Source organism: Mytilus edulis, unplaced genomic scaffold, assembly GCF_963676685.1.
Source record: "Mytilus edulis unplaced genomic scaffold, xbMytEdul2.2 SCAFFOLD_104, whole genome shotgun sequence".
NCBI lineage: Eukaryota > Metazoa > Mollusca > Bivalvia > Mytilida > Mytilidae > Mytilus > Mytilus edulis.
Window position 1 is genome coordinate 1 of NW_027268293.1, and position 126601 is coordinate 126601.

Consider the following 126601-nt stretch of genomic DNA (forward strand, 5'->3'; position numbering starts at 1 on the left):
ATAAGTAGAGCTCATGTCAAGGACATAAGAAAATACCTTTAAATCTTATTTGTAAGATCGTAGTATGTAAGAGAAAATTTATCATGTCATAAATAGGGACAAAAATCTATTTTAAAATAATTTAATTTTGGATGTAACGCGTCTAGTTTTTGCCTGCTAAAATCAAATATGTAATAAAAAATATACCTTCATGTGCTACTTTTTGAGTTAAATCAGGTCGAAATTTTGTATATTTGCTCAAAATTCGGATTTGTGGCCGTATTTTCTCTTTCGAAAGAAAGTCATATCTTTTTGGTTTTAAAAGATAAACACAAATTGTATTTTGTTAGATAATTTGTAATTTTTGTATTTTAATAAGTATCCTAAAAAATTATGCATTTTTTATTCAGAAATAACTCATATTCATCAAATGGTCATGAATTAAGAAAAAATCGTATTTTTTTTTACTGTATATTTATCAAAATTAAAAAAATTCCTCTATTTACAGTTTTATAAAATTTGGTCAATATAATCTCCCTGCAAAATGAAACAAAATGTCGTTTTAAAAAATAGGGGTCCATGCACTCGTTTTCAAATCAAATCAGTTTGAATCATAAAAAATAGTCGAAAAATGCATCTTTTCCCGATATGGCATAGTTTGACGTCGCGAAAATAACATTTTACGTTAGCAACGTCATTACCTTCCCTGTAACTGTATCGTATGCCCTTAAGATGCAAGGTCTCATAAAACTTCGGATATTTGGGTTAATGAAAGAATATGAAGCCGTAAAATAAACTGTATATTTTGAGCGTGTCAACAATTGATTACTACAATACGACATAATACAGCTTTCAGCAAGGTTAGAGATGTATCACCATCAGGACCTTTCTCAAGTTTACCTGGCAGTGCATATATTCCGAGAATGCTTTTAAAAAAAAAATATCAGTAAACAGTGTACAAATTGTGATCTGTAATTATGTACATGTGGCCTGTTGGTATGGGTTAGAGCAAAAACAAGTTGCTTTCTTTAAAAAAGGAAAAGCAATACATGAACCTAAGACCGCTGACTGCCGGGTCACCAAAAGATTGTTGCTGAATTTGTGTTTGCTTTTGAATTGAAATTGAAATTGAATTGACTGTGAAAAGAAGAAGCCAATTGAAAGTATATATTTACAGCTTCTATTTGAATGGCTATTTTAAAGCTCGACTATTATATTTATCACTTGGGAATGCACATATTTTTTTTTTCGATTATAACCCTTTGGCAATCCTACTAACCAGATGACTTATGCAAAAATATTTTATGCACTCACTTTGCTTTATAATCTTGAATTCAGGATGCATTTATTTTATCTATCATATCCGACTCGTATTTGAAGCTGTCTTTACTCATGTTAGATGTTGTATGCGGTGAAACCTGTGGCATGCACTTGATTGGGACCTCTTATGAAGAGACTTATTTTGGTCTCATAAAACATCTCAAACTTTAAGGATTTCCTGATTTTACTTAAATCAATTCAAACATTCTACAGGGAAACTTAGTTTTGCCGAAGAATTTCTTAATTCAGAATATTATAAACCTGTGCACACTTTAAAAAAATATATATAAAAAGGTATGTAGATATAAAAAGATACCAGAATTAAAATGATGTACGCCAGACACGAGTTAAGTCTACAAAAAAAGCATCAGTGACGCTCGAATGAAAAAAGTTAAAAGGCTAAATACATTACAAAGTTAAGGAATCTATAATTCCTTGGGTAGACAATCCTTAGCTTTTCGAAAAGGTCAAAGTTTATAATAGGACAGTGACTAAAAAAAGAAACAAAAGAGAAACAACTCGAGGTTAGAATACCGTTAGTAATGATCGTGCTTGAAAGTCATATGTAAAGCTCTTTCTGCCGTGTCCTGAATTTAGATAACAAAAACGAAAATAAGCTTTCACGAGTGAATTTAATAGTATTGCATGCAAGTAGTATTTTAGCGCACAAAATAGTAAATAGAAAGCTCAGGAAAAGAATACACATTTGCGTCATCACATATCTTAATCTAATAGTTGAATTCGAATGTCAAACGGCCTACACTAAATGTTTTGACTCAGGATTCATTGACATTTTATCCGGAATTTGTGAGAACGCAAACCGATAGTGTGCTTTTGAAATGTGATCTATAATGTGAATGAATCAAGACGTAAAGGATAGTTGGTCAACGCAATGAATACAATTTTCAAAACCGTACCATAGTACAAATATGTAGATGCTATAAAGTTAAACTATTAAAACAAACAAACAAAAATTGAATTTAAATTTTATAATAAACTAACGTTCCGGTCAGTAATTTTTTTTTTTCAAATTCTTTTGAATATATATAATATCTGATTCAATAAACACGAACGTCAAGTATTTACGGATGGACATTTTATTTATCGAATGAATCTACTTTTAAATTCTAACATTCCACTATGTGAATATATTACTATACAAAATATAAGCAAAGACTTCTAAATCCATACTAAAACAGTATAAAATAATCAACATTATGGTTGTAATTAAATTTTATTGTGATAATTGTAAATTATTTTTGCGGTTGTTGTGAGCTGCAAGGATTTAAAATCATGCTTCATGAATTGAAAACGCACAAGTATTTTTGTTCACGACCGTTTAAAATTTAAATATTTAATAAATTTATTTTACTTTCCGTTTTATGGATATATTATAATACAAAAAAGTAAATAATAATTACTCATAAAACCCGGCTAAATACTAAAATGGTATGAAATAATTAACGTAGAAATACAATGATTATTGTTTATAAACATTTTTTGTAGGATGCAAGAATTTATTTGGATTTAATTTTGATGTTTCCTTTACAAATGAATATTTAAAAATAACAAAGCAGAGTATCTTGTCATATAAAATACTTATTTCTTAATTGAAACTCTGACAATATTCTGATTTCAATCATTGTTAGTTTCTTCAGAAACATAAATAAAGTATTATATATTTTTTATATATTTCTTTGATTCCGATTGAATTAAATTCTTTTGATAAGAATATTATCTTTCTGTTTTCCGATCTAAAATTAACATTTTAAGGGGGTTCGCGGGTCTAAATCATTTATATAGGATTTCTCTATATTTTTCTATAAATGAACTTTATCTTATAGTTAATAGAAAAATAAAATAAAAAAGTGCGCTTACAATTTGCCTTCGAAAGAAGCATACATTTTTGTAAAAGTGAGTTTTTTCTGTTGAAGTAATAGGAGAAATAAATTTAATATCGAAATAAAAAACGAAATTTATTACAGAAATCGCTCAAATTTTACAATAATTTAGTTTAAGTACAGCTTATATGGAAATTATATTAAAAAATATAGGTCACCGATGAGTTAAAAAAGATATTTCAATTGTAAAGCCAAAAAATGTCATTTTTCCACCAAAGGGAGATAATTTGGAACTTTTTCAATGATACATACATTTTAAAAGTCATCTGGGGTCAACACGAATTGTTTGTTTTGAATGATTTTTGTACCATATGATAAGTAACAACTACAAATGGTTACAAATAAAATTTGAAATGAAAAACAAATGTTTATTTTTTTTCTGAAATTTTTATACCCTCGAGCCTCCTTAAACAGAATGTTCTATCCCTAAGTCTATGATGAAATACACAGTATCCCGTGGTTAAATCTTCAAACATAATTTGTTTATATGTTATCGAGACAACAGACAATACCACGTTATAATTGACCCAGATACACACAGTGTACAGTGGTCGTTTTAAAACAAATATAATTGCGTCGTCAAGGGCCATCAAGAGACCATATCAAAGACGTAGATAACAACCTGTGAAGACCTGTATAGATGACCAAAAACTTTCGAGACGTTCCGAGAATTTTATTCTGACTTCCGGCCGAGAGATATCGAGTGGCCCATAGACACATCCAAAACTCGCCAATATATAAGCATGAACCCCTCAGGGGGTTCATGCAAAAAACTACCATGCGTACAACAAAGTAATAACACAACAAATAAACAAACAAACAAATAAATAAAGTACATATCAGAACTATAAGATTGACCGGTCTTTTTCGAAATTTTTATATTAAATTATCTCTTTATAAGAATGACAATAGTTAATATTTTGAAATACACCTTTTGAAATTACAATTTTCAACTATTTTTAAGTGTCTAGAACTTATTAATAAGTAAGGTAAAAAAAAAACAATACTACCATTATAAGTGGGAGATGCCAAACATTTTTTGTAAGATTGCAGATTCAACTTGAACTTGTTGGACTTAAAAAACGTAAAGCTATTTCATTTGAATTGTTTTTTTCTTATTCTAAATTTGATAAAATAGATAAAACATATATATGAAAGTCTTTAGATTTTTCTCAAAAGTCGATATATAGTTGCATGGTTGCCTGTTTTAACCATAAGAACACGGACTTCGTTTCTTGATTAATATACTTAGGGGGAGGGGGAGGGATCCCGCTAACATGTTTAACCCCGCCACATTATTTATGTATGTGCCTGTCCCAAGTCAGGAGCCTGTAATTCAGTGGTTGTCGTTTGTTTATGTCTTACATATTTGTTTTTCGTTTATTTTTTTACATAAATAAGGCCGTTAACTTTCTCGTTTGAATTGTTTTACATTGTCTTATCGGGGCCTTTTATAGCTGACTATGCGGTATGGGCTTTGCTCATTGTTGAAGGCGGTACGGTGACCTATAGTTGTTAATGTCTGTTTCATTTTGGTCTTTGGTGGATAGTTGTCTCATTGGCACTCATACCACATCTTCTTTTTTATATTATAAACGGTATATGGTTTATATATACAGGTATTATTCATAATTTTGGTTATATAGCTCTTCAACTGTTTCGGTTCTTATACATAAACATCCTTTGCTTTCAAATATTCGGCTTTAAGCGTTCCTGATGAAGGTAAATCCAGAAAGGCGCTTCGGACGCATGAAATTGATAACGTGTTGCTTTCTTTTCTTTTTTTTTTAAAGTTGAGTTCTTGAAAAAAATATGACCCAAACCAAGTTAAAAGAAAATAAGCGTAACCGTTACGTTATAAATAGAGATGTAAAACTTTTTGGGGGGATTTTTCATTACGAACGCAGTATAGTAGTATTTGAAATACATCAGAAACGAAGTCTCTGGATCTATGAAAATTCTATATCTGAATGAATTAAAACCTTAAAGAAATTTATCCAGCAAGAAAAATATCCAATCTTTTGATTAAAATCTATTGATTGGTTTCGGAAATATAGTGCCTTCCTTATGCAAGTTGAACATAGATGGATTTGGCTATTTTAGGTGCTTTTTTTTGTCATATAGCTCTTCAACTGTTTCGGTTCTTTAACATCCTTGGCTTTCAAATATTTGCGATCCTGATAAAGGTAAATTCCGAAAAGAGCTCCGGACGCATGCAATTTATAACATGCTGTTTTCATTTTTTACAGCACTGGGTCGATAGCTGTGCTGGTGGTCTATCAGTCTCCGAGGGGAAAATCAGCTCAGTAGTCAGTATTTTGCTACTTACATGATTTATAACAATCCTTTCTAAAAAAAAAAACGATGATAAATTTTGAAATTATAAAGAAACTAAGGTTTCAACTTGCTCAGGCAAAGTCGACTTTACATGCATTTGGCTATTTTTAGGTCCTTTTTTTATCATATAGCTCCTCAAATGTTTCGGTTCTTATACATCATCCTTGGCTTTCAAATATTCGGTTTTGAGCGTTCCTGATGAAGGTAAATCCAGAAAAGCGCTTCGGACGCATGAAATTGATAACGTGTTGTTTTTATTTTTAATTTAAGTTATTCGTAAATGATTTTCTATAGGCGAGCTAATTAGTCGGATGTCATATCCCTTGACTCTGTGGAATTAAATGAATGTTTGTGATGTTCAGATGACATTGTTGTTATATATATATATGTCTACATCAATCACAGTCATTCAAAGTAGACTAAAGCAGGTACAAAAATACTGTTCTGACTGGTGCCTAATAGTTAATATAAGAAAAACAAACACAGATTTTTATAGTTTGCCTAGTTACAACACTGTCCAAGGTTAGGGGAAGGGTTCGGCACCAGCAAACATGCTTAACCCCGCCACATTTTATATCTGCCTGTCCCAAGTAGGAGCTTGTTATTCAGTGGTTGTAGTTTGTTTATCATATTTGTTTTCTCATTTATTGTTTTGCACAAAAGCAGGCCGCTAGTTTTCTCTTTGTTGAATACTTGCAATATCTTTGAACATCTTCCTACTGACAAAAAGTTTATTAAAAGATGCATATAAATGCAACCAGGGACCAATATCTTAATCAATGTATGCCCGTAGTTCTAGATGCAATCAACACTTTAACAACAATTTAACAGAATATTGGTTCTTACTTGTTAGAATTTTTGGAATTGATACAAGAATTTACTGAAACACTTAGGACACGTAGACTTGTGAATCTTATAGTTTGTATGTGTCCACTTTTGATACAAATGGAGATAGCTATGGTATATCTCCCTACTCAAGAATAATACGAGATTTCTACATCCTACGAGTTTTTGTCACAGCTGCAATGTTCTATCTCCACACTCCCATTGGCTTATTCATCTAGCTAGTTCAAAGAGTACACAAATATTTTATAGTGTTGTATCTCCACTAGTTTTCATGTATTGTTGCTGTAGAATAATTGTTATAAAATTAATTTAGTATATCTATGCTTAAATTGCTTGCATGGTTTGAACTCAATCTAAGAGCAATTATATATTTGTAAGATCCTCTCCGATAGATAATTCATCTGATCAGTAATATTCCATCTGCATGTACTGTGTTATGACGCTAGATAAAAACTGACGAGTAAAGGTAACACCCGGCCACCGAAAGCTTGATTTTTATCTAGCCTATGTGGTCGAGTGGTCTAGCGCGCCGTGCATAGTGCAAGGCGATTTGGTGCCACGATATCCTAGTAACATGAGTTTGAATCCCGGCCATGGAAGAACCTTACGCAAATTTACAGATTTATATTGTTGCGTTGTTATTCAGACGAATTATATATATATAATTAGCAAATCGAGCAGTGGAAGTCCAGAATTGGGGATATTACACCGTTAAAAATCTATGGTCTATCTACAATAGAAATACAATGTATAAGGAAACATTTCTAAAACAACAGTATTTGTAGTGTTCTATCTCCAGAAAAGGGATTATTCATCTAATTTGCATAATTTTGTCTATTATAAAAAAGACAATCACACAAATAATAACACCTAGTCTTCAAGTACATAAATTCGATTCATATACAACTTTTTATGTCTCAGTCAAATATTTATGATATTCCTGTTTTAAATTTTGATTTTAACTTATAACACTATAGCCATCATTATAAGATTCACACGACGACGTGTTTCCTGTTTATCTATAGCAGATTGATACATGAGAATTATATCATGTACTGACATGTACTGAGTAAAAGAAATGATACTGATGGGAAACTATTCAATTATCTGAAGTTCAAACAAAATTTTGATCATGAAAGTTATCTTTCCTGTGCAAGTTATTGGAGAAAATTTGATGGTAGGAAAATACATGTGTATTCAAATCTTCCTCGGCAACCAAATTAATTAAAATGAAAAAAACATGAATACAAAGATTTGCCATTTTTTGGGGGTTATTTCAAAGTCATTCATAATATAAAAAAAAATCGTAAGGGTCCGCAGAAAAAAAAGTGGGAAAGTGCTTAAAATTTTTCTACTATAGATTCTATCTTTTAGTTGTAAAAGCTAAAAAAAATATGTCCAAGTTTGGTAAAATTCAAGGACGGTTTATGAATGAAGTAAATGTTTTAAAATTTTTAATTTCAAACTGTATGTTAACTGGAAGAAAAACTAAGTCCCTTTATTAGTAAAATACGAATAAACAGGACTCTTGTTTTACAAAGTTAACTTCTGGATACTATCTTATGATCATTAACAAGCTTTTTGGTCGGGTTGTTGTCGCTTTGACACATTCCCCATTTCCTTTCTCAATTTTATTCTGTCCGAATTTGGTAGAAATCCAGTAGAGTTGTTAAAATTTCAAAAACTGAATCCACAGAGAAACTATTGTCGACGACGCCGACGACGAAGACGACTACAACAACGGAATGTACGATCGCTGCGTCTTGCCTTTGTGACAAAAGTCACAGGCTCGACAATAGGAAGATGTGGTATGATCGCTAATAAAATAACTCTCCACAAGCGACCAATTAGCACAGAAAATAATAACTATAATAAGTCATCGAACAGTCCTCAAAGCCCATACGGCATAGTCAGCTATAAAAGGCCCAGAAATGAAAAAAAACCACATTATTATATATTATGAAGACTCTTTTTTTTTTTTTATTTAGCGATAAATCTACGGAATTTAAACTTGATTACAGTACCAGCCAACCATATCGTATACAAACGGAAACAAGACGATTTGTTTCTAAATTTCCTAATATTTTACCCCATATAACATTGCACGATCTGATGAATCTTCTTGAGTTGTACACCCTATCCACAATAGCCCCTTCTACTCCTAGACAAATCATATGGGGAAATGATATCCCTTGTTATCCGGTATTTATATAACTCGTTACCAATCCACTGATATTAAGAATATGAATCAACTCGTTATAAAGGACGGTTACAATTATAGTATCTGTATTTGTTATTATAATGTCTCCTGGAGAAAAACGATCGGAAGTTAGTTTTAATTATTGTTTCCACTGCCCCTCCATTTTATTTTTTGGATAACTCAGTGCAGCAATTAATCCGTGACCTTCACTTGTTTCTGTATCAATCAAGAAAATATCATCTTTTCAAGACGTTGCTATGGGAAAAAACACTGAAAACAGCCTTTTTCTTTTTTGCCGAACTGATATGTATGTATTGTTTTCTCTTTTAAGTCCATTACAATTAGTTGTCTACAGCTTTTTGACTTCACAAGGAAAGCCTCACCTTTTTCACGAACGCCTACTAGAAGATGTCCAGATGTCGTTATATGAAGAGCCCTTGGAAGTAAAGGAGAAAAGTCAAGAAACTTCCGAAAAGATCCTTTGGAATCCATCCGTTTAAGGAACGTCTCATCAGCAAATGACAAGATAAACTCGCTTTTCTTAATTTCTGTGATGTCAAAGACTTCGATATTTCTCGTTTCACTCTTTACGTTTATCTCATTCTCGTAAACCTCAATGGTTTGGAAGGACTGTTCATGTGCTTCGTCGCTTAAAAGCAAGTGTCCTCCTTTTGATGCAAACAGTTTAATGACTACGCACAGATTAGTGCGGTATGAGTTAATTACTTGCAACGGCAATTCTGTTATTGTAATGTCTCGCTGAGGTTCTTTTTTCTGCTGTTTGTTACTACCCCTTTTGAACTCTTCTCCAACGCATCATGGCTGATAGTTTCAGTTTCTTCTTCATTTTTAATTAACCCCAAGGGTGACTGGGGAATAGAAATATGGTCACTTGGTCATCTCCCGACCGGCAGTAAAACGATTGCCGAAGTGGGGCGTCCGTTTGGCTGTGCGGGATGTATTAAGTTCGCAGTCACGTCCGGTCAGAATGGGGACGTAAAATCCGATGTCTCGTGTAAAACGAGTGCCACGCTCTTTACACTTTAAGAACCCTTACAACAACTCTTTGATGGCCCGTAGGTGGCCTGTTGTAAGGCAAAATTTCTGTCCCTATCCAATATTTCCTCATTTTCCAGTGGCAGTTGAAATTTCCCCGGTCATCATCCCTTATGGTCTCTTTTGTGGCAAGACCTACCTATTGTATTTATTGTGAACTTGTTCCCGTCTGAATATGCATGAAATATTTGCCACTGGACGTTAAGCAACCAACAATCAATCAATCAATAATGTTTAGTTATGTTGTTCTTTCGAATCTTGCACAATCCGTTATCATGATTTTCTTTACATAAATAGCATACATTGACAGAAGCACCTGCTTTCCTTTTTTACTGCGAACCTTGTCAACGCCATTAAATTTCTGTTTACTTGTGAAAACAAGCGATTACCTGCTTTAGTTTAAAAATAAATAGTATCGGTAGCCAAGAAATCATAAATACATTTAATCTATAAATACACCAGTCTTGCATGGTTTGTTTTTCTTTTGTTCGAAATGAAGTCTCTGATCAGTTGTATACAACGCATTACAATGTAAAGTATCATTACTTTATTGATTGTTAAAACATATTTTATAATATACTGGTAGTCCAGTCAATCTAGCATAAAGTTGACCTTTACCTTAAAGCAATTGCAACAGAAGAGTTTTGAGTTTCAATCTCTAGCATTATACCCCAATTATACACAGAAAAAAGTCCCATAAATTCTTACTTGAGGAATTCTAAAAAAATCCGGATTTAAAATTCCTATGGAAATTTGCACAAATATCAATAAAAATTGATACAAAATTATAACTTTATCATTCAACAGAATATAATGGTTCTTGATATTTTAGCCGTCTTTAGAGTATAACAAATACATGTAAAGGTGTTTTCATATCTTTTATAAAGCTACAATCAAGATTTAATAATTCATTAGTTGACCATTTATTGAATTTTTCAACATGTCAAGGTAATTATAAGAATCTCAAATTTGATGAAAAATAATTAAGCATATATATTCTTCTTTTTGTGGTTTAAAGTTTCTTTAAACAAAGGTAGATGCTAAACAAATATAATATACAGATATAAACAATACAAAATGTTCACATTATTGTTTTCATAATGGTCACAAAGCTACAAATTAGCAATTTCTCTAATGAAAAATGCACAAAGAAAATAAAAATACTCATAACACTTCGGTTTTGTAAATTTCATGAGCAGAAGATTATATAATATAGTCATGATAGTCAAATGCGAACTTGTAACCTCATCAAAGTATCATACTTTACACACAAAAAAAAAGAAAATCAACCAAAAATTGACAGAAAAAAAGACTCATTTTTTGCGGAGTTATCTCCCCTTCCAATGTTAATTTCCATAGGAAATTAAAAATGCTGATTTTGAGTTTTCCTCAAGTTAGATTTTATGTGACTTTTTCTGTGTGTATTTAGGGCTTTATGCTATAGATTAGACCTAAATCATTTTCTGTTGCAATTAGTTTGAGGTTAAAACTTAGAGTAGCAAGGATTGTAAAATTGATTTTTATAGTAAACAGTATAATTTGGAAACTTGATTGCCTCATAAATGTATAATAAATGGATCGCACTCTTAATTTTAGACACTGTAACTGGTCGTCATTTTTTTTAATTCACAACATGCATGACTAGGAAGGAATACAAAATGAATGTTCAATAAGACGACAATCGACAACAAAAATGTAAATACTACAAATCATATTTGCCGATACAAATTAGTTACACCACGTTACAAAGGGTTCGTTTAATCTTACATTGTAGGCGTTCTTTCATTCGTTTATATGGCCTAAGTATAATAACCTTTCGAAGACTTACTTTGAATTAACTTGTTAAGCCGCGAAAAAAAAGAGAAGAGGGGCATTACATAATTATATACTACTTTAACTATATTGTGATATCGTATTGATATAAACAAAACCACGTAAAATAGGTTAAAATAGGTTAAAGTGTCATGATATTTATTAGGAATACTATACACAAAATAGGGAGAACTTTGAATCTAGTATAGCGCATGTGCGTTTGTTGTGACGTTTTTTGCTTCAAAAGATTTTCGCTAACGTCAACAGTTTACGCTTAAAAATGACAATCTTTAGGGTAGGCACTAGAATTATTTTCGGTCTTGTTAGACGCAAATTAATATTACAAGACTTATTTATCTTGGTAGCCTGCTATGGCTGACTTTGATGTATTTTTTTTCTCATTGTTGAAGGTCGTACAGTGGCCTATAGTTTCGAAAGTAACGGACAGTTGGATACTGCATCTCCCTAATTTTGATTTTACTTATTTATATCCAACCGAATGACCAAAGACTTTTATCACTTTGCCTTTTTCTTTAACTGATTTATCTTCACACACAGATAGGTACAATCGTAAAAATATAAGAATAAAAAGATGGGGTGTGATTGCTAATGAGACAATTCTGCACCATACAGACCAAGTAACATAGATGTTAACAACAATACAGCCTTCAATAATGGAATACTCCATACCACATAGTCGGCTACAAAAGGCCTCGATATAACAAAGGTAACACAATTCAAATGAAAAAACTAACGGCCTGATTTTTGCACAAAACAATGAACAACAAACAGATATGGGTCATTTTCAAAAAATGTCGAATTTTGAAATTGAAAAAATATTAAAAGTTACTTATTCAAACAACCCTCTTCATAAGCAAATCAAAACAAACAGTACTTTAAGAACAACATATAAAAAGATGCAATCTTAATGCTGTCATACAAGAATATGTTGAAACATTTTTTGATCGGTGGTACATTATTTTGTCTATCCTGTTACCATTTTCAAAAGAAATTTTGGGTTATTAAGAAAAGGTTTAGATAAAATGTTAAGCTTGTTTTACGTAGACAATTAGATGGTTTTCAAGAGAATAAACGTCTATATATATTCATTCTGTAATATGATAGATTATTTGCCAATTTTTCAGGTTGTACTGAAAAATGCCTCTAAAAATTGGTTTTCAAAGGTTGTAAAAGTTACCACCAGTAATGCAAGTCTAAGATAGCAATTTATATTGTTCGGCATTTTTTCACCCTTTCAAATAAACCCAACATCAAGTAAATCCCTCATAAGTTAGTTTACTTTTCTCTATATTTCATTGGTGTATTTAATCAAAATTGGTGGTAACAGCATAGACATGAAAAAAAGTACGCTATATTTTTTTCACTAAATGTCTTGAAATTTCTTTTCTCTACACTGTCGTTCAAGAAACGAGGCGTTTTAAATGTAAAGATTACTTTGTACTTTTGAGATCAACACTGACTGATTCAATATTCATAGGGAGAATAATTTAACGGCTGATTTAAGTAGCGGTAACAGGAAAGACATGAACCTCCTGTACGCAGATTCGATTTAGTTTGTAGATAATATGTTACATACAATGATATAGAAGCTACGATTTTTCGTTAAAGTAATATTTAACGTTCTTAAAAAGTCCCTTTTGCAGATATCAAGCCGATCAGAAAATCGCAAAAAAATCATTTGAAATGTGTTTTTCTGACACTGTACGCAGACAAATACCCCCAAAATGGGTCTTAAATGCAGTTTAATCTTATCAAAATAGATGTAAGGTGTGTTTATTATTAATGTTCTGATTCACAAATCTGACAAGCTTTCATTTAAACCATTACAACTGAAATTTCCATTAGAATTAAAAAAAGTTAGCATGGGTGTACTGAAAATTCGACATTTTTTGAAAACGACCCATATAATTAATACAGTAACGAACGACAACTTTAATTACCACTAAATTACATGTTCCTGACTTTAAACTGGCGTGTGCGGAATTTGGTGCGGTTTAACATGTTTGTTGGTGCCATACCCTCCACCTAACCTGGGAAGTGTTGTAACATTACATATGAACAAACTACATGTACGTTTGCCCCTTCGGCCTTGTGTTTTCATTTCTGCTAAATAACATATACGGTTATTATCATACACAAATGCACTCGAAATACATAATATGATTGTAGTCTGATAAATTTACCTGTACTGTCATATATAATAAACATGATAAACACACTTCAATATTGAGTGGACACTCTCGTGTCTATACATAAATTCTGATTAAGATGTTAACAAAGATATACATGTACACGCCAAGGAAGTAGGACTAAACGTCAGAATGTAAGTAAATATATCATAAAGATTGCTGCCACTAAAGAACACATTTATTTTTACTGTTACTTTATACAGAATTAAAGCAGTTTTATGCTATTTAACTATATACACTTGATATTAAATTATTTTCTTTACTTTTACTCACCACTTCAAGAATACCACTGTACACTATAGTTATATATATACATGTATATAATGAGCCACTGATCATTCTGTCTTGTTGTATCGACGTCGACACGAATGCGGTATGGAACGCCATGACTGCCTTATGTTAATGATCAGCATTATATGCAGTGCTCACACCATTATATGCAGTGCTCACACCATTATATGCAGTGCTCACACCATTATATGCAGTGCTCACACCATTATATGCAGTGCTCACACCATTATATTAAGTGCTCACAACATTATATTAAGTGCTCACAACATTATACGCAGTGGTCCAAACATTATATGCAGTGGTCACAACATTATATGAAGTGGTCAAAACATTATATGAAGTGCTCACAACATTATATTAAGTGCTCACAACATTATACGTTTTTTGTTGTATGATGAGATTGATGTATGATGAGATTGATGTATGATGAGATCATTCGGTAAACTTCGTTTTTTAGCGGAAATTACCGAATCCATAATTTTTAATTACGGTAATGCCCAGCAAACAAATTTAAACAGTTATTAAAGTCATGTTATCATAAGGCAGTATACAATATTTAAAACTGATTGAAATAAGTAAGGAAAAGATGAAACTAAGAGGTGAATGATTGAAGTAGTTCTGTTCGTCGTAAGAAAAACGAATGGCAAAATGTAAGTTAAATAATAAAATGTTTAGGGACGACATCAAAAGTTCAATGAAGGATAAAAAACTTAATTCACATAGTTTTTTCACTGACCCCCCCCCCCCCCCCCCCCCCCCCCCTCTTAACATAATTTGGGAAAAATTGATTGACCAATAGGGATATATGTAAAATCGATTTTAGATTAACAAAACTTGCAGCAATGTTGACCCCCCCCCCCCCCCCCCCCCACCCTCAAACTATTTGATTTAAGTTTTTTTATCCTTCATCGATCTTTTGATGTCGTCCCTTATTTAATGAAATATCGAAGGAAAATTTGTATGATATATTCCTCGAGTTCATTTCCTACTGAAGAACTTTAGCAAGGTGCCACTTTATAGTCCGTACACAGTTTTAAAAAGCTTAATTACCTTTTAAATAAAACAGTCAGCTTTCTATAACACATAAGTGCCATATTACGTTAGCTTATATATGTCATGATAGAGTCATTTTTGGCATCGATTTTCAGAATTTGGCATTTTTACATGAATAAGTATCTAACAGATATGGAAAATGCAGTTTAAAGCATTTCATTGTAGGTGTTTAACATAACTTTATATCAATTATTCCTTTTTTTAACAAGCTTTTTAGCACGCTAAGTAGTTTGTCTTCTAAGTATGATCAGCAGTCTTATATAGAAATATAAACTTTCATAAGAAAAATTTACCCTTTCAAGACCCAGTTTAACTTCTTCATTTAAAGTTATCATCTCTTATGAAAACTGAGTTTGTGGGGATGAATAAAACGTTTACTACGTTTGTTCGTCAGTTTGCACGGTTAATATATATAAAAAAAGTGGTATGCTTGCCAATGAAACAACTTTCCACAAGAGACAAAATGACATCACAGAAATTAACAACTAAACGGCTACAGTACGGCCTTCAACAATGAGCAAAGCCCATACCGCATAGTCAGCTATAGAAGGCCCCGAAATTATAAACGTAAAACATTCCTAATTTATGTACAAACAAACGATCGAATTCCCCATTTCCATTCTCAATTTTATATAACACATTAACAAACGACAACCACTGAAATAATGGCTCCTCCTGACTTGGCACAGCCACATATATACAGAATGTGCGGCGGGTTTTAACATTTTAGCGGGATACAAACCCTCCCTCTAACCTGGGACAGTGGCGTAACAGAACAACATACGAACGAACTATGAAAATCAGTTGTAAAAGGCTTAACTCATCAGATGGGTACAAATATAGATACATCTAACAAGAAAATAGAGTGGACGTGGGCGGGTACTTGTATATCCCAACAACAAAAAGACACTATAAGTACTGATCTGAGAGTACTAGCAGATACTGACAGCTAGTTCAAAGCCACTAACAACTAATAAAAAAAAACCATGCATCTAAGTTTTGCATTTAGGTAAAGATTGAAACAAACTGAGTAAAAAAGAATGATTTACTTTTAATGGATAGTAACGATTGTCCATGAAAAAAAAGAGTCATTTTCAATGCTCTTCAACTTTGTACTTGTTTGGATTTATAAATATTTTGATATGAGCGTCACTGATGAGTCTTATGTAGACGAAACGAGCATCTGGCGTACTAAATTATAATCCTGGTACCTTTGATAACTACTTGACCTAAATTAATTCTGGTTAAGGTACATTAAGATACAAAATATAATCAACTACAAGTCATAGAAGAATAATATCTTTTAAATCGCACTTCTTTGATAACAATGGACCTCCAAAAAAGATTCAAATTTGTGTTTAGGTCCAGATGATAGCAACAACACATAAAAGAGGAATGCTATTTGTTGCTGAGCACTTCTTTGATTTTATTTTAAGTCCACACAATTTATTTTGTAACAGAAGCCCAAAAAAAAACGATACTCGTTATTATGTCAATATATAATTGTAATATAATTATATTAATGGAAAACTTCTAGTATTGTTTTACTGTGAATTCATCTCGTTGTTGTTATTGGCGTTCTAATTCTTCTCACATACAAGCTTGTCTATAGTCTGGGGATTTCTGTTAATTTTGCTACTAACTTTTTTCCATACCAGACTCAAGCTAGCGAACAATAAGCCAGCGAACAATAAGATGAATCAAGCTAGCGAACAATAAGCCAGCGAACAATAAGAAAACGCACCCACATGATCATGCCTAAAAACCGAAGATTTGCAATAACACGACACGTACTTATATATATGATGACAAATAAATAAAATTGATGACAAATAATTTCCAATAGGAAGATGAAATGCAATTCCATTTAAAAACAGAAAAGTTTAATAATTTATTTGTGTATTTAATAACTTTTTTTTAAGGCCGGGAATTAAAAAAAAACTTTCTCCTTTCTCTTTGATAAGGGATTGGTTATTGTCTTTATAATAATAATAACAATTGATAACAACATGTTACACTATACTACTGTAGCAAAACAATAAGATCTTCAATCTTATATAATTATACGATTAAAAAGAAAAACTGATAACCATTATATTCACTTTTCGCCAAAGAAATAGCTAGTTCACGTAATTATTCAGAAGTAAATAGTCACTCTTGTAATTTATTTATTACATTTCGATAAGAAGAGCGATACGTGTAAGAGAACTTTACCCACGAATACACGAATTACGTCAAATAGAATGAAAACGATTTGACCTAAATATTTTGGTTAATCTAGACAACAATTTATTTAGAATCAAACCTATGTAAAATAACTTTAATCCATAAACATTTCCGTACGGCAAAGACCCGGATGGGGTAGGGTGACCTTACCATCCCCCTTCTTTAATTCATAAAAAAAAATAGCTACGGTAAAGCTTTTGTCCCCACTATACACAAATGATAAACACTTGACTAAGGTTGCCTGAAGCCAAAGATCCAGGTGGGTAAAGTTACGGATTTTTTTTTCGGAGGTCCAAAGTTATGGTCGGGTGACCCTACCCTACCCCTTCTTTAATTCATAGCCAAGTCCCTACGGCAAAGCTTTTAACCACACTAGGTACATTCGATAGTCAATTGCCTAAGCTTGCCTGGGCCTAAAGATCCAGGTGGGTAAAGTTACGGAATTTTTTTTTCGGAGGTCCAAAGATGGGGTCGGGTGACCACACCCTCTCCCTTCTTTAATTCATAGCCAAGTCCCTACGGCAAAACTTTTAACCACACTACGTACACTCGATAGGCAATTGTCTAAGCTTGCCTGGGCCCAAAGATCCAGGTGGGTATAGTTACAGAATTTTTTTTCGGAGGTCCAAAGTTGGGGTCGGGTAACCCCCCTTCTTTAATTCATAGCCAAGTCCCTACGGCAAAGCTTTTAACCACACTAGGAACACTCGATAGGCAATTGTCTAAGTTTGCCTGGGCCCAAAGATGCAGGTGGGTAAAGTTACGGAATTTTTTTTTCGGAGGTCCAAAGTTGGGGTCGGGTGACCCTACCCTTCCCCTTCTTTCATTCACAGCCAAATCCCTACGGCAAAGCTTTTAACCACACTAAGTACACTCCATAGGCAATTGTCTAAGCTTGCCTGGGCCCAAAGATCCAGGTGGGTAAAGTTACGGATTTTTTTTTTCGGAGGTCCAAAGTTGGGGTCGGGTGACCCTACCCTCCCACTTCTTTAATTCATAGCCAAGTCCCTACGGCAAAGCTTTTAACCACACTAGGTACACTCGATAGACAATTGCCTAAGCTTGCCTGGGCCCAAATACCCAGCTGGTGGGTAAAGTTACGGAACTTTTTTTTTTGAGGTCCAAAGTTAGGGTAGGATGACCCTCCCATCCCCCTTCTTTCGTCCATAAAATTTTCCTTACGGCAAAGCTTTTTTGCCCACTAGGTACAAATGATAGGCACTTGCCTAAACTTGCCTGGGCCCAAATACCCAGGTGGGTAAGGTTACGGAACGTTTTTTTTAGGTCCACAGTTGGGGTAGGGTGACCCTACCATCCCCCTTCTTTCGTTCATAAAATTTTCCCTACGGCAAAGCTTTTTTGCCCACTAGGTACAAATGATAGGCACTTGCCTAAGCTTGCCTGGGCCCAAATACCCAGGTGGGTAAAGTTACGGAACGTTTTTTTTAGGTCCAAAGTTGGGGTAGGGTGACCCTACCATCCCCCTTCTTTCGTTCATAAAATTTTCCCTACGGCAACGCTTTTTTGCCCACTAGCTACATATGATAGGCACTTGCCTAAGCTTGCTGGGCCCAAATACCCAGGTTGGTAAAGTTACGGAACTTTTTTTTTTTTAGGCCAAAGTTGGGATATGGTGACCCAACCATACCCCTTCTTTCGTTCATAAAATTTTCCCTACGGCAAAGCTTTTTTGCCCATTAGGTACAAATGATAGGCACTTGCCTAAGCTTGCCTTGGCCCAAATACCCAGGTGGGTAAAGTTACGGAACTTTTTATTTTGAGGTCCAAAGTTGGGGTAGGGTGACCCTACCATCCCCCTTCTTTCGTTCACACAATTTTTCCTACGGCAAAGCTTTTTTGCCCACTAGGAACAAATGATAGGCACTTGCCTAAGCTTGCCTGGGCCCAAATACTCAGGTGGGTAAAGTTACGGAACTTCTTTTTTTTAGGTTCAAAGTTGGGGTAGGGTGACCCTACCATCCCCCTTCTTTCGTTCATAAAATTTTCCCTACGGCAAAGCTTTTTTGCCAACTAGGAACAAATGATAGGCACTTGCCGTAGCTTGCCTGGACCCAAATACCCAGGTGGTTAAAGCTACGGAACTTTTTTTTTTAGGTCCACTATTGGGGTAGGGTGACCCTACCATCCCCCTTCTTTCGTTCATAAAATTTTCCCTACGGCAAAGCTGTTTTGCCCACTAGGTACGAATAATAGGCACTTGCCTAAGCTTGCTTCGGCCCAAATACCCAGGTGGGTAAAGTTACGGAACTTTTTTTTTTTAGGTCCAAAGTTGGGGAAGAGTGACCCTACCATCCCCCTTCTTTCGTTCATAAAATTTTCCCTACGGCAAAGCTTTTTTGCCCACTAGAAACAAATGATAGACAATTGCCTAAGCTTGCCTGGGCCCAAATACCCAGGTGGGTAAAGTTACGGAACTTTTTATTTTTAGGTTCAAAGTTGGGGTAGGGTGACCCTACCATCCTCCTTCTTTCGAATTCGTTTATAAAATTTTCCCTACGGCAAAGCTTTTTTGCCCACTAGGGACAAATGATAGGCACTTGCCGTAGCTTGCCCTGGCCCAAATACCCAGGTGGTAAAAGTTACGGAACTTTTTTTTTTTGAGGTCCACTATTGGGGTAGAGTGACCCTACCACCCCCTTCTTTCGTTCTTAAAATTTTCCCTACGGCAAGCTTTTTTGCCCACTAGGTACAAATGATAGGCACTTGCCTAAGCTTGCCTGGGCCCAAATACTCAGGCTGGTAAAGTTACGGAACTTTTTGTTTTAGTTCCAAAGTTGGGGTAGGGTGACCCTACCATCCCCCTTCTTTCGTTCATACAATTTTCCCTACGGCAAAGCTATTTTGCCCACTAGGTACGAATGACAGGCTCTTGCATAAGCTTGTCTGGGCCCGAACACCCAGGTGGGTCAAGTTACGGAACTTTTTTTTTTTTAGGTTCAAAGTTGGGGTAGGGTGACCCTACCATCCCCCTTCTTTCGTTCATAAAATTTTCCCTACGGCAAAGCTGTTTTGCCCACTAGGTACAAATCATAGGCACTTGCCTAAGCTTGCCTGGGCCCAAATGCCCAGGTGGGTAAAGTAACGGAACTATTTTTTTTAGGTCCAAAGTTGGGGTAGGGTGACCCTACCATCCCCCTTCTTTCGTTCATTAAATTTTCCCTACGGCAAAGCTTTTTTGCCCACTAGGTACAAATAATAGGCACTTGCCTAAGCTTGCCTGGGCCCAAATACCCAGGTGGGTAAAGTTACGGAACTTTTTTTTTTAGTCCAAAGTTGGGGTAGAGTGACCCTACCACCCCCCTTCTTTCGTTCATAAAATTTTTCCTACGGCAAAGTTTTTTTGCCCACTAGGAACAATTGATAGGCACTTGCCTAAGCTTGCCTTGGCCCAGATACCCAGGTGGGTAAAAATACGGAACTTTTTTTTTTTTAGGTTCAAAGTTGGGGTAGGGTGACCCTACCATCCCCCTTCTTTCGTTCATAAAATTTTCCCTACGGCAAAGCTTTTTTGACCACTAGGAACAAATGATAGGCACTTGCCTAAGCTTGCCTGGGCCCAAATACCCAGGTGGGTAAAGTTACGGAACAATTTTTTTTAGGTCCAAAGTTGGGGTAGGGTGACCCTACCATCCCCCTTCTTTCGTTCATAAAATTTTTCCTACGGCAAAACTTTTTTGCCCACTAGCTACAAATGATAGGCACTTGCCGTAGCTTGCCTGGGCCCAAATACCCAGGTGGGTAAAGTTACGGAACTTTTTTTTGGTCCAAAGTTGGGGTAGGGTGACCCTACCATCCCCCTTCTTTCGTTCATAAAATTTTCCCTACGGCAAAGCTTTTTTGCCAAATAGCTACCAATGATAGGCACTCGGTAAGCTTGCCTGGGTCCAAATACCTAGGTGGGTAAAGTTACGGAACTTTTTTTTTTTAGGTCCACAGTTGCGGTAGGGTGACCCTACCATCCCCCTTTTTTCGTTCATAAAATTTTCCCTACGGCAAAGCTGTTTTGCCCACTAGGTACAAATGATAGGCACTTGCCTAAGCTTGCCTTGGCTCAAATACCCAGGTGGGTAAAGTTACGGAACTTTTTTTATAGGTTCAAAGTTGGGGTAGGGTGACCCTACCATCCCCCTTCTTTCGTTCATAAAATTTTCCCTACGGCAAAGCTTTTTTGCCCACTAGGTTTCAAATGATAGGCACTTGCCTAAGCTTGCCTAGGTCCAAATACCCAGGTTGGTAAAGTTACGGAACTTTTTTTTTTTTAGGCCAAAGTTGGGATATGGTGACCCAACCATACCCCTTCTTTCGTTCATAAAATTTTCCCTACGGCAAAGCTTTTTTGCCCATTAGGTACAAATGATAGGCACTTGCCTAAGCTTGCCTTGGCCCAAATACCCAGGTGGGTAAAGTTACGGAACTTTTTATTTTGAGGTCCAAAGTTGGGGTAGGGTGACCCTACCATCCCCCTTCTTTCGTTCACACAATTTTTCCTACGGCAAAGCTTTTTTGCCCACTAGGAACAAATGATAGGCACTTGCCTAAGCTTGCCTGGGCCCAAATACTCAGGTGGGTAAAGTTACGGAACTTCTTTTTTTTAGGTTCAAAGTTGGGGTAGGGTGACCCTACCATCCCCCTTCTTTCGTTCATAAAATTTTCCCTACGGCAAAGCTTTTTTGCCAACTAGGAACAAATGATAGGCACTTGCCGTAGCTTGCCTGGACCCAAATACCCAGGTGGTTAAAGCTACGGAACTTTTTTTTTTAGGTCCACTATTGGGGTAGGGTGACCCTACCATCCCCCTTCTTTCGTTCATAAAATTTTCCCTACGGCAAAGCTGTTTTGCCCACTAGGTACGAATAATAGGCACTTGCCTAAGCTTGCTTCGGCCCAAATACCCAGGTGGGTAAAGTTACGGAACTTTTTTTTTTTAGGTCCAAAGTTGGGGAAGAGTGACCCTACCATCCCCCTTCTTTCGTTCATAAAATTTTCCCTACGGCAAAGCTTTTTTGCCCACTAGAAACAAATGATAGACAATTGCCTAAGCTTGCCTGGGCCCAAATACCCAGGTGGGTAAAGTTACGGAACTTTTTATTTTTAGGTTCAAAGTTGGGGTAGGGTGACCCTACCATCCTCCTTCTTTCGAATTCGTTTATAAAATTTTCCCTACGGCAAAGCTTTTTTGCCCACTAGGGACAAATGATAGGCACTTGCCGTAGCTTGCCCTGGCCCAAATACCCAGGTGGTAAAAGTTACGGAACTTTTTTTTTTTGAGGTCCACTATTGGGGTAGAGTGACCCTACCACCCCCTTCTTTCGTTCTTAAAATTTTCCCTACGGCAAGCTTTTTTGCCCACTAGGTACAAATGATAGGCACTTGCCTAAGCTTGCCTGGGCCCAAATACTCAGGCTGGTAAAGTTACGGAACTTTTTGTTTTAGTTCCAAAGTTGGGGTAGGGTGACCCTACCATCCCCCTTCTTTCGTTCATACAATTTTCCCTACGGCAAAGCTATTTTGCCCACTAGGTACGAATGACAGGCTCTTGCATAAGCTTGTCTGGGCCCGAACACCCAGGTGGGTCAAGTTACGGAACTTTTTTTTTTTTAGGTTCAAAGTTGGGGTAGGGTGACCCTACCATCCCCCTTCTTTCGTTCATAAAATTTTCCCTACGGCAAAGCTGTTTTGCCCACTAGGTACAAATCATAGGCACTTGCCTAAGCTTGCCTGGGCCCAAATGCCCAGGTGGGTAAAGTAACGGAACTATTTTTTTTTAGGTCCAAAGTTGGGGTAGGGTGACCCTACCATCCCCCTTCTTTCGTTCATTAAATTTTCCCTACGGCAAAGCTTTTTTGCCCACTAGGTACAAATAATAGGCACTTGCCTAAGCTTGCCTGGGCCCAAATACCCAGGTGGGTAAAGTTACGGAACTTTTTTTTTTAGTCCAAAGTTGGGGTAGAGTGACCCTACCACCCCCCTTCTTTCGTTCATAAAATTTTTCCTACGGCAAAGTTTTTTTGCCCACTAGGAACAATTGATAGGCACTTGCCTAAGCTTGCCTTGGCCCAGATACCCAGGTGGGTAAAAATACGGAACTTTTTTTTTTTTAGGTTCAAAGTTGGGGTAGGGTGACCCTACCATCCCCCTTCTTTCGTTCATAAAATTTTCCCTACGGCAAAGCTTTTTTGACCACTAGGAACAAATGATAGGCACTTGCCTAAGCTTGCCTGGGCCCAAATACCCAGGTGGGTAAAGTTACGGAACAATTTTTTTTAGGTCCAAAGTTGGGGTAGGGTGACCCTACCATCCCCCTTCTTTCGTTCATAAAATTTTTCCTACGGCAAAACTTTTTTGCCCACTAGCTACAAATGATAGGCACTTGCCGTAGCTTGCCTGGGCCCAAATACCCAGGTGGGTAAAGTTACGGAACTTTTTTTTGGTCCAAAGTTGGGGTAGGGTGACCCTACCATCCCCCTTCTTTCGTTCATAAAATTTTCCCTACGGCAAAGCTTTTTTGCCAAATAGCTACCAATGATAGGCACTCGGTAAGCTTGCCTGGGTCCAAATACCTAGGTGGGTAAAGTTACGGAACTTTTTTTTTTTAGGTCCACAGTTGCGGTAGGGTGACCCTACCATCCCCCTTTTTTCGTTCATAAAATTTTCCCTACGGCAAAGCTGTTTTGCCCACTAGGTACAAATGATAGGCACTTGCCTAAGCTTGCCTTGGCTCAAATACCCAGGTGGGTAAAGTTACGGAACTTTTTTTATAGGTTCAAAGTTGGGGTAGGGTGACCCTACCATCCCCCTTCTTTCGTTCATAAAATTTTCCCTACGGCAAAGCTTTTTTGCCCACTAGGTTTCAAATGATAGGCACTTGCCTAAGCTTGCCTAGGTCCAAATACCCAGGTGGGTAAAGTTACGGAACAATTTTTTTTGAGGTCCAAAGTTGGGGTAGGGTGACCCTACCATCCCCCTTTTTTAATTCATAAAATTTTTTTTTTGGCAAAGCTTTTTTGTCCACTAGGTACAAAAGTGAGGCACTTGCCTGAGTTTGCCTGGACCCAAAAGAACCAGGTTGGTAGAGTAACGGAACTTTTTTAATATAGGTCCATAGTTGGGTCGGGTGATGCTACCATCCCCCTTCTTTAATTCATAAAAAAATCCCTACGGCAAAGATTATGTCCCGACTAAGTACAAATGATAGACACTTGCCCAAGGTTTCCTGGGCCCAAAGACCCAGGTGTATAAAGTTACGGAACTTTCTAAATTGAGGTCCAAAGTTGGGGTAGGGTGACCCTACCATCCGCCTTCTTTAATTCATCGAAAAAAATCTCTACGGCAAAGATTTTGTTGCTAATAAGTACAATTGATAGGCCCAGCCTAAGGTTCCCTGGACCTAAAGACCCAGGACGGTAAAGTTACGGAACTTTTTTAATTGAGGTCCATACTTTGGGTAGGGTGACCCTACCATCCCCTTCTGCAATTCATAAAATAATACCCTACGGCAAAGATTTTGTCCCCACTAGGTACAATTGATAGACACTTGCCTAAGGTTGCCTGGATTCAAAGACCAAAGTTAGTAAAGTTACGGAACTTTTTTTTAGGTCCAAAGTTGGTGTCGGGTGACTCTAGCTACCACCTCCCTTCTTTATTTCAAAGCAAAGTCCCTTCGGCAAAGCTTTTGTCAACACTGGGTACACTCAATACCCAATTGCCCAAGGTTGCATTGATCCAAAGACACAGGTGGGTAAAGTTACGGATTTTGTTTTATTGTGAACAAAGTTGGGGTCGGGTGACCTTACGACCCCCTTCTTTAAGTCATAGCATAGTCCCTACGACAAAACTTTTGTCCAAACTAGGTAAACTCGATAGGCAATTGCCTAAGGTTACCTGGACCCAAAGACCCAGGTGGGCAAAGTTACGGAACTTTTTTAATTGAGGTCCAAATTTTGGGTTTGGTGACCCTACCATCTCCCTTCTTTAGTTCAAAGAAAAGTCCCTACGGCAAAGCTTTAATTCGTGAAAAAAAATCTGTATGCCGAAATGCTTTGAACCTCACCAGATACATATACAATTGAATAGCACAAAGTTTACCTGATTAGATGATGCATGTGAGTCAATCCTGTCGAAGATGTAACAATAAATCAATATCTTCGATATAGGCAATGTTGACATGATATCGTATCGATATCGATTTTGCTTCAAACATCCATGACACAAACAAACATACCCGGATGTAAATATCAACAATTTTCATAAGACAAACTCAGATATGCCAGATGTCGACGATATCGACAAAGTCGAATCGATTTCGATTTGATATCGAAGCTTGGTTTGTACATCCATCACATAACCATATTTCGATATTGCATGAATGCTTGATATTTGAAGATCCATCAAAGTAGAATGAAATGTGTGCCAACGCACAGATATATCTGGTCAGACCATTCAGAAAGCAAACCACAGTGAGCATAACCTTCATGCGAATTGGGGTTGGGATCGCACACAAATCAGCTTACAGAGATATAACACCTCACGGAAGGAGAATAGATAAATCTGATAAAACCAACAGTTAGAAGAGAAATGTTAAGGAAGGAAAATATTAAGTAGCCAACTAATGCAAACAAAGTGATATGGAAAGCTTTCGATGATGATGTCATGGAAAACATCTTAGAAGCAAAATTAGCAGGAAAAGTTGAGAGCAGTGACGTCCATTATTTACTTCGTAGGAAAGGAGAGATTTTTGGTTGATTACATCTGGGAAAAGAGAAAGAACACGAAGTCAGAGTAAACGCAGACAGTATAAGAACATTGATCTGAGAGTGGACTTCAGAATGTTAAGGAATAGTTAAAGAGATGCTATGGAGTAGAAAAGGTTACCTCTACAACAGTAGGAAAGAAATCTGGGGAAAATTTAAAACACTAACAAGAGCAATAACACATATACTGGTAACATGAAATAATGGGGCAAATGAACGAGTTCAATTTACAGCACAACAATTTCTGTATATGAAGAGATTTTTTGGCGCCAGAGGATCTGGTTTATTGGAAAACTGAAAGGATGAAGTCGAAGAAAATAAAAAAAAAACACAAAATGATGAAAGGCGAGAGGAAGATCTGGAAGAATGTAAGAACCTGGCAACGCGAGAGGAACCAATATACTGTGAAATTACTTTTATTCGTGGGGAACCAATTTTCGTGGTTTTCGTGGATGGCTTTATCCACGAGTTTAAGTGTCAAACGAAATAAAACAGTCATTGTCCAAATCAAGACATGGAAAGATCCTCATATTAAGGTTTGACTACCCGGCGATTTGATCTAGAGAATATATCGAATATGCAAAATCTGAGACAACTGTAATAGTAGCCACAGGGCAAACGCACTATGAACTTCAACTGCAGGCAGGATTATATATACCCATTCAATCTTTAAAAACCTAAACTGTACAACTTTTGATCTTTTAATTTTCATAATAAAATAATTTTGATCCATGAAAGTTTGATTTCGGTAATGATACACTATGATAAAGTGTTCATCTATATCCTAATAATTCTCGTACGTATGGGAAATAATCATTTCATGCTGGGCTTGCTTTCTATAAGAATTAATTTTACAATTCAAAGTAATTTTATAGCATTTGTTTATGTAACTGTTCTCTTTAGGCGACATGTTTATGGCCTTATTAACACTTTTGATGGTCTTTAATCTGTTGATCACTCGATCTAGAGTTAATTAGGGTGATCACTACAATTTACACTGGTCAACAATTTAAAGGTTTACTTTGCAGTTTCATTTCATCCAGACAATTTATATCTTCGTTTCTAATGGCTTCCATTTTTCAATATCTTTATTTTAGAAAACTAAAATCCACGAATTTAAGAACCCACGAGCATTTTAATTTTGCTCAAACCACGAAAATTGATACCCAAGAATTAAAGTACTTTCATAGTAACTACATGTGTATTTGCAATTGATGAGTCAGAACTGAAGTTTAACAAAGTGCAGGATGTTTTGAAGAAAACAAGAGCAGTACCAGGGCCATACAGTATATGTTCAAAGCTAACCAGACGATTCTAGAAGTTTTTGAGAGTAGTTTGGAGAAAAAGAAAGATGATAGATGCATGGTATAAAACAAATAGATGTTTGTTCTGAAGGGAAAGAACTCCATGAAAGTTTAGCTGTTTTGAACCATATCTATACTGAACATCGAGGGTAAAATCCTACCAGTTTTAGCAAGGAACAACAAGGTTCCTGCTAAGTAATTAATAATGCATAGACCTATCGGTTCAGAAATAAAGCATGACAGAGGTATCCGGATGTATTGACCATACTAGTGTTTTGACTCAGATCTTAAGAGAATCATATGAGAAGAAAAGCGACTTTGGCTAGACCTTGCTTATGCTTACGGATTCATACCTCACAAACTGGTAGATTTGACATTACAGAGGTACGTTGTGCCAACCACGTGCACAACAGGACAATGCTGCAGGAATACTTTGATCACATAGAGATGGTATTTACAGTAGGAGATTTCAACACAGCTTGGCCGAGACTATGAGAAGGAATATTAATGGGATGTGCATTGTCCTAGTATTGTTTGCAGCAGCTGTGAATCCTCATTATGAAGTCAGTTGAAAAACCAGGAAGAGGACCATTAATGTCATCAGATAGAAGACAACAACCAATAAGAGCATTTATAGAGGACATGACTATTAACTATTATAAATTAAGAAATGCATCTCCCTCTTGCAAAGCTCTGATTCCTTTCAAGGATATGGCTATACTTTTTGGACCTTTTGGAATATAGCTCTTCATCTTTTATATAAGCTTTGGAATTCAAATATTTTGGCCACGAGCATATCACTGAAGAGACATGTATTGTCGAAATGCGCATCTGGTGCAGGAGAATTGGTACCTTTCATGTTATTACTACCACTGGGTCGATGCCTCTGCTGGTGGACTGTAAGTCCCTGAGGGTATCACCAGCCCAATAGCTAGTACATAATACTGGCATGAAAATACGGATTTTTGTGTTATTAAAATTTGCTGTTACAAAATGTTAGAAATTATTATAAATTAAGGAATGTATGTCCCTCATGCATAGCTCTGATTCCTTTCACGGATTTGGCTATTCTTGTTGGACCTTTTTGATTATAGCTCTTCATCTTTTATATAAGCTTTGGATTTCAAATATTTTGGCCACAAACATGACTGAAAAGACATATATTGTCGAAATGCGCATCTGGTGCAGGAAAATTTGTACCGTTAATGCTATTACAGCAAACACAGAACTAGAGGGAAGATGGACCTTAGAGATGTTGGAAGGAATGATAAATTGGGCAACAATGAAATTCAAACCCAGTTAATTCAAGAAGTTTACTTGTGAAAAAAGGCAAAGTGAGAGATGAAACTTTCGAATTAGCAGGGGAATTTTACCAACAGTCGGAGATAAAATGCTTTTGGGAAAAGTTTGCCTCTACACCAGTAGACAGTAAAACATAAAAGAAATACTAATGCAGCTGGTATAGATAGATTGGCTGTCGAAGATAGACCAAAGTGGTCTGCCAGGAAGATACAAAGCTTGGATGTATCAACATGGTGTCTTGCCAAGAACATTATGGCCGTTTTTTTATATGAGTTTTCCGTGTCCAAAGTTTAGGTTAAGAAAACAAATATGACTTTGGTTCGGCGTCACAAGAAGTTTCAGCAGCGTTGACAATATAGTGACTAAACAGCAATTACCACTCACTTAATTCGTGAACTGAAGAGTTTAAAGTTACAAAAACACGACAGGTCATGATGGTAAGTAACAGCAAAAATGGCAAAGTTAGAGGAGCCAAAGTGAAGATCAAGACAAGAAGAAAGTGAAAAGCAGAGAAAGCAGGAAGTTCGGCAAATAAAAGAATAGAACAGTAATAGGAATGCGGTAGTTATGAAGCAGCAAGGTGGCTGGTCTATTTGGGAGGAACTAGAAGCGAGGTTTTTGCCAGGAGCGATATTTGGAGTATGGAGGGATATCGTTTCAGCATCAATCTGAGATCAGTGTATGATGTAATGCCAAGTCTATCAAATATCTATGCATAGGGGTTGATAGCAGATCCAATGTGCACCTTATGAAAAGACAAACCAGCTTCTCTACAACATGTGTTGTTGTCATCTTGTCAAGTGGCAATGAAAAATTGTAGGAACACATGGAGACATGATAGTGCACTGAACACATTAACAGCGAGGTTGTACTTCGTCAGGAGGAGAAAGAAAAAGGTAAGAAAAAAACTTTTGAGAGCATGGCCAGCACACCTGAAGGCCATAGGATCCATGCAAGAGTAACAGACTGGAGGTTTACTATAGTCTTGCCGGAACTGACAGTCCCTTTAGAAGAAAGGATGTATGAGGTACACGAAAGGAAGATGGTAAAATATCAACAGCTTGTATCAGATTGCCAACAATAGGGATTGACGACTTAGTGCTTTGCTATTGAAGTAGGGTGCAGGGTTTTTGAGGAACAGACAATATGGCAAGCTCACAGAACCTTATTAGTGGTAGGAGCAATAGGGGTTAGCTTATTTCAGAATTGTATAGACAAGCGGAAGTATCATCATAGTGAAGATAGGGTGAGAAAAATGAGATCTCGAAAAGTGGCAATTAAATTTATTAAGTGATTTGAAGACATTTAGTGGAAATAATGGACTTATGATAGAAGAGACTTTAAAATATGCTCTGGTGAAAGCATCAATCAGTGACAGTGCAAAAGTTACATCAGCTGACACATCGAGTGCAATGTAGGCCATCCAGTTTCAGAGTCAGACTGAGCCGGCGCACCTCTGGAGATTGCATGGTGTTGAATAGCACAGAAACAGCTGCGGATGGAGGCTGTACATGATAAAGGAAATGGATCAGCATTGTTACGATGTTTACAAGGTTAATCAATATATGATTCTTGAAGTGCATTTTGTTGATAGACATTATTATACTAGCTGAAAACTTACAGGAGATCGTGCTTTGCAAGATGCTTTCAATTCTAATCTAAGTATCATGAATCCAAAATAGTAAAATTGTTGCCCAAATATGTCAGACAGACATACACCTGTGATAAGGATCAACATCCAAACAACAAGTTGATTCCTTCTACACCTCTGCAATTATAAACAGCGCGACAAACTTCCGCAGATGTATGCTTGTGTTCTGCTTGTTTTTTGTTTGTTTTTTTTACATAACTTTTTAGCATCACCTTTGTGTTTATTTTTACTTTTTGAAACATTTTATATGTTTAATAAATGTCAAGATGTTTCCCGTTGTAGTAGATTTTGCTAATTAGGAATTTTCGAATGCTGATGTTGCGATATGAACAAGACAGAATCTACATTTGCATAAAATGTTTCTGACGTGAACATATTAAGGAAGTTCCCTTGTCATGTTTTTGAATTTTTTTCAGAATTTCGGAATCCTCTGGTTTTATCCATTTGAATGCCTTAACATATTTTGCCCATTGACCCCCATTTTTCTTTTTATAAATCTCTAACATGTATCATTGTAAGCCATCAGTAAAAGTAATATAAAATCGTTGTTATTTTTAACAGTTTATGAGAACTTAAACTTGTCAATGATAAAACTATGAAAAGTCAAGGGAGAACATTTTTCCGCCAAAATTTTAATGGCTTATATCTCGAAACAAGCACATTGACCTATATTTGTTTTTGCTCTTTTGGTTCCTTTATCAGTCTCATATCAATATATACTAGTGTTATGAAAAGCTTGTTTTTTTAAAAGGAAAAAATGCAATTCAACGTGGCCTGGTACTTGTACATCCTAAAAACAAAAACAAAAGACACTGAGTACAGATCTTATAATACTCTCAGTACTGACCGCTAGTTCAAAGCCACTAACAGCTAATAAAAAATCATGCATCTAAGACTTAATTATCAATCAGTACACACCCGACATCCAATTTATTTAGTATAAAGACGTCATAAACAGTCAGAGAAAAACATGCCCTTGTGCAATGCCAAGATAAGGGTATCGATAGATTGTCGATTCATGAAAGTGTATATGTATATATATTACATAATAGTAATATTTAGTTTTCTTTTAATTTACTGATAACAAAATCGATATTGATACCAATAAAAACAATATACAATGATATAATTACAGTGTTGATTTGGTAAACTTTCAGAACAAGTTTATTTGACGGATCGATAAGTTTACCAGGATCTCTTCTTAATTTCCGGACACGGTAAACAATATTTCCGTAAAAAAGGATGTGTTTTCCCGATAGAAATAAGTTTCTACAGGTACAGCAAAACTTCAAAACAAAATCCTTATATCTATGGAAGAAGTACGTATAGGTATTTTGTGGTAAAGAAATCCCTGGCTTAATTATTTTACCAGTAGAACATAAATGGAAAGTTTTAAAACATGTTTTGTTGTTGCCCCCTTCTACTTTATTTTTTTCAAAAAAATAACAATTTATGTCACATGAATCTACAGTTCCATACTAGAAAAGAAAAACAAATTGTTATTATCAGCTTCATTAACAACATGTTTTTTTTCAGTAACAAGAATGCTTATAAAAATATATGGGTTTATTAGGCTTGCTTAGTGGAAAATAATAGTTAAAAGTAATATTGTGTATTAGTAAATACACATTCACAGACGCGGATTTGGTGGGGCCAGGGGGCCCGGGCCCCCCTTTTTGGGAAAAAAATTGGTTGCTTATATAGGGAATCACTGAAGCGTGACTGGAGCGGCCCCCCCCCCCCCCTTAGGTCAGTCAGTGGGCCCCCACTTATGAAAATTTCTGGATCCGCCACTGATTCACTATCATATATAATCTGCCCTACAGGGTCAGTGTGAGCTTTTCACAAACATTGATGTTTGTCGTTTGTAATCCGTAGTCGTCCGCCGTCGACATTTGTTTACTTTTACAAAAGACTAAGTAGCTATATATATAGTTTCCTCAAAAATGAATCGCTCATTAAGATCAACTTAGTATTTATTGTCGTCAGTTGACTGTTTATATTGTGTTGATACATTTCTGTGTTATGTTAAATCATTTATAGTGTTAACAGTGTTCCTATTATTTTATAAACTTTTCAACTAGAAATAATGTGTTGTGTGAAATTGCTTTCCTTACTTTCGGCATCCTGTCAAATAGTTCCTAAAATGACATTTTCTGTAGATTAAACTTATAGACAATGTATAGACTATTTAGACAATAGCCTTTCAAAACAAAAACGATTGAGAAAACTTACTTGTGTCGAAAAAGCAGATTTAATCCTCCTTTTTGTTAAATGACTAAGAACTATATTATGTATCAATGTAGGGTGCGCAACTTTGCTTTTCACCTTACTCCAATTTTGGTGCTCAAAAAAAAAGTTCCGTAACTTTACCCACCTGGGTATTTGGGTCCAGGCGACCTTAGGCAAGTGCCTATCGAGTGTACCTAGTGTGGACAAAAGCTTTGCCGTAGGGACTTTGCTATGAATTGAATAAGGGGGATGGTAGGGTCACCCGACCCCAACTTTGGACCTCAAAAAAAAAAAGTTCCGTAACTTTACCCACCTGGGTATTTGGGTCCAGGCGACCTTAGGCAAGTGCCTATCGAGTGTACCTAGTGTGGACAAAAGCTTTGCCGTAGGGACTTTGCTATGAATTGAATAAGGGGGATGGTAGGGTCACCCGACCCCAACTTTGGACCTCAAAAAAAAAAAGTTCCGTAACTTTACCCACCTGGGTATTTGGGTCCAGGCGACCTTAGGCAAGTGCCTATCGAGTGTACCTAGTGTGGACAAAAGCTTTGCCGTAGGGACTTTGCTATGAATTGAATAAGGGGGATGGTAGGGTCACCCGACCCCAACTTTGGACCTCAAAAAAAAAAAGTTCCGTAACTTTACCCACCTGGGTATTTGGGTCCAGGCGACCTTAGGCAAGTGCCTATCGAGTGTACCTAGTGTGGACAAAAGCTTTGCCGTAGGGACTTTGCTATGAATTGAATAAGGGGGATGGTAGGGTCACCCGACCCCAACTTTGGACCTCAAAAAAAAAAAGTTCCGTAACTTTACCCACCTGGGTATTTGGGTCCAGGCGACCTTAGGCAAGTGCCTATCGAGTGTACCTAGTGTGGACAAAAGCTTTGCCGTAGGGACTTTGCTATGAATTGAATAAGGGGGATGGTAGGGTCACCCGACCCCAACTTTGGACCTCAAAAAAAAAAAGTTCCGTAACTTTACCCACCTGGGTATTTGGGTCCAGGCGACCTTAGGCAAGTGCCTATCGAGTGTACCTAGTGTGGACAAAAGCTTTGCCGTAGGGACTTTGCTATGAATTGAATAAGGGGGATGGTAGGGTCACCCGACCCCAACTTTGGACCTCAAAAAAAAAAAGTTCCGTAACTTTACCCACCTGGGTATTTGGGTCCAGGCGACCTTAGGCAAGTGCCTATCGAGTGTACCTAGTGTGGACAAAAGCTTTGCCGTAGGGACTTTGCTATGAATTGAATAAGGGGGATGGTAGGGTCACCCGACCCCAACTTTGGACCTCAAAAAAAAAAAGTTCCGTAACTTTACCCACCTGGGTATTTGGGTCCAGGCGACCTTAGGCAAGTGCCTATCGAGTGTACCTAGTGTGGACAAAAGCTTTGCCGTAGGGACTTTGCTATGAATTGAATAAGGGGGATGGTAGGGTCACCCGACCCCAACTTTGGACCTCAAAAAAAAAAAGTTCCGTAACTTTACCCACCTGGGTATTTGGGTCCAGGCGACCTTAGGCAAGTGCCTATCGAGTGTACCTAGTGTGGACAAAAGCTTTGCCGTAGGGACTTTGCTATGAATTGAATAAGGGGGATGGTAGGGTCACCCGACCCCAACTTTGGACCTCAAAAAAAAAAAGTTCCGTAACTTTACCCACCTGGGTATTTGGGTCCAGGCGACCTTAGGCAAGTGCCTATCGAGTGTACCTAGTGTGGACAAAAGCTTTGCCGTAGGGACTTTGCTATGAATTGAATAAGGGGGATGGTAGGGTCACCCGACCCCAACTTTGGACCTCAAAAAAAAAAAGTTCCGTAACTTTACCCACCTGGGTATTTGGGTCCAGGCGACCTTAGGCAAGTGCCTATCGAGTGTACCTAGTGTGGACAAAAGCTTTGCCGTAGGGACTTTGCTATGAATTGAATAAGGGGGATGGTAGGGTCACCCGACCCCAACTTTGGACCTCAAAAAAAAAAAGTTCCGTAACTTTACCCACCTGGGTATTTGGGTCCAGGCGACCTTAGGCAAGTGCCTATCGAGTGTACCTAGTGTGGACAAAAGCTTTGCCGTAGGGACTTTGCTATGAATTGAATAAGGGGGATGGTAGGGTCACCCGACCCCAACTTTGGACCTCAAAAAAAAAAAGTTCCGTAACTTTACCCACCTGGGTATTTGGGTCCAGGCGACCTTAGGCAAGTGCCTATCGAGTGTACCTAGTGTGGACAAAAGCTTTGCCGTAGGGACTTTGCTATGAATTGAATAAGGGGGATGGTAGGGTCACCCGACCCCAACTTTGGACCTCAAAAAAAAAAAGTTCCGTAACTTTACCCACCTGGGTATTTGGGTCCAGGCGACCTTAGGCAAGTGCCTATCGAGTGTACCTAGTGTGGACAAAAGCTTTGCCGTAGGGACTTTGCTATGAATTGAATAAGGGGGATGGTAGGGTCACCCGACCCCAACTTTGGACCTCAAAAAAAAAAAGTTCCGTAACTTTACCCACCTGGGTATTTGGGTCCAGGCGACCTTAGGCAAGTGCCTATCGAGTGTACCTAGTGTGGACAAAAGCTTTGCCGTAGGGACTTTGCTATGAATTGAATAAGGGGGATGGTAGGGTCACCCGACCCCAACTTTGGACCTCAAAAAAAAAAAGTTCCGTAACTTTACCCACCTGGGTATTTGGGTCCAGGCGACCTTAGGCAAGTGCCTATCGAGTGTACCTAGTGTGGACAAAAGCTTTGCCGTAGGGACTTTGCTATGAATTGAATAAGGGGGATGGTAGGGTCACCCGACCCCAACTTTGGACCTCAAAAAAAAAAAGTTCCGTAACTTTACCCACCTGGGTATTTGGGTCCAGGCGACCTTAGGCAAGTGCCTATCGAGTGTACCTAGTGTGGACAAAAGCTTTGCCGTAGGGACTTTGCTATGAATTGAATAAGGGGGATGGTAGGGTCACCCGACCCCAACTTTGGACCTCAAAAAAAAAAAGTTCCGTAACTTTACCCACCTGGGTATTTGGGTCCAGGCGACCTTAGGCAAGTGCCTATCGAGTGTACCTAGTGTGGACAAAAGCTTTGCCGTAGGGACTTTGCTATGAATTGAATAAGGGGGATGGTAGGGTCACCCGACCCCAACTTTGGACCTCAAAAAAAAAAAGTTCCGTAACTTTACCCACCTGGGTATTTGGGTCCAGGCGACCTTAGGCAAGTGCCTATCGAGTGTACCTAGTGTGGACAAAAGCTTTGCCGTAGGGACTTTGCTATGAATTGAATAAGGGGGATGGTAGGGTCACCCGACCCCAACTTTGGACCTCAAAAAAAAAAAGTTCCGTAACTTTACCCACCTGGGTATTTGGGTCCAGGCGACCTTAGGCAAGTGCCTATCGAGTGTACCTAGTGTGGACAAAAGCTTTGCCGTAGGGACTTTGCTATGAATTGAATAAGGGGGATGGTAGGGTCACCCGACCCCAACTTTGGACCTCAAAAAAAAAAAGTTCCGTAACTTTACCCACCTGGGTATTTGGGTCCAGGCGACCTTAGGCAAGTGCCTATCGAGTGTACCTAGTGTGGACAAAAGCTTTGCCGTAGGGACTTTGCTATGAATTGAATAAGGGGGATGGTAGGGTCACCCGACCCCAACTTTGGACCTCAAAAAAAAAAAGTTCCGTAACTTTACCCACCTGGGTATTTGGGTCCAGGCGACCTTAGGCAAGTGCCTATCGAGTGTACCTAGTGTGGACAAAAGCTTTGCCGTAGGGACTTTGCTATGAATTGAATAAGGGGGATGGTAGGGTCACCCGACCCCAACTTTGGACCTCAAAAAAAAAAAGTTCCGTAACTTTACCCACCTGGGTATTTGGGTCCAGGCGACCTTAGGCAAGTGCCTATCGAGTGTACCTAGTGTGGACAAAAGCTTTGCCGTAGGGACTTTGCTATGAATTGAATAAGGGGGATGGTAGGGTCACCCGACCCCAACTTTGGACCTCAAAAAAAAAAAGTTCCGTAACTTTACCCACCTGGGTATTTGGGTCCAGGCGACCTTAGGCAAGTGCCTATCGAGTGTACCTAGTGTGGACAAAAGCTTTGCCGTAGGGACTTTGCTATGAATTGAATAAGGGGGATGGTAGGGTCACCCGACCCCAACTTTGGACCTCAAAAAAAAAAAGTTCCGTAACTTTACCCACCTGGGTATTTGGGTCCAGGCGACCTTAGGCAAGTGCCTATCGAGTGTACCTAGTGTGGACAAAAGCTTTGCCGTAGGGACTTTGCTATGAATTGAATAAGGGGGATGGTAGGGTCACCCGACCCCAACTTTGGACCTCAAAAAAAAAAAGTTCCGTAACTTTACCCACCTGGGTATTTGGGTCCAGGCGACCTTAGGCAAGTGCCTATCGAGTGTACCTAGTGTGGACAAAAGCTTTGCCGTAGGGACTTTGCTATGAATTGAATAAGGGGGATGGTAGGGTCACCCGACCCCAACTTTGGACCTCAAAAAAAAAAGTTCCGTAACTTTACCCACCTGGGTATTTGGGTCCAGGCGACCTTAGGCAAGTGCCTATCGAGTGTACCTAGTGTGGACAAAAGCTTTGCCGTAGGGACTTTGCTATGAATTGAATAAGGGGGATGGTAGGGTCACCCGACCCCAACTTTGGACCTCAAAAAAAAAAAGTTCCGTAACTTTACCCACCTGGGTATTTGGGTCCAGGCGACCTTAGGCAAGTGCCTATCGAGTGTACCTAGTGTGGACAAAAGCTTTGCCGTAGGGACTTTGCTATGAATTGAATAAGGGGGATGGTAGGGTCACCCGACCCCAACTTTGGACCTCAAAAAAAAAAAGTTCCGTAACTTTACCCACCTGGGTATTTGGGTCCAGGCGACCTTAGGCAAGTGCCTATCGAGTGTACCTAGTGTGGACAAAAGCTTTGCCGTAGGGACTTTGCTATGAATTGAATAAGGGGGATGGTAGGGTCACCCGACCCCAACTTTGGACCTCAAAAAAAAAAGTTCCGTAACTTTACCCACCTGGGTATTTGGGTCCAGGCGACCTTAGGCAAGTGCCTATCGAGTGTACCTAGTGTGGACAAAAGCTTTACCGTAGCTATTTTTTTATGAATTAAAGAAGGGGAATGGTAAGGTCACCCTACCCCATCCGGATCTTTCCCGTACGGAAATGTTTACGGATTAAAGTTATTTTACATAGGTTTGATTCTAACTAAATTGTTGTTTAGATGAACCAAAATATTTATGTCAAATCGTTTTTATTCTATTTGACGTAATTCGTGTATTCGTGTGTAACTCTTACACGTATCGCTCTTCTTATCGAAATGTAATAAAGAAATTACAAGAGTGACTACTAGTATTTACTTTTGAATAATTACGTGAACTAGCTATTTCTTTGGCGAAAAGTGAATATAATGGTTATCAGTTTTTCTTTTTAATCGTATAACTATATAAGCTTGAAGATCTTATTGTTTCGCTACAGTAGTATAGTGTAACCTGTTGTTATCAATTGTTATTATTATTATACAGAAAATAGCCAATCCCTTATCAAAGAGAAAGGAGAAAGTTTTTTTTTAATTCCCGGCCTTAAAAAAAAGTTATTAAATACACAAATAAATTATTAAACTTTTCTGTGTTTGAATGGAATTGCATTTCATCTTCCTATTGGAAATTATTTGTCATCAATTTTATTTATTTGTCATCATATATATAAGTACGTGTCGTGTTATTGCAAATCTTCGGTTTTTAGGCATGATCATGTGGGTGCGTTTTCTTATTGTTCGCTGGCTTATTGTTCGCTAGCTTGATTCATCTTATTGTTCGCTGGCTTATTGTTCGCTAGCTTGAGTCTGGTTTTTTCCATATCCCATGTTAGGATCAATGTAAAAGGTTGAAAATTTCATATCTGAATATTTTTTTCGTTATCTGGAAAGTTACTTTTGACGACGGATCTTGATTGTTTCTGTGGGGCTTCTTTCTCATGGATATGGATCACTCACGGAAAAAAAATGGAAAATTGTCGAAACTAATTTGACTTTTATGTATAGCATAGTCCGAATTATATTCTTAAAAGAATTTAAATTCACAAACTTCTTATTTTGCACCAAACATTGCTGTGACATGCCTTTTTAAAATATGATTGAAAATCGTGAATTTTTAAGTAAAATTCTATTTGCAATTGCTGACCAACATTGATAAAAAAAAAAATGCAATGAACAGTATACTTCTGACGGATATTTGGTTCTCCTTAAAAAATACTGGGTCATAACATATCTTAATTACAATCCCGAGTAATCTGAATATATTTATTCAGAAATGCACAATATATGTGTATAAATCTACATGTTTTAATACGACTGCAAGAAAAATGAAGAAAAAAAATGGTCGTATATTGCTATCACGTCGTCGTCGTCAGCGTCGCCGAAGACAGATGTTTTCCGGATAATAACTTTTGTTTAAGTAAATAGAAATCGATCAAATTTTAACAAAAGGTTTATAACCACTAAAGAAAGGTTGGGATTGATTGGGGGTGGGGGTGGGGGGGGGGGTTATGGTCTTAACTGTTTAGGAATAAGGAGCCAAAAAGGGGGTCGAAATAAACATTTTTGTAGTTTCCAGTCATTAAGTGTATGAATCTCTCTGAAATTATACCACAAGTTTCCAAACTACAAAAGGGATGGTTATGATTTGCTCGGGGGAAAGAGGGAAAAACAAGGGTTTCTTGGTTAATGGTCAATTAAGACAATTTGAAATCTATTCATATCTTTATTTATGTTTACATCGCTTATAAATATGGTCATTTGAGGGTTAATTAGATGGCGTCTGAACTAAAATACACACGAAACGAACCTATATATTATCTACCCCATGCTCTGTAAACTGTTTATTTTAGACTTTTGATAGTTTGGATAAATGTTTTACGTTGTTATAAATCAAATATGAGAATTTGAGTCAAATCGGTGACCATGAATTTTACAGCTAGTGCCCCTTTAAACAAGCAAAAATCAATTAATCAAGGGACCCGCAACATTAAAGAATTGAATAGCACTGGAAGTGTTGGTCTCTGTTGATGAAATATACAAAAAAAGAGAGCTGTGGTACTATTGCCCATGAGACAACTATCCACCAAAGTTCAAATAAAGTGATTAAGCAATAATGGACAACCGTTCGACTTCAACAATGAGAAATACACATAACGTATAGTCGGCTATAAAAGGTACCGAAATTAAAAATATGAAACAATTTACGAAAAACAAAAATGACAGACGTGAACACACGATAGCCACTGAACTACATGCACGAGTTCCTCAGGAACATGGCGAATTAGGGGCGGGATTGACAAGTATGATTGTACATGCATATGAGCGCTCAACTGAGACAGTGTTGTAATAGCACGACAAAAGAGCAGACTATAAAAATCGATGGTACGTTTTTTTTTTGTTTTTTTTTAATTTTTCACTTTTATATGCGAGGTTTTTGAGAATTTGAAACTTCAATTAAAATGTCGAGGATTGATAGTCGTGTTGTTCAAGATTTATTTCTCGAATGAAACATTTTTCATGGTGTGCAGGCCGTACCTTGACCTATTATAATGGTTTACTTGTATAAATTGTTACTTGGATAGTGAGTTGTCTCATTGGCACTCATTCCACATCTTCCTCTATCTCTAAACATGTTTTCTTTCTATTTGAGTCCATGAGACATGGTTCACTTTTTTCTTACGCCATGGTAAACAAAAATGGATTCGATTAATTGTTATTAACCTGAAGTCCAATGGGAAGTATTCCATGTATGTTCAGGACACAGTTGAACAATAAATACAATAGTTGGGTCTTGAAATTTAGGTCAATAGGGATGAAGGTCGATGAAATTTCGACTGCTACTCGAATATGTGGGTATATATTGGATTATGATAGAAACTTTGCCTTGCAATAGGCCATTTCAGTACGAACACCTCAGTGAGTTGTTACAAGGGTTATAAACGTACAGAGAGCGTCAAATATAAGAGAACTACGACACAACAGATACATAATATTACAATGTAACACACACAGAAACGAACTATAATATAACAATGACAATTTTCCTGATTTGGTACTCGAGGCATCAGATTTAACATCTTCATTCTGACCGACGTTGCTGTGTACTTGTACATCCCGAATAACCAAACGGACGCCCCATTTTAGCAAGGTTTCACAACATGTTGGAAAAAGACCTGAACAACCAATATTTCTATTCCTAAGTCACCCTTGATGACGAGGAAATGAATTTAAACAATAAAGAACCGACCTCAAAGGACCATATATATTACCAATAAGAAATATATTCAGAAAATATGAGAAAATGCAATGTATAATAGCTCTAGTAGGAACTAGTGCAAGCACCGTTTTGTAACAGTCGACAGAGAGGGATTTCACCTATCTTTTGATGAGCACATACATTCAAAGAGAAGTCAAAACGAAACAGCTGCTTTCAGGTTTTAGACAAATGAGTTTAGCTGACTATGCGGTATGGGCTTTGCTTATTGTTGAAGGCCGTACGGTGACCTATAGTTGTTAATGTCTGTGTCATTTTGGTGTCTTGTGAACAGTTGTCTCATAGGCAATCATACCACATCTCCCTTTTTTTTTTATGTTAGGCGGCCACGTATTAAGAACAGTTAGACATGGATCTGGTATCGGATCAAGAGTGATAAGATCATTATTATACCTTAGTTGTTCTTCGTCATTATTTTAATTCAAGGTAACATATACATGTATATGACGTCTTCAATGTGGACAAGCACGCTTATTTAAAATCTCATATTGTTTTAGCAATGTTTTATTAATCCTAAATGTTCTTTGTAGTCTTTCGGGGATTATTTTTTGTCTGTTGTTGTTTTCGCTTATAGTAAAAAAAATTGCAAATTATACATGATATTGACAACAATGTTTGAGCAACAAAAAAAAACCCAGACACAATAGATAAAAGTCTCAAAAATTGGGGTCAGCAGTCAAGGGGCGTTTGAAATTCACATTTAAAATAAAATCAACGATAAGACAACCAACAATAACAAAGAAAGGGTATATTAAAGACTAAATCATAAACCCCGAAACACACCGGAGATTCACTAAGATGCTCCTGAATATTAAGCAGTCACAACCATTCAATGTTGAAAAAGTTTGTTTGAATGTTCTCATCTTTATTTATCAGATATAAAAACATTCATGCCAGAAAGTATCGCGGTGTTATTAAAATTAGAAAGTTTGGAGGTGTTTTAAAGTTCAGTCTTCTGATTTGTGATAATTTATGTTTGTGCTTTGTTTTATTTTATTGCAGACTTAAAAGCAATCTTAAATGTCTGCAATACCTGTGATAGATTTCCAAAAGTATGGGCTTCATATCGAAAAGGCAGAGTCCGTACCTAGGGAGGACTTGAAGGAACTAGGAGACCAGATGTGTCAAGCTCTAAAGAATATTGGGTTCTGTTATTTGAAAAACCACGGGGTTCCTGATGCACAGGTGTATAACTTGGTGTATAATGCTGTTTTTACTAAGGCTGCACAACTGACCAATCTTTGCGTTAAAGCAGCCGTTGTGAAGGAATCAGACTACAAACCAACATTAGTAAAACAAAAAACCACATAGAACCATCAAACCCAAAATGACCGTCTTTTACAATTAACATCAACAAAAACATTTCAATCTCACCAAACGTCTTTGAGCACCGCGCCGACCGTTTTTGGGTTTACCAGCCAGTCAAGGTCAACATCCCCAGTTAGAAAATGTTTACCTATTGTAGGTTCCCGTAGACACCAACAGCAACAAAACAAACCAGCTAAAGTCATTGTTTAGACATAACTCAAATGATTGAAGAAAAGATTCAATTTGGATTTACATGGACGTTTCCATATGACCTGTTCACAAAATTATGTAAATTTCAAGAAATTTACAGGAATAATCACAATGGACATATTACATATGCATAAATGTGGCAGTTTTGAGCAACACTGATTTTGATTATTGAGCAGATTGAATTCTCTTAACTAATAGTATAGGTCAATTGATTTTTAAAGATTAAACTTTCATAGGTGTTCTTAAACCCCCAAAAATTTTGGCTAAAAATACTGACTTGATTGGTTGTAAAATTTGAAAACTGGATTTCGCAAAAACCATTCATTGTAAATACACAATTTTTTCACAGATTTATGTTTGCTTATAATATTTTTAAAATTCATTGATATTTCCACTTCTATCACATGTTTAGGAAATAATTCAAGAACTAGATTTCAACGAGACTGAAAAGTCAGAAATATACACCCTTAAAGTAGAAACCAATATGAATAAGATGTACATGTACATATCTAACATTGATTTCAAATATTATTTCAGTTGAAACAAGTATTGGAATATTCAAAACAATTCTTCAGTCAGCCATTAAAAGAAAAAGAAAAATGTGCCAAACCAGATGAAGGTTATGATGGATGGATCGGATTGGAGAAAGAAAAGTTAGGTTTTTTTTCAAATCTGTTTAATAAACTATTTACATTACAAGATATACTGCATGAACAATGTAGCTTTATTTGGGGTTTTTTTTTAGAAAAAAATCTGTAAGTCACCATTAAAGTATCATAAGTTATGATATGTCCAATAAATACGCCGGTCAAATTAATTGGCGTGTCCTTTTTGGGAAAACGATAGTAAAATACTATAATCAGTTAATAAGCAAAAGAAGTCAACATGAACGAAAACACCGGTCGTCTCGATCCTTATAGGCGGTATTACATTTGAATGATAATATTCTAATGTTGATTTTTTTTAACGAAAACACTATAATATACAAATATAGCCTTAGTATGAATTCGATACAAGGATATATTGACCTGAAAGAAGTATATTGACTGAGGACGAAGTCCGAGGTCGATATACTTCTTTGGGTCGATATATCCTGTATTGACCTCATACAAAGGCTATATTTGTTATATTATTAATTTTCGACCATGTTTGTATCAAAATCGTCATTTAGGTTTGTTGGAACGTTATAGATATTACATTGTCTCCTTGACATCTTATGTATTTGAACATCTTATGTATTTGAAGATTTTTTTTCGTCAAATAATCGATCACAGATATCATTTGTTTCAAAACGTTAAACAATATCCTGAAATTCATTACATGACGTCACAAAGTATATCGGTTTTTAGATATTCTAAAAATAACCGTGCACTATGCTTTTTGCCGGTCAATATGCGTTTTGCTATCCGCCGTTTTCTCTCTACCTTCGAAAATATAGTTTAACATGTGACTATCCCTAAACGAATCATATTTGTTAAAATATACGAATTAATAATATTAGTAAATAGAGCAAAAGTATGAACACAATAAATAAAAATATGCATATCTGTTAAGGATATAGACACGTGCGTCATTTTGTCCTTTTCCTTTTCAAGTTATATAAGCTCTCTGTTTCAGTCTGAATTTAGAAAGACCAGTTGGAGATTACAAAGAAACCTATAACATTACTCCGACATGCGAAGTAAGTATATATATAGATGAGGCCCCTCATGGGGGGGGGGGGGGGGGTCCTAGTAATCACATAATCACCATTTTTTGCCAATATAATCACATAATCATTAAATATTTGCCTTGGTAATCAAAAATTGATTATCTTTAGTAATCAAATAATCATAAACTAAAATCTTTGTAATCATTAAATAACAGTTTAAATGTTAAATATTTAATAACAAAAAAGCTTCAACAGTTGTAAATAAAATCTGGGTCTGCTCTGAAATGTCTATCTCTTTTACTCTTTCTTTGGTTTTCTTTGGGAAGCTCTTCCTCTTCCTCATCCATCTCCTCTGGTGAAATAGTATCACCCGCATCTTTTGCTGGAAGAATAGATGTATACAATTCTACTGAGAGAATAATAGTATCATCTTCCACCTCAACATCCTCAAGCTCTATTGTTCCTAATATGCCACTACTTTTGACCTTAGTGTTCATTCCACTAACAAACTGAAGAGGAAGAAGATTGGCCTGATGGTACATTATACATTTTACCTCTTCTTGCAGTTCAACCAAGTGTTCTAACAATTTGGCAACAACCAATGTCTGATTCAATTTCAGATATATTAATGTTTTATTACTAAGTATTATTTTCTGGCTTGATTCATTAGATTTTCTGGTGTCTTTTTGAAGACAGTTGTCAAGATTACCAACATCTATCTCTTTAACTGCTGTATCACCTTTTTCATAACATGTTAATGGTAATGTTCCGGGCTTATCTTTAGTTGTTAAACCCCTGACTGTGTTTTGTCTGACACTCTGACCAAACTCTGAACGCCAACATCTTAATTTTGACATTTGATCTGCACTCAATTTCTTTTTCACAGGCAAGTCCATTCTTGGTATTTCTTGAAATGAGACATATGAGTTGTCTGTTCGATGATAATATGAGTTTTCACCAGTGAAATAAACAAAACTGGATTTAGTTACTCTTTTCAGAAGTTCTCGTGTGCAAGAGTGAAATCTTTGACTAAACTGAAGAACAAGAGGCATGTCATTTCCTTGCCTCATTTCTGCAAAGAGATTTTCAACAACTAATGTTAGACAAGACTTGATATTCAATCTCTCCTCAAATGTTGGTTTGACTTTCCTTACAAGATCAAGTACTTGTTGTAAGCTGTCTATCATCATCTTCAGGTCTGAAACTGACTGAGCAGAACATGCACCCTCTGGACCCTGTAAAGTTTTGTTAATTCCTGTAAAATCTCTAATACGTTCATTGCATTGAATGAGAAACTCATATACTTTCTGTAAAACAGCAATCCTGTCTTCAAAACTATCTTCATTACTTACATTTGGCAAAGTGACACCAATTGCTTTGTGGAACATGTTAAGGAACTCAAGAAATTTGACAAGAGGGGAAGAACTAATGACCATTCTCACAGATCCTGCAGCAATGTCTGTCACGAAGATTGTACCCTGTTCTGTGCACAATCCTGCTGGTTGTTGAAACTCAGCTTCTACACCATCTCTGTGCCCCGTTTTTCCCACTCCTGCATAATCAGTTAAGGTATTACTCCTATGCATACCAGATAAAAGTTTTATTTTCTTATCCTATATGTCAGTCAAAACAAGACCATCATGATAAACTGCAATTCCAAAAGCTTGTTTTAAATCTGATCCATTTGAGACTAATTTCGTTACATTTTCAGCTAATTTTTCCCCGTTTCTTTCGATACTGAAAATACCTCCTTTTGCCAAATCAGATGATGCAAAATATACATAATTGTCTTTCAAAACCATGTTGTAAATGAGTGGTATGCAAGTGTAAACTATCTGTATAGTACTTGCTGTTACAGTAAGTCCATTGCTTGTCAAAGTGAGCATACTTATATTTCCTGATTTTAAGTCTGAAACAATCAATTTATCTGCTCCTATAGTACAAAGTCCTGCAGGGGCATCTATTTCATGATCCATGATTTCAAGTTTTTTGGCTTTTTGTCCTGATCCAATTACATTTCCTGAACTTTCTGTGCTAACTTGATTATCTTTAATCCATTTTTGTAACTTTTGTTGCAAGTCTGCTTTCTTCAGGGTTCTATCTTTATTTTCCCATAACCCCTGGTCTTTGAGAGCTTTTTGCAGTTGCTTTATGGTCATTCTGTCGGGATCGTAAACAGAATTTCCTTTCAAATCTAAAAAGAATATGGCTTTCTCTGTTAAATCAGACACATACATAACCTCCTTAGTATAGGCAACCCCAATAGGATGGTTTAACTTTCCTGTAATTTCTACAACATCAACGGGATAATGCAATCGTGCAGAAAACAGTTTGCCTTTGGATGCATCAGCTATCAGTAACATCCCATTTTCAGTAATACAGACTGCAATGGGTGAAGACAGTGTCCCCTTTTTGTTGTCTTCATATAACCGGTATTTTTCTGGTATTATTGTATGAGTTATTGTCTTAATACCTGAAACAATGTTTCTCACTGGTTTACTTGATATCTCCAAAGATGCATCAACATCCATTCTATCTCTATTTCTGCATGCTGCAACTGTCAGGTGTGGTCTTAGTTTATCTTTTAAACTTGGGTCTCCACGTAATGTTCGAAGAAGTACCCGATTGATGCGGCATCCATCAACGAGAAGAAACCAATTACTGAAGTGTCTGGCTAAACGCTTTCCTACATGGACACCATCTGGTACACAACATGCAAGTGAGACATTCGGATCAATGCTTCCATTTTTTTTCTTTCTTCAAACATTTCTTCTGCACCTTTATTTTTTGATTCGGAGTCCATAGTAATCACAAGAACCATTAGCTTTACACATTTTTCTTTTCGTCTTAAACAGTTGCCACAACATCGAAGGGAAGGGTCTATGTGACATTGTCCATTTCGTTTACAGTCTTGGCAAACGGATCTTTGTTCTAAACAAGTTTCACATTTTGATGAGCAGTTACCACTTACAATCACTCCATTTTCAGTGTTAATGTGACCAGATTTTATGCACTGCAAACATATTTGCAATTGATTACAATGGAGATTGAATTTTTCAAAAGTCTCAGCAGAAGAAATTCCTATACAATTATAATCAACACCTACAGGAAGAGTCAGTTTATTATCCAGGGAAGTGAGACATGTAACTTCAGCTTCTTGCACAAACAAACTTTTTGGCATTTCCGGAGAGGGATTAGGGTGCCTTTCAATGAATTCATTATCTATTTTCAATGTTCCGCCTATCAATACACCTTGCCTAATGTCGACCATTAGCCCAGGTTTTAACGCCATTCCATCTTTCTGCATTGCAACCGGTATAACTTTTGTGTAACCATTGTTAAGTAAAGAAGTTACGACAGAATCCTCTTGAGCACAAATTTCCAAAAAGCTTCTTAAAAGGTTACAATGGATACCATTTTCTATTGTATATCCACTTACATTTTTGTGTCTTGCAAAATGGCTAGGAAGTGGAAGATTCCATGACTTTCAATCAAAGTGTTTAATACCACCCTTTCCTGTTCCTAAAAACCCTGGACCTCTGAGGATATTCAAGACCTTCTTATGTCCATGATATTCAATTGTTTCTACAAACTCAAGAATTCTTTCATCCCAATGAAATTGTTTTTTAGGATCTTCTACTTGTTTCACAAAATTCAAAACATTATCAATGTACACATAAAATATGTGATTTTTCTGCAAAAGCCCTGAATTGAGCACGTCCTGAAGTTTCTCACATATACTATCCCAATAGGTAAATCTCCTGAAATAAAAAAAAACAACACAATTATTATGGTGTGGGATGTGGTAACAATAAATAACATTGCCTAGTCACAATTTGAATTATGATTTGCAAAAATTCATCTTCGTGTAATTATTTGTGATTGGACAATATTAAACCATGGAAGTAGGCATAGTTTTGACTAGTGATCACTAGATTGAACTAGACAATGAACTATATTGGTATGTTTTCATGTGTGTGTGAACCTGACTGATCCTGTATACATAACCAGGGACGTATATATATGTCCTTGACATAACACACTTTTATGTCATAGGTTTAAATGAGTATCAAAATTCGTTAGATTATTGACATAACTGGTAAATACATTTCATTTCTGATCATTTCTTTCTGATAAATCTAATGATGGCTAATGCAATCTGTTGTCATGTGTTTTCAAGTACTGAATGCGAGATGTTTTTTCAAGTATTTAATGTTAGAGAACCACTCGTGCAAAGATCTATCTTGGAGCACATAGCAATTGTTATAAAGTATGAAATTCATGATGGTTGTTGAAGGCCATATGGTGGCTCTAAAGGTCAGATTCTAAACATCAACAAAAACAGTGTACATTAAATATTAAAACAAGAAGCTCACAGGAGCCTGTAGCGCTCACCTGGTCTTTCAGTTGGCATTTCAGGGGGAATAACTCCAAACGAGTCATAAGATTTTTCTGAAATGTTGGTACATAGAATCTGGGTGTCCATGGGGTCCAAAGTTTAACAAAGGCTTTTTTGAGAAAAGGCTTTAAAAATCTTCTACTGGAGAACCAGCAGTAGCAAGGCATCATAATTTGTTTGAAACCAGTAGGACATGATGTTTCAAGTTTATACAAATGAAGGTCCCGGAGTCCATGTGGTCCGAGCACTTGTGGTTCAAAGTTATGCTTTAATTGGAAAAAGCTTTAAAAATCTTCTTCTTAAGAACCAGCAGTAGCAAGACAGTTGTGATTTTTCTGAAACATCAGTAGGACATGATGTTTCAAGTTTGTACAAATGAAGGTCTAGACCTTCATTTGTACAAACTCTACTGCTGCTTCAGACAAAGTATGACTCCCTTGCTACTGCTGGTTCTTCTTCAGGAGATTTAAAGCTTTTCCCATTTAAAACCCATTTTAAAACTTTCTTTGGACCCCATGGACCACCATATGAACAAACTAGAATCCCCAACTACCAAGGATCATCCCTACCAAGTTTGGTTAAATTTGGCCCAGTGGTTTCAGAGGAGAAGATTAAAATGTGATAATTTTATGACAGACGCTCAGTGGTAGCAAAAGCTCACCGGGTCAGGTGAGCTAATAAGACATTTAGCATTGAAAGTTTATCCCTGAGTCAAGAATTTACCTAATATTGTCAGAAATTTGGTCTGCGTAAACTGCTGTTGACAAACCATCTGAATCATATTCACTCTCAGATGATAAGCTTGAAACACTTTCAAAACTGGATGTAAAGTCATGTAGCTCATTCTCTAATATGCAACTTGATTCTCTAAATGATGCAGGAGAACATGGGGGACTTTCATCAAGCAATGTATTGTCTTGTACATCTTGCAACATTAGACTATAAAAAACAAGAAATATTTCATGACACCTTTTATTATACATCTAATACAATAAAATAAAATGAACTAGAACGACTAGCAAGCAATGACTAGATTTTCATCTTAAATTCTAATAAAACAATAAATAAATAAAATACAACAAAACCTTCATTTGCCACAACATGGACAATAACAAAATCAAACAACTTAATAACAAACTCTTAGAACGAGGTAAACATTTGGTTGGTTTTTGTAATCAGTTACAAAATTAAAGGTTGAATAATTAAAATAATTGGCTTTTCTGGGCACAGCATGATAGCACGGACTGCAACATGTCACTGAAGTAAAGTTGAGAGTTGAAGCAAGTGAGAACATAGAACTTTGTTGACCACAAAATTATATTAAAATTCTACAAAACTCATGTCATGCATAAGAAGTCTAACAACTATTGACAGCAAAGAATCATGGACCAATCAGTTTGTAGATCTGGTCTAACTGTTAGTTTTGTAGTTAAGGTATATAAACCCCTATGTTTTATTTTAAGCGATGGGGGCCATGTTTTTTTTTTCAAGACTGATATAATGGATAAAATTGAAAAAAAAAGACACATACATGACATAAAGATAAATTGCATTTTTTTTGCAGTTGTATAAAAACAAGAGGCTCTCAAGAGCCTGAATCGCTCACCTTAATTTTTTTGGTTAAATCTCTCATCAATGATTATTTTGGCTTTTCAATTTATTTAAATGTTCTTTGAATCGTCCTATTTTCTTCAAAAGCAAAAAAAAAAATCATTTTCTCCTATGTTCTATTTTAGCCATAGGAGCTATGTTTCTGACATACAAGGAAATGAAATATAAAATTTATACTAGATACTCTGAAACTCATTTAGCCTAAGTTTGGCTGAAATTGATACAGCAGTTTCAAAGGAGAAGATTTTTTAAAGTAAGTCAACATGATGAACAAATTGTGAAAAAAATTCTTTAAAGGGCAATAATTCCTTAAGGGGTCAATTGACAATTTTGGTCAAATTGACTTATTTGTAGATCTTACTTTGCTTAACATTTTTGCTATTAACAGTTTATCTGTATCTATAATAATATTCAAGATAATAACCAAAAAACTGCAAAATTTCTTTAAAATCATCAATTCAGGGGCATTATACCTGAAAAAACAGTTACCCAATTCGGCTGAAAATTTCAGGACAGGTAGACCTTGACCTAATAAATACTTTAACTTCTTGTCTTATTTGCTCTTAATGCTGGAGTTTTTGAGATATAAGCCAAAAACTGCATTTTACCCTGTGTTCTATTTTTAGCCATGACGGTCATGTTTTTTGACGAAATAAAAAATAAAGCACAAACTTTATTTTATACACCCTACTGATCATTCAGTTGAAGTTTAATTGAATTTGGTTTAGTAGTTTTAGAGGAGAAGATTTTTTAAAGTTAGCAAATATGATGAACAAATTGTGAAAAATTGTAATTAAAGGACAATAACCCCTTAATGGGTCAATTGACAATTTTGGTCATATTAACTTATTTGTAGATCTTACTTTGCTGATCATTTTTGCTGTTAACAGTTTATCTTTATCTATAATATAATTCAAGATAATGACCAAAAACTGCAAAATTTCCTTAAAATTACCAATTAAGTGGCAGCAACCCAACAATGGTTTGTTTGATTCATCTGACAATTTCAGGGCTGATAGATCTTGACCTAATGAACATTTTTTCCCCATGTCAAATTGCTCTAAATGCTTTCGTTTTTGAGATATAAGCCAAAAACTGCATTTGACCCTATGTTCTATTTTAAGTAACGGCGGCCATGTTTTTTGACGGATCAAAAATCAAAGCACACACTTTGTGCAGGATAATCTAAGGAACAATCATGCTAAGTTTCATCCAAATCCATTCAGTAGTTTCAGAGAAGAAGATTTTTTAAAGTTAGCAAATGTGATGAACAAATTGTGAAAAATTGTCATTAAAGGACAATAACCCCTTAAGGGGTCAATTGACAATTTTGGTCATATTAACTTATTTGTAGATCTTACTTTGCTGATCATTTTTGCTGTTTACAGTTTATCTTTATCTATAATAATATTCAAGATAATGACCAAAAACTTCAAAATTTCGTTAAAATTACCAATTAAGTGGCAGCAACCCAACAATGGTTTATTTGATTCATCTGAAAATTTCAGGGCTGATAGATCTTGACCTAATGAACATTTTTACCCATGTCAGATTTGCTCTAAATGCTTTTGTTTTTGAGATATAAGCCAAAAACTGCATTTGACCCCTATGTTCTATTTTAAGTAACAGCGGCCATGTTTTTTTGACGGATCAAAATTCAAAGCACACACTTTGTGCAGGATAATCTAAGGAACAATCATGCTAAGTTTCATCCAAATCCATTCAGTAGTTTCAGAGAAGAAGATTTTTTAAAGTTAGCAAATGTGATGAACAAATTGTGAAAAATTGTCATTAAAGGACAATAACCCCTTAAGGGGTCAATTGACAATTTTGGTCATACTAACTTATTTGTAGATCTTACTTTGCTGATCATTTTTGCTGTTTACAGTTTATCTTTATCTATAATAATATTCAAGATAATGACCAAAAACTGCAAAATTTTGTTAAAATTACCAATTAAGTGGCAGCAACCCAACAATGGTTTATTTGATTCATCTGAAAATTTCAGGGCTGATAGATCTTGACCTAATGAACATTTTTACCCATGTCAGATTTGCTCTAAATGCTTTTGTTTTTGAGATATAAGCCAAAAACTGCATTTGACCCCTATGTTCTATTTTAAGTAACAGCGGCCATGTTTTTTGACGGATCAAAATTCAAAGCACACACTTTGTGCAGGATAATCTAAGGAACAATCATGCTAAGTTTCATCCAAATCCATTCAGTAGTTTCAGAGGAGAAGATTTTTTAAAGTTAGCAAATGTGATGAACAAATTGTGAAAAATTGTCATTAAAGGACAATAACCCCTTAAGGGGTCAATTGACAATTTTGGTCATATTAACTTATTTGTAGATCTTACTTTGCTGATCATTTTTGCTCTTTACAGTTTATCTTTAACTATAATAATATTCAAGATAATGACCAAAAACTGCAAAATTTCCTTAAAATTACCAATTAAGTGGCAGCAACCCAACAATGGTTTGTTTGATTCATCTGAAAATTTCAGGGCTGATAGATCTTGACCTAATGAACATTTTTACCCCATGTCAGATTTGCTCTAAATGCTTTTGTTTTTGAGATATAAGCCAAAAACTGCATTTGACCCCTATGTTCTATTTTAAGTAACGGCGGCCATGTTTTTTGACGGATCAAAAATCAAAGCACACATTTTGTGCAGGATAATCTAAGGAACAATCATGCTAAGTTTCATTCAAATCCATTCAGTAGTTTCAGAGGGGAAGATTTTTTAAAGTTAGCAAATGTGATGAACAAATTGTGAAAAATTGTCATTAAAGGACAATAACCCCTTAAGGGGTCAATTGACAATTTTGGTCATTTTAACTTATTTGTAGATCTTACTTTGCTGATCATTTTTGCTGTTAACAGTTTATCTTTATCTATAATAATATTCAAGATAATGACCAAAAACTGCAAAATTTCCTTAAAATTACCAATTAAGTGGCAGCAACCCAACAATGGTTTGTTTGATTCATCTGAAAATTACAGGGCTGATAGATCTTGACCTAATGAACATTTTTACCCCATGTTAGATTTGCTCTAAATGCTTTCGTTTTTGAGATATAAGCCAAAAACTGCATTTGACCCCTATGTTCTATTTTAAGTAACGGCGGCCATGTTTTTTGAAGGATCAAAAATCGAAGCACACACTTTGTGCAGGATAATCTAAGGAACAATCACGCTAAGTTTCATTCAAATCCATTCAGTAGTTTCAGAGGAGAAGATGTTTGAAAAATTGTTAACGACGACAGACGACGACGACGACGACGGACGCCAAGTGATGAGAAAAGCTCACATGGCCTTTTAGGCCAGGTGAGCTAACAATATGTAAATAAAAATGTGTAAATAAAAAATCACATCACAAAAAGAGATAACAAAAAAAGTACAGTGAAACCTGTCTAAACCGAATCCCTTTGAGACAAAAATTTGTATTCAGTTTAGACAGGTATTCGGATTACACAGGTTTTATTTGTATAGACATGATAGATACTTAAAACGGGACTATATATGGAGTTTGGTTTACACAGATTTTCGGTTTACTCAGGGTTCGGTTTAGACAGGTTTCACTGTATAACAATATTCTTGAATACAAATTTATACATTGAAACTGTAATGTATGGTGTTTGTCACATATCATTAAAAACCCACAGACAACCCTATATATTGAAGTCACAACTTGTTTCATTTCCAAAACTATTGTCATATGAAATTCAAATGGACAGATATAACTGGTAAATGCTTATAGCACGTGAATATTCAATTGATGTCAACAAATGAACATAAAGTACTTTCTTGCTTACATATCAGAAGGCTCCTCATCACTGGGAAGTCCCCCACTGTGAAGTGAATCATCACTTTGAACCTCATCCAATTTAGAAGAAGTGGACTTTTTTTCTTCTGATGTAGAATGTTTCAACAAAAACTCTTTTAATTTCACAGCTGATCCAGAAGTTGCTGCCTTTTGGACCCTCTTTGCATTACAACTTTTCATATCTAAAAGTAAAAAAAATTGTATACAGGTCATATTGGTCTACAGATACTACAACTAAAGTTATTGACATAATCATTAAAACAAAATATCCAAATTACTGCAATCAGAATGACCAATTCTGGTGTTTATATTTCAATGTGGGGGAATAGAATAAAGAATGGTAACAGAAATGTGTCAAAGCGACATTAACCCAACTAAAATGTACAAAACAACCCAAGGCCACCAATGGACCTACGTATATAACACAGCGATTTATCCTGTACCAAGAGGCGGGCTTTATGTTTATAAGGGGTATTGAGTAAAACAGAGAAATAGATCTTTAGTGATCTTTAGTAAGTAAGGTTGTTTTAAAAGAAAGTTGATTGCTGTCGGAAGTATTGTTACCTTTGATAATGCAGTATGGTTAAACATAAGGTAATATTTATATTTTATTTTTAATTCACATGCTCTAAAACTTAGTTGGTTAACTTTAAAAGGCTATTTGTTCCTTAAGGGGGGAGGGGAGGGGGGGTAGTGTGTCCATCTGTAACAATCTTGTAGACACTATAACAGCCAGTCCTTAATTTTATATAGCATACATATATCCCAGTGCTTTTAAGAATTGGGGAAAATATGGTGCTTCATGCCATTCAAAAGACTGAATTGTCATAAAGGTTGTAATTATTACTCAATCAAAATAGCTTTAACATTTGATTGCATATCATATTATAGTAAGATTAAGGTATTAGTTATACATGTATAACAAATCTTGCTAACAATAAAGTGTGCTTGTTTCATATATATACTTACGCTTATTTAGATTAGTCGTACCAAAAGATCTATGCAAATGTATGTCTACACTGCATGCACATGACACTAAGGTGGGTGATTTGATGACGACATCAGGAAACTTGTCTTTTACTTCTAAAATAATACACAGTAATCAGTATTAAAGGTTGAGATACATCAAAGCATTTTAAAGACATAACACTGTTAAAGATAAAGCTACTTGCATAGTATCCATAAAGTGTAATAATGGTTTTATCTTCATCATTTAGTCATTGTTAAGCTAAGCTGCTCTTAATATTTATCTGTGAGTGATTGATTGATGGTTTAATGCCACGGCTGCATCGATAGCTTATTAATATAAGGTGTATGTGTATATGAAATGAATATATATGAAGCCTGTTTTGTATTATTTATATATACTGAACTGAATCTTTACCTTGCTAGCAAACAAGGTAACAATACTCTTCTCAGACACATTATTGATTCCTGAGCCAACCAGTCATTACTCCAAATTCTGAATGTTGTGCTTTTTTTTATTTACAGTACATATATTTCAAGAAATCGTCAATTGATTATAATATTGTTATAAGTTTTTAAATAAGAAAAATACCTACAATCTCACTTACTTTTTTTAAATATCAACATTCTATTTTCTGCATTTATAGGAGGCCTTCCGACATTTGCCTTCTTTGCTCGTTTGACATCATCCGATTCAGCTGGTAATTTTCTTTTTGCCATTGTTTTTTTGTCCATCAATATCTGATTTACTGATCTCACTTCCGTCTCTACTACTTTAACTGAAAATTAATGAATTGGGTCATTAATAACAATATTTACAGTGACACTAAGTACATGTAATGACAGTTGAAACAACTGTATACATGTTTATTGATACAATTTGATATGCAAACATAATGGATATAAATAGACAGTGGTAAATCCAGATTTTTTTAAAAGGAGGGGGGGGGGGCTAATTTTTTTTTCAAAATAAAAGGGGACTGGATAAGAATTTGGGGATACAGGATATTGCAGTTTAAATGTTTTGTGTTTTTAAACTTTTTTTTTCTTCTTTGTCTGCATCCACGCCTATCTTCGGGAGTGCGCTAGGTTGCACCTGCCTCATATTAAAAATTATCCAAAACGTTTGAATTTGTATACCTATAATCTCATAATTTTGTTAAATAAGTGGCATCATTAATGTGAACTGGCTTTCTGTGTCAATAGCAAACACTCTGCCTTTTGGGAACTCTGGCTCTGGCTCCATTCTCCTAACGCTGAGCTTGATTTTATAGTTCATCACAAATATTTCATTTGCTCTTTCTTTAATGCCACATGTTGCGTTCATCCGTTCTAGAACTTTTGACAGACTTTCCACACTGTCCTCGTCATATTTGAAGAAAAATGACCAACGTACAGCCGGTTTATCCTGGCCTGCTTTGTAGATAGCGCACGTCACTTAATACCACAGAATTAAATTAGAGGCTCATCACATAACAATCATTTTTGTCCATTTTTGGAACCACACTAAATGTGCTATGAACACGGTTTCCACTTCGATAGTAGATTCTGCTTATCCTTCTGAGATCAACTGAGATTACCGGTAGTTAGGGTTCGCATTTCTTAATAGTTTTGTCGTTTACTTTTTTGTGTGCACGTTTTCGTCTGCAGTCATAGCTCAGTTTTGGTGTGCATATGCATCATCGTTGTCGTTTACTTTTGTGTGTGTACGTTTGCGTCTGCAGTCATTACTCAGTTTTAATTTGGTGTGTATATATCTATAATACTAAAATAACGAGGTCCAATTTGTCAGCCGTCATCGGGTAAAAACGACAAATCAAAAAATTCAACGTTAAATATAGCTTATATAGGACAATGGTGTAGATTAAAAATTACACCACTCTAGACCCTTTTGTTTGCCACATAATTAATATTGCCAATAATTAACAAGTTCCGGGTCGAATCCGATACCGATGTCATAGTATATTCAGGGGCGGATGCAGGAATTTTCGAAAGGGGGGTGCTAACCCAGGGCACCCAGGGCAAAGGGGGGGGGGGGGTGGTGCAAAACATATGTCCCGATACAAATGCATTGATCGGCAAAAATAAAGGGGGGTGCGCACCCCCGGAACCCCCCCCCCCCCCCCTGGATCCGCCACTGATATTCACCTGTTACCTATTACCTTATCTGTACGTTCCGCATCTGACAGGCGCACCACCAAACGGTGTATTTAGGATTTTGCTATATACAAGGGTCATAACCACAGGGTTGACACTGCTAAATTCAATCATTGTCAAATTGTTACCTATTGTAGTATTTTAATCAGTAAGACTTTCTAAGATAACAATACGATTACTAAAAATCTGGACTTAAAATAAGGCGTAAAGGTACAGTTTTCCATTTGTTAGCGGGCATGACGTAAAACAGAGAATCAAAGAATTCAACCTTATTTATAACTTATATAAGACAATGCTGTTGACTAAAAAATACTCCATTACAGGACCTTTTGTTTTCCAAATAATTAATATTACCAATAATTGATAAGTTCCAGGTCGACGGGTTCAAACAGAAAGATTTGAAAGTAGAGACAATAATTGGGTATCTAATAATCGGTATGACTTATCAGATGACAATACCAATACTAAAATAAGGCTTACGCATAGTTATATACTTTAATTCAGTCACGGACCCGCGATATCACGGGTGTGTTCTAGTTATATATATCTTTTGGGCATATAATAATTCAGCAGCTTGCATTGGTAAACTTTGAATCGTAATCATTATATTGTAGTGTTAGAATGCAATACTACTACTTGGAGTTAAAGTTGAAGACAACGTTGTTCACTTTAACTTATACTTGTAGGCTTCGCTTATACTTCGAAATCACATAATTAAAGTGGCATAGTTACATGTACATTCTACGACGGGGCCATGGTTTTTATCTGCTAATTATAGTGATGCTTGAATGTTGTTGTCATTAACTTACAAATGTATATGTAACACCGCAAATGTTTGATATTTTTTGTATGTTTTGGAGTTTTGCTCGGTCTTGGTTATGCAGGTAGAGTAATACATAAATATTATACTGTTTTTTTTTATACTTCATTTTTAAATTTCAGATATGGCCGACCAATATGCCAGAATTCGAGACTGTTTTAATGGATTTCTTAAAGAAATGTATAGACCTAGCATTAAGAGTTTTTGATGTTATCTCCGTTGGTTTGAATTTAGAGGTAATTTATGTGTCGAAATAAATATGTTTTTTTTTATTATTGTTTTAATAATATAATACACGTATATTACATTTATCCTGCAATCAGCGAACAATAATTGTACAAATGACAGGTAAACAAAAATGTGTTGCTTTATTTGTACTTAACGTACTTGAACAAAGAAAATCTCCTGTTACCCAGCATGCTGGAATGTGGATACTTCTTTTTGTGTAACAATTCATTTTGGGGTCATCTTCGAGGTCCGCGTTTATAATTATGATACTATCATGTCGATTTTTTTTTAAATATAAGAGACAGTGATTTTCTTACCCATATATCGTATTTAACTGAACACGGAAAACATACATTGTACTTTGTGAGCGGAGACGATGTCTTTGACACGTATCATTATGAGGAATTTTCTTCAAGGTCTATGAACTCGAAATTGCATAAAGAATTAGTATAATTTTCGTCCGGACGAAAATCCAAATACGACACAGCATTTCAAGTATATTGACAATGTATATATTATGTTTGCGTAATAAGTTACGAATATCCATTTTCACATGATTTAGAAGCAAGCTGATTCTGCCTGTCAATAAAGTGGGTGGTGGGTCTTTTTAACTATTTGAAGCAAAATATTGTATTTATTAATGCGTACATTGTCCATAACATTTAATATTTTATTTATTTAAAGAAATCTAAATGATTTTTCTGTTGAACTAACATCAACTATAGAGAAACAACTACACGTTTCTTACATTTCAGGACAAGATTTTTTTTCGAAACTGTCATAAATTAATTGGACAAAGAGGAAATGTAACTGCTCTTAGAAGTTTGTTTTATCCGGCAATTCCAATGGAAAAAGGTAAGATTATCCGTAATGTCATCAAGCATTTGAAATTCTTTAAAATATGGATAAAAGGAAGTGTGATAATACGCCATTGAGACCAATCCACAAAGAAATAGAATAAAATTGGGAATGAAAACTGGGAATGTATCAAAGAGACAACAACAACCCGACCAAAGCCTAAGGCTGCAAATTGGTTATCAACACAGCAAATAATCCCGCCCCTTGAAAACATGTATATTCATTAGGAAATAAGAATACATAACTCCATTATAATTGCGAACAATGTATACCTAAACGTCCAAACAAAAGTAAAATTATATTTTTGTTTGTTTAATATAAACTTCAATATTGGTTTTAAATTTTAGTGCATGTGCCCTAATTTTATTCACAAGAACATTTTACAAAACAAATTCCAAACTTGAGAATAATAAATCAATTATTGCAGAAATAAAAGAAGGACAAGTACGATGTGGTGAGCATTCAGACTATGGTACACTGACACTACTATTCCAAGATCTCGTCGGGGGATTGGAGGTAAATGTATACACACTGCAATCATTGAAAATGTATAGACCTGTGTTATAATTCACGCGACCTACAATTGCAAGTTTTCTTATTTATGTAAATATAGAAATATGGAGGTGTGGTATGATGACCATGAGACAAAAAAAAATGACACAGAAATGTTAATAATTATAGGTGATCGTACGGCCTTCAACAATGAGTAAAACCCATACCGCATATATACAGCTATAAAAGTCCCCGAAATGACAAAATTAAGTAACTAAAAATGTATATGATGTAAAGCAACTGACAACAACCACTGAATTACAGGCTCTTCAAAATTGACTTGGGACTGACACATACAGAATGTAGCGGGGTTAAACTAGTTAGATACCCTTCACTTTGTCTGTGACAGTTGCGAAAAAGCAAAACATAAGGACAAACTATACAAAACAATAAAAGAAAAGAAAAACAAAACAAATATCATTAGCAGCAAAAAAACAACAACCTCTTCTTAACTACAGGCTTTATACAATATTACACAATCGTCACACACTTTAGCGCCATATTTAAAAATGGGTCTAATAAAAACTAGGGAATAACTGAGATTTCGAAAACCAATAGTTGAGAAAATCATTATTTCAGTTTTGTCAGGACTGCATAACGCAAGCCATTTAGGAGACAAGTCACACAGATCTTTCATATTGCAATCTTATACAGATCTAATACGTGACAGATTTTCATCGTTAACAGAATGTTTTAGTGTTTTTTTTATAATTACACCTTATGTAAGAATCCGGGGTTTTGATTGGTTAATAGCCAGTGTATTTTTCCCCAATTTACTGTTATCAAATGAATATCGTTCATTTTTAACGCCGCCGGGGTATTTGCTAAAAGGATATGCCTTTTTTACCCTCTCTGCCGTGGTATTTGCCAAAAAATACTCTATCCGACTGGACGCTTGTAACGTCACGATCATCAATGCGTTTTAGTACATTAACATTCGGTGTAATTAAACAGATATATCATGTTATTGAGGGGTATTTGCGAAAAATACCAGTCTTGAGAATGAATTTCCCTCGCCTTACGGCTCGTGAAATTTAACATTCTCTCGACTGGTATTTTTCGCAAATACCCCTCCTTAACATGATATATCTGTTCATAAACTAATGTAATGTTCTCTGACAGTCTTTACTTTTGTCGTTGTGTTCTCATTCAAAATAGCTTTGAACCAAAATGTGTTCTACAATTTCAAGTACTACAATACTTAACAGTTTCTGCAGATTGACGTTTATTAAAAAAAAATTTGGTATGATTTCCAATGAGAAACCTCTTTTAAAAAACAAATGACACAGAAATAAACAACTATAGATCATTCGTATGGACTTCAACAATGAGCAAAGCCCATGCTGCATATATAGTCAGCATTGCATAATTTGGTGTGCAATTAAACATTATGTCGATAAGTCTCGTGTTTTAAAAATTTCACAAGAGGCAAGTTGTTTACGTGCATGTACATAAATTATGTCTTTCTTGTCTAAAACAGGTGAAGACGCGTGATGGTGACTATATTCAAGCTACACCAATTCCTAGTACCATTGTTGTAAATATTGGAGATATGATGCAAAGATGGACGGCAGATAAACTGATTGCCACGGTAAAGTTTAACCTTTTTTTAAATGTGGCAGCGTGAATGTTTGTTTGTCAATTTTACTATAGGATTAAATACTAGAAGTTATTGATGTATAAACCGGGGCGATTAACTCACAATCTGAATAAAAGTCCGAAGGCCAATAATGTAAAGTTTGTGATTAAGAGCCCCGGTTTACACATCAATAATCTCTAGAAAAAATGTGTTTAATCCGTTATATATATCTTAAGCCAAATATATATTTACATGTACGCGATTTTCAATTTACATTTTTGTATGTACCCGCTACTATAATTATCATCAAATGCACAATTGACCAGTCGTAACTAGGAAGTTGGCCGCAATGTTGAATTTCTAAACAAGATAAACCAATGAAAGTTGAAACCAAGAGAAAGTATGATTGACCAATCTAAGTCAAGTATCAGATATGCAAGTCATATATAAGAAACAGTAATTTGTTATTGTCGAGCCTGCAACTTTTGTTGCAGAAAGCTCGACATAGGGATAGTGATCCGGCGGCGGCGGCGTTAGCTCACTTCTTAAAAGCTTTATATTTTAGAAGGTGGAAGACCTGGATGCTTCATACTTTGTATATAGATGCTTCATAATACGAAGTTTCCGTCAGTCACATGTCCAATGTCCTTGACCTCATTTTCATGGTTCAGTGACCACTTGAAAAAAAAGTTCAAATTTTTTGTAATGTTGAATTCTCTCTTATTATAAGTAATAGGATAACTATATTTGATATGTGCGTACCTTGCAAGGTCCTCGTGTCTGTCAGACAGTTTTCACTTGACCTCGACCTCATTTCATGGATCAGTGAACAAGGTTAAGTTTTGGTGGTCAAGTCCATATCTCAGATACTTTAAGCAAAAGGGCTAGTATATTCGGTGTATGGAAGGACTGTAAGGTGTACATGTCCAACTGGCAGGTGTCATCTGACCTTGACCTCATTTTCATGGTTCAGTGGTTATAGTTAAATTTTTGTGTTTTGGTCTGTTTTTTTCATACCTTATGCAATAGGTCTACTATATTTGTTGTATGGAATGATTGTTAAGTGTACATGTCTAGCGGGCAGATGTCATGTGACCTTGACCTCATTTTCATGGTTCAGTGGTCAAAGTTAAGTTTTTGAGTTTTGGTCTTTTTATCTAATGCTATGTGCCATAGGTCAACTATATTTGGTGTATGGAAATATTTTATGATCTTTATGTCAGTCGAGCAGGTTTTATTTAACCGTGACCTCATTTTCACGGTTCATTGCACAGTGTTAAGTTTTTGTGTTTTGGTCTATTTTTCTTAAACTATAAGTAATGTGTCAAGTTGAACTATATATGTTGTATAGAAGCATTGTTAGCTGTACCTGTCTGCCTGGCATGGTTCATCTGACCTGGACCTCTTTTTCAAGGTTCATTGGTCTTTGTTTAGTTATCTTGGTTAATGTTAAGTTTATGTGACAGTTGTAATAAAGCTTAGCTTTATACTTAGGACTATCAACATAATATCAATGATTAGTATAGAAGGCGAGACATTTCAGCGTGTGCACTCTTGTTTTACAATAAACAAAACCAACGAAAGCTACATGACTTGTTCAAAATATGAATGAACATTGTACTAGATAATTAAGAATACAAAGGCTGGATTGTCTTAGAAGATTATTATTAATACTGTTTAGCCTTTGTTTTAAGCAGTATCCATTTGACGTGGCTCGGTACATATACATCCCGTTATTGTGTTATTGTGTTTTGGTATGTTTTTGTATTCTTGTCTTTCGTTTTTGCTCATGTGCTTTGTCTTTATGCCCATTTGTTTATCTTTGTTGACATATTTGCATGTTTTTGTAGTGGTTAAGATTAAAACACATTGTTGACTGCTGTACCCTTATTTTGACATTTTTACCTATTATGTCTGTTTTGCTGTGTTCACACATCGATGTCAATATAATGGAATTTTCTGCAACTGTCATGCAAGTGAAAGGTATGGCTAGCTATACATCCAAGTTAAATCCACCATTTTGCTTAGGGACTTTCTGTTCAGAATTTTCTCCGAGTTCGATATTTTTGTTATTTTGCTTTTTGATATGTTCTTGTTTGGAAAATTGTTTAGTTTACATTTGAAATTTTTTCTCCAACGACTGTTATTGTTATACCTGTTGCTGTACGCATGTAGTGTCTATTCGTTTTTACCTTTTTAGAACTTTTTTGTGTTACTATGTTATGATCAGTTTAATTCAAGATATTGCCATCACTTGCTGTCTAAAACAATTCAGCTCATACGATATACAATTGCTTTGAATATACAGGAAACATTTGCCGCTGGACATCAAACTTCAGTCAGTGACTTATTTTTTATTTACAGAAACATCGTGTTTTAATTCCGAATGAAGAGTCAATAAAACGACAGAGTCGACAATCTGCAGCTTTGTTTGTTGTGCCGGACTCGTTTAGCGTCATCACGTGTTTAGACGATTCAGAGAAATATTCTCCAATCACGTGTATTGACTATCTCTATGGAAAATTTTATGAAAAATTCTAAATCGGTAAAATGTTTATTCATAAATGTATTGACACATCTGTGTTGATGCTTGGCTTTAAATTTTCTTGCTTATTTTTCTCTACTTTTGCAAATTCATGGAAAACGCATATACTTAATATTTTTACCTTAAAGACTATATTTTGAATATATAAAACGCCATGGTAAACAACATCTACTTGTATCTTCTTCTGTTGAGATGTTTTAGTTATTTTTCTCAAATGAACGAAATTCGTTGGGTCGGGTTTGTCAGTTAAGGTTCGTTGAGTTTTGGTCTCATTGAAATATGCCATGTCTCCTTTAATTGGTACATGTGTGTACGTGACTGTTGTCGTAGTTGATATTTTTGCTATAGGATTAAACGCCCTGTATAGGAATTTATCGGTTTGTCAACTGGACCAATTAACTCACAAACAAAATAAACGTCCTTTACTTGTGAGTTACTTTGTCTATTTTTTAGTTTATTCTTATGTTGGGTGAATACATACTATTTTCAGAACAGAAAATTGAGCACTCGCAAGCATGTTTATTCTTGTTACATTTTGTGTGTGCCTGTCCTAAGTCAGGAGCATGCAAGTCAGTGGTTACATGTTAGTTTAGCGTACGTGCCATATTTGTTTGTGCTTATTAATATATCATAGTACAGGTTGTTATTTCATTTTTTGTACTGTCGGGAACTTTTATATCTAACTATACGGTTTGTGTTTTACTCTTTGTTAAAAGCCGCATGTTGACCTATCATTGCTAACCTCAACGTCCTTTGGTCTCTGGTGGCAATCGTATTACATCTCCTTATTTTCACGTCGCTTCCTATATCACTGGGGTAAAGCTGATGACCGTAACTGCATTCACGGTCATTCCAAGATGTCGAATGAAAAATTAGGTCAGTTTCTGTATTGTCTGTTAAAGTGTTTCTGTATGATTTTCTTTAGAAATCATACATTGAAACGATGTAAATTTATAAAAGAATCACTCGAAAATCACTAATTACTTCCGAGAAATGTGCATGAAACGGGAAATTCGATTTGAAAAAATCGCCAAGATGACCGTAAATCATAATCAAAATATTTTCAAGATGACCGTAACATAAAACAAGGATGACCGTGATTGGTAAAAAGATGACCGTAACTTGTAAAGGATGACCGTAATTTGTAAAGCCTGACTGTAATTTATATAGGACGACCGTAACTTTTATAGGATGACCATCAATTCTAAGAAATATCCGTATTATATTCAAAGCTTTTTTGTTGAGTTTGTCGATCTCAATAAGGGCTCGGTTAGCGGATATAAATATGTTTCATAAATTTCTTTTTAACCGGATTTTTGTGACAAAAATGTCGGTTATTGATTTGGGGATGTACGGCGGGCGGGCGGGCGGCAATCAAATGTTGTCCGTGCATTAACTCATGAACCGTTCAACCAAAGCTTTTAAAATTTTAATATGTTGTTACTTACAACTAAATGAAGGTCAAGTTCAATAATGGCGATTTTGACTTTTACCGTTCAGGAGTTATGGTTCTTGAAAGATTGAAAAAATGGTGTTTCCAGTCGTGTCCGTGCATTTTCTCATGAACCATTCAACAAAAGCTTTTGAAATTTTTATATGTTGTTACTGATGGAAAATTAGAGGTCAAGTTCAATAATGACGATTTTTACTTTTACCGTTCAGGAGTTATGGTTCTTGAAAGATTGAAAAATGGTGTTTCCAGTCGTGTCCGTGCATTTTCTCATGAACCATTCAACCAAAGCTTTTGAAATTTTTATATGTTGTTACTGATGGCAAATCAGAGGTCAAGTTCAATAATGACGATTTTGACTTTTACCGTTCAGGAGTTATGGTTCTTGAAAAATTGTGAAATGGCGTTTCCATTCACGTTGTTGCATTTACTCATGAACCATTCAATCTAAGCTTTTCAAATTTTAAGATGTTGATACTGATGACAAAATGGAGGTCAAATTTGATATTGACGATTTTCATTTTCACCATTCATCAGTAATGGTTCTTGTGATATTGCAAATAAAATTTATATTAATAAATCCGGTTTGCTGTCGTTGTGACAGCCTCTTGTTTTGAACTATAATATAATTGGCCATATTTAGGATTTATAACAATGATAGTAAATTGCATATTTCTCGTAAACAATGAAATATTTGTTGATATCGACGTTAAAATTTTAACACAAATTGACAGCGATACGACGAAAATTTGAAGAAACATGAATGTATCCCTAGTACACGGATGCCTCATCTACACTATCATTTTCTATGTTTAGTGGACTATGAAAATGGGATAAAACTGTAATTTGGCTTTAGAATTAAAAAGATCATACCATAGGGAAAATGTGTACTAAGTTTCAATTTTATTTAACTTGAAGCTGGACAAACGGACAAACAAACAGACGAACGGACGAACGTACGCACAGACCAGAAAAACATAATGCCAATAAATGGAGCATTAAAAACATTAATAATACATACGAATATTTGGTAATCGAGCCCATGTGTATGGTTCCAGAGGAAGCAGATTAAAATCTTAATTTGTCTTGATATATGCAGGCGGAAACACTTTTGAAATAGAACAAAATAATCGAAGCTCTGTGTTTATCGAGAAAGCGATAAATGTTAACTGTAATGTTTGATATAGTAACAAAATTTTAAAAAGTTAATAGAAACAAATAAAACGACAATTTTCTTATTTTAAAAACACCATTTGCATAAGTTTTCAATGCCCCAAAACAGGTAACGATTGTATCGAAAAGAGAAAAATCGAGTGCACCTTTTTATGTTGGGGCATGTTTGGGGTGTATATTTTGTCTTTAAGACGTACAAAGCAAGATTATTTTATATAGCATCTCGCTTCAGATTCTATCTTTATTATATATCAAAGTTACAGGTTGACTTTATAACGTAAAAAAATGACAGTACGAAAAGATGAAATAAATGGGTCAAGTGAGATACCTATCTAATGAATCACAAAAACAGAGTAGGTGTGTTCGAATAGCTATTTTTTCTAAAAGTACTTGACGACAGTCTTTTAATTTGGATGATGAAAATGGATATCTTCGAAAAAATATGATTTTTTTGTGTGTGATAACTAGGGTTTATAATCTTCAACCACTGAAAATGTTTAGTCTGCCCTTCCACGAAATATTTAATAAGAATTTTTTTAAATGCTAAAGAATTTTCAAAAATTCCATCTGACATCCGAACAGACAATATTTTTAAGTTGAATCAATGCAGAATTAGATCATTAACTAATGCTCATTAGCTAGTAGATACATTTGTCTTTAAAAATATAACTGACATATAACGATCGATCGTAATGGTGCTATGTGGATAAATTTATCAGTTTTCAAGAGCAAAATTGGCAGAGCGTCATCCCTACAATGGCTTCCATTTCTACGATTGTGAGCATGAACTGGCGTAATGGGGAGATAATTTTGAAGAAGTAGAATCCTGACTGTATGAATAACATTTCTGTATATATACAAATTGACAACGTTCCGCCTTGTGATACGCTTTTCGTACAATACTATTTTAAGGATCTACTTTGCTGGAGCTCACCTTCACTAGTTTATTCGAATGATATTTTCAAAATATTTCTGTTGTTTTATTTGCACGACAAAATGAAAGACGATATAATATCAATGGGTGTACATGCAATTTTTTTGCATTTTTTAAAAATGTGTATTTATTATATGTCATTAAAAGGAATCCCAGAAACAAACAAAAATCTTTTGTCGAGCAGTTGAAGGCTGTGCACCCCATTTTTTTTATTATGCTTGTAAGGTGTCATTTTATCGCGCTTTTGTGGCATGTTTTCCCTTCCTGTTCATTTGCATGTCTTTTGGCAATCATTTGATACAAAAAGATAGTTATATAATTACGGATATTTCTTAGTATTGAGGGTCATCCTTTAAAAGTTACGGTCATCATTTACAAATTACGGTCATCTTAAAAGCAGCTACGGTCAGCCTTGTTATGAATCGCTGATTCTGTTACGGTCATCTCGATTGTGATTTACGGTCATCTTGGCGATTTTTTCAAATCGAATTTCCCGTTTCATGCACATTTCTCAGAAGTTATTAGTGATTTCCGATTGATTCTTTTATAAATTTACATCGTTTCAATGTATGATTTGTAAAGAAAATGATATAGAAACACTTTAACAGACAATACAGAAACTGACCAAATTTTTCATCCGACATCTTGCAATGGGATGACCGTAAATGCAGTTACGGTCATCAGCTTTACCCCAGTGTATATGACATTCTTGGATTGCATTTCATGCTTTTTAAGCTAGTTTGCATTATAGTTATTTACTACACGACAATGATTGAAGAAAAGTAGAATTATAACAGAGGTTAAGAAATTTAAAACAAAGAATTTCAAAGTTGATTTTACATGACAGTTAATTAACTTTTTTATTTAAAGGAAAGTAGGACAAATAAAAATGAATATTTTTCAATTAGTATTGTATTTGTTTTTAATTCATCATCAAAATAACACTTGCATATTTTTATGCTTTCGAAGAGCTTTTGATTTTTTGTGTCATATGCTGCAAACGTTCATTTTACAATAATATATTTACATTTGATAAGAGAGCTTTGGACAGCTTCATTTTAATGATGAGTTATAATAATTGTGTTTCAAGACAAACGTAAAACTAAATTGCGTATTGATTTTTTTTTCAGAAGCACCGTGTTCTTATCCCGGAAGAGGAAGTCACAAAAAGACGAGATCGACAGTCTGTAGCATTATTTGTTTTACCAGATGATGAAGCAATAATTCATTGCCTTGACAATTCGGATAAATATGAACCAATCACCAGTCGAGATTATCTAAAAATGAGATTTTATGAAAAGTTTTAAATGGTTCTATTATATAAAACAACAGTGGAATGAACTTCTTTTTTTAATTCGTATGTAAAAGTGCATACTTAATATTGGATAAGGAGAACTGTATAAAATATGTAACCAAATATATTGAACATTACAAGTCACTGAGAACCTTTAACAAATATCGTTTAAACTCAGGTGGATAGTTGTCTCATTGGCACTAAACCACCTCTCCTTATTTTTTTACATTTAGAGGCACAATTCATTTCGATTATATATTAATTGTTGCCTAAAGCCAGAAAAAATAACAGAAATACGGATAGATGAAAGGGCCATTGTAAATTCAAACGACGAAATTGGACTGATGCATTTTAAAAATTCTCTTACATACGCAAAGTATACACAAACTTACACACACATACACACACGTGCATGCATATAATAGGGAAAATTGAATACACGCAAGTATTGTTTGCAAAAACAGTTTAGATATTCGTCTGCAATTAAAAATTGGATGTTATTTAGCGTATAAGTATGAATTGTTTTCCCACTAAATAATCTACATTAGACACCATGCATTGTCCACCGGTCTTTATACATGTAATAATTGTCTCCTTTGTAGTTATACTACAACTCCTTATTTCTATACGCCCGTCAAAAACCGGACGTCTAAGGATATATAAATGTCAGCCTTCCGTCCGTCAGGCAACACCCTGTACATGTACGACATCCACTTCTTATATTGTTTTAACACATCATGAATTTTGACGGGATTTTTTTCTGGCATGTAGCTACATCGTTATGTGTATTTGTCATTTTGTTTATTTTCTTTGGTTACATCTTCTGACATCAGACTCGGATTTCTCTTGAACTGAATTTTAATGTGCGTATTGTTATGCGTTTACTTTACTACATTGGTTAGAGGTATAGGGGGAGGGTTGAGATCTCACAAACATGTTTAACCCCGCCGCATTTTTGCGCCTGTCCCAAGTCAGGAGCCTCTGGCCTTTGTTAGTCTTGTATTATTTAAATTTTAGTTTCTTGTGTACAATTTGGAAATTAGTATGGCGTTCATTATCACTGGACTAGTATATATTTGTTTAGGGGCCAGCTGAAGGACGCCTCCGGGTGCGGGAATTTCTCGCTACATTGAAGACCTGTTGGTGATCCTCTGCTGTTGTTGTTTTTTATTTGGTCGGGTTGTTGTCTCTTTGACACATTCCCCATTTCCATTCTCAATTTTATTGATGGTAATATTTGAGTATATTCTTTACATAATGTATACGTACAATGTCATGATACTTGAGTTTCCTTTTATTGATTAGTGAAAACTTAATTGTTGGATTTGGTGAATATCATTTGGGCCAATATAAAACATACCATTTGAGCCAATATTGCTGACACTGATACGTTCTTAAAAAGATAATTCCCACAAAACTGTTAAAACACAGTTTTGTAATAATTAAACGTGATCATAAAACACAACAGAAAGCACTATACACTGGAGTAAAACAAAATTTAAAGTTTTTCCCGATTAATGGTCTGGATGTTCATGTTGATTAAATAACCTTTATGTGTGGTAATAAAGAATGCTACCATTTCCTCTTTATAAAGATAAATAAGATGCGGTATGATTCTTTACGAGACAACTATCCACCAAATTTAAATGAAAAGGAAGAAAACAGTTATAAGCAACAGTACTGCCTGAAAATGAGGAAAACCCATACCGTACGGTTGGCCATAAACGGCCCCGACATAAAAAATATATAAACATTCATTTAAGAAAAATACGGACGGTCTGTTTGAATGGACACCTTAAAAGTGTTAACGCTAAGTAAGTTTAAACTAAGGATGCATTTCTTTCTAACCAAAATTTTGTAAACGTTGTGTGCCGTTTGTTATCGTTCACTAAACGCCACAAGAGTAGAAACAAATACATCGTTTAACCAGTGTTTACTGAACCTGTTTGATCTTTTAATAATGCATGCACATGTTGTTGGTAAGCAGACTTATTACAAAAGTTAATACGAAGACATCGTTTTTCATTTAGTGACACAAATAATCTTAAAAGGCCGCATTTCTTTTTAACACAAACGATGCAAACGGCTAAGCGCACAAGTTTTGATCATTCATTTCAAACATACGTTTGCAAAGTTTACATAAACTTTGACAAACTATGCAAACGCTAAAAATGCATCTGCAGTTTGTCGTTTGTTAGTACAAACGCTACATTTGTTTATAACTTCAACCTGATAAAACGAAGTATTTTTTCTGCGTTTGTAAAAAGTATGTTTACCAATTACATGTGCATGCATTATTGAAAGTTCAAACAGGGTCAGTAAAGACTTCTTCAAGATGTATTTGTTTCTACTTTTGTAGCGTTTAGAAAACACCAACAAACGCGACACAACGTTTACAAAATTTTGGTTAGAAATAAATGCGGCCTAAGCTCTCGCTAAAAATGCGTCTATAGTTCGTCGTTCATCGTTTGTTAGAATAAACGCTTCATTTGTTTCTAACTTCACCCTGATTAAACGTTGTATTTGTTTCTACGTTTGTAAATAGTCTGTTTCCCAGCAACATGTGCATGCATTATTAAACAGTTCAAACAGGGTCAGTAAACACTGATTAAACGAAGTATTTGTTTCTTTTTTGTAGCGTTTAAAAAACAACAACAAACGCCACACAATGTTACAAAATTTTGGTTAGAAAGAAATGCACTCGTAATCATGATATACATTTGTAGCGATGAATCTTAAAATTTTCCATTATATGTTACCCATTGAATTGTGCAAATGTAATTTTCTTTGGCGTAAATGGTATATATACATGTTACTATGTGTCGTAAATGACAGATTGAATTTTGTAACAAATGCAAACAATTCAATTCGTCCAACATAACATGCTTTTCTATTTAAAAAAAATAATTCTACAAGGCCATCTCATCTAATAATGATTAAATGCCTTCGAATCTTATTATTAGGTGTAACACCACCATTGAATTCCCCTATTAGTCTTTGTTTAATTTGCACTTTTCAAAAAAATATGCAGAATTTATCGTTGTTTCAAATAAAGAAATACTTGGCATTAGAAAGGTTTTACCCTGTCCAGTACTATAGAAAAAAAAATCACATACCATTTCATTGCATATAAGAAAAACCCATCACTGGCAGTTAACCAATCAAATTTCGTCCCTTATTTAACCTGTGTACAAGCTGTAGTAATCATGTAATCTCAAGTTTCCAAATATTCTATAGAAGCTCCCCCCCCCCCCCACAAAAAAATAATTGTGCTTTGAAATACCCAGACATATTTTATGACACAGAAATGTTTTACTACAATTAAATGTAGGATTAACTACCTACAACTGTCAAATTCAAGGGGATATTTTTTTCGAGCTATTTTCGTTTACAACCGGATGTGGCGTACCATGATTTGGTGGTATTAAACCTATAATCAATAACTTGAAAGCTGTCTCGGATAAAATGTTACTAATTATCTTAATAGTATAAATAAATGTTCTATATTAAAAAAAATACTTTTTATAATAATGTCATCTAAGGAATATGACGACATTTGTTATCAAATAATTCGTTTCTATGTATGTTGACCATCTTTGTTTTGTCGCAGTTCAGGGGCCCTGGGTGTCTGTTGTTTTATTGTTTTCCTTTATCGTTCCAGCAGTTCTAGTTTGTTACCCGGATTTGTTTTCTCTCAATCGATTTATGCTTTTGAACAGAAGTATACTAGTGTTGCCTTTATTTACGACACAGATTTGATAACATATATATATGTTACAGTGAATTTGTATAATCAGGGATTATGTAGAATCCCTGATTTTTCAGGGAATATGTAGAATCACTAAAATCATTAGTAATTATATATAATCCCTGAAAATGACCAGTGATTTTACATAATCACTGAACATTTTAATAATTATTCTACAAATTCCCTAATATGATTTCAGGGATTATGAATAATTTAATGATCCTTTGTTTGATAAAAAAAATGATATAGACAAAATATATTTTTTTCTTTCATTAATTCCTTGCCAGATGAAATAATTTTGCTTTTTAACACAGAGGATGATTTAAAAGATATAACCAACACAGGGTTTCAAGATAAAGTTGAAGACTTCAAAATTAATAATATCAACATTCCCTTTATAGCAATAGCTTTACATGTATTGTTTGTTTATTAAAAGCCAGCGTCAAATGAATATTCAGGTAAAAAAGAAGATTTGGTGTTATTGCCAATGAGACAACTGTCAACAAGAGACCGAAATGACACAGAAATTAACATCTATAGGTCACTGTACGTCCTTCAACAATGAGCAAAGCCCATACCGCATAGTCAGCTATAAAAGGCCCCGAAATGACAATGTAAAACAATTCAAACGAGAAAACTATCGGCTTCATTTATGCTCTATTTTTAAATCCACAAAGCATGTTATTTGTGATACATGTAGGGCAAATGGTAAAGAAGATTATGGAACATCTGTTTTGTGTGTTTTTGTTTTCTTTAAATGAACAAGACATTAAAACTGTGAGAACTTAGGCATCTAAATGTAGGAAAAACAGGCAGAACTTAGGATTGACACATAGAAACAAATTTTAGAGGAAGCTTGCATTTGGTGTAATATTCTCATAGCAATTCCACATGGTAAAAAAAGGAAAGGGAAACCCGAATAACATAATGACAATTGTTTAAAAAAAGTTTGAAAAAGGATATCGTCTGACTACAAAACATGGTATCTTTCTTGCTCGAAACGGTTCAAGGATGCCAATTCCCATCTTTTGTTGGTGGGTACCTTCAGATGTTTTACCGAACACTTTATTTCACTTAGGCGTGTCGTTAAAATCTGATTCGATATGTGCAGGAAAAGGTTTTCTAAAATTTGGATATTGTGGTAATAACAGATGTGAAGCATATTATTTTGATATATTGTGTTGCATATTTTCATGTAGTGTGCCTAACATTTAAAAAAAATGGGTCATCATTTTGATATATTGTGCTTAACATTTTACAATTTATGTTACTTTATAATGATGTTTTTATGTGATTTTTTTAGAAAAAATAATTTCAATTTTATTCATTTTCTTTATAAATAAAACTATTTCTTCATTTCAGTTATTATGTAGAATCCCTGACGTTTTTTCTAGTGATTATACATAATCCCTGAAAATTTTAGTGATTATATATAATCCCTAAACTAGCCAGTGATTCTACATAATCCCTGAAAATTTCAGGGATTCTACATAATCACTGATTATACAAATTCACTGTAACATATATATATATTCATCATAAATCGAATTCATCAGTCGACCAAAATAAAAAAAACTTAAATATTGATTATTTGTTTTCAAATGTTTGATCGTTCTTTTTGATGGTCTTAGCCATGGTTGATTGCCGTTGAATTTTATAAGGGCTGAGATGTCCACATAGGTTGTGATTTGGATGGATGGAGAACACAATATTTCTTAAACAAGCGTTGTATTCATGATACAACTGATATTACATACGTTTTATTTACCTGTAAATCGGCACAAAAGCAGTAATTAGTTTTGACGTAAATGAAATTTAACCCTGTGGCAAAAATGGAATACTAGTACATGATTTTTCAAAATTTGACGCAAAATATTTTCAAAAATTCAAAAGACGAGGCTGTTTTTAAAACATAATTGATCACGTCTCTCAGAATGTCTATCATATTTTTTATAATTTCTCATTTTTAAATGTTTTTGTAGACGTCGCATTAAATTTTTCGTAAATTTTACGTATTCTGCTATGTGTGACCGTTTTGTGTATCTTTTTGAAAAATATTTAGCTACGTCAAAAGACGTGCATAAAGTTAAAAGTGATAAAAGTTGGATTTTTTTAGTTTGAAAAAAAACCCAACATATAAGACATATGTCATTTGTTATGCACAATGGGAATAGAAGGGGACGTGTAACGTTATGAACGAACTATTTCGAAATATAACAAATTTGAACAGATGTGTGTTTGTGATTTTACATTCTGCACCTGTCAGTAAAAATTCGACTATTATAGACAAATTTATTATACAGTAAAAATGTATAACTGATCATTTCCTTGTTATTTCATCAATTTGATTATGTTTGCTTTCCCATTAATAGGCTGCGATGCGTCTTTAAAGATGTTGTTTTTTGATGCATGAGTATCATAACGTTGTCATGTTTGAACAACTTCTGTCCAATTCATTTGTGTATTTCCAATGAAAAAATGTTTAAACTATTCAAAATTATACCTTACGAGAACTGGTTTTATTTTTTAAGTTTAAGTCTATATTGCTGACATTATTTAAAAGTTTTTCTACATCTTAACTTGTTTGTTTTCGGTTTTTGTCTCACTTAACGGGATGCGAGACATAGGTATGCTGTTTCTGGCGTCGGCGACGGCTGCAGCGACGGCGGCGTCAACAATGTATTAGTTTGTGATTAGGTCTAGTTTATTTGGTATGCAGTTGTCTAAGTATTGGCACATCTCATTACCATGGAGATTATTTGACCCTGGCCCTTCAGTTATGGTCTATTGACTTTGGAACTTTTGCTCAGTTTTCATGTATTAGTTTGTAATTAGTTCAGTTTATGGTGAACCACTAGTGGTAAGTCAAAGATATTTGGTATGCAGTTGTATAAGTATTGGCACATCTCATTACCATGGAAATTAGTTGACCCTGTCCCCTCAGTTATGGTCTATTGACTTTTTAAACTTTTGCTTAGTTTGCATGTATTAGTTTGTGATTGGGTCAGTTTATTGGGAACCACTAGTCAAAGGTTAATGATAATTGGTATGCATTTGTATAAGCACTGGCATACCTCATTTCCATGTAGATTATTTGGACCCGCCCCCTCAGTCATGGTCTATTAGCTTTGAAACTTTTGCTTAGTTTTTATGTATTAGTTCGTAATTAGGTCAGTTTATGGGGAACCAGTAGTGGTAGGTCAATGATACTTGGTATGCAGTTGTATTAACATTGGCACATATCATTACCATGGAGGTTTTTGTTTACCCTCCCTCTCAGTTATGCTTTATTGACTTTGAAATTTTGCTTAGTTTACATGTATTAGTTTGTGTTTAGGTTTGTTCAAAGAGAACAGTTTACTACTTATGATAAGTCAATGGTACTTGGTATGCAGTTGTATTAGCATTGACACATCTTATTTCCATGGAGATTGTTTAGCCATGTACCTTCAGTCATGGTTCATTGACTTTGAATATTTGCTAAACGTACATGTTAAAGTGTTGCTATTTTTTATTTCAACATTTGCATTATTGAAATTACAAAAAAGCGAAACATATCTCTGTGATAACAGTTTATTTCATTCAAACGTTTTAAACGTGAGCAAGACAAGTTATATCCTATAATGATAAATGGGTATTGACTCACACATTTGCCAAACATCTGTGTATTGCAATAAGCCACACGTTTCTCGAGATAGAAGCAGTAATATAATCGTTTAAATTTAGTCCTGGTATCTATGATGAGTTTATTCATAACAAGATTCAAAGAGAGAAATTTAAAGAATACATGTATATAAAATAGAAGAGGTGGTATGATTTTACTAAAGACTTTCAGTTAAATAAATTGTACCATTTGTTCTGTGCTATTTGACCTAGTTGAGGGTGGCAGAAATAGTTATCAAAGGTACCAGGATTATAATTTAGTACGCCAGACGCGAGTTTCGTCTACATAAGATTCATCAGTGAGAAAAGTGGTCTTATCAAAGACTATAAAAGATGGATTATTCATTCCTTACACGGAAATAAAACTGCAATTTGTCAAGTATATTTTTGCATTGTTCTATTTATAGCGAAATTATTATAATTGTTGTGCAAATGGGTAATGGTTTATAATCCATACAATCGACTTCAATAAATATTTTAGTCAAAGTATTGACAGTTTTCATTCAGAGTAGATATGAATTTTGAATTGAAATAAGTTTGCCGACGAATCTCACATGCGCGAACTTTAATTACCAAAACACGTATAAAAAGACAATTGTGCTTCATCAGAAATGTTCCTAATTCATTATATACAACAGAGAAACAAAATAGTTAAACTAAGCCATGTCGCAGGCTTTAAACAATTTCCTCATACTGATTATTTTCCAGATTGTATGGTAAAAGTGAACTATATGGTCGTCGAATACATATTTCTTCTCCTTTTTTGTCGATAAAGCTTTGCTGATAAGAAGATGCAACTGGTGATTCACTCATAACAACGTCCAGGTAAGTGGTCGTAGTACTGTTGTCAGTGTTTTGTAGATCAATCATTTCGTCTTCGCTAACATATTCATAAGGTGAATCTACATTATTTTGTCCCTGTGATTTGTTGAGTGTTTGTTTCGAATTGTTGTTTATTTCTGCCTTGGCAATGTCGATATATCAAGTCCCCTAGTATCACTATCAACGACAGAAACGCTAGGATGCCAACTCCCAACAATCCGTAGTATATATTCGTGTTATTGTTATTTTCCTTTCCTGTGATATTTGTATGCAAGAAAAATAAAGCAAAATGGTCTAATATTAGAATAAATATAATATTGTCAATCAATTGAAATATTTATGAGTGAAGGGGCATTAGCTACGAGATGTAAGATAAAAATAAAATATGTTTTTTTGTTTTGTTCAAATATAAATGAAAATGAATTAGTGAAATGATAATTCGCTTATTAATCAATTAATAATTAGATGGCATCCAATAAACACGAAACGCTGACGTATATCATTGACTTCAGGCATTGGTAATTGTTGATTTCAGACTTTTATGTAATGTGAATATACGTTTTAGTACGTTATAAAGAAAATATGAGAATTCGAGTCAAATTGGTGAACATGAATTTGGCAGCTAATGCCCATTAAAGTGTAGGCGGGTAATCGCTGCAGATTAATTGTTTCGGTTAAAATTAATTCAGATAATTGTATTGTCCATCTTTTTGATAAAATTTTAAGAGAGGTGAAAACTCAATGACATTTTAAGAAGAAAATTCGAATGAACTTTTATATTTAAAATCAGAAAATGTTACAGGGACTTGTTTAAAACAGTTTTGTAATTTCTGCTTCCTTCTATTTTCCCCTTAAATTAAGACAGTTTTTTTAGGATGATATTTGGAGATCAAAACTTGATATTCTTTGTGATTAATAATTTGCCATACTTACAAATGTATATCGTTATTGTTTTATATTTCCTGTAACGATTTTTTATAGTTTTGAAATGTTGTTTGAATTTATATCCTATATTATGTGGATGAGGATAAATATTTTACAATAAAATAATAATGGGAAGTGTAAAATTCGACCTTTGTATTCACTATTTCCCTTTAATCAAACATTGAATTTTACTGAAAAAAAAGAAAGAAAAAAAAATTCACCGAATTTGTACATTTTAACAATCAACAAAGAACACAACATGGACATGGTGCATGATATTGCCTAACATGGTAATGTCAAAGTAGGGGAAAGTGCGGAGAGACCAGTTTAACTGCACACAGAACCCCCTTTGACTACTCAGACTATTAGATAGTAAAAATAAATCAGATACTGTTGACCGCTTATTAAAAAATTATATGATATTTTGTCTACACTTGAATAGCTCAGTTGTTTACATGTGATTTATGAAATTTATTAATATAAAAGAACATCCTCTTCTTAATAAAATCTTCAGAATTTTACTAATTTTAAATTATTGTCGTCACATAATCTGACTCGCAGATAGATTTTTTTAAATGCTGAAACCCAACAACTAACCGCGCAAGGTCGCAGGATACTTGTGACAAAAAAGGGTAAACAAACGTGCATTGAATGAAAAAAAAGCATCAATTGATTTTAAAAAGTAATACACCAAATCATTTAACAACTGTCATACCAAAGTTTACCGAAAAAAAGTAAAATCACAAAAACGATATAAAAAAGAGTTCACGTTCTACATGTACCTGATTCAGTGGTTTTTTTCTCCAGTTCATGAGTAGTAAACTTCGGCAACAAAGCTGTAAAGTTAATAAGCAATCACTGAATGAACTGTTTTTGATTATACGTTTTGAATTCTTTATAATAAACGAAGAAATCGTGCATACAAGGCTTAGTGTATTATGTGTATGTATGCATGCATTTAACAAATAAATTCTATAACTTTTTAAAAACATAAAATTTGTTTAAAATGTGTTTAAACAAGGAAATTAAGGACGGTACAAAATTTGTAAGGCAGGAAGCTAGTAAAGGATGTTATCATGAATAATGGCTAACTTCAACTGTAAATGTTTTACAATAATTATGATTTATAATAAAAAAAAAAAAAAAGGAGAAGTCCTCTGGTAAATCGTTAAAATAAGCTATTTCATCATTATCAAATTTATCAAAATATGATAATAAGTTTGGAGTTATCTTCTTTTAAATGCTTGTAGGATTTAAAATCTAGACTCGAGTGCTATAATTAACGAGAATGTCATACGCTTTTCTTTAGTAAAGATGATGGTTTTGTATTGATTTAACTTTTTCCAAACCGAAAACTAAAAATAAGATGAATTCTTGTTTGACGGGGAAACAACTAATTGATACCTGATGAATAGGTTGAAGGAATCGTCACAGGTAATATTTCAATTTGGAGAGAAGAAATGTGTTGAGTTGTTACCCTAGAAATAATAGCTGAAAAACAATATACATCATGTAGTGATCTGTACAATTTGATTCACAATATTGCGGAAATGCGGTATTTGCAGCAATTCTTCCAACATTAAAAGATATTGGTTAAATGCTATATGACTATTAACTGAACACTCTTATAGAAATTATATCTGTGAAACGGATTCATATTGACGTTGTGAACGATGTTGATACTACTTAGCGTTACACGACTTCCCCATCATGAAGCGATTTCGACGATTTTAAGTAACGTTCCAAGCCAATTGATGAGGTCAATTAAATGCAACTTGTGAATCGATTTCGATTTGTCTGAAAATGCATTGTTTATCAACTTGAACTCAAAGCGGTCGTACACATATTTTTTTTAATGAATACTCATTTAAGGGAGTTGTCAGTCTTTCCATGTCATAATTGATCATTTTACTTTTGGCAGCAGTTAATTCATTCATTAATTTCCAAATTTATACAGATTTCTTTTTAATATAAATTAAATTTTGAATTTATTTCCCCTTATAATTGCATGTTTGTACATACTCCATTTTCTTGCATTTCTTTCCGTTTCTATTTCATTTCTATATTTGATTATTTTTCCGATGCTTTCTTTGTCGCAAAATATCTAGGTAGATACACTTTTTGGATTCATGTTTTACTCATTTCCGTATTTTTGTGGCATTATGCATATTCTTTGTTTTGTTATAGTTTCCAGCAATGTGTTTTCTCTATCTTATTTTATTAACAAAAAAGATATGATGATTTAAAACTTGCAGATAGACAACGTTCCTTGAATAAAACAAAGTGCATGTATGTGCTGAAAAAACTAAGATCCCGATATTTGTTTTATCAATCGCATTTGGTCAACTTTTGAAATTAAACTTAAAATGTTCATTTATCATACATTGCTTATATTATAACTTTTATTTTTATTTTCATTCGAATTAAACTGGAAAACATAATTATTATATGAAATTAAAAACCCGATCATGACATCAATTACGTTTTGCGAACGTTGGGACCAAACTGCTATACTTTTTGAAAATATAAAAAAAATCTTGCTGCCTATCGAAAAAATGTTAAAAACTATGTTATTTAGAAAAAAAAAGAAACTTTAACCGCAAAGATTAATTTTCTATGATTTAACTATGCTTATTTAATATACAGCCGGTTAAAACCTCAATTGTAAAGAAAATACAGCATTATTTTTCGGTGGGACAAGATGGTTATACTTTTTGAAGTCATTGCAATAGAAACTATACGCATTATTTCCGGCAAAAAAAATATCATGAACCAGGAGAAAAGTAAAACAACTTTCAAAATATCAAACCCGATATATGCTTATCTTGCATATGTTTGGACATTTTTCAGACCGTTTTCTCAAATAACATTTTCCGGGTTATGGTTTCAGTGATATTGATGTTAACACGCGAACAAGTTTTAAATTTCTAAAAATCTATGGACTGCTTCGCTCTTCACTAATTTAAGGTAATATGTGTGCATGTGGTTGTTAAATTAGTATTGGTAATGTGGTATTTTTAGATATTGATTGATATAAAATAGTTGTACTTTAAGAGTGTGCGTTATAAACCCATGCTATTAAAAAAACTAAATTTCATGTTGAAAATTAAAACAATTATAAGTTTAGACACGACTCTTGAGGTGTGACTTTCTGGAGGTGTGCCTATATTGTCATAAGTCATAAAATACAGAAAATTCATTTTTGTAAACATTGTATAGGAACACTGTTTAGCAAAGCAAATTGTGCAAATTACAGAGAAAAAGGCAATTAAACACGTATAAATAATTGATATTTCAATATTGAATTTATCTGTGAAATGCATGCATAATAAAACAAACATGAATTAATGACAGTTGATCGGAACTGAAATACACATAGTTAATTTTCCGGCATTTGATGTCTTATCCTGGACGAGAAAAGTCTGTAATTCTTTATCTCATTTAAGCAAATAGATGTTGCTGTATCTCAGCTTCATTACAATGCAACCAATCAGAATCTATACGTGATAATTAATTTATTCAAGATGGCGTGTATTTCTTCTGAAACTAAATGCTCCACATCGTGATGCAAAGCAATAACAATAACAATAGCAATACTCTGGTGGAGTTTTACGATGATCAGAAAAAAATAAGTAGGAAAGAAACGAAACCTCCGATCTATTGCACACAAAATGTAATGTTGGACATTACTTTTTTGCGTAAAAATTGGATAATTTAGTGTTACAATTCTTAATATTTTAAATTGCGGCTCTTTTTTTTCTTTATTTCTTAGTCTAATGTAATAAATTCAATCAGAAATCACTATATTTTTATCGAACTGATCAGTCTACGTATCTACTTTCCTGCTAATCTATCGTATAATGGAATTCATACCAACATCGTGCGCAACGTCAGTGCGATTTTATCCAAATTATACACGAATACAATAGTTTCGTTTTTTTCGTATCTTCAATTTAGTATAGAAAATAAATAAACAAATGACAATTAACATAATAAGACTTAATCATTTGTTATAAATTATCATGATTACCTGTTATTTGCAAGTATACTGATTTCGTAATAAGTGATTTGTTTATGTATGCACTGCAAAGGTATTTTCCTCTATCTTGTATTGTTACTTTACTTATTTGAAGATTAAATTCTCCTTCACTGAAATTACCAACTACTTTCAATCTGTTATGTTGTAGTAGATCTTGATTCACAGTTTGTCCCTGAGAATATGTTCCTTCTGGGTTAAGTCGATACCATTGTACCTTACCATTCAATACTTTAATTGGACATGTTAATACGACAGTCATATTTATTTGACTTTTAACAACGGGAACTATATCTTCGACTACTCCTATATTAATAGAACAGTTTTGAAAATTTATAAGAATACTGTAACATTATAAAAGAATGCAAATTAAAAAAATGTACGGAATATATTTATTGATCATGTTGATGGACTGCAGAAAGAAAAGGTGAGGCCAAAAAGTTATCAGAGCATACAGAATAAAAAGTGTATCCCTGATAATGATGCATTTAAATATTTTTCAATATATTAAAGAATATATATGTTTGTAGGTATTATGGAGTAGTTTATTTTTCAATTACACGTTTCTTCTAATTTATTGAGTTGTTTTAAGCTCTCACCCTTACAAGATATTAATATTTATTGTTCGAGATAACAATTAATTGCCTCACCATCAACCAAATTGAAGGACAAACAAGAAGTAAGGCTGTACAATACCAGAGATATCATCGTAGGTAGTGATTTATCTGCACTGAAAAACATTAATTTAAAGTAATATATTCATACATTTAGTAGGCATCGATTCGTCTTGATTTTTTACTAATAGGAACGTAAGGATACGCGCCACATTTAAAAATTACAATCTTATAATATAATTCGACCAAATCATGCTTCGGTTCAGCATTACATACATTATGTACACCGTAAAGTCTAGGCAAACATGCAAGAAATATTCCGTAACTTGGGTCAACTAATTAACATTTACTTTATTTTTACGATGCATGAAATTTTCTTTAAAAAAGTATTTTAAGGGTACATTTATTATACTTTACATATTATGTCGATTCTTATACATCGTTGTGTTGGCTTTCAAATATTCGGCGTTTGGCGTTCCTGATGATTGAAATCAATGAAAGCGCTTTGACAAATCCAATTTATACAATGGGGTTTCCATTATTTTCAAAACATATTCCGACGCTGAAGCAGCAGCACAATCGAATCGATTGATCGAATCCTAACATAACAAAAATAGACAGGAATCTGTCGACAACATCAATATTAAATGCATGCATGTAAATCACAAAAAAAGACTTTTTCATTTTTTTTGGAAAAGAATAAAACCGGGATGGAAGATGTGATGTCGAAAAATGAAAACTAATTTTGTTGCTTAAATCGAAAAGTTAAACCAAATGTGGGTTTAACTGTCTTATAAGATAAGTTATGGCTTGAACTGTCTTATGAGATAAGTTTATACACAACAGAAATTATTTAAAAACGCTTACAGTATTTTAATATACAAAACTTTCGTTCTTCGTACATACGCATTTTATTTTCGGCTTCTTTTGACTTTCAATCAAAAATGTCTGTTTTCACAGTGAACATATTTTCTTTCTTATCCCTGTAATTTACTTGCAATTAGCTGCTGAATTATTTACACTTTTGAAACATCAAATTAGAAAATTTATAAACTTACCTTTTCCTACCATCAACATAATATAATAATACAATACAATTTCTCTGGTGTACCTTTGTTCCAGGTTTTGGTAACAAAGTTCACTTAGAATACAAATTTCAAGTGAATTGTTTATTGTCATATTTCCTTTCCTGTGCACTTTGAGATAGTAAGCTTCAGGATATATATATATTTTTTTAGTTTTGGGAAATAAGTCAATGTTCTCTTTTATGTATAGTAAACAACAGTTTTATCTGTGTAATTCAGATTGTCAACTCAAATTGAATTAAATCTTACTAAATAACAATAAATTAACAAGGCCGTTAGAAAATGAATACACAAAAAAACGCAAATAAAAACTAATATCATTCTCGGTTTTAAATATTTATATTATGAGCTTTGAACACAGCAGAACATTAAAACATTGTAAATGTTATCTTTTTTATTTGACATGACTTCATATAATTTAGAAAGAGCTTATATTTCTACGCTTAGTAACGCATAGTCTTGAAATCATATATCTTCGCCGTACTTTGAGCTCTCTAGATATCTAAAAAGTATTAAATATATACTATTTTCAATTTTCAAACAAAGTATCGAGCAAATGGCCAATTTCAATGTTACAACATTCATTTGTTATTTGCGAGTTTAGAAAATCTTAAAAGCAGTATTTTTTGTATTCTTATTTTCGCAAATTTGATCTTATAAAGATACACGCAAAACAAAGATATGAAAGTTGTTCCCTGAATTGTTCATCAACAAAAAAGCAAAAATCCAATACTTGATAAAACATAAAATGTCATAACTAAACATCTGTGAAAGAGTTCGGATTTTAGGAACATTTACATTTTAAACCAAATGCTAAAAATACTTTAAAATATCAATGTCTAAATCAAAGTTCTACATAATTTATAAAATTAAATGTTAACTTTAAGTGGTCGAAAAATTCTGAATTGCAACAAAAGAAAACTTCGTAGGATTAATAGAAATACTATACGCTAAATCCATTTGATGTAGAAATTACACGTAAACCATTGGCATGATCGTTGCATTAAACCTTGCATAATAGTTTTTTGTTACACCTTATTATTACCTCTTATGTCATTTAAGTTTCAGTGTTCAGTTATGAAACAACTTTCACAACTCGACACCAATGTAAACTATCATTAGGCGGAAAAATAGTCTAAAGTTGAAAGGAAAAGATTGTGAAAAATGAACATAACGTTTTCGAAAGATGTTTTCATAACAGCACGTTATATGGTTGTTCTATTGGACGTTTTATGTATTAGGAATTTGTAGGTTTTATCTCAATGCGCGTACTCCGAAAATACGCACCAGTAAAACCGCCAAGAATTGTCACATAGTTACCTAGTCTTGTTAATACGTCTTCCATATCTGAGAATATTTGGTGTGATTTATTGAACATTTTTTTCAAAACGAAAATATAGTGTCCATTTTTGGTTTAAATGAACCAGTACTTTCAGAAGAGAATAGTGTTTATAAAGAGTGATGAACTCAAAAAGATGATACCTGCTCACTATACCATTTGAGATAGCAGTGTCATTATCACAGTATCGACCGACAGTTGAACACCTTATAGAGCCCAACTGAAGCACCCCTTCGGTTGCAAAATGTTCTCGCTGTGTTGAGGACCCATTGTTGGCTTTCAGCTGTCTTTTGTTTTTATCTCTTTGATCAGGTTGTTTTTTTCCGACACATTCCCCATTTACTTTTCCTCATTTATAGATTTGATCACATATACCAATTTATATTCAACAGGCCAACTACATAACAAATGAGAATTTTAGATAGAAAATAGTATGTACGCATGTGATATTTTCAGTTACGTAATTTGAACAATTTAAACAAATAGCAAAACGAATTATAGTGCATTTTCAGATGGTTAGACGACACATTTTTAAATTCTAGATAAATATTGTATTATAATATTTAAAACTGTTTGTTTTATTAATTCATTGCACATGACCGAGGAAAATGATGAAGCCACTAGTAATGCATACCAATTTCATGACGTAAGATGACATTTTAACATATCTGTTAAGATGTCAGATTTCCCGAACCGATTTTTTTTTTATGTGGCCGTATTTGTCGGTTATGTATCTATTTTATTTAACACAATTAATATGTTCACGTTCTGAATAGTATTCTATCTTAGTATTAAGTGCAGTATGCTTTATCAGTTATGTTATTGATATATATATATATATATATATATATATATATCATTAACTGTCATATGCTTACATAATGACATCCCATGACTACAATTGTGCAATATGATGTAAATTGACTGAGGATAATTGTTTTTACGAGCTCTCAATTCATGTCAAGGTATGTTAAAAAGAAATTGTTATTATTTATATTGTTTCAACTGCACTTTACATGGTTTATACATCGCATGCCAATTCTGAATATGCAAATGATATTTTGTCCCACTCAGGAGACATATCTGTATTTTTGTCAGTCTGTTCGTGTGTCACCAATATTCAAAGACCATTTACCAAAATCTTTAACAATAATAAGAATAATTGTCACCATTATTCGGTTGACATACTTGGATTTCGTGGATTTACTTTACATAATATAGAATAATGCGTATAAAAATACGAAATAGAGATAATTTGGCAACAAAAATATATAATGATGGTTCATGATAAAACATTAGGATTAAGAAACCATTGGACCCAACACTAAAACGCAGTCTGAGAAATGTGTTTTTAAAGACCAAAACCCATATTTTTCTGATTTAGCGTCCTTAGTTACAAAGGTGTAATTTTTGTTCAAGGACTCAATAACATAAAACCGGCACTTTATAATGCACTTTACCAACACTTGGTCGATATAACTTTCAACTAAAACGATTTTTTTAATTAGTAATATAGTTGTATCAATAAGATATATTGTAGTAATCTTTTTTTCAGTTGAATACGATTGGACAAACTCTGATATTTAAGAGCTGCAATGTTTGGTGCACATTTTTAAAGGTGATTACGGTTCATCAATGTTATCAGTCGGTGTTTTCTTTAACATATTGGTAGTTTTATCTTCACTGACGAAGCGTGAGCAAATGGTATTCAATATGAATATTGCGCAGTAAATAAAGACCTTTAACATTATTTTATCATCATCCGCACATTTTCCAGTATAAACAATACGTGTTCCTGTACATTGAAATAACCATATAAGATGGAACATTTTGAAACTTTGACCTGATGGAATTATGGACACTCAGTTTATGTCTCCGTAGTGTACATTTGTTCCCAATGATTAATGCTTTTTCAATGTATCGGAGTACGAAAGTTCAAGCCTGTTATCTGGTCTGTATTACCAAAGGGAAAATGTGTGATAATTTTATCAACAACAACGTATTATTGAGTACATCACATTCCATACATTCATCGTACTATTTATTTATAATTGATCAAGTGAGATAACATTATCAAATACATTTTGTAAATTAGACACATATAATCTAGTTTGAACCACTATCGTCAGATAAAATTTCAACAGCAAATTAGTTAAGTACTTTCAGCAACTATGATCATTATAAGATATGATATCTTAACAGGTTTATGCTTGTTCATGTTTTCATTGATATTCAATTTTCAAATATATAATGTCTGTTTGTATGAAAGGAAAATCACAAAATACTAAACTCCGAGCATAATTTAAAACGTAAAGTCCATAATCAAATGTCAAAAGCAAAAGCTCAAACATAGCAACCGAATGGCCAACAACTGTCATAATCCTGACTTCGTACATGCATTTTCCTATGTAGAAAATGGTACATTTAATCACGTTAATAGCTAGCTTAACTTCTCACTTGTATAGACATCAAAGATTTTTTACCATATACAGCCGTTTTCTTTAAAGCGGAATATGGCATGCCGCTTTGGGGATATACGAGAAAGCACTGTGGTGTCACATCTACTACATCAAACGCCTGATCTAACAAAACTGAAGGACACCCGTTAAATTTCCCCTTTAATTGTACAAAAACCTGAAACACGTCTTTCGACTGACAGTGAAAGATGAATGTTTGTCTCGATTTTAAAAGTGTATTTTGTGACGTTGAAGTGTTCTTTCCGGACGTTTAACTGACGACAATATGCTATTGCTTATCCTTACTATATAACTATCTAAGAATTTACTGCGGTTATTCTAAACATTTCTTATCAACTTCTATACAGAATAATTGCCACTTGCACATATGAGACTAATGACTGTTTTACGCCACAAACTTTCCCCTCTTATTTTTTGTATTAGATTCGTTATTCTTAATTTAATGTTTAAATTTTTCTTCGTCAATTGTCTGTTTTCTTTGATTTTCAGTTTTTTACATTATCCAAATATTTGACAGTTTAATCAAACGAACTTCAACTCTCTGTTTATCCTTGCTTATGAACCAGCAAATTTTGCAAATTATAGTTACAAAATCCCAACTTAGTCAGTTATTACTTAAATAATCTCTCTTTCTAATATGTAATTGAATAAAAGATATGTATTCTGTTTAAAAAATGTTCATGGGCAACTTCAATTTTTTTAATGTGATTCTGAAAAAAATGCAAATGCACATTTATTGCCTTACAAAGAACTCGATATTCTGAATGCGAGGACATTTGGTTTCAAAATGGTTTTATTTAACGTTAAAAATCGAACAAATAGATGATAATTAAGTTCTACATTATAATAAATTCGTATACTGCCTGAAGTATTTTTGACACTATGTGTCTGATAAAACATACTCTATATTACCATAGCTGTATTTGGCAAAACTTTTAGACATGCTGAGTCCTCAATGCTTTTCAACTTCGTACTTTATATGGCCTTTTTTAACATTTTTTATTTTTGCGTCACTGATGTGTCTTTTGTAAACAAAACGCGCGTCTGGCGTAAATATAAAATTTTAATCCTGGTATTTATGATGAGTATACCACTGGGTCGATGCTACTGCTGGTGGATTTTTAATTTCCCGTAGGTATCACCAGCCTAGTAGTCAACTTTTAGGAATGTTAGGTTCTCAAGGCTTCAACTTCGTACTTTATTTGGCCTTTGTAACATTTTTTGATTCGAGCGTCACTGATGAGTCTTTTGTAGACGAAATGCGTGTCTGGCGTAAATATCAAATTTCAATCCAGGTATTATAATGAGTTTATTTACTTCAGTATTAGAATTGTCGAGTGCTAATAGAGTGATAATTTGTTTGCTCATTCATATAACATTTAATTCTACTAAATAGGTTAAACTTTTGTTTACATAAACGAGTGCAATTATTCTTATTGATTTATGATAAGTATATATGTTGTGTCTAGTAAACGAATATATTGACACTCCACTTATTATTTAAGATAAACATTATATCTAGATAACAGATGACCCAAGACAAATATAAATCAAGAATTATGCGAAACCAGTTTCATGAATTGTATATGTTATCGAAATTATTGAACCAATTCATGCATATATACTTAACTAAGTCTTGCATGTAAGTTTTTTTTTATATTATCACACGTCTATAAAGCAAAAGAAAATATATGAGCGTATGTAAACACCGATTTAATGAATAATTTCTCTGTAATGCCATCAGAATAGTTATAGAATGATTATTCCAATATGTAATAGCATACCATTGTTAGCTTGAGACCCGGTTCTTCTCGAAGGTGACAGTTATGTTTATCTATGCGTCAAGTTTTTTCTTGTCCATTTGTCCCTACTGCATTTGAAAATATTGTATATCTTAAGCCCCAGTCCCACCAGACTACTATCAGACCACGCTAACCGCGATCTAAAATAAATTCGCATCGTGATGAGGTCGCAGTATGAGCGGCACAAAAATGTAAATTGTCGTTGCTTTCACGATGCTACTACGTCCTCGTTACGTTTCTACAACGATTCCGCTACGATCATACCACGTTCTCACCGCGCCTATTCTGCGACTTCACTACGCTTCTCAAGATCTTTCTACGCTCTTTACGGTCACACTAAGATCATATCACGAGTTATTCGATTGCAACACGATCTTACCACGCTTCTACTGCGATTATAGCACGTTCTTACCACGATTATACTACGTTCATACCGCGATCTTAGAGACGACATCAACAGATCAATGTAGGATAAAAAAAAAACTTAAATCAATTTTTTTTTTTTGGGGGGGGGGGGGTGTTGTCAGTTAAAAAAACTATGTGAATTAAGTTTTGTATGTTTCATTGAACTTTTGATGACGTCCCTAACTACCTTCTCAACAATAACGTCAACATCGTGTTCCATATCAATATACATTCCTTTTATTTCTTATTAATACGTAGTATTATCAGAAACAATACAGTCATGCCATCGAAATCTGCTAGAACATGACAATATTTTAGTGAACGATAGCAGAGATGACACAGAAGTGTCAAAAGATATAGGAAGATGTGGTATAAATGCCAATGAGACAACTCTCTCTCCAAGTTACAATTTGTAAAAGTAAACCATTATTAATCCTAATCTTTCAACGACTCTCCGTAGACAAAAAGAAGACTACTGGATTAGACAATTGGGAACTGCAACACCGTATGGCTGCAATGACAAAATTGATGGTATAGGTATTCTATCTAGTCCTTCGTGTAACTCGGTGAATGTGATGAATATTTTCAACTCGACTCCTCGACGTAGACGCAGTCATGGTCATCGTCATTATACATCACCCTCTCTGCATGATGTCTCTATTAATGACTTGCTGCCATTCATACAAAAACCGTTAGGTATTCATCACATTCGCACGAAACTTTATTCATTACCCCTTTCAAAACTTCATTCTCTGTTCAATTTATGTTTGGAATCCACTGTTACAAACCCTCATTCAAACCAATACAAACTTCAAGCTATAATTTCGGATATTGCAAGTCACAGACTTTTCAAGCCAGTTCGCATTGGAAAAGATGAAAAGGAGAAAAGATATTTTCTAAATCTTTCCTTTGCCAACAAAGGTCTCGATGGCGTCAACCTTGGCAATATCCTTCATCATAAATTAGTTCAATCGAAAATACCTCCTTATTTTAAAGACCAGTCTGTACCAATAATTTCTTATACCTATACCAAACCTATTGCAACTAAAATTTTCAATTACAAACGCGTTTTGCAGGATCTCGATATTGACGACTTCAAGTCTAAACCTCCTGATTGCACTTGTGCTAGTTCCCAATTCACATATAATCCCGCTGGCCACGTTATTACCGGTGACCTTAACATTGTTAATAACACTTCTCTACGAAACGTGTTATCGAAAGGTCCTAAATCCATCAATTGGAAATACAACTTTAAAATTTTGATGGATTCAGTCGAGGATTATGCCAGGCAATGGGCTAAGCGCGAGAAGGAAGACGTAGACACTCTATCCGAATGGATAAAGGCAGTGAGGTCCTTAATACAAATCAGAATTAAGAAACTGAATGGGTCCATCAATGCCCATGCTACGTCAATTTTTAAAGACCCAAATGTTGCTAAACACCTATCCGACCTCCATGATAAATATGTTGTTGTCCCCGCAGACAAAGCCCCAAATAACATCGTTTTTGTCTGTAAAAGTCATTACATTAATTGCTTGATAAACGAATTAGGTATAGACAATTCACTTGGAAACTCAACATATACCCTCACGACACTTACCAAAGAGGAAATCCTGGATAATCATAGGTCTGTTCTTTGTTCCTTTGGTATTTCAACCAAAGATGAAGAACTGGATCTTCCATCACTGTATTGGATACCTAAACTACATAAGTGTCCTTACAAACAGCGGTATATTGCTGGGTCTTCCAAGTGCTCCACAAAACCTCTTTCTAAATTATTAACATCCATTTTATCAGCAATCAAAGACGGGCTTCAAAGTTATTGTGAAACTGCCTATTCTAGAGGTGGCGTGAATCAGATGTGGATACTTAAAAATTCCAAAGATCTTTTAGAGTACATACAATCTAACTCTCTTTCATCTTGTAACAGTATTAAAACATTTGACTTCTCTACTCTTTACACAAGTATTCCACATTCCAAACTTAAAGACAAATTAAAAGAGTTGGTATTACTTTGCTTCATAAAAAAGAATGGCCAACGTAGATACAAGTATCTTGTCTTAGGGAGGGATAAATCCTACTTTGTAAAGAATCACTCTGATTCAAACAAAAAATTCTCTGAAACCGATATTATCAAGATGCTTGATTTCTTGATTGACAACATATTTGTTACGTTCGGAGGACGTGTTTTTCAACAGACTATCGGCATACCAATGGGAACAAACTGTGCCCCTCTACTTGCTGACTTGTTTCTTTATTATTATGAGGCTGACTTCATGCAGGAACTTCTTAGGAAGAAAGATAAGAAGTTAGCAATATCCTTTAACTCTACTTTCCGCTATATAGATGACGTTCTTTCACTAAACAATTCAAAATTTGGTGACTATGTGGAACGCATCTATCCCATCGAATTGGAGATAAAGGATACTACAGATACAGTTAAATCAGCTTCATATCTTGACTTACATCTAGAAATTGACAATGAGGGTCGGTTGAAGACAAAACTTTACGACAAAAGAGATGATTTCAGCTTTCCAATTGTGAACTTTCCATTTCTAAGTAGCAACATTCCAGCAGCACCTGCATACGGGGTATATATCTCTCAATTGATACGATATTCCCGTGCGTGCATTTCCTATCATGATTTTCTTGATAGAGGGTTACTGCTCACAAGGAAGCTATTAAATCAAGAGTTCCAAATGGTGAAGTTGAAATCATCCCTTCGTAAATTTTACGGACGCCATCACGAGTTGGTTGACCGTTATGGAATAACCATTTCACAAATGATATCGGATATGTTCCTCACGTCGTAACTACAATCCCCTTCCCTTTCATGAATTTGACCTACCGAATTAGACTATTTACCGGATTTGTAATCACATAAGCAACACGACGGGTGCCGCATGTGGAGCAGGATCTGCTTACCCTTCCGGAGCACCTGAGATCACCCCTAGTTTTTGGTGGGGTTCGTGTTGTTTATTCTTTAGTTTTCTATGTTGTGTCATGTGTACTATTGTTTTTCTGTTTGTCTTTTTCATTTTTAGCCATGGCGTTGTCAGTTTGTTTTAGATTTATGAGTTTGACTGTCCCTTTGGTATCTTTCGTCCCTCTTTTATTACCACTGGGTCGATGTCTCTGCTGGTGGACATTTTGTCCCCGAGGACATCATCCGCCCAGTAGCAAAACTACAATTGCATGAACTTACGAAGAACTAACAGGAAACTGGCTCGGACGTCGCCCAGTATAAAAAGGTCCGAAACAGACGTCACCATGGACACGGTGTCGTCTGATACGGCAGGTGTCCCCTCATCACCAGACATGACAAATATCCCAAACACGACTCATTCAGATCATCGTCCTAGTGACAGCAGCAACATTACACATATACAGCCATGTTCAGTTCTCCTTAAAGACATTTTGGTTTTTGATGACACAGTACAACACTGTCGCATTTCAAAATGTGAGACCAAAGGCTGCAAAACTTGTGCCATTTTAATTACAGATGCTGAATTCACTAGCAATTTGACCAAGAAGTCATATTTTACCAGAAGTTACGATGATCTGAATTGTAAATCGATAAATGTCGTTTACGGATTAGAGTGCAACCTTTGCGGATTGGTATACGTCGGTGAAACGAAAGGAAGGCTAAACAAACGGATGTGCGGTCATAGATCAGACATTAACCTCAATGCTAACGACATTCTATACCAGCATTTCAATCAGCCCGATCATTCCATCGTTTCTATGACAGTTCGCATTATCGAAAAGATATACCATAGCTCTAACAATCCTAATCTTTCAACGACTCTCCGTAGACAAAAAGAAGACTACTGGATTAGACAATTGGGAACTGCAACACCGTATGGCTGCAATGACAAAATTGATGGTATAGGTATTCTATCTAGTCCTTCGTGTAACTCGGTGAATGTGATGAATATTTTCAACTCGACTCCTCGACGTAGACGCAGTCATGGTCATCGTCATTATACATCACCCTCTCTGCATGATGTCTCTATTAATGACTTGCTGCCATTCATACAAAAACCGTTAGGTATTCATCACATTCGCACGAAACTTTATTCATTACCCCTTTCAAAACTTCATTCTCTGTTCAATTTATGTTTGGAATCCACTGTTACAAACCCTCATTCAAACCAATACAAACTTCAAGCTATAATTTCGGATATTGCAAGTCACAGACTTTTCAAGCCAGTTCGCATTGGAAAAGATGAAAAGGAGAAAAGATATTTTCTAAATCTTTCCTTTGCCAACAAAGGTCTCGATGGCGTCAACCTTGGCAATATCCTTCATCATAAATTAGTTCAATCGAAAATACCTCCTTATTTTAAAGACCAGTCTGTACCAATAATTTCTTATACCTATACCAAACCTATTGCAACTAAAATTTTCAATTACAAACGCGTTTTGCAGGATCTCGATATTGACGACTTCAAGTCTAAATAAAGGCAACAGTAGTATACCGCTGTTCAAAACTCATAAATCCATGGACAAAAAACAAAATCGGGATAACAAACTAAAACCGAGGGAAACGCATTAAATATAAGAGGAGAACAACGACATAACACTAAAATGTAACACATATAGACAAAATCCCACGAGAAAAACAAATATAACATATATATATAACATCAAAACCAAATACATGAATTTGGGATAGACAAGTACCGTGACACGTCTTATCGCAATGTGAATTTACACTCAAAAATAAGAGAAAACAAACGACACAACGTTATAATGTAATACACACAGAAACGAACTATAATATAACAATGACCATATTCCTGACTTGGTACAGGGCATTTTTAAAGGAAAAAATGGTGGGTTGAACCTGGTTTTGTGGCATGCCAAACCTCGCACTTTTATGGCCATGTGAAATATAACATCAAAATGACAACACAGGACTACAATATAAATAAATTGGAGAACACAATAGACAAAGAATCACACGAACAACAGCCAACAAAAGGCAACAAGTTCACAATTTTAATACGCCAGAAGTGTATTTTGTCCACACAAGACCTATGTGTGACGCACAGATACAAAAGTTTGAAAGCCGAAACGAGTACAAAGTTGAACAGCATCGAGGACCAAAAGATCAAAAAGGTTGTGCCAAAAACGGCAAGGGTTTTCCGTTAAGTTACCAGAAAATCCCTATAATTTAGAGTAATTTATACTTTTGCAAACAGTAAATTTAATAAAATGAATATTCAAAAGATGTACATGATAAAGCTGAAGTATTAACTAATTACAGGAAACAACTGAAATACATTTACATAACCAGACATTTGAAACACAAAGTAGACACATCCGAATACGTATAAACCTCTACGCCAAGTGACGTCCTATTTGAAACTGAAAAATGACGAAAAAATGACGTCATTAGAATTAGTAAAACAGAGCATCAAAAAATGAAAAATGACGAAAAAATGACGTCATTAGAATTAGAATTAATTTAAGATTATATATTTGAACTAAATACTGATATTGCATTTAATAACAAAGCACATTTTAATTCTTATTAATATAAAACTGAGGTAGCAATTAACTATATTATAAAACTATGTCAGGTTTGTTATGAATCTAACTTCAAACGTAAAATATCGTACTGATTACTTTGAACGAAATCAAATCTGATAAATGAAGGCGGTGATTAATTTTCTTTACCATAACACAGAAATATAATAGAAAAGACATCAACACATTTGACAAAATCCGATGAGAATTACAAATATAACATTAAACATTTAAACTATTAAAGGATGCTTATCCTCCTTGCACCGAAAATATATCTATGCTGCAGAAAAAGCTTCAAACAACGTTGTTTTATATGCAACCATCATTACGTGGTAATCACGGCAAATATGGAAATCCAATTCTTGCATACATCTACCTTATTTATTAAAGAAAAAAGAGTTTTAGAAAATCCGTTCTTCTGTCGTTTTGGTATTGAAATTAAAAGTACGTTGACAATGTGTCGTCTTTATTTATTGAAGATTGAATTATATTCCTTGGTACACATTTTTGTGGATTGAGGAAAAAAAATGTATTTTCGTGAATATTTGACTTCGTGGTTTTGCAAAAGTTTGTATACAAGCCTGTGGTTCCCTATATCATGAAATCAACGAAAATTGGTAGTTAACGCATAAAAATAAATCCACAGTATCATACCAAAAATCTATATATTAGGCTCGTCTAAATTCTGTAATCTAAAAACGAAAAAAGACCAAAAGACAAACAACCGTACGCAATGCACAACAAAATATTTATTTTTGAAGATTTACTAAAAAATCTTCAAACACGTACATAATAAGTGTGTATAATATTACAATCTTGAATGTTGTACAACATACACTATGACATATGACTCAATGGGAAAATATACTACATTATTGTATTAAACAGTGCTTTTACCAACAGTGGAAATCATATAAAAATGTCTTGTTTAAAATGTAACGAACAATATTACTTTATGAAGAGCTAGACAGACCATAACAATTTAACAAACAATCCAAAGCCGATATCACGATTAAATTAAGCTCTGGAATATCGTTTCTATTTGAAGATATATACTCTTTATGCGGGTACTACTAGAATGTTTGGACATAGAAAAAGAAGTACACAAGCCGAAATCAACTCTTTTGTTGTAAAGTTTTGTTCTCAACCATCACTCATTGTTAATTTCTAGCTATGAATCAAGATAAAAGACAGACTTAACTGTAACTGTGGTATCCTTATTTCGAGTTAGATAGGTCAGATGCCTTCAAAATATTCACCCAGCTTTGAATTATTTAGTGAGAGGACATCACCTATATAGCGGAATGTGAATTTCAAAGGGAAAATGCTAGTCTATTTTTCCTGTATGAAGACTGCTCTGCGTACGGTGATTTATAGTTGCTAATGTCTGTGTCATTTGGTCTCTTGCATAGAGTTGTCTAATTGGAAATTATACCACATCTTCTCATTTTTATATTTGTATGATAAAGGACAAAGTCTGCAACAAGAGGAACACAGTCGGCGTATTGCTTATTAAAAAACGTATCCTCTAAACGTACAAATATGTTGTCAATCAAGAAACTAAGCATCTTGGTGATGACAGTTTTAGAGAATGTTCAATTATTAAAAGAATCAGTTATATTTTGTTTCATAGAAAACAATGGTCTCCGTAGATAAAAAAAAGGGAGGGATATAAAATTAAATGAACAGAACAATTTATAAATTGCATGCATCTTGGACACTTTTCTGGATTTACCTTCAAGAGGAATGCTAAACGTCGAAACTTTGAAAGCCAAGGATGTATAAGAACCGAAACAGTCGAAGAGCCATATGCAAAATAAGGACTTAAACAAAAATAGTCAAAACCATATAAAGCCAGCTTTGTCTGAGGAAGTTGAAACCCTAGTTTCTTTATAATTTCGAAATTTACAAACGGACTCTTTTAGAAAGGTGTTTTGAAAATCATGCCAGTACCGAAACACTGACTACTGAGCTGATGATACATGTATCCTCGGGGACAGATATTTCACCAGCAGCGGTATCGACCCAGTGCTGTAAAACGTTAAATCAACACTTTTTTAAATTTCATTTGTCAGGAGCGCTTTTCTGGATTTACCTTTATTAGGGACACTCAAAGTCGATTATTTGAAAGCCAAAATTATACTTTGTCAGATAAACAGTCTGACTCAAATAATTTTGTTTTGGTCATTCCTTTTATGAAACAAAATAAAACAAATTCTTTCCATTTGTCTTTAAGTTTGTAATAGGGAATACTTGTATAAAGGGTAGTAAATTCAAATGTTTTTTTTTTATATTATTGCAAAAGGAGTATCTTTACAGATCATTGAAATTTATCATATTTTACACATCTGATTCCAACCTTCCTTATATTAGATAGTTTCAGAATAACTCTGAATCCCGGCTGTAATTGATAATAAAAAAAGAGGTTAACAGTTTAGAAAGAGGTCCAGTGGAGCACTTGGAAGGCCCAGCTATATATAATATTTGTGTATGAAACTTATGTAGTGAGGGAAGATCGAGTTCTTCATATTTGATTGAGGACTTAGATAACTAAAATAATTAGAACGCACGATGCGAAATGTACACTTTCTTGATAATCTGTTGATACATATAGTGTGCTTCCCTATAGTATATATGTTAACTTGATTTATGCATATCCGCTGATTATGGTACATACATTTGAGGATGATTTTGTATTGATTAAAGCTTCGACCAACTTCCTTGTATGTATCTTCGCCATAACATTACTTACATTGTGTAAATATTAGTCCTTTATCTTTCTAAAACTGTGTGACGTGATTATTTGTATGCACGATATTAAATAAGATAAGTGTGTACTAAATGTATCGCACAAATCTGGTAAACTATACATGATGTTACAAAATTGTATTTATCTTAAGCTTACTCAGTATTTCAAAACAATCGTGCCCATTTGTCCGATACATCGTCTGTGTTCAAAGCGTATATTTTCGTCCGTCCGTTTGATTTTATTAAAGCAACGTGTCTTCTCAATTTTTCATCGAATATACAGATTTAAGTACTGGAATTTTTAAAAAGAACAAAATTTGATTTCTCTTTTTAGTTTATAGTTTTGACATGTTACATGAAAAACAAAATATTTTTTTTCCTGAATTAAAATATTTTGTAACAGTTAATTTTGTTTTACAAGTATTTTTCTTCATTGCATAATCGTTATTCACTTTATCTTTACGGACTCTTTTGTTCGTGTTTATTGCTTCATGCCGACCTCACAGAAGATATATTTTTTGTGATTTCCTAACTGTTGTTGTGTGCATATTTAAAAGAACAGATATTAGATGGACATATTCGCTACGATTATATTTAGGTTACTGTTATATGCTCGCGAAAGTCATAAGTCACTCGCCGCCATTAGTTGACTTACAGGATGCGAAATCATAAAAACAATCTTTTGTTTCTGTTTTAGATTGGATGACCCTCTTACACGATATGTAGCAAACTGAACTGCATTTATTAACGCATCAAAGATATCAGGCTTATAATTTGTAAAAATAAGAAGATGTGGTATCATTGCCAATGAGACGACAACTGTCCGCAAGAAACAAAATGACATAGAAATTAGCATTATAGTGCACCGTAAGGCCTTCATCAATGAGTAAACCCAATACCACATAGTCAGATATAAAAGGCCCCGAAATGACAAATGTAAAACAATTCAAACGAGGAAACTAATATACAAAAAACAAATATGATATATAGCAACAAACGACAACCAATAAATAAGTGCTCCTGAATTGGCACAGGCGCATACAGGATGTGGCGGAGCTAATATAGTTTGAAGTCGCCATCCCTGCCCTAACCTGGGACAGTAGTGTAACAGTACAGCATCAGAACAAACTATAAAAAATCAGTTGAAAAGGGCTTAACTCATCAAATCGATACAAAGCAGAAAGACATCTAACAAAAAAAAAGACCGAACGTCAGACGCGCGATTTGTCACGAAAGTTTCTGCCGTGACGTTCAAATCAAAACAGTTGATAGGTAAAATCAATAAAGACATGGAAGAGCGTTGAAAACAAAAACATATATAACAAACAAATCTGGTTAACGCCATCTATTTATGGGAGTAAACAAAAGCTTAGTGTTTCGATATTAATTCTGACATTAGGGATGCATAGTGGCGGAGATAATATAAATAAGAAGATGTGGTATGAGTGCCAATGAAACAACTCTCCATCCAAGTCACAATGTATAAAAAGTTAACAATTATAGGTCAAAGTACGGCACTCAACACGGAGCCTTGGCTCACATCGAGCATCAAGCTATAAAGGAACCCAAAATGACTAGTGTAAAACAATTCAAACAGGAAAACCAACGGTCTAAAATAACGAGAAACGAGGAACACCTATAAACCACACCAACACACGACAACCACTGAACAACGGGCTTCTTACTTAGGACAGGTGCATAAAAATGCAGCGGGTTTAAACGTTTTAACAGACGCCAATCTTCATCCTAACCTGAGAGAGTAGTGTAACATTACAACATAAAAAGACACACTATAAAATATTAATTGAAAAGGTTTTACTCGATCATTTAAACATTTAAACAAAAACAAGTAAACATACACTGAACGAATAAGTTTGATCTATGACACAATATGAATACAACATTAAAACGTAGGTTCCTATATAACAAAGACGTTACAGGTAGTAATAAAAAAGATGAAGGAAGATTATCAATAAGACAACTCTTACCTGGGACATAAATGGCGTTAAATAAAACAACGTACACAGGAAAATTTAAATATAATAATTTTGTTGTTAGGAGTAAGGAAGTAATTATTTTTTTAACAAAATTAATAAATTTGTTGTTCAGAGTACGAGTACAGAAGTGAAAATTTATCGTCATATTAAATACTTATCAAAGGTGGAACATATTAAAAATAGTGAGACGAGATATAACACGAAATAAGTAAACATTGAATTACAGAAATGCATTACAAATTGTGTCAACAGGTCAACTTAACACGAAAAGAAGATTCAAGAGGACTCACAGTTACTGAAAGCTATTCAAAAGCCAAAAACAATTAACAATAAAAAAAAAATCATGCATCAAAGACTAAAATATATTAAAACACATCCCAGGGATTTAGTTATTTAACGCCATGGACAGTCACAGAAGACATGACTTGTACAATGCCAAAATAAAAGTATCGACATGCAGTAGGATCGTTCTGCTATAACCTTATAATAAATATGTATCATGTTTTATATAGATAAAGCAATTAATCTCTATATAGAAAATAAACGTCGATGTGTATGTATACATCCCAAAAACCATTCGAAAAGAATACTACATAGTTATGTTTTAATAAGATAACCTTTACTAATAAGTGTGTATAAAGGGTAGATGAGTTTACACGGATCACATAGTGATTTCTGCGCTTTTAGTACAATATTACAGTAAAAATTACAATGTGAAATACCATTTGTGATGAGTTTTCTACAGGTACAGCCAAATTTACTAATCAAAATATTTGTATCTATGAAATAATTTAGTAAATATTTTAAGTAATTTATGATAACGAAATCCCCGACTTAATAATTTACCAATGATGCATTGATTACGTTCGTTAAAATCTACGCCATCAGTACACACACGGACATAACGAACAAGTTGGGATATATAAACACCGTTTTTCTTATGGTTTGGGCCTGTTATCTAACTCCCACGTGAATAGATATTTTTCGTATCACACCGTACGGAGTGTGATATGAAAAGTTATATCAAAGTTGCGTTAATTTGATTGGCTTATCGCGTAAATTTCCAATATTTTCATTGGCAGTTGATCAGGTCATTATTTACTGGAAAAGGTCATACCGGGACTACTTTTTTTCTTGACAACTGATTGTTTACTTCCAGTTTTCGCGATTTTCGGCTGCTTTATCGTCTGCATTATCTAATATAAATCTTATCATGGACGAAGAAATAAAGAAAGGAACCCGTCTACGGTTATGTAACGGAGTAAAGGGCATTATAACTGGCACAACTTCCAATTTCTATTTCCCTCTGTATGCGACAGTAAAACTACCGATGGACGTCCGCAAAGCTTCAAATACAATACAGTTATCTCTATTCTAATGCAAAACAAGTTCATAATTAAATTTCAATCACAATTTCAGTGTAAAATCTTCATTAAAGAAAATTCCGCGAAAAGATGTTATCTTCTTTGGTCCCTACACTACGTGACGTCATAGGTATGCTTCCGGTGTCATACATAAACACTGGGCGTTTTTTGGCTTCTGTGCCGCTTCAGAATGTAATAAAATTTGATAAAAAGAAGATTTTAAGGCGCAGCAAGTGAGTTATTTGTTAATTATTGTAGAAATAACGCGTCAATACACTTGTTACAAATTAGATAACAGGCCCCAACCATAAGAGAAAGATCAGTACGCGTTGTAAAGAAAAACGGCCGTAGCAACACAACTCGCAACAAATAGGCCACGCACATACAACTTTTTGCCATAAGAGAAATAGGGTTAACAACTTGTGAGAATTAGATATCGCTTGATATCAACTCTCGTTATTTAATTTCCATAATAATAAACTCGTCATAGGCTCGTTTATTATTATTGAAACACTCGTTATGAAACCTATAAATAATGGAGCCAAAGGGACATCACCGTCTCAAAAAGGAAAATTAACAATAGGGAATGAAAAAACGTCTCTGTTGTCGTAAATTTTAGTATGGAGTTTCCCTTTTGTCTAAATCTAGAAAAGAACAACTAATGCTGTGTATGCTAGATTTATTTAAAGTAAGTTCCTTTTGCGTAAATTAAACATGTTTGTGGGCGCTCATCCCTATCCCTAACCTAGGACAGTGGTGTTACAGCACAACATAAGAACAAACTTTAAAAAGCAGATTAAAAGGGTTTAGCTCATCAGAACGAAACAAAGTAGAAAAACATCTTATAAAAATACTGACCACACGTTGCAGGGTACATTTATACATCCATAACGACAAAAAAGACACAAAGAACAGATCTGAGAGTAATCGCAGTTACTGATAGCTAGTTTAATGTCAAAAACAACTAATAAAAAAAATCATGTATCTAAGACTAAAATATCAATCAGTACATATCTAACATCCAATGGATTTAGTGTAAAGACGTCATTAACAGTTAGAGAAAAATATGACATTGTGCAATGCCAAAATATAGGTATCGACATATTGTAGTTCGGTGAAAATACATTTGTGTAATATGTAGTATGGTTTTAATTTCTTAATAACAAAAGCAATAGGTATGCCCATAAATACAATATTCAAAGATCTAATTACAATGTTGAATTTAACCCTCAGTCAAAATACATCTTTAATTAAAGAAGTCTTGCATTTTATTCGGAAAAGTTAACGTTTTGACCTTTAGAAAGAAAGAAATCACTATATGTATGCTATAGGATTACTTATATATAATTATTAAGCTTTTATATAATTTCTTCTGAATCTGTACAAGACTATGTCTGACATTTTTATATCTTTCACATAATTAGTTGTGATGCGTTCATTTTAAAAATTTGAAAAGTATTTTAAACACTTGTTGACATTTGATTATCAAAGGGGTTTGAGGGGGACAGAGGATTTTGCGAGATGAATGTCCTGACCTGAAAAAAACCCAGAGTTTTACTTAAACCAGATGAAATTTATTTAGAATACATCCCCCTTGATCAAAACAGGGGGGAAAAACAATGAACTCAATTGCTACATGCATTGCTTTTATATTCAAACTTTAGTTTGTTTAGCACTTCAGTGTTCATGTTGTTCCTTTGTTTTCCTCTTATAGTTGATGTGTTTCCCTCGGTTTTAGTTTGTAACCCTGATTTGTTTTCTCTAAATCGATTTAAGACTTTTGAACACCGGTATACTGCTGTTGCCTTTATTTTATACATGTAGACTAAGGTTTCGTCATACCATTGGGGTTATCATAACTTATGATTGTTTTAGAATTATTTACAATCCGGTAGCCCTTAGTTATATATTTTTAATTTATACACAAGACAAGCTAGAAATATAATTTTATTGCAAAACAACAAAAATATACTGACTAATACAACTAGACAATTATAAAAAACTTTTTTGGCGTTCGGCTGTCTCAACACTCTAGCGTGCATGGTCACCAGGTATGGGGTAATCGTAATCTGTAATCGTAATCGATTGTAATTGATTACATTTTTTCCAGTACTCCACAGTTATCTGTAATCGAAGACATTTTCGATTACATGTAATCGTAATTTAATCGATTACAGCACAAATTATGATGTAATCATCGATTACTTTTCTATTACATTTCGATTACTTTAGTAAAATAGTATGATGAAAATATGTATGTGTTCATCACTTTATAGTACTGATAGAATAGAATGTATTAATAAGACTTCAGAGTTTATCAAATGCCTTATTTATATTTATTGTCTCAAGTTGCATTATGATCAACCAGATCTCCTACCAATTTAACTGTATAACCAGGTTTTGAAACAATTGACTTTACTGTCTTCAATGCTTGTCAATAATTTAAAGACCTTACATTTTGAAATGAGAAAAAAAGATTTTTAATATGAAAAGAGTCTTATGTTAAGTTCTGTGCTACATTGAAGCGTAGTTTTCAATAAGAGTTGGAATTGTATCAATCTAGAATAGATAAACAGTTGATTCGACATATTATTATGATATAAAAATTTAGAAAGTACACAAAAATCCTTTTGACAATGTACCAATGTCTATGCTTTGAAATTCTTGTTCAGAAATAGATACATGTATCCCATTTTGACACTAAAAAATATATATTGTTTATAATTTTGAATGGAGCATAAAAAATTCTCACATACTACTTGTCTTTACTAATCAGATAACCAAGGACTTCTAATCATTGATATGCCAACTTTGTTTTGATTTCAATTATGTCTAATTAAGAGGAAATTTACATTATATTGCCCCAGGTTATAAAATGTACTCCATAACCTGTAATTAGGGAGGTTATCCAAAGAGAAGGATTAATTCATGCATGTATTAATTATAAATATTATAAATTTACATCTTTGAAATTAGCTGAACTAGTTAATTATTCTACTTTTTTATAATAATTTTCAGAGGAAACTACTACCATTGTAATGAACTGTATTCAAATATAGTAAAAATGAGTAAACACAAACCACTTAATTTCTGTATGACAGCAAAATTTTGCAAAATATGGAGAAAATGACTTAAAATATAAAGAAGTGAACTGAATCCAAATATGTCATCGCTCACTCGTTTTGAAAACCAAAATTTCAAGAATTTTTGAATATTTCGAATACTCAGTAAGAAAGAGCTTCCATCTAGAAAACAACTATCAACTTAACATTTGAAAACAATGCTTTAAATGCTGTTTTTATAAATTTTTAAATTTCCACTATACATACGTTGAACAACATATTTGTTTTTAACTTACTTTATTATTTTTTTTTTATCAGATCGGCTGGTTAGTGCCCAATGTCTAAAAGAGGGACGAAAGATACCAAAGGGACAGTCAAACTCATAAATCTAAAACAAACTGTCAAAACCATGGCTAAAAATGAAAAAGACAAACAGAAAATCAATAGTACACATGACACAAAATAGAAAACAAAAGAATAAACAACACGAACCCCACCAAAAACTAGGGGTGATCTCAGGTGCTCCGGAAGGGTAAGTAGATCCTGCTTCACATGTGGCACCCGTCGTTATGTGATTACAAATCCGGTAAATAGTCTAATTCGGTAGGTCACATTCATGAAAGGGAAGGGGATTGTAGGTACGACGTAAGGAACATATCCGATATCATTTGTGAAACGGTTATTCCATAACGGTCAACCAACTCGTGATGGCGTCCGTAAAATTTACGAAGGGATGATTTCAACTTCACCATTTGGAACTCTTGGTTTAATAGCTTCCTTGTGAGCAGTAACCCTCTTTCAAGAAAATCATGATAGGAAATGCAAGCACTGGAATATCGTATCAATTAGGAGATATATACCCTGTATGCAAGTGCTGCTGGAATGTTGCTACTTAGAAATGGAAAGTTCACAATTGGAAAGCTGAAATCATCTCTTTTGTCGTAAAGTTTTGTTTTCAACCGACCCTCATTGTCAATTTCTAGATGTAAGTCAAGATATGAAGCCGAATTAACTGTATCTGTAGTATCCTTTATCTCCAATTCGATGGGATAGATGCGTTCCACATAGTCAACAAATTTTGAATTGTTTAGTGGAAGAACGTCATCTATATAGCGGAAAGTAGAGTTAAAGGATATTGCTAACTTCTTATCATTCTTCCTAAGAAGTTCCTGCATGAAGTCAGCCTCATAATAATAAAGAAACAAGTCGGCAAGTAGAGGGGCACAGTTTGTTCCCATTGGGATGCCGACAGTCTGTTGAAAAACACGTCCTCCGAACGTTACAAATATGTTGTCAATCAAGAAATCAAGCATCTTGATAATATCGGTTTCAGAGAATTTTTTGTTTGAATCAGAGTGATTCTTTACAAAGTATGATTTATCCCTCCCTAAGACAAGATACTTGTATCTACGTTGGCCATTCTTTTTTATGAAGCAAAGTAATACCAACGCTTTCAATTTGTCTTTTAGTTTGGAATGTGGAATACTTGTGTAAAGAGTAGAAAAGTCAAATGTTTTAATACTGTTACAAGATGAAAGAGAGTTAGATTGTATGTACTCTAAAAGATCTTTGGAATTTTTAAGTATCCACATCTGATTCACGGCACCTCTAGAATAGGCAGTTTCTAATCTATTTCAAAGCTAGTACAGAAACACTATGTTATGCACTATCCGCTCTCCTGGTTTCAAAGCATGTGAAAGATAAGCATCTGAACTGTGACTCAGATAAGTACCCGAATATAGTCACATACAGCAAACATCAAATTAAAACATTTATTTTGTAATTACAGCAAGCTTGTTTCTAACTTTATTTTGAACTGTTTTACCATCAGACAATCTAGAATCAACTGTTAACGTGCCTTGCTATAATTTGCGTGTAAATTTGAACTATATTTATTTATTTATTTTATTTTCGATAATGATACACAATGTACAGTGCATCATAAGCCTATTTGGCTGGCTGAAAATTACATGTATATATGAATGTAATTTTTGTTATAATTCAGGTTGCACTTTAATATTAAAATATTCTATTCTATTCTATTCTATTCTATAGTAGAAAGCTAGAGAGAGCCGATCTGCGAAACTATTAGCATATGCCTTTGTCAGAGCTTTCTAGCCAGAAAAATTGGCAACACATATGCTAAAGTTAGGATGTAAGTGACCACTGAATACCCCGTAAATTTGTAATTTTAGTGAAAACGCGAAATCACCCCCAAAACAGACGTGGAATAGTTTGATGAGGCCGATGAGACAGCTTGACCCAAAATTGAAGAAAGTAAAGTAGCATATAAGGCAAAATAATTTCAAATAATAAAATGTTATTTTTTTCATATTTCATCTACTTGTGTATTAATGCTGTATGAAATATAAGATTATGAGGAACATTTAAGTTGCCTGCACTTCCGATGAATAGTGATAACAGTAATCAAAACAACAAGAATAGCATTATTAGATGTACCTAGACTTTGAAAAGCGAATGTTATCAATAATAAGTCAATGATTTCAGATTCATAATATATTAGTTATCAATCAATTCAGTAAGAATATGTATACAAATTTCGAACTGCAACTGACTTATGCTAATAACTAGTCAGACACGAAGTGTAGTTTAAGATACATTTTTGAATATATAAATGTGATCTTATACAAGCATAAATACGATCATACTTAATATCATTCATTGTACTGAAACAAAAACTTTATAACTGATTATTTGCATGAATTTTCTAAGTCCGAGGACCATAACTCTGGTAAATATAATCATCCAAACCAAACAAAAGTCAAACTTGATCTGTAACTTTTCATGGTAAAACTATATACAAAATAGCAAATCAATATCTTCAAGCATGACAAAAAATAAGATTGAAAACTAATTATTTGCACGAATTTCCAAGTCCAGGGACCATAACTCTGCATAAAATCATCTGTTCTTTCTGTAACTGGTCAAGATAAAACTATATTCCAAATATCAAATCAATATCTTCCGGCACGAAGAAAATAAAATGTGGAAAACTTATTATAATCCAAAGGGGCCTTCTGATTTCTGTTTTAAAGATCGAGGGATATCCGGCTTACGATCGCATATTACTTGTACAGGTAGTTCGAGACACCCGACAGGAGAACTTGAACACTTAATCAAGAGAGACGATTAATTGTATTTTCAATTACTTTTCGGCAAACGCTTATGAAAATTTGGATTAAAAATAACATTTAGATTTAATTAAGAAGAAAAAAGTTTAACAAAATTTCGTATCGTTATTCAGAATTTATTTCGTAGTTTACAATCAAATTGATACACCCGGTTTACATTCAGAATCGTAAGATGCAGGTTGCATTGTCTACTTTTTTGAAATATTCAATTTTAAGTCGTTAAAACAATTTCAGTTTTAAAATTTTGACCTCCACAAATCTGTATTCTACGTTTTACAAAAACGGTTATGAAACTTCCTGTTGTTAATGCTGCAAATCATCGTGACTTCTGGATTGAATTCGACAACTACTACGGGGATGCTGCTTAACTGCGAAAAACGATCTCCACTTTAAAGTTCTAACAAAATTACCAAAATAGCGAGAAAACGACTCTGGGAACCTTCTGATTGGAAAAAACTATGACGTTAAGTAGACTAACAGGACAGCAAAACACTGATGATTATTATGATGTAAACCAAATCTAAATTCCAATAAAAAGAAATCGTAGTCCTATTTGACAGGAAACGCTTAATATTCTAAACAAATTATTATTATGCCTCTGTAAAATTAAGGCTCATGATATTTTCCAATAACAACTCGTACATAGAAAACTGTTGAATAGACTAATCCGATATCAAAGCTAGATTGGCTTGTTTAATTATTGATTTTGGAGTATAAATGTATCTTGTCTTGCATTTGGAACTCCAACAACGTAGAATCTTGATCAGGTGATTTTTGATGCACCTGTTGTTGCCGCTCTTATTCGAAAGCTATTTCCGCTGAAATTAGATGGGTTGAGTCCGACAATTTCCAGGATTGTTCGATCCTGATTGATGAAAAACGTACGTGTTAGATCCTCTCAATTTTTCATGACAAACAGCGAACTAGAGTTGTAGACTATGCTGAATCTAGATCTTCTAACAGAGAGGTAATTTGAAAATTAAAGTGTTAACTGGGCATAATGAGGTGTTGTTTTTGAAAAGATAAATATTTACTCCACTTCTGATAGGATCTGTTTTAGACGACTTTAAATGCAACATTGCGTAATCCGCATCGAAAGTAATGCATCAAAGTCCGTATTGACGGTAAATCCAGCGCAGCGGAGAAATCCAAAGTAAGCAACGATACAAGCTGAATCAATAAGTGTGATAAAAAATGGTGAAAATATTCCTTTTTGAAGTACTGTTATCATATTTTTAATTATATCATAATTAAGCGGTAATATTTTTTCGGGAACTCTTTACTTCTTGTTTCTTAATACATATGTACCCCTGTAATTTGTTTCTAACCCTAAACAGTTTTGAAGAACAGTAGCTACTGAATAAACACTTTACTCCTGATTGAAGATACATATATCTTAAACCAGAAATGTACATTTTTACTGTAGAACATTTTATTTTAAGGTTTTCGTGACAATGTGTGGCGTAATGAATTAAGATATCTTCCGTTAGAGGTGGCAAATCTGTTTCATCATCCCACTAAAACCCGGATAGGCATTAAAAGTTTTTGTATGATTTGGAGCCATGCTATAATATATCCAGGTTTAACCCACCTTTTTCAGGAATAAAACAGTTGTTTTCCATTCGTTCCGTTGGTCATTATACAATGTTATAGTCGAGCGTTTGATTTTGTCACGTTTTATGGACGTCCCTCTTAATTAATTTACCTTCAAGTTCTGTTTATTTTGTTATTTGTTTCAGTATCTCTATCTACCCTGGAAAGGAAAATACATAATAAAAAAAAATCTTAAACCTGATATACAAACAGAAAATCTGGGACCTTGATGGTCTGAGTTACATTGATTGATAAATACTGATAATAGATTGATGTCTGATCGATGCTGAACCCAAGATGGCAGGCTCAGGACAAGTTGCTGACAGGTAAGTTATTACATATATAGGAACAAACCTTGCTTGGTACCAGATCTTCATGCTGAGCTAACGAGGAAGTCACTTTACCCGGACACAATATTCCTAATCCGAATGAATCGATTCTCTTTCTCTTATTCTTAAACTAACTATTGCTTAGCAGGTCTACAGAAGAAGTAATTATCACTTTTTATTCTATTGTTTTTTTCCGTCCGAGGTGAGCATGCTTAAATGACACAATCGAGATGAAAAATGAAGTTATTATCAGAGTTGTACAAGCCTTCAGAGTGTATTCGGGGAGGTGTGGTTTGTAGTGTCGTTTAGTCTTCTTTTGCTCAATAAAAAAAAAGTTTTGAAACCTTTAATCTGGCATTACTGGAAATGAGTTAATTGACATTCATTGGTAAACTGTTCCTCCTCGATTCACGATAGATTTCATACGATTCCATAAATTGTTGATCCATTGTTTAGTATTTTCCAAGTAGATTAATAAAGTTGGAACATCGGTATATTACGGATGCCTCTTATTCATGCCCGATTTTGTGTATTGAAATGATTTTGAAAGTTTTGCAATTAATTTAACCGGATATTAGAATCAATATTAGTACCGATAACGACAATATTCACAGATCTTACTACATTTTTAAAGTGATAATCTTTAACGATCAATAAGTTAAAATGGATCATTTCTAATTTACGAGCACTATAAACAACATCATCAAAAACATGAGATGTAATACCCTATTCGTAATATCATTTTGAGATATACAACGAGGCTTCCATACCAAATATTTGTATCACTGAAAGAATTCTGACAGGTTTTAATGAATATTTGGTACATGTAACGCACTACTGACTGAATATACCATTTATACATGCATAAGGCTCATTGAAATTTGAATATACCATATACTAAATTTACTATATAAAGAGACATAGAGAACGATGTTGACAGTATACACACCATCAAAAGAGACTAAAGGAACGTCACTGTCCAAAATAATCTTTTTTCGTGGAAAATTTTAGTTTTTAGTTTTGCGTGGAAATTATCCAAACCAAGTAAAAGATCATTGTATGTAATTCATATTGAAATCATTTAAAGTCAATTCCCTGTGGTAAATGTCTACATTACAATATTAGGGAATACTTGATAAATATGTTTAAAGCATAAATATTAAAAGCTATTTATGAAACTTCCATTTTTATTATTCAAATTATGCGGCCTAACAATAGAGAGTCGTGTCATTTACTGAGGTAAAAATAAAAGGAATAATACCCACATAAATTAAACATCGATTAGACGAAACGCGCGTCTGGCGTAAATATAAAATTTCAATCCTGGTATCTATGATGAGTTTATTAATTATTAAAGTCTCTTTGTCTGCAATATTGCAATGTATTCAAATGTAGTATTCGACTGGCGAAATCTACAGAGCAATTATTAACCGTAACAAAAAATGCATTGCCAATATTAACCATTTCAAAAGTTTTAGAATTAATACTTTAGTTTTAATGATGTTTCGTGTAAAACAATTTATTGTTCAAAGTTTGAAATTGCAATATCATTGATTTGATATTAAATCTCAATTAACATATGACTATTATCTCTACTAATATCAAAGACCTAAACAATCAACTAGTATTTACGTTTTTGCTCTGTTTCCAATGAAGATAAATTCAATTTTCAGAAATGTAACTGTTTAATTAATTAGTCAAAGAACTTAAAATATGTGATGTTCTTTTCTAGAACTAGTCGCCAAACTTATCTATAAGCATATCTTTCAATATAAAAATTCTTGAAAAACCGGAAAGTTCCAAATAAGTCATTCATGCAACCAAATAGTTTTTTGTTCAATTGTCAAAGATAAATGTCCCATATCTGAAAAGTAAAATAACAAAAATACCGAACTCTGAGGAAAATTCTAAACGGAAAGTCCCTAAGCAAATGGCAACATCAAAAGCTCAAACACATCAAACGAATGGATAACAACTGTCTTATTCCTTGCTTGGTACAGGCACTTTCTTATAAAGAAAAAGGTGGATTAAATCTGGTTTTATAGCTAGCTAAACCTCTCACTTGAATATGACAGTTGCATAAAATTCCATTATATTGACAACGATGTGTGAAAAAAACAAACAAATCTAATAGGTAAAAATGTCAAAAATAGGGGTAAAGCAGTCAACATTGTGTTATAATCTTAATCACTATAAAAACAAAGAAATATGTCAACGAAGAAAAACAAAAAGGCATATAGACAATGTACATTAGCAAAAAAGAAAGACAAGAATACAAAAAATTACCATAGCACAATAACACAATGACGGGATGTATAAGTACCGAGCCACATCAAATGGATATTACCAAAAATAGACTAAACAGTAAAAGTAATAATTTACGAAGACAAATAAAAGAATACTATAACACGTTATTAAGATGACAAACAAAGTCAGTACATAGAATCTATACCTCAAGACCATCGTGTATTATTTGTGAAGTTGATACGGAATATCTTGGTATCTTCCAATGATCTTTTTTAGAAAAAGGACGAGACGTTCTTTGACATTACCCCTGATTCATCAACTTTCTGCTAAGATACTGGTGACGTTTTACAAAGTCTGATTAACAGCTACAAGCTCTTGAATACCGATTGAGTTGGGAAATGTATATCCCATATGCAGGTGAAATTTTTATATTGCTACTGAGGTGGGGGAAATTAATAATTTTAAAATTAAAATCTTCTCGTTTGTCAACGATTCTGGTACTGAGATGACAGTTCATGTCAAATTCGAGGTACAAGTCTAAAAATGAGGCAGAGGAAGCTGTGTCTGTTGTTTCTTTAATTTCTAATTTTGGAGGATATATAAATGGAACTCATAAAAAAATTATCTTGAATATTATTATAGATATAGATAAACTGTAAACAGCAATAATGTTCAGCAAAGTAAGATCTACAAATAAGTCAACACGACCAAAATGTGAGTTATTGCCCTTCATAGTAAAGGACAAGGTACGGTAAGCATCAGAGAACGGCCCCCTAATTTCGTTCAAATTAAAAGTGACCTGCCATTAATTATAATACATTATTTTTAAAGTTTAAAACCTATATTTTTGTAAACATCAATAGATTTTTCAACTTCCGCTGATATTATTCATGCTCTGTTGCTGTAAAGACCTCAAGATTCGCAAAAAGGCCAGAAAAATGGCAGTTTCTAAACCTTTTTCTGTATTTTAAACTATGAGCGTACCTATGACCCACGATCATATTTATACCAGACATTCCTTGAACATAAATGTTGATGCAGTTCAAATATTTTAGTGGGTCGTAAGTACGCTCATAGTTAAAAATTCAAAAAAGTGACAAAAATCGTCGGTAGTTTTCATTGAATCATCGAAATTTTTAACCGAATTGCGGACCGGAGATGATTTCCGGTATTTACTGGATCCGACGGAAATGTATTCATGGTACGCTATAATAATGGCTAGTTTCTTCAGGACGAAAAATAAACATGTTTGAGACAGGAAAACAGGATATTCCTGTATAATTCATTATTCTTGAATTTAAAGTGACATTTTAGCAGACCGTCGAAATTTGACCCAAATTAGACGGAACTGTGACAAACTTCAGAGAAATTCTGGGAACGTAATTGTGAATGAATATAATAACTGGTTCATACTCAAACAGTGCATATACTTATTTTGTTTCATAATTGACGAAATCGTCGCCCTGGAATGTTTTAATCTCCGATGACACTTTTGTGAAAAGTGCTTTCTTTCACGTCCGCATTTCTACCAAGTATGGCATGCCAAGTTAACATTTTTTCTTAAATTTTTGTAATCTTTTACAAAAATCTTCTCCTCTGAAACTACTAAAACAAATTTAACCAAACTTGGCCACAATCATCATTTGGGTATCTAGTTTAAAAAATGTGTCCGGTGATCCGGCCAGCCAACCAAGATGGCCGCCATGGCTAAAATTAGAACAGAGGGGTAAAATGTTGATTTTGGCTTATAACTCTGAAACCAAAGCAATTAGAGCAAATCTGACGGGTTAAAATTGTTTATCAAGTCAAGATCTATCTGCCTTGAAATTTTCAGATGAATCGGAAAACTGACTGTTGGGTTGCTACCCCTTATTTGGTAATTTTAAGGAAATTTTGCCGTTATTGGTTATTATCTTGAATATTATTATAGTTAGAGATGAACTGTAAACAGCAATAATGTTCAGCAAAGTAAGATCTACAAATAAGTCAGCATGACCAAAACGGTCAGTTAACCCCTTCAGGAGTTATTGCCCTTCATAGTCAATTTTACCAATTTTTCTTAAATTTTTGTAATCTTTTACAAAAACCTTCTTCTCTGAAACTACTAAGACAAATGTAACTAAACTTGTCCACAATCATCATAAGAGTATCTAGTTTAAAAATGTGTCCGATGACCCTGCCCGTGAACCATGATGGCAGACATGGCTTAAAATAGTACATAGGGTGAGAAGCAGTTTTTGGTTTATATCTCTGAAACTGAAGCATTTAGACCAAATCTGACTGGTGGCAAAAATGTTCATCAGATTTAGATATATCTGCCCTGAAATTTTCAGACAATTCCGACAACCAGTTGTTAGGTTGCTGCCCCTGAGTTAGTAATTTTACGGAAATTTTGCTGTTTTTTTTTGCTTTTATCTTAGATATAATACTAAATTATAATTGTAACCCTATATTTTACATGATTTCCAAAGCATCAGAAAATACAGGTGAGCGACACAGGCTCTTTAGAGCCTCTAGTTTCTATTTCGGATTAGACGATACCTGTGTTTCTTCGTCTTTAGGCTTTTTATTGTTCTCTTGGTATCTCCCTTTTTATTCATATAAAATATGAGATTCAATTTTCATCCATTTAATAATGTTACCATTTATCATACTCGAATAATTTTGTCCCGACTATTGACTAAATATTCTCCCATGAGATATGCAGCAATGTACGTAATATCATAAATACATTACATGAATATTCATACAACACCTCCACACAAAATAACCATATTGACATCGATTTTGATTTCTGTGTTCACCCAATAATTTTAAAATCGTAATTTGTATGGGTTTGCGCAGTTGTTCTTATTGTATTTGACGCCATTAGTTTTCATGATATATATATATACCATAATCTTTATATACAACATTAGTCTAAGCTGAATATGATCACGATGATTACATTGAGAAGAAATTTGATTGTTGACTGTTGTTTACTACTATTTTATCTCATGGTTTCCTTTTGTTTTGCACAACAGAATATTCGGAAAAGTTATTTTGTAACAACAGAATATTCGGAAAAGTTATTTTGTAACAACACAAGGCAGGAGGATTCTTCCAAGTAATACAACAATAATGACAAAGATAGTCCAGTCGTATATGGCTTGTGCTGCTTTGTGCTCTAAACAGGAAACGTGCTGCTATGCTAGTCATGACAGCAACACGAAGCAATGCAATTTAGATGTATCTTGCTGTGAACAAAGTGAGCCTTTACCAGGTGCAATTATGTTTCGGATTCTTTCGGGTAAGTAAACATTTTTTTTTTCTTGGTTTTAGGATGTTCGCTCCTCTTCTTTTTGAAGTTTTGCCAGATAATCGGAATCCTCTGGTTTTATTAATGTAATACCATAAAAACAAATTGATTACTAACCTCTACTTTTCTTTCTATCTTTGAAATTATTTTTTTATCGAATTTAAAGGTAAAATGACACCATTTAAAGTAGAGGAAAAATCCAGCGATAATTACTTCACGCTTTAGTTTTCGAAAATAAGCACACGGACACTTCATTTTTTTCTGCTTTTTTAATTTCTTTATTTATATATATACTATCAATTTTTAACAGTCATTTTATAAAACTAATTTTGAAACAGAATAGCGAACATCCTTCAGTAATTAAATATATTTCCAGACCTTTATGAATGTACATGTACAAATATTTATCAAAATATACAAATTTTGACTGATCGGTTACGGTCTTGAGATCACAAAACAATACAAGACTACAAATACAGACCTGCAGTTTCACTCGTAATTTTGTAACTCTATTAAATGTGAATAAATAACACGCGAGTGTGGTGCAAATACAAAATTCTGGTATATATGATGATTTTATTAAAACAGTACCGCATTGATAAGTTACAAGAAATCTTTACGAGTAAGTTATAAAAGTCACTGAGAAATATAAATTATGGACAAGAATAGTCTGATTACTATACTGAGTGCCAATGAAAACGCAACACTTTTGTTTTTCCAAAAAATCTTATAATTTTTATTTTATTTATATTAGAACTTTGTATAGTTGGTTGAAAATGACTTTTAAGACAATTTTCGACAACTTTACGGTTGAGTGATTTTTGGAACAAATGCGAAGTAAGGGTTATTTTGAACGAACAAAAACCGAGTTTACCGCTTTTCAACATACGGACCATTTTCACGATTTTGTCATTTAAAGCTTGGCTAATGTCATGAATTTTCCCGCCCTTTTTGTTAGAAAACTGCAATAAACATCTGAGTAAATGCCAGGACTTTCCGACAACCAGCGACATGCAGTTTTGGGCATGATCCAATGAAGCCTTTCACAGCATACAATTACGAGATGACTGAAGTTGTAGCCTCTACAATAACCCAAATCATCCACAAATTCAACCAAAATGGATCATTAAATGATAAGCCACATCCCGGGGTACAAAAAGCAAGAAACGCTCAGCAAGACCGATACATTTGGTCTTTCACATGTCCGATATCGACGATGATGGCTGTCCAAATGTCAAAGAGTTCAATGGTAGTCACGGTAGAACCTTTGGAGCAATTAAGTTGAAAGCACCATTTGCGCAGAAATTATTTAAGAGCACCACAGTCTTTCATTAGTGACATCTAAACGGCCGTCTGGCGTAAATATCGAATTCTGTAGACCAAAAATCATTCATTATGTACAAAAAAACGTCAATGGTGGTTACATATAGACATTTGGCACCCGCCTTGGCTAAAAGTCATGCTTTTCGCCGGATTTTGGTCCGATCGACCAAATTTTGCAGCAGATTTGACATGTTTTAGACGATGAAAACCACCTCCAATATCATAAAGTCAGCTTGAGTTTGCTTTGCGGGACAAGTGGGATAACATTCCTCGGGATCACATTAAACGTCCGGGATGATCAATTCCACGGCGCTGTCGAGATTGCGCTGCACCACGGGGTTGTAACATTTTTTTTTAGGACTGTTAGTTGATGATTCGACATTGGATGTTTCGTTTACCTATTGCGCCCGAAAGATGACAATAAAACAATTTTGTTTGATATCGATCTATTGTTAAAATTGTTAATTTTCAAGAACAATTTATTTTGAGAGATTATCATTTCTTATATAAATTTTATTTTTGAAAAAACCAAGTGTTGCGTTTTCATTGGCACTCAGTATATATAAATTTATCAAAGACTAACAAAAATTATACAAACATTTAGAATAAACATTTTCTAATATCATTGCTTGCTAATATAGGATTGGAAAGGTGTACGTGTCTGCTGGGGACGGTGGTTTTTCTAGATTTGAACAAAATCAATTGATAATCTATTTGTTTTTAACGGATTAAAGAAGTTCTGAGTAAGTTACTGATTTGGTTATGTACAGCAGTCACGTGGTCATTCGGGCAGGCAGCTGCTAAACAATTTATATGCATGTATTGGCACACAGTTCAACCAAAGGTTTTTGAAATTTTGATTTGTTGTTACTAAAGAGAAAATGGAGGTACAGTTCAATATTGACGATTTTTACCTTCATCATTCAGGAGTCATGGTTCTTGAAGGATTGAAAAATGGGGTTCTAGATGTGTCCGTGCTGTGACCATCTAATCAAAACTTTTCAATTTTTAATATATAATGTTTCCAGTGACAAAATAGAGGCAAAGTTCGACATTGGCGTATTTTACTTTCACCGTTTTAGAGGTATGGTTCTTGAAGGATAACATTATTTGTTCCTTGAGGAATATATATAATGGAAATATCTATGATATGGTGACTTTTTGTAATTTGAAATTTCATATACCGACATCTTCACTAAGCAGTTCAAACACAAGATTTAATTGATACACTTTATTTTAAATCTCTAATAGTAAAGGGAAACTAAATACTAGTAAGCGTGGGTTTTTTCACCAATTCATACATTTACATTTTAACTGACCTGCATTTCATCTTGAAATCTCCAAAATTTGCAGTGAAAAGCCTTAAAGTTTGATTTTTTCAGCAATCATTTGTCAGATTTGGTTTAAAATTGATAAACATTCTGACATAGTATTTTTTGTACTCTACCAATGTTGAATTGTAATAGATTACCTTAGCCGTAGGTGACATAATTTTTTGGAATCGTGGTTCCTCAATACTCTTCAACTTTATACTTGTTTTGGCTTTCTAGCTATTTGGATCTGAGCGTTACTAGTGAGTATTATGCCAGCGTCACACATTTGCGTATAGACCGACCTGCGTCAGACATACAGAGAAAATTGGCTAAGTTCGTAAACGTTAGGTGCATTACGCAATCGTTAGACGCGCGTTGCATTAATTTAAAGTACGTCGAAATTCGAAGGTATAAGCTTGGTGAACACTTAACTTCATGAAAATCTGTATGCATCATACAAATGTTCAAAGAGCTGTAGCGATTTTCAAGAGATACCTGCTAGCTACACGCACGTTTTACATACGTTACAAGCGCGTTGGGAAACACTACATCTAAGTTTGAAACACTTTTAAGGCACGTTGTATACGCCTCAATTCATTCAACTTTTACTTGAACTTTTACTTGGATGTATGCGGGGCGTGTTTATAACATACGCCTGGCGTAGATTCAGAGGCCCGTGAACTTATAAAATGCACCCTATGCGTATTAAAAACGAATTCTGACATGCAACGAAACTTGCTGTGACATTTATAAAAATGGCATATGTCCATGAATTTACAAGACCATGTATATCTAGAAGTAGTACAAACAATAAAATATAGAATGGAAATGGGAAATATCAAAGAAACAACAACCCGACCAAAGAGCAGCCGAAAATCCCGCACCCTGATGTTTGCACCCCATAATTGCATGTCCGAGACACTCAGAACGCACGGATAATCGTCCAAGGTACGACTTGGAGGTCTCAAAGGGACGTTTTTCCTTCGTAGCGTGTTTTTTTTTATCTACGTTAGACAAACATCCGACTTACGAACACTTACGTTACTCGAACGCCTTATAAACGCGTATGCATGCTTCTTGTACGCATTGCACACGCTTGAAGCTCGTTGTGCAGACGATACATATATGATTGACAAGTTGAATGCGTCCAAAATTACTAACGTATTGGCAGTGTACATGGTTTTTTGACCACATGATACTTGCACTTATAAATTTGGGGACTTTTTTTTTTGGCAAAAAGTAAAATTACAAAAATACTAAACTTAGAGGAAAATCTAATTGGAAAGTCCATAATGACATGGCAAAATCTAATGACAAAACACATCAAAAACGAATGGACAAGAACTGTCATATTCCTGACTTGGTACAGCAGGCATTTTCAAATGTAAAAAAAGGGGTATTAAACCTGGTTGTATAGCGCTAACCCTCAGTCTCGTCAAATTCGTCAATGTACGAATGGTATTTTGTACCACAGCATTATAGCTTAAATTGATATTCACTTAGATGTACAAGCCTTGTGGTGAATTTGCCTGGACATATAAACAATCATAACTATTATAGGAATATTATAGAAATGAAAGGGCTAAATATTACTTATTATGTTTTTTTTTCAAAGTCCTCCCTTTTCGAAAATTGAACAGCAACGGAACAAAAAAAAATCCTAAAGTTTTAACCAAATTATATAATTAGATATATGCCAGAATGTATATGCCAGAATGTAATTCAGTGACTAAATTTAATGCGATTATATTTTGTGAATAATTTCAGTTTCACTTTCATGCCAGAGCGGATGGCATAAGTTCGGAAACAACTGCTATTACATAAGTAATGTAGCAAAAAGCTGGAACGATTCTGAGGTAATTACGTAATACTTTATGTTCATGAGTATGTAAAATTATGAATATGTTTTCAACTGATGATCATTATTATATCAATATGATTCGAAAGCAAATCTAAAAACTAAATATGTTACGAGGCCTAATGAAGTGGTACAATGTTCGATTTATATCAGAAATGAAAGTTTACTTGACCTTTTGTGTGCATTGCAGTGATTTTTATCTCACAAATATGCATCTATTCTTCGAATCTTACTTGCCTACATGAATTTCTACATTTAAATTGATATGAGACAAAAACTAATTAAATCACTGCAAAAACAACTTGTTGTTTATTCATTGCTGATAGTTATTGTGGTACGAATTTGCTATTGCGTTAAATTTTCGTTTATTATTGTAAAATCTGCAAAAAATGTACACATACTCCATATTTTACATCCTAAATGGGGTATTCGCTAAAATTATCTAATGCCCCCTTGAAATGCGATACTATTTAGATTTTGATATAAGGACATATGGTAGAATACCAATCAGAAAACTATGAATCCGATACCAAATGACGTAAATGTCATCTCAAATATGTCACCCCGCATTTTTCAACAAATGACCATACCAATAGCATTTAGTTAGATATAATGATATAAAGGGCAAACTGTGAGACAATTCAATTAAAAAAATCAACGTCATGGTTTATGCAGAAAAATGAAATCGTTCCAAATTATTAAGCAATAATAAATGAACGTGTTAAATGTCAATCCGTATCAAAAGATAAAAAAAGAAACATTTTTCAGTATTTGTAAAGAACATGTAACAACTATAATTGATGATTTTTTCAATCTGTAATTCGTTCAAGTGTTTCAATATTTTTTTACAAGTCGATATTTGATATTTTGAAATTGATATTTATATAAAAAGGTATAAAACATTAATTTAATAGTTATAAAAGACAAATTGAAAGTGTTTCAAAGTCGAAATTTAAATTGTTTTAAAGTTCAACTTGTACATTTAAAGTGTTTTAAAGTAAATTCAATAGGTAAAGCATTTTGAGTAATAATACAGATGTTTATGCCCCACCTACGATAGAAGAGGGGCATTATGTTTTCTGGTCTGTGCGTCCGTCTGTCCGTCCGTCTGTCCCGCTTCAGGTTAAAGTTTTTTGTCAAGGTAGTTTTTGATGAAGCTGAAGTTTAATCAACTTGAAACTTAGTATACATGTTCCCTATGGTACGATCTTTTTAAATCTAATTCTAAATTATTTTTTTTCCCAATTTCACGGTCCATTGAACATAGAAAATGGAAGTGCGAGTGGGATATCCGTGTACTTTGGACACATTCTTGTTTCAGTCTAGATTCGACTTATTCATAAAGTTTAATTTTAAATTTAATTTTACTATGTTCTAAAGCATTCTTGAGATTTTCCATTTTCGCAAATAAACATATTATCTTGTTCACTACAACGTGAACAGCTTGGAAACGAGATTAAAAAATTATCATGAGATCTATAATAATGACCGGAGATCTATAATATTTATAGATTACTTGCAAAAAGAACGGAAGCATGCTTGCAGAAGTCAAATCAAGTTGTGAAAATGATTTTTTGAAGACCAAAGTTAATGGATCACGTATGTACATGTATTACATTTTTTTATTCCAAAGCACTTTTAATATTAAAATATCATATAATGATAGTGTCATTTGTTTTTTAGTTTTATCAACTTTTGTGAAACTAATATTATGTTTTTGAAAGTCAGTTAAACCATCAATTTAATGGGAAAAAGTGTGTAATTCTTCATTCCAAAGGGAAACTGCATTTGAAAACAATTAATTGAACATGAAGTGTTTTGTTTATTAAAATAAAATAATGCATACAGGAATAAACCTACTGTAATAATACTTCATTTAATTAAATTATTTTTTTTAAATTTCTTTGGCACATTTTGAATCAACAAAAGAAATTAAAGCAGTGCAAAATGTAAATACTAAAATTAATATGATTATTTCCCTTCTTACATCATTTTGATTAAGAGATAACAAGAAGTTTTAAATACATTTTCGTATTTAAACTGATATTACATAATTGTCTTCCAAACTGTATCGTAGGCACAGAACTTAATTTTTCTTAAAATTGTTGTATATAATTATAGTTGGATACTGGATAGGCGGAACAGACATACAAAATGAGAATCTTTGGATTTGGTCGAGTAGTGAAACCAATGTCACATTTTTTGACTGGAGACCCAATCAACCAAACAATTATTATGGAAATCAACATTGTCTTGAATTCAACTATAAATCAGCATGGAATGATAAAGAGTGTACTTACCTTTTTCCTTTCATCTGCGAAAAGAGTAAGTTTCATGTCATAAGGATCACAGCAACAAGATTTCGATTAAGTTTTTGGTGTAGTTCGCAACTTACAAAAAAACTAATAAATGGTGTTTACTAATCATCAGATTGTTCTGAATTTATTTAGATTTATTATTTCAACATTAATTGAATATAATTTTATTTGATCATCATCTACATCACAGTCCCCCCCCCCCCCCCCCCCCGCCAACATTTTTAAAACGAATTAAAAGAAAATCGGACAACCCACCCAAAACCATGCTGTGTGCTTGCAATTTTAATATAATACTACTATACATATTTTTCAAAGAAACAGTTTTAATCTCATTGTGTGTTGATGTCAATTATATTATGATCATAATCTAGCCAAAGGAATTGTAATGCTATACTAATATAGAAGATTATATGGCATATACCAGATGTAGGTAAAATGATACATTAAGTATCCTAAGTTTTGTTTAATTGAACAAAAAAAGAAAAATCATGTTAGAGCTCAATTGCGACAACGTACAACATCTTGAGCAAGATATACATATGTATGGTAGTTCTTGATAAAACAAAATTATAGGATTCCTTGCAACATTTTCAATAAAAATAACTCCTCTTCTTCAAATATTAATTTAACGATAGGCAAAACATGCTGCTATGATTGCCAATGATAAAACTATTACAAAGATTCTAACCGACATGTATTACCACAATTTTAAGTCATCAATCGTTCTTGAACAATAAGCGAAACCCTTATAGTTATAGTCTTTTTTTTTACCGACTTTTAACGCCGTAATTTATATTTTTTCGACAGGTTTCCTTCTCTGTGGTAAGATATACTGGTACTCGGTCAATTTCGAGTGATCAAAATAAGTAAACATATAAACCTATTAGTTTGGTAAGGGAAAATTTACTACTTTCTGAGAATTAAGACATGTATAGAAAACATTAAACAGTTAACTTTCCCTCAAACATGTCAAAATTATACCTACAAAATTACTTATTTACGTTGCTCTTGCTTGACCAAGTACCAACTGTCCAAACACAGACAAGGTCATCTGTCGAAAAAATATGAATTCCTGGGTCAACAGTCGGTAATATGAAAATTGTCTATTCACCTATAAAGGCTCCCAATATAAATTAATGTGAACCGATTCATACGAAAATAATTATTGACATGGCTGATTTAATCACGTGATTAAACAAATATGACAGATAGCAACAAACGATAACAACTGATATTTAGTAAACATTTTGATTGTTGTATATGAACCCTCTCTGATATTTAGTATACAACTTAATAGTTCTATATGGATCTTCTTTGATTATCAGCATACATTTTGATTGTTCCATATGGATTTTCTTTGATATTCAGTATACATTTTGATTGTTCTATACATGGATCTTCTTTGGTATTCAGTATACATTTTGATTGTTCTATATGGATCTTCTTTGATTATCAGTATACATTTTGATTGTTCTATATGGATCTTCTTTGATTATCAGTATACATTTTGATTGTTCTATATGGATTTTCTTTGATATTCAGTATACATTTTGATTGTTCTATATGGATTTTTTCTTTGATTATCAGTATACATTTTGATCGGTCTATATGGATTTTCTTTGATTATCAGTATACATTTTGATTGTTCTATATGGATCTTCTTTGATTATCAGTATACATTTTGATTGTTCTATATGGATCTTCTTTGATTATCAGTATACATTTTGATTGTTCTATATGGATCTTCTTTGATTATCAGTATACATTTTGATTGTTCTATATGGATCTTGTTTGATATTTAGTATATATTTTGATTGTTCTATATGGATCTGCTTTGATATTTAGTATACATTTTGACTGTTCTATATGGATTTTCTTTGATATTCAATATACATTTTGATTGTTCTATATGGACTTTCTTTGATATTCAGTATACATTTTGATTGTTCTATATGGATTTTCTTTCATTATCAGTATGCATTTTGATTGTTCTTCATGGATCTCCTTCTCAACCGTAAAAGATTACGACAAATTTATTTTATAGAATTGCTTGTTATATCTGTCACATGATTTGTTGTATTTTGACCGAAGATATATGTATAAAGGTAACAGTAGTATACCGCTGTTCAAAACTCATAAATCCATGGACAAAAAACAAAATCGGGATAACAAACTAAATCTGAGGGAAACGCATCCATATGAGAGTTATTTCCCCTTATGCATTTGACATAAGTGAGATGCATTTCTATCTTGTAAACCACAAGTAAAAGAGATCTAGGATCTTTTGATTTGAGGTCCTTGGTAAAAAAATATTAAAATTAGGTCAAGGTGAAGCTCTAAATTTTGACTTTTGCTTATTTTTGCATTTTCTCAAACACTTTGAAAGGTATATATAAAACAAATGTAAAAGAACAAGTGCAAAATGTTTGCTTTATTGTTATAAAGATAGGTTTCATTTGGTCTGAAATAATCCAATGGCATCTTATAGGAGTTACCGTTCCTGAAACGATAAATGTTTGTTTCGTAATATGTCGCTTAGACATTTCTCATATTGTAACGTATAGTCTATGCGCTTTTACATTTCACCCTGCTAAGCCGAACAATTTTATTTGTAAGAGTTATCTCCCTAATCAATATTTACTGTTTATCATGTGTGCATCTCCTTCGTAACAAAAACAGATATCGACAAATTTATTTGAGTCCCCTAAGTCCTACCTTAGAAATTGAAGTCGGGTCAAAGGTCAAGGTCAAGTTCTCAATTGTGACTTTTGCTTGTTTATGCATTTTCTATGACACTTTGAAAGATACATATAAAAAATGTCTGTTTTATTGTTATGAAGATATGCTACGTTAAGTCTTATAAAATTTATTGGCATCTTATAGGAGTTGGTGCCCCTGATATGTCTTGATGTGCGGTTATTTGATTATAACTTCAACTAAGATCATAATAAAGGCATTTGACCTTCTACAAAAGGTTAGGTGACAAATGACCTTGAAAAGAGACAACCGGAAGTGACCTTGAGAAAACCGCAAGTAGCCTGTTTTGCAATTTTTTTATATAAAATTACTCAGAATCCACATATTTTGTCATATAGATACATAAACTTATTACTGAAGACTAAAAATGACTTCCAACAAACCGGAAGTGGTCAATTATCTCCCATTCTACATACAAAAGTATATAGAAACTATATATTTTTGGAATCAGTGTGAAAGACGCTATCCTTTGAGACCGAAAGTGACATTCATTTCACCAGAAGTAGCATATTATATCTCTTACATCACACAAAAATATAATTAAACCATTATTTATCGCATTAGTATAAAGAAACTATCTTCCTTTATGTGGATATACCTTCAATTGTTCTCTGAACAATTGGCTTTTAATCATACTTACTTTTTTTACATATTTTTGTTGATGTATGTTGTAAAATGATAATTTCTAATTACAGGCTTATTACAATAAAGATCTGAAAGACAAAGATTTCCTTGGATAGAACATCCCTATAAATTATGCATTAGAACATATGTATTATTCGGCGTTGAAAATATCATTTGAATATCAATTACTTCACACCAGAATAATAAGAGCCTCCTGGAGGTGTTTTTGATCATGTGATTACTTGCCCGTATTTATAGGGATTATTTGATTACGAGACCAAATATTAAAATGGTTATTTGATTATCTAGAAGTTTTTTTAATTATTTGATTATCTTGTTAAAAAAATGATTGTGAGATTATATATTAGCAAAGCATTTGTTATTATGTTTATACTTTGACGCATAAAATACTATAATCAATTTTATCTGCTTATTGAAAATTAAGCAGAATAAAATAGTTTAAGACAGCAGAGAAGATAATTCTGTTTTAATTGTTTATTAGGAAGAGTAGTCGGGTCCTACTAAAATGCGTAAGACATCAAAAGACATGTTTTTCAAAAACGATATCAAAATGAAAAATGTATAACACAACTCAAATTTCACTGATAAATATTAATTTAAACAAAATTAAAAGAGTTACACATAATAAATCAGCAAATAAAGCAGTTCTATACATGTACCGTAGTTAAAACAAGTGGACAAAGAGCAGGACTTTGGTTTAAATTTAAAACTTAGCATTAAAACCCTGATAAGCAAAGCCATTGAAACAGTTTAAGTTTTATACTCATGAAGTATATATATAAAAAAAGATATAATAAATCTGTATCAGTATCTGCATAAAAAAGTGTTTACCATGCATGCAGTTGCGAAAATATAACACCTCAGGTACTGATTATTTTTAAATAACAAAATATACGTTTTAATCGAAGACAATATCGTTCATGATTCTTCTATTTACTCTTATTTATAATTATTTACTTACTAATATACCATTTTGAAATCAAAATGTATAAGTGCAACAACACTTTAAATGTAGCATCGTACATATCCCCATTTATATTAAGGACAAAACAAGCAATGACTAATTTTTTTCAGGAAAAAACATATTGTTAGAAAATATTATTATACAATGTATTATAATTTTCTTCTCCGGGCCCTAATTTTCCTTCTCCGGGCGCTTTTTCTTTTCCCCGGGCGCTCCCGGGCGCTTTTTAGTAGGACCGCTCTGGTTAAAGGGTCAGAGTGTGCCATTTAATTTAACGATAAATTGTTGAAATTATATAACATTTTTTCACGTGCAGAGAAATTTCCCCTATGATCAGTGCTTATTGGATGTCATCTTTCTTATTGGTCAATGATCTTGCGGGGTCATGAAATATTACTTTTAATATTGAATGGTGATATTCACAAGTCATTAAATTCTTATATTATGTATATTAAATATCATGACTAAAGCTTAACTTTTTACCAAATCATGAGTTACGCAAATTATTTCTAAAGTCTCATATCAATTTGGATCACAACAAAATTAACTGAAAGTGCAGAAGGTCTACATAAGATACTTGTTTACTCATTTCAATTTTAAAAAAAAACTAACTTTAAAAACATAAAATAACATAATAAAAAAAGATTCCCATAAGGAATTCATCTATGATTATTATACCAGGGCTTTGTAAAATTTTTTTTGCTAAACTTATAAGTAAAGTGTTATTTTTTTATGTACATGTGTGTGAATGTCATGCTTGTTTTTTGTTCAAGTTGTATATAAATTGTATTCACGTCGCCAGAGTCCTCGGGTGGGGA

At 33.9% G+C, this 126601-nt stretch overlaps 3 protein-coding genes across 5 annotated transcripts; 2 read left to right on the forward strand and 1 right to left on the reverse strand.

Moving 5' to 3' along the window:
- Positions 1 to 13651: 13651 nt before the first annotated feature.
- LOC139507207 (uncharacterized) lies at positions 13652 to 68919 on the forward strand. 3 transcript variants are annotated; one of them, XM_071295678.1, is made up of 10 exons: positions 13652 to 13795; positions 41803 to 41985; positions 42856 to 42971; positions 43936 to 43999; positions 57875 to 57988; positions 58736 to 58835; positions 59266 to 59354; positions 60871 to 60981; positions 63334 to 63514; positions 68202 to 68919. In XM_071295678.1, exons 2-9 carry the CDS (start codon positions 41821 to 41823, stop codon positions 63508 to 63510), a joined length of 936 nt encoding a protein of 311 aa, XP_071151779.1. In that variant the 5' UTR covers positions 13652 to 13795; positions 41803 to 41820; the 3' UTR covers positions 63511 to 63514; positions 68202 to 68919. The 3 variants fall into 3 exon arrangements, with proteins under 3 accessions (XP_071151779.1, XP_071151778.1, XP_071151780.1); XM_071295679.1 differs by lacking the exon at positions 63334 to 63514 and adding an exon at positions 41123 to 41226 and having other exon boundaries at positions 13674 to 13795; XM_071295677.1 differs by lacking the exon at positions 63334 to 63514.
- On the reverse strand, positions 47135 to 56203 carry LOC139507208 (uncharacterized). The gene is made up of 6 exons (XM_071295680.1): positions 55916 to 56203; positions 55384 to 55554; positions 54779 to 54892; positions 53799 to 53991; positions 49092 to 49307; positions 47135 to 47730 (listed from the first exon to the last, which is right to left on the reverse strand). The coding sequence occupies exons 2-6, from the start codon at positions 55508 to 55510 to the stop codon at positions 47457 to 47459; spliced, it is 924 nt and encodes a 307-aa protein (XP_071151781.1). The 5' UTR covers positions 55511 to 55554; positions 55916 to 56203; the 3' UTR covers positions 47135 to 47456.
- A 45462-nt stretch (positions 68920 to 114381) lies between the features above and the next one.
- On the forward strand, positions 114382 to 121424 carry LOC139507206 (perlucin-like protein; the record flags this gene model as incomplete). The annotated part of the gene is made up of 4 exons (XM_071295676.1): positions 114382 to 114596; positions 119009 to 119097; positions 120611 to 120698; positions 121221 to 121424. Coding segments are annotated over exons 1-4 (550 nt in total), but the record flags the coding sequence as incomplete, so codon positions are not given.
- Between the last annotated feature and the right edge of the window lie 5177 nt (positions 121425 to 126601).

What these genes read in the sequence shown, in the direction of transcription:
- LOC139507207 (XM_071295678.1), top strand. Translation starts at nt 41,821, where the DNA reads ATGTCTGCAATACCTGTGATAGATTTCCAAAAGTATGGGCTTCATATC. An exon ending in ACGGGGTTCCTGATGCACAG is followed by an intron (nt 41,986 to 42,855) that starts GTGTATAACTTG and finishes ATATTATTTCAG; the next exon opens with TTGAAACAAGTATTGGAATA. An exon ending in GGCAATTCCAATGGAAAAAG is followed by an intron (nt 58,836 to 59,265) that starts GTAAGATTATCC and finishes CAATTATTGCAG; the next exon opens with AAATAAAAGAAGGACAAGTA.
- LOC139507208 (XM_071295680.1), bottom strand. Translation starts at nt 55,510, where the DNA reads ATGGACAAAAAAACAATGGCAAAAAGAAAATTACCAGCTGAATCGGAT. An exon ending in AATGTTGATATTTAAAAAAA is followed by an intron (nt 54,893 to 55,383) that starts GTAAGTGAGATT and finishes GTATTATTTTAG; the next exon opens with AAGTAAAAGACAAGTTTCCT. An exon ending in TACGACTAATCTAAATAAGC is followed by an intron (nt 53,992 to 54,778) that starts GTAAGTATATAT and finishes TTTTACTTTTAG; the next exon opens with ATATGAAAAGTTGTAATGCA.